The sequence below is a fragment of the Erithacus rubecula genome (genome assembly GCF_903797595.1).
Source record: "Erithacus rubecula genome assembly, chromosome: 16".
Taxonomy (NCBI): domain Eukaryota; kingdom Metazoa; phylum Chordata; class Aves; order Passeriformes; family Muscicapidae; genus Erithacus; species Erithacus rubecula.
In genome coordinates this window covers 8,639,617-8,776,848 of record NC_136668.1, presented here as the reverse complement: position 1 = coordinate 8,776,848, position 137,232 = coordinate 8,639,617, and the positions used below count along the sequence as shown (strand labels likewise).

The 137,232-nt window shown below is 41.9% G+C and overlaps 7 protein-coding genes across 14 annotated transcripts; 1 reads left to right on the top strand and 6 right to left on the bottom strand.

Annotated features, from left to right (window-relative positions):
• Positions 1-20,623: 20,623 nt before the first annotated feature.
• PCBD2 (pterin-4 alpha-carbinolamine dehydratase 2) lies at positions 20,624-45,526 on the bottom strand. Its single transcript, XM_079319458.1, has 4 exons — positions 45,394-45,526; positions 42,488-42,619; positions 24,063-24,143; positions 20,624-22,548 (listed from the first exon to the last, which is right to left on the bottom strand). Exons 1-4 carry the CDS (start codon positions 45,472-45,474, stop codon positions 22,453-22,455), a joined length of 390 nt encoding a protein of 129 aa, XP_079175584.1. The 5' UTR covers positions 45,475-45,526; the 3' UTR covers positions 20,624-22,452.
• Positions 45,527-46,529: 1,003 nt separating this feature from the next.
• Positions 46,530-49,881, bottom strand: TXNDC15 (thioredoxin domain containing 15). 2 transcript variants are annotated; one of them, XM_079319689.1, is made up of 6 exons: positions 49,877-49,881; positions 49,615-49,673; positions 49,158-49,528; positions 48,479-48,642; positions 48,151-48,281; positions 46,530-47,406 (listed from the first exon to the last, which is right to left on the bottom strand). In XM_079319689.1, the coding sequence occupies exons 2-6, from the start codon at positions 49,664-49,666 to the stop codon at positions 47,210-47,212; spliced, it is 915 nt and encodes a 304-aa protein (XP_079175815.1). In that variant the 5' UTR covers positions 49,667-49,673; positions 49,877-49,881; the 3' UTR covers positions 46,530-47,209. The 2 variants fall into 2 exon arrangements, with proteins under 2 accessions (XP_079175815.1, XP_079175814.1); XM_079319688.1 differs by lacking the exon at positions 49,877-49,881 and having other exon boundaries at positions 49,615-49,787.
• A 2,910-nt stretch (positions 49,882-52,791) lies between these two features.
• LOC306808755 (UPF0461 protein C5orf24 homolog) lies at positions 52,792-64,958 on the bottom strand. Of its 3 annotated transcripts, none has more exons than XM_079319692.1 (3): positions 64,780-64,957; positions 57,042-57,471; positions 52,792-54,828 (listed from the first exon to the last, which is right to left on the bottom strand). In XM_079319692.1, the coding sequence occupies exons 2-3, from the start codon at positions 57,466-57,468 to the stop codon at positions 54,794-54,796; spliced, it is 462 nt and encodes a 153-aa protein (XP_079175818.1). In that variant the 5' UTR covers positions 57,469-57,471; positions 64,780-64,957; the 3' UTR covers positions 52,792-54,793. The 3 variants fall into 3 exon arrangements, with proteins under 3 accessions (XP_079175818.1, XP_079175817.1, XP_079175816.1); XM_079319691.1 differs by having other exon boundaries at positions 52,792-55,174; positions 64,780-64,954; XM_079319690.1 differs by having other exon boundaries at positions 52,792-57,471; positions 64,780-64,958.
• A 4,497-nt stretch (positions 64,959-69,455) lies between these two features.
• DDX46 (DEAD-box helicase 46) lies at positions 69,456-89,088 on the bottom strand. The gene is given in 25 exon segments (XM_079319405.1): positions 69,456-71,394; positions 71,855-71,928; positions 72,550-72,694; positions 73,139-73,357; positions 73,937-74,134; positions 74,758-74,907; positions 75,552-75,689; positions 76,212-76,405; positions 77,287-77,449; positions 77,793-77,957; positions 78,766-78,848; positions 80,632-80,710; positions 81,506-81,627; positions 82,055-82,230; positions 82,558-82,678; positions 83,042-83,207; positions 83,801-83,914; positions 84,235-84,386; positions 84,689-84,746; positions 84,748-84,827; positions 84,830-84,854; positions 85,025-85,142; positions 86,029-86,169; positions 86,449-86,631; positions 88,889-89,088. Coding segments are annotated over 25 exon segments (3,129 nt in total). The 5' UTR covers positions 88,906-89,088; the 3' UTR covers positions 69,456-71,346.
• Positions 89,089-90,740: 1,652 nt separating this feature from the next.
• Positions 90,741-95,456, bottom strand: CAMLG (calcium modulating ligand). Of its 2 annotated transcripts, XM_079319409.1 has the most exons (4): positions 95,261-95,454; positions 93,716-94,170; positions 92,775-92,840; positions 90,741-91,053 (listed from the first exon to the last, which is right to left on the bottom strand). In XM_079319409.1, exons 1-4 carry the CDS (start codon positions 95,421-95,423, stop codon positions 90,862-90,864), a joined length of 876 nt encoding a protein of 291 aa, XP_079175535.1. In that variant the 5' UTR covers positions 95,424-95,454; the 3' UTR covers positions 90,741-90,861. The 2 variants fall into 2 exon arrangements, with proteins under 2 accessions (XP_079175535.1, XP_079175536.1); XM_079319410.1 differs by lacking the exon at positions 92,775-92,840 and having other exon boundaries at positions 95,261-95,456.
• A 1,507-nt stretch (positions 95,457-96,963) lies between these two features.
• On the bottom strand, positions 96,964-120,225 carry SEC24A (SEC24 homolog A, COPII coat complex component). Of its 2 annotated transcripts, none has more exons than XM_079319945.1 (23): positions 120,068-120,225; positions 114,850-115,371; positions 113,323-113,481; positions 111,689-111,766; positions 111,206-111,372; positions 110,492-110,664; positions 109,444-109,546; positions 108,604-108,730; positions 108,161-108,270; positions 107,695-107,807; positions 106,926-107,044; positions 106,232-106,287; positions 105,723-105,929; positions 105,306-105,426; positions 104,584-104,742; positions 103,910-104,083; positions 103,715-103,825; positions 103,163-103,338; positions 102,026-102,163; positions 101,265-101,369; positions 101,033-101,125; positions 100,433-100,536; positions 96,964-100,026 (listed from the first exon to the last, which is right to left on the bottom strand). In XM_079319945.1, exons 1-23 carry the CDS (start codon positions 120,114-120,116, stop codon positions 99,912-99,914), a joined length of 3,279 nt encoding a protein of 1,092 aa, XP_079176071.1. In that variant the 5' UTR covers positions 120,117-120,225; the 3' UTR covers positions 96,964-99,911. The 2 variants fall into 2 exon arrangements, with proteins under 2 accessions (XP_079176071.1, XP_079176072.1); XM_079319946.1 differs by having other exon boundaries at positions 111,206-111,369.
• Positions 120,226-120,260: 35 nt separating this feature from the next.
• Positions 120,261-133,854, top strand: SAR1B (secretion associated Ras related GTPase 1B). 3 transcript variants are annotated; one of them, XM_079319950.1, is made up of 7 exons: positions 120,261-120,513; positions 124,824-124,894; positions 127,685-127,804; positions 128,588-128,653; positions 129,191-129,294; positions 129,442-129,573; positions 130,972-133,854. In XM_079319950.1, the coding sequence occupies exons 2-7, from the start codon at positions 124,840-124,842 to the stop codon at positions 131,086-131,088; spliced, it is 594 nt and encodes a 197-aa protein (XP_079176076.1). In that variant the 5' UTR covers positions 120,261-120,513; positions 124,824-124,839; the 3' UTR covers positions 131,089-133,854. The 3 variants fall into 3 exon arrangements, with proteins under 3 accessions (XP_079176076.1, XP_079176077.1, XP_079176078.1); XM_079319951.1 differs by having other exon boundaries at positions 120,504-120,575; XM_079319952.1 differs by lacking the exon at positions 120,261-120,513 and adding an exon at positions 120,525-120,579.
• Positions 133,855-137,232: the final 3,378 nt, after the last annotated feature.

The window sequence follows — 137,232 nt, the reverse complement described above, 5'->3', positions numbered from 1 at the left end:
ATTCAATTTTGCTCCACAAGACATTGTATCTGAGCCTTTCTGGAGACTATTCAAAGCAAATCATTTTCATTTTACCATTTGGTAAGTGATCAGAGTCTATTTTTAGTGTCTTGGAAGCGTCGGAGGTTTTCTCTTTTTCCTGTTTTTTTTTTTTAATTTTTTTTTTTTTTTTTTTTTTTTATTCTTCTTTTCTTTTCTTTTCTTTTTTCTTTTTTTTTTTTTTTTTTCTTTCTCCTCTTTCTTCCACAATTGAATATCTGCATTTGGGGCATCAAGAACAGGCATGTTTGGAGGGAATGTTTACCACAGCCAGCAGCTTAAATTTATTTTATTCCTCACTTACAGAAGAAAGGGCACCAGAGAGAGAGGTTGGGGCTGGCAGGGCTGTCAAACCACTCTCTCAAAAAGTCTCACAGAGCCCAGACTCTGCATCAGTTAGGGTGTTTTTGGGGTGATTCCTTATGATTTTGGCAGTGGCCTGGGGGTCCCTGCAGCCTATGGGGCTGTTAGCAGAGCCTGGGGTGGGTTCCTGTGCCCAGGAGATGTTGTGGTGGGGAGGGGGGGTGGACTGGGTTACATTCGAGGGTACAAACTGATGTTTCTCCAGGTAATGCCCACCCCTACTCCCTCTCCAAGGTTATTTTGACAACTCAGAAGTGTTTTGCAATATCTTTGGTGCCTTGGTTCCATTTTTCATTGAAAAAAACAGAAATCAGAAAAACACCTTGAAAATAAGAAAAGGAAGAAAAAGTCTTACCACTTGGGAGCAAGACTTTTCCTTTCAGTTTAAATGCATTTTTCCACATTTTGTTTTTTCTTAATTTCACTTTAAAAAATAGTTTGAAGGGTGTTTTCCTTTCCTTTCCTTTCCTTTCCTTTCCTTTCCTTTCCTTTCCTTTCCTTTCCTTTCCTTTCCTTTCCTTTCCTTTCCTTTCCTTTCCTTTCCTTTCCTTTCCTTTCCTTTCCTTTCCTTTCCTTTCCTTCCTTTCTTTCTTCCTTTCTCTTCTTCTTTCCTTTCTCTTTCTTTCTTTCTTTCTTTCTTTCTTTCTTTCTTTCTTTCTTTTCTTTCTTTCTTTCTTTCTTTCTTTCTTTCTTTCTTTCTTTCTTTCTTTCTTTCTTTCTTTCTTTCTTTCTTTCTTTCTTTCTTTCTTTCTTTCTTTCTTTCTTTCTTTCTTTCTTTCTTTCTTTCTTTCTTTTCTTTCTTTCTTTCTTTCTTTCTTTCTTTCTTTCTTTCTTTCTTTCTTTCTTTCTTTCTTTCTTTCTTTCTTTCTTTCTTTCTTTCTTTCTTTCTTTCCTTCTTTCTTTCCTTCTTTCTTTCTCTCTCTCTCTTTCTCTCTTTCTTCTTTCTCTCTCTCTCTCTCTTCCTTCCTCCCTTCCCTCTCATTCTCAACTGAGACCCTTCTACAGAAAGGGGCACAGGCTGGGCAAGGGTCTCACAACAACCTCACACACACAGCAGCTGCCTTGGACTTCAGGGAGGACAAGGGTTTTTGCAAGCAATGGTTAAAAGCCTTTCCTTTGCTGGCCTTGCCACAGATTCATTGTATGCCTTTAGGGCAAGTTATTTATTGTCTTTGCACCTTCTCTTACATAAAATACTTGTAGCAGAGAACAGAAAATGATAAATGCTGGGGCGTTTTCCACCTCACACTGTATTGCAAAATATCACTTTGCTCCAGGAGCAAAAGTGCCTTTTCTGCTCCCTAACCCAGAGAATGCAGATAAACAATCAAATGCTGCATTTCCCGATAAAAAAATCCAACCTTTGGACAAGAGTTCCTCAGGATGAATATTTTTCCTTCTTCTGTTATATTCTCCAGGAGGTTTTTCCTATTAGTGATGTGTATAAAGTATTTGCTTTGTGTAACAGGGTGCAGACTGCACTCCAAATCAGTGGGTGAGTTTATTCAGTTTAGTATGCAAACCAGGGGAAGGCACTGCCCATCCCTGGGCAGTGTGCAGTGTTCTGGAGGGACATGGGCAGGAGCCCTCTTGGGACCACCAGCCCTTTGGGACACACAGGGCCACTCCCAATGAGCATTGCAAGATGCAGCTCAAAAGGATGGATCAAAACAGCAAGGAGGAATAAAATAAAACACCCCCTCTGTGCAGGGTGTGAGACCCTAAGAGCAGCAGATCCAGAAAATGAGCTGTTGGTGAAGGCAGGGACACTATCCTGCCATGAGAAGGACTTCCAGTAAGGTTTGGTGAGATGCCCAGGATCAGCTATTCCTTAAAAACAGAAAAAAATCTCTCCTGCCTTGTTCTTGACGTCCTGGGCTGAGGCTGCAGCCTGGCTGGGTGTCTTGGCCACAGCAATCCTCCACCCTGCAGAGCCAGGCTGCAAGAGCTGAGAGCCATTTTAATAGCTACAATCCTTTACTCACAAGCTAGAGCAAAAAAGGGATCTGCAAGCAGGGGGAGAGAAGGGGGTGGGGGGCAAAACACAACTGATCTTGTAAAAGAGACCCTTAAAAAATACCATACATGAAGGCCCTTGCCCCAGCTTTTTATTTATCAGTCTGCAGTCAGGAGAGGAGAATGCAATAAGTGCGTGGCACACTGGGAACTGGGGGTAGGAGGGTCTCTTCTAATAAAAAAGAATGGATTTGAAAAAAGAAAAAGGTTCTGCTAAACTGATGGAGGCAGATGGCATCAGCCCCACCATGTTCCCTTTCAATTGCGGGAAAATATAGTAAAGCAATTTAATGAAAACGCTTAAATAAGCAAACAGTGCAGTTAATTGAACCCATATGCATTAGGAAGGAAATCTAAAGTATACTGATTCATTAACTTTTATATAACTGTAAACCCCCAGAACCTAAGACAGGGTAAGAAGCCATGATGAAGTGCCAGCTAGAAGGGGACCTTCTACCCAGCTCCACTTCGATCTGTTTTGTTATGACAAGAACAAGTGGTTTTAACAAGTACACCATAAATCAGGAGTGTGCACTCCAGACTGGAGTCTTCCAGGTATCAAACTCTGCTGCAAGCTCACATTCCTTTTCCCCTGGTAGATTTTTTTATCTTCCAGGACAGAAATAACTGGAACTTGGATGCTGCCATCTGTAAAGAAAATAAGTGGGGAAGAGCTGGTGCTTAAGGTCTTTATTATATTTTTTTTATTCAAGAAAACTTGGTGTTGCATCTGGATGGCATTCCATGAGACATTTTTAACTGAGGGCTACATGTCCCTCACATCTGGTCTTGGCAGGTAAAAAACCTCCTTTTTTTGGCAGTGAGCATGGGACACCAGCTGTGACTTTTGGATAGAAATAGGATAGACAGAAAGCTGGGACTAGAAAGGCAACTGCTATACCCACAGTTTAAAAATCACCCATAAATAAAATTCTGGGGAGAAAGCAGCTCTGGCACCATTGAAGCAAGTTTAGAAGTTCCATTTGATTACAAGAAGGGTAGAATTTCAGATCAGGAGATCAGGAAACCTCTGGTGATGTTTGGTTCAGATTTGCCTTGTGGGATTGGGAACTGGAGGTATCAACTCTGTTAGCTGCTTTCACTGAGTTCTCTCCAGTTCATGAAACAAGATCAGTTCAGTTTTCAGAGAAATATGGTTTACTACAAATAAAATCCAGCAAGTGATGATGAATTGATCCCAAGGCACAGCTGTGAGCTGGGTTTTGGATTTTTTGGGGACACTGACTCAAAGTGTCATTGCAGCAAGCAAAGATCTTCATCCTCAGTGATTTGGGTCTGAGATGAAGGTGACCTACAGCAAGAGCAGGGTCTCAAGGTAGTTAGAAGGGTATCCAGAGCATCCAGGCTGGTCCAGGAGATCATCAGTAACCTGTGAAGATACTGAGGCCTTTCCCATCCATATTCACCTCCTATGTACAACTCATTGAAGATGTAACAGGAAAAAAAAAAACTACAAAGGCAAAAAATTGCAAAAATGCACTTTTTGTTTGTTAAGGTTGACAGTAGGGACTAAATCATTGCACAGTTCAATTTTTGCTACTCAGGACTTTAAAAAACCCCAACCACTTGAAAATAAACACAAAGAAAGCAGACATCTTTCATGAACATGCAGAACATTATGGGAAAATTTATTGATTTAAAAAAAGCAATAAAACCAATAAATTTCAAGGTTGGATCTTCATAGAGACTTACAAATATGATGGGGTTTTTGTGTCTCTACAGGTACTGCTGTGGGCATCCCAAGGGATGGGGAGTGATAGGGGCAGGGAGGTGCTTGGGGTGACCTGACCCTGCCACCCAGAGCACTTTGCAAAATTGATGCAGCCCCAGTCTGATGGGAAAAATTCTGCTGGTAGGTGACTACTGCAGCCCCTGTTTGAATTTCCTGGATGTCAGGCACAGTTAGTGTCAGGGAGACAGAGGGAGAGCTGAATTGTTGGCCCCAATTCAACAAGGCACTTAAGCACAAGCTTAACTGTAAGTACGTACTTAAGTCCCTCCTTATATAGCAGAACATATGTTAACACCTCGCTGAAGCCTGGGCTAAGTGCATGCTCAAAGTTAAGCGTCTGCTTAAGAGCTTTGTTGAATCAGGACTGTTGTTTACTTCCAACAATTGATGTCTCCTGGAATATCCACAGTTCTAGTTGCAAATCTCACTCATCTGTTTTCTCTTAAGATTATTAATAGAGTAATTCTTTAAAAAACACACGGCGATGCAATCCTTGACAATCTGCAATTGCTGCCTTCAGGAGAGAGGGTACCAACAAGGCAGGAGGATTTCCATAGAGATGCCTCATGCCCTTTATTTTTCCATTTTATTCTAGGGTGTTGAAGGGAAAGCAACAGTGTTACAAAACAATGTGGAGTCACCAACAATAGAAATTATCCAAATTTAACTTGATTACCAAAAAATGTGTTTCCAGTTTTAAGAACTGTAGAGATTGCTGGAATATAAACTTGTAAGTGACAAATGGCTTATGTAAACATGTGTGAGGTTAGTATATATACATGTAAATCACATAAATATAAAATTGGTCCAATAAGTCAAATACCTATGTCAGGAAATCTTGAGCTATCAGACATGACTTAACTCTACCACCAGGTAGCAGAAGGGACATTTTAGGGAAATGAAGATAATTCACAATTTGTGTTGTTTAGTTATTCCCATTCCCGAGATGATAAACCCCTAAAAAATAATGCTCCTTGTTAAAATTGGCTGTAATGAGCCTGGGGTGCTGAGATGCTCTCAGGAATGACAGACAGGTAAAGCACAGAGTATCTTTTTGTGTCTCTACTCACATTTTTTTAAGGTTTGTTTTCTTTTGCCTAGCTGTTGGGCATGTGTCCTGTGCTCTGCTGCCCTTTGGGACAAAGCTGGAGCCTCCAAGGTGCTGCAGTGTCCCCAGAGGGGCTGGTGCCATCCCACTGCCATTGCTCTGCCCGGATCACCAGCCCTCCTTGCCCTGCCGGGCCATTTCCCAGCCGTGCTGGAGACTTAGACCACAATAGAAGGAAATCACTAAAGCTGAATTGCTCCAAGTAAGTCCTCAGCAGGGTTTGACTGGTAAATATTTAACAAGGAGAACTCCCTATCCTCTCCTGGTACGTATTAAACTAATACATTTATTTTAACAAGGGAAACGGTTTCCCCAAGCTCCCGCTCAATTTGAGCCCTTGCCTTCTACAAAAGCCTCAGTAAGGTTGGCTTCCTGGGGCTCAGTAATTCACTGGGACTAAATGAGGGATGGCTCTGAGCCATGAACTTGGAGTCTGGAGGCGACAGGACCTCTCCAAGCTTTGGGAGAGCTTGGTGCTGGGGTTGCCATTCCCACCTGCCTTCAGACTGGCCCAGTACCCACCTCAGGACATCCCTGTCACCACCGACTTCTGACCACTTCAGCCCTCCTGTGCAGCCAGGCTGACTGTATCCCATCACGGTTTCCGTGTGTTGTAAGCAGCTCTCATGCCAAGTTCTCCCCACAGAAGCTTTGCAAAGCTCCACCAGCACCCATCCCACAGGTCCTTGACCCCCAGCCCTTTCTGCTGCCTCCCCCTGTGCTCAGGTGGAGCCAGGTGCAATGGGCAGGGCTGTGAGCAGCTCACATTCCTCACCCCCCAGCTGGTGATGCTGAGGGTTTATTTCCCCTTGGCTCTTCTCTTTTGTCCATTCCATGGACTAGAGGGGGACTGGCAGCCCCCTGAGCAGAAGTGTTCTCACTACCAGTCATCCTCTGAGATGCCCAAAGCCATTTCTCCTCAGGAAACCCTGCTAAGCCATCTCCTCATGCTTTCTGACCTAAGCAGGACACACTCACCAATGCAGCCCCACACATGGGAGTTGGTTCTCCACAGGATTTTCCCACAGGATTTGGGGCTCTGTCCCACTGTGGACTGTGTCCATTTGTGCTCCAAGCAAAAGTGATTGCCCAGTGAATGCTGTCTCTGCTAAACATGTCCTGAACAGCTCACAGAACACATCACTGGTGCTGAGCCCACCCCTGGGCACCCACAAACTGCAGGGCTGCTTTTCCTGCTGTGGCATTGCTGCTGCTGGGGCCCCAGAGATGGTCCCATCCCCTGCAGGCAGGGGAGGCTGCTGCTGCTATTGCCTGCCACCCCTTGTGGGCTGCAGGCAGGCTCTGAGGCTGCTGGGCTCTCTCTAGCTCCCCCACTGATATTAGTTCAGACTCTCCCTCAAGGAAATAAGAATCTCTGGAAGCAGCTCCCAACTTTGCATCTTTGCTCCGAGCCATTCCATGACTCCAGCACTTCCACTCTGACTCACGGGTAGAGGGCAGGTTTGAACAACTGTGGCTGCTTCTGCCAAGGCAATTATGACTCCTGGCATCACAGCCCAAAAGTCTCTGGGAAACTTTCCCTGCTCAGCTTACCCTACTTACAGTGTAAGAGATGATGTGTGACATTCCCAGCAGAGATGCAGGCACTTGAGGGGGGAAACAGAAGAGGTGAGACCTTGGTGCATTGGGAAGAGCTCCCTGGTTCCATAAGCCATCTCCTGCACACTTTGGCATCTCTTCTCATGCCTGATGGGTAAGTAGTGCTGAGAGATCCTTTCGGGTGATGCTGTGAGCATGAAAACATCCAACAAAATTTTTTGTGGCCTGAGCATCTGACTTCTTCTCTCCTTCTTTTACCTTTCATCACCCCTAAAACCTGTCTCTAAGTATCTCTTCCTCAAATATTCCAGTCTGCCTTCCATTCTTCCCAATATTTAATAAATGCCCCTCTTGGAAAGGGTTGAGGGGAGACAAGGAATGTTTTCAATGTTTACCTTACCCTCACAAGCAAACAAAGTCTATTCCTGATTCTATCCCACCTGTCCCAGCCCACAGCAGGCAGCAAGGTCTCTCCCACTGCCAACAATATCAGTAGGAAAATCCTTTCCACTCTGCTTTTCTGGGATTTTGATTCCAGCAAGCCTTACAGCAGCTTGGCAGTACAGTAAATAAGAAACAGATTTCCAAATGTTTTGATTTATCATCTTTTTCTTTGTAGCATCTAAGCCTGGGGGCTGAGGACCTGACTCCATGAAGTCTCCATCCAGATCACCAACTTGCACCCAGAGGCAGCAACCCCACGGTGAAGGAGGACCTGGCTTGGGCTTAGCCTGCCAGGGGAGTACCCCAGAGGAGAGCATCCCATGCAGAGCAGCAGCTCATCAGGCCAACAGAAACCCACACACGTCTGTTCAGAAGTGCCCAGTTCCAGTGCAAAATGGAAAATTGGAGAGAGCAAAAGCCTCTGGAGCACATCCCATGCTGAGGGTGGTAAGCCATGAAACATTCACTGCAGCTGCTTCTGTGCTGGGCTCAGATGTTGTGCTGGGCTCAGATGTTGTGCTGTTCCTCTCACCATTGTCCCCAGCTGCATTTTCCCCATGATCTTTCACACCCATGAGTATTTTAATGACAGATCTCACAGCACTGGCACTGATCTCTTCCCACATTAGCATCAGTCCAGGGTAACTTCATCAGCTGGAACAAGCCCTGGTGTGTGGCTGTGCAAGAGGAGCATGAATGGCAGGATTCAGGCACTGATCCCTTTTACAACACAAAACCCATTTTCAGGACTTTTCCTAATCTTCTTTTCACTGGACTCCACTTGTTGAACTAGGGAAGTTCCCACTTCATTCATCTGAAGATTACCTCTTGTGCAGAGTGAAGCTGGACTCCACTCAGTAGCACAATTTTGGAACAAACTTTGAGCCCTTTCTCAAGGAAAATCTCTGTGGGATGCAGTTATCTTGCAGAATAAAGGCTGATTTCCCAGTCTGATTCACCCAGGTGATGACTAAGCTCGTGAAGCATTCCTCAGCCCATGTGTTATTGACAGATCTTTCATCCAACACCTTCTCCCAGCACAGGAAAAAACCATAATGTGACCTAATGATCACAGAGGGAAACCTCTGTGTCTCATCATCATTCTCATTGTCATGGAACAACATTGCTCAGGGTCTGCAGCTTTGGAGAAATAAGTCATGACACTTCAAGGAAGGCCTCTGAAGACCACCATTCACTGGGCTACATAGAAAACCTCCAAAATTTATCCTCATAAGTTAATTTTCCTCCTTTGAATACGGTATCTCACAATTGCAGATTTGGTTTTTGAATACATCAGAGTCAGTTAATAGGCTCAAATTAGTCCTACCCTGTTTTCAGCCAAAGCCAGAGTGGCAGCAGTAAGAAATGCAGCCTCCAACACCAAGAGGAAGCTTGTGAATGTCACAATGCTGGATGCCATGGTGCAGGGTAATCCCAGGGATCATGGAGGGAAGATTTTGAGGGCAGAGTTTCAAAGCAGTGTCTAGATGCTGCAGGAACTGATTCTGGCATGGGTTTATTTCCCTACCATCATTTTCTCTACTATTTTCTTAGCTACTACAGCCCTTGTTTTAATCTCAGGTATAAAAGAAGGGCAAAGTGGATGAGAGGCACCAGTGCCATGGCTAGAGGGGACCATCCCTGCTTCCTGTGCATGTGTGAGCTGGACACAGCAGGAGGGAGGACCTGGAATTTGTCACCCTCCAAACCAGGTTCACAGGTGCTTCTCATGTTGTTACCCCTTATGCAGGCACTTATGAACCTGCCAGAACCTCCCAGCAGCATCCCAGCCCTGTGTGTGGAGGAGCTGCACTGTGATAGGCACAGACTGGGGAGCAAAAACATTGTGGGCAGCTCCCATGAGCACTCCAGTGATGTCCAAAATCCTGCCATGGACACATGCACACACCAATTAATAAGACAAAAGAGTTATGGTGGGCTATACTAAACAGGCAAAATCCTACTGGGTTATAGGACAAAATCAACATCACCCTGGTCAGTAACTTGGGAAGTAATTAAGAGCAGTTTTATAGGTGCCAGATCCCACTGAGTGACAGAGCAGTAAAACCATGGCTGAGTCTTCTGAAGGATGGATGTGAGGATGGAACACACAGGCCAGGCTCATGCTGCAGGTGTGACAGTGCCCGTCCATCCCTCCTCCTCTGACACCTGGAGAGCTCAGGGCCCTTTACATGGGACACAATCACCCAAATTACATTTGGGAATGGTTCCACTTGCTTTGGCACTAACCAAAAATAAAAGGCCATGATCCCAAAAGGCAGGACCAAAAATCTTTAATCAGTTAAGCTTTGAGACTGCAGTGCTCCCAGGGTGGGCATGCCCTGAGTGCCTCTGATCTGGTCACCAAACACCTCCAGGCTGGGCATCCAGAAATGGAGGTGACCAGGAAGAGCTGGGTGTTCCCCAGATCCAGGCTTTGGGTTTTAGCAGCCCCAGCAGAATGGGCAGGAGGCTCTTTGCAAGATGCCAAAAGGAAACACAGCAGTGAGACCCACCAAGCCATTGGGACCCTGAATCCTGCAGCCAGCACTTGGCTGACCCAGCACCAGGGCCTGGGGAGCCAGCTCATGTTCCCAGACCAAGGCAACATTTTTATCACACCAGTTTAAACCATTAATAATTATCTGCCCAAACTCTCCCAAGCTTCCAACATTATGTAAACGGAAGTGAATTAAAATTATTTTTTTCCATCACTGTTTGAAATGTGCAATGCTTTTTCTAAACTGCCCCGTGAGCAGAAAAGAGAGAAGGATCTGAAACAGCCCTGGCTTCCAGCCAGGTCCCAGCAAGTACTTTACATCTCACTTCAAGACAATCAGAGCAAGGGTTTAAGAGGCTTTGAACACAAACAGCATTAGGTTAGTTAAGTCCTGCTTTGAGCAGTGGAGAGCAATGGAGACATAAACATATTTCATTTGAACTGGACTTAATGTAGCTGGGTTTACAGAGTCCCAGCTCATCTCCCATACATCAGAAGGGGTGCGTATCTGGGGTGGCAGTATGGTCCAGGGAAAGGGCAGCCATCCCTGTGCCAGCCCTGACCCCCCTCTCAGGGACACCCACCATCCTTTATCTGCAAAATGGAGAGCTCACTGACTTCACAGAGCAAACCTGGAATCAATTAATGTCTAGCCTGCATTTAGAAGAGGCAAAACACTATATAAACATTATGTATCATTTAGCTTCTGAGGAAAAGCCATCGCCTGACAGAAGGGGCCTCTCCTTTCTCTTTTATGAAGTCTGGTTCACACTGGTGCAGGCATCCTTGACTTTTTTGGCCCAGTCTTAATTTTTACCAGCCCAGACTGCAGGAGGCTTCAACTCACAAAGTACATTAATTTGCCTCATTAACAAGTGGGGGTGTCCTTGCTGAGAACCTCCATTTCTAATTTGCCTGCTCAGTCCCCCCAGGACAGCATCACACTGTTCAGCACCAGGATGGACCTGGCTCCTCCCAGGACCAAAGACACTGTTCAGAGAGCTGCTTCTCACTGCCCTGCCTGCCTGATCAAAGGAGTCCAGCATCCCAGTGTCCCTCACTTCACAGGGAAGAATTTCCTTCTAATATCTGATCTTAATGTACCCTCCTTAAGGTTAAAGCCACTCCTTCTTGTCCTGTCACTTCATGCTTATAAGCAGGGTGTCTCCATCTCTCTTGTAGCCCTTTAGGCACTGGAAGGGGCTCTCAGGTCTCCCTGAAGCCTTCTTTTCTCCAGAACAACCCCAGCTCTCTCAGTTCATTGTCAAGTTAGAGGATTTTACCACTCTCAACCTTTTAGGTAGCTAATTGTGATGCCTGGCCCCTGTATTTATCCAGAGTTACTCATCAATGTCATTGTTGCACTCTCCTGCCATTAACATTTTATTTTCAATTCAAAAATACCTCTAAGACCCTTTTTGACAGGCATCCCTTCACACTGGTTGCTGTCCTACAGTCTCCTGCCCTTGCACACCATTCCTTCAGCCTGTCTGAGCCCTTCCTATAAACACAGGAAGGCTCAGATTGTTTCTCACACTACACAAAAGTTTCCTCTCACCACTAAAATAATGAAAACCTGGATTACCAAAGAGCTGGGGGTACCAAACAGGGTGCTGCTGCTGCAGGTGCAGTGCTGCTGAGAGCCAGCCCTGCATTTTTGGGCACCCAGGGATAGCAGCAGCCCTGGCTCATGGACTCAAGGTGACCCTTGTCACTCACCCAAACACGAATGCTGCAGGAATTGTCCCTGTTCAGTGACAAGTGTGGTGTGGCCAAACAGAGCCAGTGATGCTGATAGCTCAGTCATACCCTTTGTAGAGGGATTTGCTAATTTAAGTAAGCAAAGGTCCTTGAACCTTGGCATCATAAGCTCTGAAACCTGCAATAACTATTACTAGGGATAGTTTTTGCTCCCCCAGTTTGGCTCTGTCCTTGAAGCCAGCACAGGACCAAACCTGCAATTCAGAGAAAATTCCAAACAATACTGTTTGTGTCACCTACAGGCCACAGAGCAGAGCTACCCCTAGTAAAACAAAACTTAAAAAGGAGGAGAAAAAGTTTAAATAAATAATTGGCAAGAAAAAGCACCTGGAGATTGTACATGCAGAGTTACATGGGCTGTTTCTGGAGGAGTGAGCAGAGTTGTCATGGCTGGGGGAAGATCAGGTACCCCACACCACACTGATTTTCCATCTCACTGAACCATATGCTGTGGAGATGTCAGAGAAAAGCAAGTTCTCATCTCTCCACCAAAAGGGTCACATCATGAATAAGAGCACCACATATGTTTCCATCATGTTGGCAAAGTTTTAGGAAGTATCCCTCATAAAACACAAAATGATTACAAATGAGAACATGAAAAACAAATTCAGCAGGAGCTTGTGTCACCGGTTTCTCCCTCACCCTTTTATGAGCAGCTCCTGTTCTCAGCTCTCAGCTGGCTTGGGGAAGGCTTTGGGGCACAAACACTACAAATGGCAACCTAGGGCTGGGATCAGAAAGGCAGATTTTGGAGAGCAATGCAGAGGAGCTCTCTGGGGTTGGTGAGAGGCAGGCACAGCCTCAACAGTGGCAGGCAGAGCTCTGTAAGATTGACCCACTCTGCTCTGCAGGGGTGCATCAATAATTTTGCTTAGATAGTGCTCCTGCTGGAGTCTATATAGTATATATAATTATAGCGAAATATATAGTGATATAGTGTAAAATTTTTTGGAAATATTTTTTTGAAATTCTGCCCTGTGAGGGTGGAGTGGCACTGGCACAGCTTGCCCAGAGAAGCTGTTGATGTCCCAGCTTGGAAGTGCTCAAGGGCAGCCTGGTCAGGTGGAAGGTGTCCTTGCCCATGGCAGCAGGGCTGAAACAAGAGATGCTTTAAGGTTCCTTCCAATCCAAACCATTCTGGGATTCTATGTTCCTCTGACAAGGCTGAACTCCCACTGGTTGTGCAGAATCTCAAGGAATGGTCATACAAAACCAAGAAAAACTCACCTGATGTTGTACCAGCAATGCCATCAAAGACACCCAAAGGCACAGGAGCAGAGGAGGAGCCCTGAGCCCCAGCACCCTGCTGCAAGACACACAGCCCTGCCCCACCACCCAGCCACGAGAGAGCCAAACCCCAAACACACATTCCTGCTGGGCACTTTGCTCCTTTGGTCACCCCACAGCCATTTCTTGGTCACAGCACAGGAACAGGAGACTGAGCTGGGGGCAAAGTGAAGCTGTGCAGCCATTCCTTCCCTGCTATCCCCAGTGCCTGCAGGGCTGGAGGGGTGGGGGTGTCTCAGCTTCCCCATCCCAGCCCCATCAGCCTGTGCCCTCCGTGTCACCGTGCCAGCCCCGGGTGCAGCCGTGCCCTGGCACAGCCCGTGCTGCACAGACCAGCTGCTGCTCACACTCTGCTCCTTCCTCCTCCAGTTACCCAGCTCTGAGGGTGTGTTTGCTCCAGAGCTGCCAGAGGGGCTGGGCAGGTTGTTCAGGGTGCTGATCAGCACAGACACAGAACAAGCTGCTTTGTTCTGAGCCATCACAGCCCGTTTCCTTGCTGCAGGTTGGTTTGCTCACTCGAGTGGCTCCTTTGCTGGGCCAGGGCTGCTGATCTTAGAAAGAGGGAGCTGGCAGGGAGAGCACTGCAGGCCTGGGCTCTAGTCCCAGCCCTGCCACAAGGTTTCCAGGAAAAGGACCTGGGCTCTGATCCATCCCCAGCCCGCAGCTGCTCCAGCTCTCAATGGCAACTTTCCTCCCTCCATCACAGGGACAGAGCTGGTGGGTGCATTTCCACCCATTTAGCTCACAGGAAAGAGAGAAGATATTTTCAGAATTAATTTCAATCACAGAGGCTTATTAATCAGTCATTCTGGCTTATTTCAATGAAGTTTTGAAGCACAGATTGTAGGCAGAGCTCTGACAGCCACTAAGGATCACGTTCTGCCTAAAGAGTTTGACTTTTCACCCTCTCATGATCTGGCAAAGATTTTACTTTCATGCCTTCCACAGTCTCTCCCAGTATGCCAGTATGTTCACAATGGTGATATTGCAACCTGCAGGGAGAGAAGAGCATGGTAAAAGGAAATGCTGTGCAAAATGGGAAGAGCCACATCTAAAGCACATGGAGAGCTGCACCCTTGGCAAGCATCCCTCCATCCACCCAGCAGAGCAAGGAGCAGTGGAGACATCCCACGTATTTTGAGTGATGAGCCTCCTAACTCTTTAATATCTTTACTTTCTTTAATATCTTTCAAAGTAATTTTCTCCCAAAAGATCAAAGGAGGCAACCCAGGAGTGGCTTCACAACATGTGCCATGAGCACACAAAACATTTGCAGAAGCCCCAGTCCTGATAAGTGATAGGGAGCAAATAACACAGAGAGTCCTGACAATAACCAGAGTCACCTGGACTTTTGGGTAAAAGGGAATTTTTTGATATCCAGAGAATTTTTTCTGGACTCCGAGCCAGACTGTGGTTTTTTTAAACAATGGGTATCGAGCTGTGATCACAGGCTTGAATCACGTTAAGGTTAACCCAAGATATGTAAAACTCAGCAGTCTCCATTTGGGGGATTTGTGGGAGGTTTTTTCTCATTACATGGTTTAGATTTGCTGCCTGGGGTTAGTTGTTCCCCACACAAGATCCAGAGAAGTCTGCTGCTGAGGGAAAGCCCAGAACAGCCTGGACTAGTGCTCAAGAAGAAGGTAACTCCTCCTCACCTCCCAAACTTTAAAGCAAGCATGTTCTCCAGCCCCACTGTCCCATAAACATGGAATGAGCTCTCCTCTCTCTCCCAGGTGTGCTGAGGGGAGGGACATGTAAGCCAGACCACAAGGATGGAGACTTGCTCAGGGTCTGCACTCAGGGGAGACCCAGGACTGTGAATCCCAGGACATGCCAGGGCCAGGCACAAAGAACAACAGTGAAAAACTGAATTTTCCAGCAGGAAATGGATCACATTTGGGATGAACCTTGATCCCACACTGACACTGCATGGTACTGGGAAATGACATTAGTCCTCCTGATGGGAACAAAGCCAATCTGTTTCCAGCATGTGCCATAGGACAGTGACTTCCTAGACTCAGAACTGCTCATGCTGACAGCAGACACATTTTCCCTGTTTGTTCCCAGAAAATAATTCAGTCCCTCTAAAGGGTATCTTGTTCTGAGACTTGGAGTCTCTTGGAGAGCTGCTTCACCATCACTGTGTCCTCTTGGAGGTCCAGGAAGGGCAAACACAGGTCAATAGATGGGATGGTGAAACAAAACCCATCCATAATTCATTCAGCCCCCAAAATCAGGTGATGTTTTTGCCAGGTTATGTCATGACATTGGGCAAGTTTGGGCTGGGGCACATGGTCATAAAGAAAACCAGCCACCCAGAGCTGGGGGTGACAGGGGGACCATAAAACTCTCCCAGCAACTGCAGGCAGGGCAGTGCCTCCCATGCAGGACCATCAGCTCATCTGGGGCTGCCAAGGATTCTCTGTCTGCTTCACAGTCCTGTGAGCTCTTTCTAAGAAGGAGCTTTGTGGTTCACAGTCTGCACAAGCAGTAAACTACACTGGAATTAATCCCAAATATATTTTTAAAAACCAGAAAAGTTTATTTTTTAGGTTTCCTCAACACCCCCCCCCTTTTTTTTTGACAGAAAAACCTGGCCTTTTGAAAGTTTTATTTTGAAATTGAAATAAAGCTGAGTGGGGCCTACACTGAAACAGGGATTGCAGCTAACAGAACGTCTCTGTATGGAATACAACAAGGAAATTATTTCCTCAAGGTGGAAATTTATTGCTCCAAGGTGGAAGGCAGAGTGTTTTAAAGAGGTTTTTAATTAATAAAGGGAAACGTGCCAAGAATGTGTTGCATGTTTGAGCTTTCTGCATTAAATAACCTGTTGAGGGCTAATTTAGGCTTCAATTAATAAATAACAATACACACAGAGGCATAAACAGCCTCCTGCACCTTCAGCAAAATGCATCAAGATGGCTCTATCACATTTTAAACAAATTTTAGGCAAAGAGGTGCTGTCTCTTGGGGTGCCAAGTAGCTCAGGGCACTTGTCTCCTCAGGTCAGGACACAAAGCCAAGTCCCAAATGCCCCTGGAGCTGGAGAACAGCAGTGTGGTAGGTCTTGGCAGGGTATTTATAGCATCCCTGGAACAGGAAGGGACTGTGAGACACTAAAGGATTTTTCTGTTTGGCATTTTTTCCTGCAGTAATGCCATTCTAGGCATTCTCACCCAAAGCCAGGATGCAATTTCCCAGTGGCCCCAGTCCCTTAGGTGTTAAGTCTCACTGACTTCCATCAAAACCTAATCCTGCATGGCCCAGATTTTTGAAGTCATTTAGGCTCTTAAACTTGCAGATTTGTGCTGAGTGGGATTTTTTTTCAAAGCACCTCAACATTTTAAGTGTCTCAGGGGGGAATGGTGCCAAATCTTATCCTACAGGTTTTCTTCCTCATGGTCTCCAGGTGAGGCATCTCCTGGCACTGGGCTCCACGAGTTCAAAGTGTGAGGCTCCACCAACAAACACACACTTACCCTGATTTTAATTTCTCCCCACTTTGCCATGCATCAATTTTCTCTCTCACAGACAGTCAGCCCAAACTGGAGCATCTAACCCCTATAAATAATTCATTATTTCATGCACTTCTGCATGTCCTCCCTTCTCCCAGTGACACAGAATAATTAACATATAAAAGTCTGGTGATAAGTGAAGTTTACGATCCAAACTAGAGGAATGAAGGCTCAGAAGTGAACATTATAAGAGCCCTGTGCCCATAAACATCCCACTTCTGGTGGGCTACCCAGCCAATTAATTGCAGGCAGAAATTCTGGCTGAGCATTCATTGCCCACATAAGCTCCTTGCTGAAAAATAAACCTCCAGAGCCATCAGGAGAAAACAAAGCAGGAGATGGTGTGCTGGAGAGAAAAATACACATAGACCAAGAATAGGACGTCCTATATTTTATAGGGGTTTTTTTTTCTAATTTTCTGCAGTAAAAAAAAAGAAAAACCTCCCTCCTTTAGGGAAAAAGAACACAATGACCAAGCCATGGGCTTCTCAAAAAAATCAGAAATTATTAATTTTCACCTTTTCTTATAGGCTAATACAAGCATCAGCCCCTCTTGGGCCAGGTGGCCCCTGACACGTGGGTACAGGAGAGCCTCACCCAGCTCCTGGGTTTGGATCCCCCTCTCTGGTGTGGCTTAACCATAGAGCAGAGCTCCACACCCATCCCTCTGCTGTACTTGAGGAGCTTGAGCAAGCAGGGGGTCTGGAAACCCTTGGCTGTCCTGCCCAGGTGGGTGTGTGCAGTGCTGCCCACAGGTGAGGAGCATGGTCTGAGATCACTGAGCTCCAGGATGGTTTGGATTGGAAGGGACCTTGAAGAGCTTTGTTTAACCCTCTGCCCTGGGCAGAGGTGCCACTGGGTGGATCAGATTGCTTAGGGTCCCATCCCACCTGGCACTGAGCACTTCCAAGAATGGGACAGCCAGAAATTTTCTGGGAAAACTGTGCTAATGTCTCATCATCCCCAGGGTGAAGAATTCCCTCCTAATATTTAATCTAAACCTGCCAGTGTGAAGCCATTCCTCCTTATCCAGTCCCTTCAGGCCCTTGTCCAAAGTCCCCCTCCAGCTCTTCTGTTGTCCCTTTAGGCATTGCATGTGGCTCTCAGACCTTCTCTTCTCCAGGCTGAACAGCCTCAACCCTCCCAGCCTGTCTCAGAGCAGAGCTGCACCCCTGTGAGCACCTTCCCAGCCTCCCCTGGACCTGCTCCATCAGGCACACATCCTTCTGTGAGGAGCACCCTGGTGACAGTGCTGCAGGTTTTGAAGCAGCCCAGGCTGAAGTTGGCCCTAAGAAGTTGCTGGCTGCTCTCTCAGCAGGGGATGGGACTTGTGTACAGCTTCAGCAAAAGCACTTTGGTGTAAAGAGCAAGAAAGATCTGTGACCTGGAGAGAGGGAGAGATGAGCCCAGAGAGCTGCCAGTCCCTGTACACAGAGCCAACACTTTCACATCAATGTCCCAAACAACATCCCTCTGCCCAGGGACATTACAAGTGTGAGGCAGCTCACTCTGCCAGTCAGCATCATGGGTCACTGCCCAGTGCAGGGGGATCCTGCCCACTGTCCACACATCCTGCACCCCACTGGCCCCCCAGACCCCAGCATGGGACACTCATCTCCCTGCAGGGAGCCTGGCCCTGCAGCCAGAGCTCTCAGAAACCTCTGATGCTCATGACTGGGTTTCTTGACATTAGCCAGGCCTGGCTATGTATTACTGGGATATACAATTAAGGCTCAGAGGTTTGCATACAGTAGCTGGCATTTGTAAGACAAGGAAATCAAGGAGTGTGACCAAGAGGGATTTTTCAGTGTGAAAATTGAGTGTTTAAGGGTGCTTAAGCCAGCTGAACCAAAACCACGAGGGGAAAAGGGCTGCCTAGTAAAGGAGCAAACAATTGCATTTTAACAATGGTAAGTATCAAACAGGTGAGGGGTTCTGAAGCTGGAATGCATTTCATACAGACTCTGGGCCAGTGCAGGCAATGGCACAGGGGAGGACAGTGAACTGGAAGCCACTCAAAGTGCCACAGGGGCCAAACCCCCATGCCCTCCATCCATTCTCTCAGGCCACAGCACCTGGGAACACACCTTGCAACAGCCTCAAGTAAATGTTGCAAGGATCTAGTGAGAGAATTGGAGGCAACATGTTCATCATAGGAAGGATCTGCATGCTCTGTGTGCCATTTCCAAAATGTCTCCATGAAACAGCTGGGTGCTTCTTACCTTCCCCAAGTGACTCTTGGCACAGCTGGGAGGGTGGAACTTGCTGTTTGATGTCACCACCTTATGAGGTCACTTCCAGAAGAAACCACAGAGGCAATTGCTGGGGCAAATTCCTGGATAGACAAAATCCCAGCATTAGCACTGGCTGATTATTCTCAATTTACTGGGTTTGCATTGCTGAGCAGTTTAGGCACACACCTGCTCCAATCAGGAGGAGGAACTCAGCCATGGTGATGCTGTGTGGACATGGGTATCATCCCTCCTGGGGTCCAAGGGGAGCAGCCAAGGTGGGAGCAGCCAGCAGAGCATCCCCCCATCCTGTCACCTGGCTCACAGCAAAAACTGACAAGCACTCCCATGAAGGACTGTGCCTTTGAGCTTTAGGGGATCACCCTCCCTTTATTGGCACCCATCATGTCTGGCAGTGGTGCAGGAGCCCAGGCACAGAGCTGTGCTCTCACTGGGACCCTTCCCAAGGCTCCAGCATCCCTGCAGCCCCTGTGGACTGCTGACAGAGCAGAGAATCTCTGGCAGCCATTCCTGGGCTGTCTATCCTTCCAGCCTGGAGAGCTGGCTGGGCTGACATGTCCTTGTCAGCTTTCTCATGTCCAAACTGTCTGAGGTGAGAGAGGTCAATTAACAGAAAAGCCACCTCCTCTTCAGCCACTCCAGCACCAGTCTGGGCAGCCAGGAGGAGCAGGAAGGGCAGGAGGAATGCTGCTGCATCCAGACTGAGCCATAACTCACAAACTTTTGCTTTCTAATCTGTTCCTGCAGAGCTGTGGGACCCCATTCCCAGAGCCCCATAGCACATCTGATGCCATGCCTCTCATTTCAATATGATTTTTGCAGTTTACTGGACCTGAGCTCCCACTATGGGGAAAGAAAGGATTATTCTCTGGCCCTGTTTCAGAGCTGGTGCTGGGAATGTCTGATCTACAGCCCCACAGGAGCTGAGCAGTGAACCCAGCACACAGCACGCTGCAGGCTCTCTTCTACTCTGCTCTCTCAGCCTCCAGTTTCTGCTTTTTAATTTCCTGTGGCCACAGAGCACCACTGGAGGGTCTCCCAGGGACAGTGTTTCCCATACACCATGGTCAAGGTTGGTGGGGGTGACACAGTAAGTTGTATCAGTCTCAGCACAGAGATGTTGCCAGCAAGGCTCTTTCTGACAAATTATCCAAATATTTCAAGCCACAATCAGCCTTAAAGTAAAAAACCCTTAATATATCCTTAATATATAAAATATCCAGGGGGATATTTAACCTGGTGGTGGCAGGTGATCTGAACCTGGAAGCAAATGGGGAAAGGTGCAGGAGCAGCAACACTCTGCCTTGGGGTGCAGCTGGGTGGAGCAAGGTACCAAAAGCTGCCAAGAGCCAGCACAGCAAAGGAAGCTGCACTTTGGGCAGATGCTGGAGCCCTGTCTCCACAGCTCCAGCGATGCCACACTGGGAAAGGCCCAAAGCTGGTACACTGGCTTATTGCTCAGAGCAGAGCAAATGATGCTTTTCCCAAGAGAAGCCTCAGGCTGAATTTCCTGGCCCCAAACCAGTGCCTACCATGAAGTCCTTGCTGTCTAAGTTTGCTATGAAGTTCCAGCTCAGGGAGACTGTGCATCTCTTCCCCATGTCCCATTTTAATATGATTATTATTTACATATCACAGCAATGCTCACCTTGTTTATAGGTCTGTGAGATGCCCCAGAAGTTATCAAGAAATTACTACATCATGGCTAAATAACTAAAATTATGGCTAAACAAGCACTGAGCATAAAACTTGATGCATTTCAAAGCTGTCCTTTTCATTCCTGAGTATTCTGGCCTCTTTGCTGGTCAGGATTCCCAACACCCCCAGTACATTTGTGCCATAGCCAGACAATGCAGCTTTCTGAGCTGAATTACTTGATGGGGATTTTTTTCCTCAGAGTATGTAAATAAGCATCAATATTCTAAACCAAAGACCTCCCAGTAACTAAATATTATTTATCTTAAATTTATCTTCAAACTAAACAGCTTTGTCACATATGTACAATAATAAAGAAACAAATTACAAAGGAAGAATTTGCTTTTATTGGTTTTATTCAAAGCCCACGTGTTATATATAAATTCTGAACAACAGACTTTTCACAGTTCATTAGATATCTTGTCAAAACTTTGGGTGAAGCTTCCCCACCAGTAACAGGAGACATCACAGCCTGGTTGTTTGTTTTAGTTTTATTCACTCTTCACAGCAGTGACCATTTTCAAACCATATCAGGGAAATCCTCCACCTCACTGGGGAAAGGCACTTGTGAGAAAAGAACAGCTGAGCACGAAGTCCGAATTTGGGTCCTTTTAGGTATTAACTTGATATCCCAAGCAGGGTTACTGACAATAAACCCCATCTTGCTTCCTGCGTGCGACCAATTAGCACGTGACTGTGCGTTTGCTAAGGATTTACAAAAAATACCTTTCTCATTTTATCAACACAGTCACTTGGGCGGCAGCTCATGGCATTCTGCATCCCAAAATATCCGGGAGACCACACACCTCGCAAGCACGGCCGATAGGGGCTCCGGCAGCGGCGCCGCGGGTGCCACCGAGCCATGAACGCAGCGCGGCGATCCGAGCGGCTCCGGGACACGACAGAGCACGCCGGGGACACTCTCAGCGCCTGCAGCCCTCCTGCAAGCTTTAAAGGGATGAAACCTGCCTGCCGGCACTGACATCTGGCTCGGGGAGGATCACGGAATGGAAACAAAGACATTTCAAAGCACGGGGAAAATGATTTTAAACGCTGTCGGATCTGCGACTCCTGCAACAACGTTTGCAATGAGTAATTCTAGCTATGAGGAAAAGTGGGTGAGCATAGCTTCAGTCAAGCCCAGCTTAGCAAGAATCCTGCTAATGCCACTTCCTTCACCAGGGGCAGCCCTGGCCAGGGCTCCAGGCACCTGGCCAAGTCACCCCCCGTCTGATCCAGCAGGTACTGGAGCATTACACCACCAACAGTGGCTCAATCCTGCACGGTGCTGAGCACTCACCTGGCCAAGCATTTAAGCACATGCTTCATTCATTCATTTCATTCATTTCCCAGTGAAAGCTGGGAACTCAATGGGACTTTTTTGTACTTGCAGTACCAGTGCTAAAGTTTCCAGCAACTCCAAGATCCAGTCCTGCACCTCAGAGTGTCCAAGCCAGCCTGGATGGGGCTTGGAGCAAACTGATCTAGTGGAAGGTGACTCTGCCCACAGCAGGGGGGTGAAACAAGATGAGCTTTAAGGCTCCTTCCAACCCAAACCAGTCTGTGGTTATGTGATTCTATACTCTCAGATGGGGAAAAGCTCTCAAGCAGCAACTTTGGATACAGCTGTTCCTGCCAGTTGAACTGCAACTCCAAGGACACATCAGCAGCAGCTTGCACTGCTCTCCCCAGTGTCCTTGTCACTGGTCACTGCAAGAGATGATGGTACCAAGCCAGAGGGGACTGACCTGGCCAAGCTGCTCTTACACTGTTTCAAGTGCAGGTATGTACAAATCCATAGGAGGGAAGCCACCCGGCATGGGGGAAGCTCATATGGCAGCTGCCACCAATCCCATGGGCGTAGCCCACATGGGTGGGCTCCTGGTTTCATTCCAGCTCAGTTTAGTTTCTAAAAAAGAATTGTTGAAAACTTATTTATTGCTGGTTTAAGCACTACATCCTCCTGCAGAGCCAGCAATGGGAATCCAAAGGAGTCTCAAGACTAAGGTATTGAAGGTCAGACAAGCTCTGCCACTCCTTTTATAAAATAGTTACCCTCTACAAGTTTTGGAAATAAGGATTACAAGGAAAAAGGGATCCCATTTAAACACAGAATATAGGTGGACACTGTATTAAAGCCATTTACATCCTGGTTAAACTGAGGCAGCAGCTTTGTCAATAAACTGAGCCAGCTTCACGTCTCTCTTGGTCAGTCCCCCGCAGTCGTGGGAAATCAGAGTTATCTGAACCTGTCACAAAGGAAAAGAAAGAGGTCACAAAGGCATTTTGATCTCTGACACATAAGCTGAACAGCAGTTCACTGGGAATGCTGTGTGTCTCCATAGAGCTGGTTCTACTTGGTGCTCCTGATAAGCCCCAAGCTGGACCCTCCCTGCTCATGTAAACCAGAAAACGCTGTAGGTGAGGAGGCTTTACAGAGCCTGGAATCTCACCAGATGAGCCCCTTTGCAGAATAACACAAGCTTTGCATTCTTGGGTTTCATCCAAGGAAAGGTGTCTGATTAAATCATTCACTCTTTACATTTAAATTCCATGGATCAGTTTCATGAAGAACCTGGGCCAGTGACCAAGCTGCCAAGAGCTGGGTCAGAGGCTCACATTTTGTTTAAAACCAGCATCCCAAAGGTGAAAAAATTCCTAAGCCTGCTGCAGAGTAATTAAATAAAGAAAAAAAAAAAAAAAAGAAAGAAAGAAGAAAATAAAATTTAAAAAAAAGTATTAGTGACACAGCTGCCTCACAGGTCTGTTTAGACTGAGCCAGAAGACAAATTGGGCATTATTTTGTCTTGCCTTTGATTGATATTTTGGAAAGACTCAAAAGGAAAAAAAAGACAAATTCTGAATATTCTAGAAATAAAAAAAAAATATATATATAAATCAGGAAGAGTAGGTGATCAGGCTTTTTCCAATCATCATTTAATGTCCCTTGAACAGGGTGACATGAATTGCTGATGAAGAAGAGTCTCTGCTGGGAGCTTCAGCTGCAGGGAGAGGTGGCATGTCCTGCTCTGGGGGTGGTGGTCTGTGCCACAGACTGCTTGTCCACATGTCCTTTCTTTTGGTATATTTTTAGTGGGATTGCTATTTATTCACTAAATGCTACAACAAACAATGTGATACAATGCAATGAGAAGTATTAGAAAATAAAACTGAAGGGAGAGCAATAATTTCTCCCTTCACACAGCACCTTTCATTCGAGGGTTGCAGTAATCCTTGTAACCCTTGTAAATATGAGACCACCATCAGTTAGGTAATATTATAAACAAATTTTATAAGCTGCTATGTTGAGACATAGGAGCCTACAATTTTTTAAAAATCAAATCTAAATTGAGACTGCCAGGCTCCCATTTAGGTACCAACAGTCTGCTACCCTACACCGCTGAGTTCCTGACCTGCTGCACAGACAGGAATGAGAGCTGGTGAGTAGTTTTAAAACAGTAATTTATTCAGGTTGGCTAAATAAGAGTTTAAAGGCTTCTGTTTTACTTTTAGATCTCAGCCAGAGAGGTGAAGCCACAGGCCTCAACCTTACAGCTGGCAGCAGGCGCAAAGAGCTTCATTCTTGATTCCTCACCACTGCAAATCTCAGCATCTCTTTAAAATCTCAAATCTCCTTATAGAGACACTTCCCATTCCCTTACCTTGTAGACAAGCTACAAATAAAGGCAGAGAGAATGGGCTGGTGGTTTATTCTCCTTAACTCCACTGCTGTGTGAGTAACTAGGAGTGGTGAACACGTTACCTTGCTGTAGACATTAAACCATTCCGGGTGGTGATTCATCTTCTCTGCTTGCAGAGCAACACGTGTCATAAATCCAAAAGCCTAGGGAAAAAGAGAACAAAGAGGAAAATACTCCTCCACCTGCCAGGATTGGCAGTGGATTGGCAAGATTCACTCCAAAATCTCAAAATCTCCTCAATCTGCCCCAGATGGCTGCACCATGAGTTTGTGTGTGCTAAAGAGGCATTTACCTTCTCATGCCACTGATGCATTTTCCAATATAGCTGAAATGATCCCCTGCACACCCTGATAAATCACCCTGCTCAATGTCACTTAGCCCTGGACTCAAAGCTATTGCATGATAGCAATGATTTTACCTCTGGCATCAGCAAGGATTTTAAACACCCATCCCAAGTCCCCCAACCCCTACTGCATCTTAGAAACGTGCCATTTCTAATTAAGCACTATGTCACAGTATGATCAACACTACTTCCAGAAATACATCCCTCTATTTAACCATTTTGCTATTTATTTTACTGGGGAGAAAAAGGCAGCAGTTGGGCCTGCCCCTCAGCTTTATGAGACATATTTTCCCTTTAAATGAGTTAAAATATATTTTCCAATCCTCTGTCCCTACATGCTCCCCCAGGACGCAGGTTTTATCATAGCCTCAAAAGGAAAATAATAGCAGGCCCTTGCCCAAATACTTAGAAGAAAATCAGTGCATTATAAAGCAAATTAGAATGTCCATGCAAATCAAGACTGTAATTATGCAGGGGGGCCCAAAGGGCCTGGGAGCGTGAGCAGGACGCCTGTCAGCAGCATGCTTTGTTCATACCAAGCTCCATCCATTGGGTTCAGGACCTGAATTAAGATGCAAAGCTAGAGGAACATCCACATTACAGTCTGGTTCAGATTATAATGCAACAATCTCCACAAAACCATACCTGATTTAGGTAGGTTTTTAGTGCTAATTTATGGATGAGAATGTATATAGCCTGCATTCCACCAAGCGATGGCCATTTCAAACAAACATGTGGTCAATGAATAACATATAATGGTTGATAATAGTTTCAAGTCTTTTTCCCTCTCACAAATTGCAAAAACCTTTAAGGAAAAAAAAAAGAATTGGTGCCTGGATGAAGAATTACTTTGTTGGTCGCTTTGCCAGTCAAATGAATGCAAACGTTATAATCAGAGAAAATCATTCCAATGAGGTTTGTCATTTGGAAATCACCAAACTGTCAGCAATTAAAAAGCTTTTTTTCTTTGACCCAAGAGCTTTCCAAAATTCAGAAGAATCTAACTTCCCTTGAAGCTCTTGCTCAGTTTAGTTTTACTTTGAATGAACAATTACTTTAAAAAATTCGCCCATGTTTCAGCAGCATGCTTTGAAGTAAAAAGCTGCAAGTTGTGCATCAGATGTTAGCAATGATTTGGAAAACTCCTCCATTAATAGTGTTGATTTAAATGTTTTTAGAGTGTCTGTGGTCTTAATAAAATGCTATTTTCAACACAGCAATCTATACACAGATATATCTTCAATAGTTTAAAACAGCAGTGTGTCTGCAGCCAAATTGCCTGTACAGAAATAAATAGCAAGGTAAAAAATAAAAATAAATTTATAAAACCCCCTAGCAGGTTTGTGTATGCTCTATTGGTGTCTGTTCATCCCAGGAACTCACCTGCCCAGGTACAGACCCAGGTCACACTTCAGTCACTGATGGTGAGACAACAATCATTGCTCTAACGAAAGCACACACAGAATTACACAACCAAATTACTCTAAAAAATTAATTTGCTCTGTAGATCTTCCTCCACACTTCAGATGACAAATCCTCCTCATCAGCAGACCATCAAATCCCCCCAGTCCAACATGACATTCCACTGCCCCTTCCCCACAGAGAGTAGAGTCTCCAGCTGGATAAAATGGACATCGGTCACAAAACTGTGCATCCTACCGAAGACTGCTCAACTTGAGGCTCCAACTCACGAAAAGGAATAAATTCCAGCACAGAGGACTCTCCCCAGGACACATCTTGCTGCTTGCTGCTCCAGCTGCCCTCAACTGTCCCAGTCAGGGCAATCCAGTGTCCCAGTGAAGGATGAAGCCTGCCTGCCGTCGTGCATGCCCTGCTCTGCTTGGAGACGTTCTCCCTCACTGCACATTACCCACAGCAACTTACTCTTTGCATTTTAATTTACTTTATTACACACAAAATGCATCTCTCACTAAAAAAATGAGCTGTGGTTCTACTGAGCAATTTCACCAACCCAATCTCCATTACGGTCTTAAATACTTCCTTTGCTAATTAAATGAATTGGAACGCTATTGTTTATTAATCACCTTTATATTTGTAGAGCCTTAACCTTTCTTTAGGAAAATACAACTGTCTCTGGAAGGAAAAGATCTTTAGGTTTGATTAAATATGAAAACTCTATTACACAAAATCAGTTTGGACATTTCTTCACGTCTTGAAACTTGATCGGTAATTTGGTCTAATTGGTGATCAAGGAAACTATCTTGTGATCAATTAAAGTAATTACCGCATTCCGGCAACACAACCAACCTTAATTTGAGCAGGAGTCTGCACTTCTTCAACTTTAATTAAAAATAATGAAAATTATTATGCAGTCTGCAGTGCAAGATCATTGTCAAGACTGCACTGGTGAGCAGAGTTTATCAGACCATCACACATTTCTGGGTAAAAGTGGGACAACCACTTCACTCATGACAGTGAGACCCAACACAGTCTTGAGTTTCACTCTATTAATAACAGGGATCTGCAGTCCCTCAGTCCCAGACGAGAACTTTTTCTGATTTTTCCCTCAAAAATAAAAAGACGAGAAAAAGAAGGGTTTGTGCATTTTCTAGAAGCCATAAAGAAGTATTAAAAGAGACCTTGATGTAGTATATATTATGAAGTATTCTGGTTTTTCAGTACTAGGCATACTAGACACATTTTTAATCTAACCCTTTTAGGACATTTGGGCTAAAAAAATATCCAGAAATTCAGGGGACTCCATATATATAGATCCCACCACCCAAGGGGTGCAGAGTGCTGAGTCCCTGCAATGAACCATGAAGAGCAATATAACTAAAGAGTGAAGCAATCCTGCACAGACAAGACACCTTGGATGTGCTGGTACATCTCTTCCCTTCATGTCTTTTAAGATCATGAAAGAAGGAACTAAAAACTACTGATGTTTCAGTTGTAACACCACATCTAAAATGTTTCTTAAATACTAGCAGCCCCATTATGTCTCCATGAGATAAAAATCAGGACTACTCTTAGAAAAACAAGCTAACTAAAAAAGTGAAAAAATATCAAGGTAAACTTTAAAATCATTCAGCTGTCTCATAATGTTTTGTGACTGGTCAAGCTGCTCTTGAAACTGATCTAATCCACTATCACAAAATATGACTTAATGTTACTTTTGTTGCTTGAGAATGGGAAAACCAGGGCCAGACACTGCTGTCAGAAGTGAGAGGAAACATGAAATTTCATCCACCCCTCTGCTCCACACAGCGCTGCACAGCTCTGGGAGAACTGCAGGATCCCAGAGCTAATCTGCTATTATTCTTCCTTTCACACTTCTTAAGCAAGGAATACATTCATCTTAATACTTTTTAAACATACTGCTTTTGTCCAATGCTTGCCAACATTATCTTGATGAGTTATACATCAAAGGCTCACAGGTCGTTGTGTTGTGCTCATACATCACCCACTGCAAGTCCCTCATGATGGATCATCCCTGCACATCTCCAGAAGCAAGCAGCTGACAGTACTTGACTCAAAGTGGAGATATTTAAGCAAAACAGCTGAAAGGCTTAACAATATAACCATGCACACTTTTTATTTGTTTGTTTGTTTTAAAATGAAGTGTGCACTCAAGCTTCTTAAATCCTCTGGACACCCAGCCAAGGAAAGCATGTGCTAATCACAAGTACATGAAGGTTTTTCTGCCTCCCATCTGTCATTGTAACGCTGGAGGTAGCATTAACCCTGACCTGCAGTGAGAGGGCTACCTGTCTTCCCTTCCCCTGCCACCCAGGCTGCATCTGTACCATTTATCAGTGGGAAATTAATAAATTACTCAGGTTACAGTGACACTGTCACACAGGAGATGACTACATCTCACACATCTGCCCTCCACTCACCTGAGTAAAAAGTACCCAGGGTACAGCATGTATTCTCCTTAGCAGTTTGACACTTGTAACAATAAAATCAATCATTAGGGTTCACTCCCAAACTCCAGAAGCTTTCACATATCCAGCTGACATTACTAGCTAACAGTGAGCTACAAGCCATCAGATAAAAGCAAAAAGCTCTTTAAAGTCAAGGTATTGCAAATCAGAATTAGCTGCTAGTCACAAGGGCTCTCATGACATTTTCTCTTGTGCTCTAAGGAAAAAAAAAAGGACTTTGTTTCATTTTGATTCTATTTACTCCATCACTAAATACTTTTATCATATAAATATGCATAAATCACTTCACGAAGCTACACTCTTTATATGAAAATGACAACATAGTTAAAACACAAAAAAAGAGGAATCTGACTAGTATTTAAGAAGGTGATGGCAGTACAGAAGGACAGGTATTCATTCCCAAAACCACATGCCCATATTGGGATTCTTCTCTGTTGACATCATCAATCTGCCTGAACCATCCTCAGGGACACTGGATTCACGTGACATTAGGTATTTTCCTCCTTTTTTCTGTGTCAGGATTCATACACAACATAAATCATATGAACATCTCATTACTCGCCCCACCTTTTTAACATCAATCCATGACTGGGACAGTAATTAAGAATGCAAATAAACATGCACCAAAATAAAGCTAAACTTAGGATACTCATGTCTCCCTGCTGGGGCTTCAAGGCATGCACAAGGCAGATCAGGCATTGTGCCTCAATTGCCTCTCCATTCCACCCATCCTGGCCTGGACAGCCAGCAGGGTCTGAAGGTGAACAACATCTGATGAACCTCTGGTAGAAATTTGATTTTCTTCTCTTTAATAGCTCGAGAAGCAAAATATTGTGAACAGAGGCAACCCTCTCATTCCACAGCATAACCTGTGACTGGGGAAAGCAGTACTCTTAACTCTGAAGGATAATAATGAGGGGAAAGGATGGAAAAATAATACCAGAGACACTCTGGCATGGACTGAGATGCTGCTTCTGTCTTCACTGCATTATCTGAAACTGGAAAAAAACACACAACTACAATTTCCAACTGAATTGTCAATGCTTTTTCTGCATTCCCAATGTTCTTTGAAAATCCAGAGCTGACCACTTGCATCCTCCATACTTATCTGCATACATCATTTGCACAAAAGTGCAATGCTGCTTTATACTCTAAAAAAAGTTACCTATTTACATTCCTATTGCAGCTGTAAACATTGCAGTGTTAGATGTGTGGCAGAGAACGTGCAAACCTTTACACCATGTTCTCCAAAGAACGCTGTTTCTGTCTCCCAACACTTGTTTACAATTATGTCAGTTAAGAAACCGGCTTGCCAGCTCTATATCAAACATTTTTGACAGCAAAAGCACAAACACTGATCTATTCTAAGTAGTTTGCCACTCTATGTAATCTTGGAAAAGGCATTCTTGCCTTTGATTCTAAAAATGTTTATACGTGGTACATTGTGCAAATAGTTTTTATATATTAAGAAATAATGCAAGCAAAGCTCAAGTTAAATTAAATTCTTCAACAATAACTTTGCCAAAGCACTGATTTTCCTATTAGAAAAATTATTCCGATTTGTTGATCTTACATTGGATGAAACATACTGTAACAATCTTCATAATTTATGTCCTGTTGGGACACTATGATTTAAAGTAACATAATACAGACCAGCATCACTGCTAATCTAAACCACCTGACCAGATAAACAACAGTTTCCCCTTCTCTCTTCACTGAGAGTATTTCTGTTTATTGTCATATGATTTACCAATTTGAAGAAGATGAAGAATAAATGGAGGCAGAGAGGAGTGGAGCTGGGAGCACAGCCTTGCCTTGATGGGGATGTTTCTCACAGGTACTGGTACAATGTTAAGAGCCACAGGAATGACCAAAGGCAATTTGAGGAATGCTGTCCCAGCACTGTGGCAAAGGGAAGTTTGCACTCACTCAGCACCCTCTAGACCCAGTGCAGCACTGGACACAACACAGTTCTCACAGTGCTTGAGATGCAGCTCACCAAAGCTGAAGGAGTTCAAGGATTCATCTTCCCAGCTCAGCAGTGACTGAAGCTTTGACATCACAGGATCAGGAGGACAGAATGGTTTGGGCTGGAAGGTACTTAAAACACCATCTAGTTCTACTCCCCTGACATGGGCAGGAACATCTTCCACTATCCCAGGCTGCTCCAAGCCCCATCCAACCTGGCCTTGAACACTCCAGGGATGGGGCATTCACAGCTTTTCTGAGCAACCTGTGCCAGAACTGACAGGGAAGAATTTATTTCTATATCCAATCTAAATCTACCCTCTTTCACTTTAAAACCATTAACTGTCATAAAGGAGATCCAAGTGTCATTTGCCCATCTGAGATTCAACCAGTTTGAAAAGCAAATTCAATTATTTTGCAATGGTCAATGGACACAGATTAATGCAAGGAAACAGACTTTGAGGAAGGCAGAGAGCACTCAGCTGCTGCACTTAAATCCTGCTCCTTGCTTTGGTCTCCTCCCCCTCTCAAGCTCATTTAGTATGTAAAAAACCCTTGTGTGCAATCTGCACAACAAACCTCAGCCTGTTTATATCAGCATTTTAACAACTGCTGAATTTTGGCCTTCTTTCTCTTACTGATAGTAATAAAACATAAAATGTTACATGTGTTATCTTCTTCTTCATCACATCTTGACTTTTCCAGCAGACTCCATGCTGAGGATAATTTTTCCTGTTCTCCTTTTTATTTTAAGTGATTGCACTTGCCATGATTGGCTTTCATGAACAGAACACAGATAATATTCTTGGTGATTCAATAAACAGACTTCACACCAAAATTAATCACCTGTTCCACCAGAAAGATTTACAGACTTGATGGAGTAGAAGTCAGAGAACATGAAGATGCCTTAAGGCAGCATAAAAACTTTCTGGAAGTGATAAATGTTTCAATGCCAATACAACCATATTACAAAATACATTAATTTGTTAATAGGTAGATAAATATAGTGATAGTTGCCCATAACAACTTCTTCAAAATAAGCAGATACCCTAAGTCCCAACCACACCTGGAACTAGGTCATGTGGTATTTGTGATACATCATTTCATATCAGAATATAGAAAATAAATGCTTTTATTTTTCCTTTTTTTTTTTTCCTAGTCCCTCAGCACTTATAAACATAGACTAATAAATACTATTTTATTTATTAAAAACTGTAGATCTCTAAATTACATTTTCCAGGAAAAAAAAAGAGGGAAATAATCCCAGGTTTGAGGTCTGAACTAGAACATGGAAGAAATCCTTCAGCTACATCATAATCTCAATGTGGCTCTCCACCTCCCAAGCCATTTTTGTGTGCTTTGTGCTAAAAAATGGAATATAAAGGTTGTGCTTAGGACGTTTGCACCAAATAAAATAGCTATTTCAAAAAACATGACTTTTTAAAATGAGCTTTTTGCACCCTACCTAAAAACATGAAGTAACACAGTGAAGTCCCCATTAACTGAGCACCTGCTAAAGTAATCACGCACTTAAAATAATAAACTCTCTTGGCTGCACAATTGAAAGAGTAATGATAATTTGACATGCTAAAATTAATGTTTGGTCCAACCCCTGGCTGTACTGTAATAAAGCCATCACACAAACCACAATAAAAATAAAGTAGCAATAAGGTGCAGGGAGTCCCCAGTTCCAACCTTCTGAATTCAGGCACCTGAGCCCTCTGCTAAGGCAGAGGGCAATGAATCATCCTCGAAAGCACAATGCCAGCCCATGGCACGAAGGTCTCATAAACCAGAGCAAATCAGAACTATTTTAAGTGAATGTTCCACTTGTAAAAGTTTCTCAAAACCTCTGACTTTTACAGAATGCAGGTATGGTGTAGAACAGAGAAGTTCATTATCCCATCATGCCACATTTTGGATGAAACAGATTCAACTGGAGCAGAACAAAATATTCTGCAATTTTCTCCAATGTTTGTTTTTACTCATATGCAAAGGAATTATTTCATTCTGTAGACATGAAAGTGAAGTTCACATGCCATCCATGCTGTTGATAACACAAGGATGCTCAGACAAAATTCTCCTTGGTCTTCTGGCCAAGATTACATATACTATCAGTTTAATATCCAACGTTTTCTCTGCTGAGCATCCAAGGGCAATCATATCCTGCCTCTGATAATCCTCTAAATCTCTGCCATTTATGATCCTAAGATCACATCAAAGAGTGGTAAGAAAGGCTTTGCTTTATGATGGATTAAGAGAAGATGTTGGTCTCATGACCATTTCATCTTCTACTATCCTAACAGCTTTTTTGGTTTAGTTGGTTCTTTTAAAGACAAGTTCAGCAATTCAAACATGCAACAGAGAAAACATGATGGAGATGTGAGGAATTTGGACAGGTTTTCCTATCATTCTTTTGGCCAAGCCAGAAGCTAAAAAGATATGGGATTTGCAATAAAGCAAACTAAGGACCATTTACTGCAGATCCTGTAAGGGAATTATTTCACTCAACTGAACTGCTGAAGGTGTCCTACTGTTGCTAGAAAAGTTTTAATGTTTGGACACCTTTTATAGTAGAAGAGTTTAGATGATAAACAGGGGCAGTAAATTCAGGAGGAGACTCACCTGGCCAGCACTGGCAGGCTGCTAGTTTATATTGCACCATAAAATTCAGATGTTATTTTCAAAACAAGACATTAGAAACAACAGATCATTTGGGAAAAAAGAGTAGGACAGACCAAGAATTTTCCCAGACAAGATGGGGCATCCTTCAAGCTCCTCACAGTCGGGTCTGTTGCCTGGTGTCCCATGCCCACTGCTCCCCCTGTGATTTGTAGGTCACCTTGACCTGAGCTTCATCTCCTGTCTCTGCTGTTTGGAAGAATGGCTGGAGCAGGTCACAGATAAAAGGATAAAAGCAGCTGCATGAAGATGTTATTAGGATAAACTCACCTGACTGCCAACAATTCAGGTAGTCAACCTGCACTCAACATTATCTATCCACTGTCTTCAGACCCATTCTTATGCTCCAAGCACATGCCTGGAAGTGACAGAGTATGTTCAATGAGTCATATTTTGAGAAGTTCTATGGGGTTTTTGTTGGTTGTTTTTTTACCAGAACACCAAGGTTTCTCTGGGCAACCCGCACTGCTTGTACACTGGTCCATCTGGAAACAGACACAGGCTCAGGAGAGGAGGCAAATAGTAATTCAGAGTCCTCCAGTGAACACCAAATTTCTTTTAGAAATCCATATGATCACACCACAAAGGGAAACCCTTTGTACTACTCTTGGATTTTTTGTTAGATTCGGTATTACAAGACGCATACATAAACCAAACATTCTGGGCTTGTACAGTTAACAGTGTTTTTGCTCATTACAAGCAGCCACCCATTGTAAAACAGAGTAAATGTTCCCTCGACCAGGGACACCTTGGACATACACAGACATGTACTTAACTATCTGTTGTTATTCTCACCCCAGCCCGAGGAAAATCACGGTAGATCATGTAATCAGGGCTTTTTCCTCTGATCATAGGAATAAATAACATTTTTCTTCAAAGTATCCTTGGCAATAAATAAACCCAACAGCACAGCACTGACTTAGCACAGGGCTTCCCAACTCATCACTGTGTCCCCACCAAACCCCTCCATGATATCACAACCAGCTTCACGTTTGTCCAAAATTACTTTTCATCTCAGCCAAAGGAAACTAAAAGGGGAAGAGCAAGAAAGGGAGCTCTCCCCAAAGAAGCCACGTGAAGTGGTGTTGCAGCTTTATAAAAGAGGGCTAAAAAGCCTCCACACGCCTCGCCTTGATAAACGAGGGCCCTGCCAGTGGCTTTTCAGAGCAGATGTAACATTTTAGCCAAACGTGATTGTTTGTGAAAGAAATAATTCTGATCAAAACCCGAAATTGCAGCCAGCAGAAGAGCTGCACTTTGTCAGGCTAATCCGCCCTGACAGGGAGCGGCGAGCGGAGATTCCTACTGCGAGAGCAGCAGATGCGAAAGGTCAGCGCTGCCCCGCCACTTCAAACCCCTTAACGTGTAAAACAGTGTGCATTAGAGCCTGAACCCGCCCAGGGCGGGATTAACGCGTGGCCGCTAAGTGGGTTTGATGTGCTTTTGGTGAGTAATGGTTCATTTTGGAATAGGGGCGTTGCAGCTTTATTTGAGTTTATTCTGCCAGCCGGAGCCCATTTTTAATTACAGCCGCAGAGAATAATATCTCAAAGCGTGGCGCTCCTTTGTGGGAGAATGAGAAAGTGAGAGCTGCTGGTGCTAAAGGCAATTTACAGTTTGACACCGTAGGCAGGCATTGGTCCAAAAGCAAGGGGATGCAAAAGGTTAAACAACCAGGATTGCATTTAATCAGTATCATTCCAGTGCCCCCTTAAAAATAAATTTTATTGCATAAAGGAGTTCTGAGAAACCAGTTTTCCTTAACTAAAAAGATAAAAATATTCATCTGAGTGATTATCTTCTTCAGAAGAGGCAGTCATATTTCCATTTTCCCAAATGAAGCCATTCAACTGAATTCAAATCCACTGAATTTTCCATTCATTTTCCAAAGGTGTTTTATCATGGAAAGTGTCCATACTGCAGCTAAAATTAGATAGACTTGCTCCCATTTATCTCTTTGAGCTGTCCATATTGCTGATAGAACACTGTTTGTTCTCTTTAATTGAAACAATCAATCTGTGCAGCTGAAAAAAAAAGAGAAACTTTCTTTTGCTACAAATCTATAAGACAGCTTGTGAGATCCAAAAGGCATTTTGACAAATAATTTCTTTTGCATTTTATGATCGATGCATGCAACAAGTATAAGACAAATGCTGTAATAATTTTTACTTGAGTGATAATAAATCCATCTATTAAGAAAAGTATTTGTATTGGAGTCAACTGGAGAGCAGCCCAAAGGTCAACTGGGAAGATTTTAAGCAGTGGAGTGCATAAAAGGAGATATAACACATCTACTGAGGGGGAAATCCAGCAATTAGAAACACCACAGCCCAATAATTATAAACAATAAAATAATGGTATATTCTAGGGAGAAATACGACTTGGCTCATTAAGAAAATGAGTATGCCAAATTACAGTTAAGTCACAGAAAAAACAACACCAAAACTGATGCAAACTCTACCACAACCAGTATGGGACATTTTGCATGATGAAGGAGATGAAGGACATATGACCACTCGTGAGTTTTCAATTTAAAGATAATTATTTTTATTTAAATATGATTAATAGTGACATTTTAAATAACCCCAGTGGCCTGACACCATTGGCAGTGCCACAATGAAATTACAGTGGTGACCTGGGTACCGTAACAGCACCTGCCACAGACAGGTGAGACACAAGGATGGTGGCATCTGCACACACAGATCCTGGCAAACAGCACAAAGAGGAACTGTCACCTAAAGTGGCTTCAGGAGAGACAGGGAGGGACTTCTTAGAAGGGCATGGAGAGACAGAACAAGGAGCAACAGCTTCAAACTGACAGAGGACAGGGTTAGATTGGATATTGTAATGAAATTTCTCCCTGTGAGTGTGCTGAAGCCCTGGCACAGGTTGCCCAGAGAAGCTGTGGTTGTCCCATCACTGGAAGTGCTCAAAGCCAGGTAGGATGGGGCTTGGAGCAACCTGGGATAGTGGAAGGGTTTGGAATGAGATGAGCTTTGAGCTCCCTTCCGACCCAAACCATTCTAGGATTCTATGGGTTTCTATATGGCAGACCATGATGGCTGTGAGAAGAAAAGAAATACCTTATTTCCCAATTCCCAGCTCCAAGGATTCAATTTCTTCTTAAACACAATCAGATAACAGGACTACAGACCTCCAAGCTTTGCATAACTTCTCACCACTGACTGCCAATTACCTGGAAGCATCACTGGACAGACTGACCAGAGCTCCATGTCATCTCCTCCTTCTCCAAGGCTAAGGATGGAGAATCATAACCTTCCAAACAAGCCACCTCTCTGGAATATCTCATTTCATTTCCCCCAGACCCTGCACTACTTTCATCCTACAGGCAGTGGCAGGCAGCAGCACAGGCAGGTGGATCACATCCAGGTCCCACAGCTGCACCCTGACCTGCCAACTCAAAGGCAAGACTCTTATTCACTCAGTCAATCCCAAGAATAAACTCAAGGAAGGTGTGACCATCCAGGAATCATATATTTTTACTCTGCTCTGCTATGAGACACTTGATGCAGTTCATTGACTGTGTTTTAGCCTGCAGGTTAACCTCTGCCAGACCCAGAAACTTCACTATCAGTTTCTAATAAAAGAAAATGTCAATAGGCAAATATACCCAAAATTCATTATTTTCAGGTACAAAGATATTCCCAACTCTGTAAACCCACTCATAAATAATTATGATTTATTGTAGATTGGTTATTGTATTCATAATCGCTGGGAAGTTAGTGAACAACATAACTACCAACAGAAATACTTTCATAACTTTGCAGGTGCACAAATCACAGCATATGGGAGAGGACTCAAAGGATAATGGAAAATGAAGCAGTTTCAGAAAGCCTATATGAAAACCAGCACCTACCTAGCTGGATAAAAAATAATTTATTTTTAGTCGACAGGCAATCAAATGCGAAACTCTAGCAGAAGGAGCTGGCAAAGCAATACTACATTAAAAATAGTCATTCCCCCCAAAATGTATGAAAATGGGTCCAACTTTCGATTAGCAGAAGTGACAGTTGGGCTGAGGCTGCTAAAGCTTTGAGGTTAAACACAACTGACACAGGCTGCACCTGAATCCAATCACTCCCTGGGCTCTGAGAAGATTCACACTCGAGGACTAAATTTGTCACAAATGGGTTGGTTTCCGATCCTCCTGTAGCCAGCTTGCTTTATTCTGACCCCCATTTAACAAATCAACTTAATGGGCACTGGGAGTGCTATAAAACTTAACAATGGAGTGATTTTAACCTTTAAAATATAGTTATGAAGCAGAATGTTGGAGAGCTCCTTCAATACTGGAAATCAAATTAAAACTAGACATTTTTTAACAGTCTTGACAGATATAATCCTAGTTACCATGTAAATTTATGGTAAGCTGCTGTGATATTAGCCACAGGTGCTACTTTTAATATATGGCCTGCATCTGGCTGGGAATAAAATATCTCAAGAGGACTGGAAATGACCTCACTATCAGACAATGGAGAAGAAAAAAAAAACCACAAGACCACTGTGGCATATAAAAAGCTGGAGATGTGGTCCACAACTGAATATTTACCATAAAATTCATTTTAACTCTGCAGATTGTAAGTTAAGGGATATAATGTTTTCAATACAAAAAAGGCGTGGACATATTTCAGACAAATAGCCAAAAGATTAAGTACATAAAGTGGCAACTAAATACACTACCTATATGTGAAAAACCAAATTTGCCAACCTTTGATGAATGTAAAAAACAAAGCAACGTGCCAGGAGTAGAAAAAGGAAGGACAGACTCAGATTATATTGAAGGCACTGGCACCAAGTACTGCCATTGAAAGAAATCAAGAGTATGCATATCCTACCATTGGTTGGATGTGTAACTGGGATCATACATCAAGGATCATCAATTTAAAGGGGAAAATCTGAGCATGACTGCCTACAGCCAAAGAAAAAAAAAAAAAACTGGCATCACCAGGAGGGAGAAAAAAGGCATGTACTGTAACATGCTCTGTCTGATTCTTTTCTGCCAGATTCCAAACAAGAGAGATAGCAAATCTGGAAAGGAAATGCAAAATGAGAATAATAACTTATTTAATACCCCTAGATTTTTTGTGCATCTTTCAATGTTCTCAAAACCCAAGACACAAATTGCACTGAGACACATGTGCCTCTACTCTTGGTTGCACAGCATTTCCATACTGTCCCTCCATTCAGGCTCATCTTCCATTTCCAACCCCTTCCCCAAAAGACAAAAAATGTATCTGAAATAGCTTTAACACTCTTTGAGCATTTGATTTCCTGTTATTTTAGAAAATTATGTTAGAAATCTTATGGAGACTTCCTACATTATTTTTGGGTTGTTTTTTTTTTTGTTTTTTTAAACAAACTTAATTAAAGACTTACCCTATAAAAGAAAGCAGCTGTAAATTCTGAACCTGACCATCAGTAAACTTGCCCACTTTTGTAATTTCCTAACTGCATTTGCTGCCTTGGTGTGATTACCAACGGAAACGCAATCACACAGGCAGTTGCCCCTTAAACCCTCTGGTCAAATCCAACCAAGTTTGACAAGAGACATGGAAATCTCAGAGCTAAGATGTTCCTGCAAATTCAGGGAAAGTGAACAGCTGGATACAGGACTCAAACTGAGCACTTGGCATCCTGCACTCACAGCCTTTTACAGCTGTCCACCCAGCCCAGGACTGGGCTTGAGACGAATCTGGGAGAAATTCACATCTTTAAACCAGGCTGTCCCCTCTTCCAGATCACTGCTCCCAAGGTGAACTGACCTGAAATACTAGCAGAGGTTACCAGCATCATCTGGAGCCATAAATTAACTTTCTATCTCAATTCCCAATTTTGTTCAAGCAGACTAGAAGCAGAGGGCTTGCTCCACTGGAAGAGAACTGTTTTGTTTCAGTAGCACAAAGATGTGAATGGATAAGAGCAGCCCCTGAAAGCCTCACCAGCCACACTTCTCTGCTCTGCAGCCTGGGAAAGATGCCCCAAAGAAGCTCCCTGATGTGGCTGTGAGGTTTGTAGAGGTTCATGAGCACCCAGATGCATAGCTGGGATTGGCACTTGCCATAAGGTGCTCCAAGTCCACCTCCTCTTCAAAACCTCGCTCACAGCCAAGCACATGAAAAAGTGACTCAACCCAGGGGCTTTGAGCAAGTGCACCCCATCAAGAGTCCTGGAGGTAAAAGATTCTAGTGTTAACTCATCACTGCCTACCTGCCACTCCAAAGAGGCAACAGCTCAGGGCAACTGCAGGGCATAAGGAGGAGCAGAGGTATTGGTGCCATCAGCACAGCTCTTCTGGACACAGCAGTCTCCTCTACAATTGCATTTCTTCCCCCACCACTGGTGTATTGTATTTTATATGAGATGCAGAACACCAACCCATCAGGATTCTGCCTCACATAATGGGAACACAGAGCCAATGCCACCCAGTCACCCAGGACTGGTGTTTGGTGGGCATCCACAGCAACAAAACCAACTAAGGGTTTTCAGCAGAAATCCCAGGCTGGTTTCCAGTTTATTTCAGAGAATTGTACCACCAAAGTCCATTTTCATGAAAATGTATCTTCAGACTAACAAACACCATCAGTGCTTTCAAATTCTGGGTTACAAACTAATTCCCTGAGCCAGAAGTGTCATTAGCTTGTCAGCCTTACAAAGGCAGCTCACTGCTGATCACTTTTAACTGAGCTAATCTCAGCCTGAAAGCTTCAGGAATCTAAATAACTTTTGTTTCACAGAAGTTTCATTTCATTCTCATGCTGAAAATAATATACATAAACCAAGCTAATGTCTACACATTTGCACAACTTTATAATAAAAGTTGTGTTTATATTCTTAACATCTGTTGACATACACAGACTTTGTAAACCTGGCATAGATTTTGAAGCCACAGAATTTTCCATGCATCATGAACATTAGCTCCAAGAAGCAATAAAAATAAAAAGCAATGAATACATTAATCATACCAATATCATCTGCAAAACATAAATTTGAAATACCTTTCATGTCAGCTCAAGTACTTTTTTTTTTTTGGGGGGAGGGGTGGGGTGGGGTATTTTTTTTTCCACACCTGATTTTACACCATCTGTAAAAGGGCAGCAAGAAGATCACTGAGGAAATGACATTTCTCAGTCCTTTGACTTTTATTAAACATTTTAAATCCTGTAAATAGATTATTTATTACATTAAATGAAAGCAGTTGTACCTATAAGTTCCAGTTTTTCATTGCAGAACTAAATTCTCAAAGCACAAGGCAGGTATAGCTCCACTTTTGTCATTCGTTTCCTAGGTTGTAGTAAACACAATATTTACTAATAGTAATTATAAATACAAGCATATGTGCATAATTTAATAAAATTAAGCACACATGCATAATTTAAATTTATTTTCAGCTTCAACTTATCGAAAGGCAAATACCTGCTCTCTAATACCAGCTAAGGATCTAATGCCCTTGGGATTTGCATGTTGGGCCTGCTTCAGGACTACAAGAACAGGAATGATTTCTGCCCTCTGCAACTGCAAAGGGGACCCTGCAGTAAATCCAGTAAATAAAAATCAACAGGTGAAATTCTGCCCTTAGATATTCACATTTACACTTGATCCAACCAGAGCTGCCCAGAGCACCCACCTGCATGGCTTTTGCTCCCAACTGGAGGCAGAAATTCCATTTTGAAGTCAGCTCCCACCTTCTGCCTTACATCCATGAAAGCAGCTAAGAATGAGAGGTGCTCTTCTAATAACTCCCAAACAATTCAGGTGGCAATTTTTTAAAGTACTCTTCCCACAACTACAGGTACTAAATGTATAAACATACATTTAATCATTATCAATCAGCTAATTTACATATACTCAACTTCCTATACTGGTATGTGCTCCATTCACCTTTAAATCAGGAAGGCATATGTATATCTACCTATGCTGTATGATAAATCTACACTGTCAAAAAAGCCCCCCAACTCTGTAAATTTTTGTCAAAGCAATGCATTTTCCAGATATCTGCTGGTGCAGGACACTGATTTTCTCCTCACCTGTCTGTTAGCAGACAGGGACTGTAAATCCATCTGATCAAACTCAGTTGCTCATTTACAATGGGCAAAACCACTTTTTTATTAACTTCAGGAGCAACTTCATTTCTAGTTATGCTGAACCAACAAACACTTTGATCATACCCAGGAAGAGATGCCATTTCATGAATATTCCAAGTCAGAAGACCTCAACTCTTCCAAGGGTCACTTCTATTCCTGGTTGCTCCAGCCCCCAGCTGCACATCTCACCAAGGCTTCCTGTGAGCTCCCTCTCATGGGCTTCTCCCCTTCACTGCCCTCCAAATGAACTGATGTGATTCTATTTGTCCTGTACTAACATTCAGGTTAAAGATGTACTCAGGGCTCTGGATGTGCTCCCTGGACCAGCAATGTTCTGCTAATGAGCAAGATTTTTCTGCACTTGTTTTCTCTTTTGCTTTCTCCCAGCTCAGGTCACCCACCTTCTCTCTACTGCCTGGGCTTTTCCTTACTATGACAACTACTGAAATAGCAAAAAACAAAAAGGGCCAGCATTACAATTTGTTGTTTATCCATCTTACTGTGGTTTCCTAAAACATCTTGCCCTAGGTTTAGGCACACCATATAAATAAACAGCTCACAGCACAGGTCCTGGTCCCTTTACACACCCACAGCATCCCCAAACTGGAGCTTACCATGTCCCTTCATAATGAGGGAAAGAACCAGCTCAGTGAGACTCATTCCTTCCCTCCCAAGAAAGAGCCCACTCCTCCCTCCAAAATAAAACAGAAAGGAAATGTATGCTCTGGGAACATGACTTTTTCTAAGCAATGTCATGATTCCTCAAAAGGGAATTTTTAGTGGAATGTAGCTGAACAGGGATCTCAAGACAAATTCAGTATTTCTAAAGCAAGTTTATAACTGATGTCTGAGACAAGTTCTTGAGTGTGAGATGTGGCTCTGGATCCTGTCTCCAAACAAAAACCCCAGTGAAGTAAATAGAAACCAGCCCTCTGTGCACTCTGTGTGCCAAAGACATTGCAAGATCAGCTATTACAACTCAACCAAGGATATACTAGAACTTTGTCTTCCTGTTTAGAAGGTGAAATGTTCCTATTTTCCCCACCTTGCTTGCCAAAAGTTTCTGCTCTCTCTTATATTTACTCATTTTTCTCATGTATTTCCCTGCCAGATATGATCCCTACTGCCCATCAGTTATATATTTCCAGCATTTATGAGTGCTAGTAATGAAAAAAAGAAAAAAAATCAGGATCAAATACTGTTTTGTATGATTCCACAATACCAACCTTGACCCTGGTCTGAATATTGTAATCAAGAAACTGTAATATTAGACAAATCTACTTATCAACTACAACATGGAATTAATTTACTCCACCTAATGAGATCAGAATCTGAGAGCAATTCATCAGGGCAAATCCAAGAGGATTTGGCCCCACCAGGATACTCCCAAACTCCTGAATATAAATATTTTCCCATCAGGATTGTATGGAAATTAAAGCAATTACATTTCCTTTATATTAAAAGTGGCATATAACAATCATTACCTGATTAAAATTTTTGAAATTGAACTCCTTGTAGATGGCATCTCTTTCTCCCAGCTCAGACCAGCCTGAAGCTTTGAGATCCAGTAAAACTTGATTCCTTTCCTCTGTTGTCAACCAGTGAGACTGGGAAGACTATTGAGGGGAAAAAATGAAGGCATGGCACAAGTGAGGCTGAGGTTCTCTTTTGTACAACAATAAGAAAACCACACGATGAAATTGTGGTTATGTATTGTGCAAAGGTGAAGACATGGAAAATTCACTGTGCAGTTTCTTACTGTTTATAATTTCACAGACCAGTTTAACCTAAACCAGCCAAGGCCTATGATTTTGTTTGGGCAGGTAAGTTTGGCCAAGTGCTTTCTGAACAAAATTAGTGTAAAAAGACTCTTTCACAGGAATGAAGATGGACATCAGCACACCTGTACCCTTGGTCCTCTGAATCATCCAGATGCTGCACCATAACATTTACTTTTCAAATGTTCCATTCTTTCTGGTAAGTAACTTTCAGGCTAGTATTTGCTAAATGTACAATTATAAGGCTAAAAGATATCAGGAAATACCTATCTCAAAAGAGAGAAGAGAAACAGGAGATTGCACTCTACCTACTTTGTATTTTACTATTTTAAGAAAGAGGGAATGGACTTTTAAGACAGCACATGCTTGGAGTTCTACAAGGAACAAAGAACTTTGTAACTAACTTAAAAAGAAAAAATGACAATACAGACACAATTTCAAAAAGTTTGAAGCTACTGGTAAAAGCACTAGATTCTGCAAAGCACCAGTGTTTAAGTATGGCTTACCTAAAGTGACAGGAGTCCTTCTGATGCCACTGGGGGCACAAGCATGACAGATTAACACTCTGCTTAAATGTCTGAATCAGGGGCTGAACCACACACAAGGCCAGAGCCAGACACAGAGGAATGTTCTGTGGGGCCTTTGGAAGAGGTTTGATACTTTTTCTAAAAGCAGGAACTAAGAGCATGAGCCCTTCCTCAGACATATTCTGAACATTCTGATATTCTGTCTCGGACTCTCATGATAAATGCAAGGCTTTAGTGGGAAGAACCTTTCTCCCCAGTACAGCTACATTCAGATTGGTTTAGTTTTTATTTTAGCAGCTGGCTCAGCTTTCTGAGATTCTCCAGAAAGGCACTTTTGCTCCAGAGGTTCCCTCAGACACGGGAGCTCAGCAGCTCAGGAGTTTTCACCTTTGGCAGCCAGTGCTCCAGCAGGAGCCCCAGTGCCACCAGATGGGGCTGAGAGTCTGAGCAGAGCAGGAATTAATGCAATTAATGAGCCCTGAGCGAGGCCTTAGGCTGCACAAGGGACAAGAACAAATGTTTTCACCAATAGCAAAGGATAAAAAGCCCCAAATGGAGTAAATCAATCTAACAGCAATCCTGCTGCTGTTTGTGTTTAGGGGGATACAGAGATGTAAGAAGAGATGGGTTTTTCAGTTCCAAATTGAACTAATTTAGGCTCTTTACACTTCAAACACAACATTGTGGTTGCAACAACATAAATTTCAGATTTTTCACTGCTATAACTGCAGTCATAGGCATTAATTTCTTAGTCTTTTTTTCCCAGAATATACAAAAATCACCAAAGCTGAAGGCTGTCTTGTAATGTACTGTTTTATCTGGCACAAGATGAAATTAGTCTGCAAATGCATAAAAAAACATGAGGGTGGGTGGTTTTTTTTGAGATAGCAAAGTCCAGGACTGTGACCAGGACACAACACAAAGTCCATTTCTCCATCTGGCAGAGATGTGCTGTGCCAGCTCTGGAGACACTGCAGTGCCCTTCTGACACCTCACCTGACACATGCCCACTGACATGACTGGGACTGTAAAATTCCATCTCAGGGTTTTTAATATGGAGACCACGTTTGATGCAGGTCCTGGTGAACACTGAGCACATTTTGCATCGTGCAGGCCACATCCCTTGACACATCGTGATGTTCAGAAATGCAGCAGAAAGCAGCAAGGAAAAAGATAAAGTGGGATGTTCCAATTGCATTTCCACACTCACAGCAGCTCATCATGGACAGAGCCCCAGGGGAGCAGGACGGGCACTGGGTGCCAATGTGAGCATCCCAGCTGCTGTTGGGTGGTGGGGCTGATCGATAATGTTCGTTTAGAGGAAGCTCAGGCAAAACAGTTATTAAGTTAAAAAAAAAAAAATCGAACTAACTCTCATGTCTGAGGGGCAAGGCACGTGCTGTTCATTATCAGCCGTGAGGTGGGATGGCAGGGGGACACAGAATCTTAGAATGACCTGGGTTGGAAGGGATTTAAAGCCCATCTTGTTCCACCCTCTGCTATGGGCAGGGGCAAGTTCCACTAGACCAGCTTGTTCACGTCCCATCCAGCCTGGATGAACACTTGCAGGGATGGGGCACACACAGCTTCCCTGAGCAGCCTGTGCCGGGGTCTCATCACTCCCACGGGGACGAATTTCTTCCCGATATCCCATCTAACCTTCCATCAGTGTGAAGCCATTCCCCCTTCTCATTTCCGTCCACGCCCTTGCCCAAAAGCCTCTCCAGCTCTCCCCTGCCCCTTCACATACTGAACGGTGGCAACCAGGTCTCCCCGGAGGCTTCTACAGAATGAGCAATCCCCATTTCCCCAGTTCCTACGGAACAGGGCCGGGCACTGATCCGAGCCCGCGGGCCCGCGGCCTGTCTGTGTGGGGCCGCTCCACCCCGCGCCGCGGCCCGGCCCGGCCCGGCACAGCTCAGCACAGCACGGCACGGCACGGCACGGCACGGCACGGCCCGGCACGGCACGGCCCGGCCCGGCCCGGCCCGGCACGGCACGGCACGGCCCAGCTCAGCACGGCCCGGCTCAGTTCAGCACAGCACGGTACGGCCCAGCCCGATCCCACCTCACCCTCACCCTCACCATGGCCGCGGGGCTCCCGGCGCCTCCCAGCGCCCGCCGCGCTGCCAGCAGCGCCCGCCGCAGCCCAGCGCCGCCCGGCATGGCCCCTCGGCCCGGCCGGCCCGCCCCGCGGGAGGAGCCGCGGCCGAACACAGAGCCGTGCCCGCGGCGAGGGCTCCAGAACTCGGCCAAAGCTGGGATGGGAGGAGTCAGATCAGATATTAATAAAAACCTTTTCACTGTCGGCTCTGCACCGGCTGCTCAGGGAGCGGGGGGCGCCCTGGGGGGTTTAAGAGGCGCCCGGATCCGGCGCTGGTGATGCGGGTTAGGGGTTACAGTGGCGGTGCTGGTGGAGGGTTGGACTGGACGGACTGAAAGGTCTCTTCTAACCTTGATGATTCCATGATTTGTGGCACCTACCCCGGAGGAGGGCGGCCGGGCGGAGCTGCCGTGGGTGGAATCTATCCCGCAGTGAGCACGCAGGTGTCATTTCCACCCCGCGGGACCGCACTGAAACAGCCCCGTTCTGTTTGTAAACACATCCCCGCTTCTTTTAGCGGTGCAGACTTGAGCACCAGGGACAATCCAGCCCTGGGCTTCTCGAACTGGATGGCAGAGGCAAGAATGCTCGAATTTATCGTTCACAATCTTTATTAATAACATCCATCCTAGCTTTATCTTCAGTCACAACAAAGTTTTTCCAGTGCAGTTTCCTTTTTGAATACAGATATACACCACCTCTGGTTTCCAGAGGAAAATATAGAGCCAGCAGGGAAATACGTGAAGAATTATGTTGCAGGGATATGAGCTATCTATCAAACAATAAGTTTTAACGCTGCCTTTTTTTAATCTTAGTTTAATTTGCTGTCTAAAGCACCCTATGAGGGTACTCTGGCAAGCCTCCACCATGACAAATGCTATGCAATCACATAATTCAAACCCCACACAACATACCAGTCCATACCTTATCCAAAGCCCTCCATACTAATTCTAACTAAAAAGAGCCATGACTTCTTTATGTAGCCTCAAGTGGAGAGTGTGGAACTAGCAAACATGGTACTAGAAATTTAAATAAACATCAAGACTGGTCTTGCTAATTTAGGCAGGTGAGCGGTAGTTCAGTAGTTTTTACTTCTGAAAGAAAGAGACTTAAAAGATTACACTGAAAACCTGATTTATTGTTTTTCATAAAGGACAATTAATACAATTTCATCCAACAGAAATGTGGTAAATAAGTTATATACACACACAGAAATAGTGAGGTGAGCTTGGGAAGTGACTCTAAATCTCATAAAGAACTGCCAATAAGTCAAAACTCAGAGCAAAGTAAATGAGAAAACCAGCACTGAACTCCAGTGCCAGAGGTGGGAACAGTCACTTCCATGGGAGTGAAATATCATTTCAAACATCTTCATAGTTCATTTTATGGAAAGGGAAACCAATGTATCAACACCTCCCCTCACCAGTGTTTTTCTTGCAGTGCCACGCAAGCAAGCATGTACATAGCACATACAGACCAGTGTGCTGGAAAAATCTTCCCTGATCTACAAATTAGAACTGTACCACTAATTACATCAAATTCCATTCAAAAGAAATCAATCAGAGCAGCTTAATAAAAATTTTAGTTCATGTTTTTTCGTACTTGTTTACTTACCATTGTAATCGCCACAAACGTGCTTGTTACAGATTCAGCAGTGGATAAATAAAGCCAATTTCTACTCATTATTATAAATTACACCCAACAGATTCAACAGTTCATTCTTAGGTACCTCTAGTCCATAGAAATTCCCACTTTACCAATAAGTGGAGGATGTTGTCCCTGTTTGAAGATCAGAGGCTATTCCTGGTGCTCGTGCTCCTGTCCCGGGATGAGCCAGCGGATGCTCTCGGTGCGGACGGTGGCGTACATGACAAAGCCAGCCAGGAAGAGCACAGAGAACAGCAGCAGCCAGTCTATGCCCTTCGTCAGAACACTTGGCAGGGGCCCTTCCCAGTCTTCCTCTGTCACAGCCACATTGCTTTTGGCTTCTATCCCTAAAAACAAAGCACAACATCAGAATCGCTAAATTGAGAAGCTAGTTCTATCTGGAGCTTTGTTCCTGCTCTCAGACTAAGGCTCAAACACAGGTAGGCTTAAAATTTTGTAATTTTAACATATATATTATGTACACTAACATATATCTATTTACTTATATAAAACATATACCTGATTTACTTATATAAAAACTTAGTGATTTTTGTGTGTATTTGTACAACAGGAGAAGGCTTGTTCTGTCCTCTCACAGCACAGCCTTGGATAAGTTGTAAGGGTTTTTCAGCACATGGAAATTTGATTTAGAGTCTTTTCAGGAACCTCATTTTTGTGCATTTCTGGAAATGCAGACCCACACAGCACTTCAGTGTGGATTAGAAGAGAGTTAGCTAAAGAGAGTTTAATTGACTTATTTAATATATTAATTTAATTTAATAATTTAAAGCGAGTTTAATTTATTTCATTCTCAATTAAATCTTTGGGCAGGAAGATATGCTCCATTCTTCTGGCAGCTTCTCTTGCTACCCACTGTTCCTCCTCTTCTCAGCCCAAGGAACTGAGTTTCTGCTCTCAGCACAGGCTGAAATCCAGCTCATGGCAACAAGTGACTAAGTGAACCTCTGCTGGGTCCTCTCAGGGTCTTTATAACATTAATTTTAAGAACACACCCAGGGATAGGAAAGCCAAATCTGGACCTTAAAGCCAGCCTGTTCTTCCCATTGACAAACCAGGTCCGATTTACACACCTGTCTGGTTAAAGATGAAGTCTTTCAGGGTTTCCAGTGTTCTGTCTGTATGATTAAATCTAGCCATAGGTTTGGCACCTTGGAAAAGGAGGATATTTGGTACAGCCACAGTTCCAAATCTAGTTGATAAACTACATAAAGAAAAAACAAAGCATGAAGGAAATCAAATCTGGGGCAAGAAATAAAGACAGTCACAATACCAAAAGTGTCAGTTTCACTAAGTAAAACTGTAAAAATAAAATAAACAAATAAATAAAGCCACTCCTGTTTTTAAAACTGAAAGTTAATAGAAATAAACTGCAGCTAGAGCATAGGGAGTGTGAGTTACCTGCTGTGCTGGGATGCATCCAATGCCAGGAAGCGAAGAGTTGGAAATGCTCGGGGCAAAGAGTTAAAATGAGGTGCCAGGCTGGCAGAGAAGCGGCACCACGGTGTGTAGAACAGCACCAATGTACAGTCACTGCTGTTTGGGTTCAGGAACTCCATCAGGTCCTTGGAGAAAGCACAAGAACAAACATGCACAATTACATCTTTAAGAGGTAAATCCTGTGTAGGGATGCAGCATTCAGCAATCCATTAGATACTTGGCAATACTGATCAAACAGCTGCACCTTTTGAAACAGGTAGAGAATTGTATATAACATTTTCTAAAGGTAGTTTTAGAAGTTTATTACTTAAAAACATACATACACATAACTGTTACAAGAAATGAGCTGGCACTAACTGCCATTAACGATTTCCAAGAGAAAGACCAGTCCAAAGAGCAGGAGAGCTGGCAGTACCCTGCAGGCACACAGATAACAAACAGAGGCAGATGAAGCAAGCTGTAACTCCATTTATTTTCCTGCTCAGAATGGCCCAAAAAGCCTCCTTGTCCTATTTTTTCTTCGGTAGAACTGAGGGCGTTACACAGGAAAATTCACTAGGTCAAGCGCTGCAAGCAGCAGGCTGGCCGGGCAGCCTGAGCGTTCACACCACCACCGGGCAGCGAGCGGCCATCCGCGTACCTGGGACACGTTCAGGATCTGCAGCGAGAAGCGCTCGATGCCCGTCGTGTTCCGCTCCTCGCAGTTCACCTTGGGAGCCTTGGCGCCGTCGGTGCCGTTCTGCTCCTCGGCGGGCGCGGGCAGCACGGGCTCCAGCACGGGCTGCTCCCGGGCCTGGGCGGCCGCGGGGCCGCTCCCCGCCGGCCCGCACGCCTCGCCCGCGGCCGCCCCATCGCAATCCCCCGCCGGGCCGCCGCTGGCCTCGGCCGGCACCGCCGACAGCAGCACGGGCTGCTCGGGCAGGGCCCCGCTGCCCAGCATCGCGTCCGCCATCTCGGCCGTGCGGTACCGCACCGGCTCGGCGCCGCCCGCGCTGCGCTCCGCCGCCGCCCCTGCGGGACAGAGAGGGACGCAAGGCGGTGTCAGCTCCGCGCCCCGCCCGCTCCGCGCCCGCGCCGCCAGAGCCCCCCGGCCGCACCTGCGGGAAGGGCCGCACCGAGCCAGGCCAGCGCCAACAGCAGCCGCCGCATCCTCACCGCGGCCCGGCGCCGCCGCCGCGTCTCCCCGGACAACGAGCGCTTCCGCCGGATCCCCGGGGCGCTTCCCGTTCCGCCGCCGCCCGCGTTTCCGTGGGAAGAGCCCTCGGCCGGCAGCGCGGCCGTGGTGGGACGGGCCTGCGCGGCGCCGGGCTCAGCCCTGCTGTGTTGGGTACTAAGCGGATGGCTTTAACCGAGTCTGCTCGCGGCCCCGCTGAACTCTGAATTGGGAATGTTCAGTCTGGAGATCAGGCTTCGGGTCACCCAATTACGGCCTCCCAGTACCTGAAGGGAATTTACAGGAAGGATGGGACAAGACTATATACAAGCGCATGTTGTGACAGGACAAGGGCGAATGGTTTAGATTAGATATTAGGAAAAAATCTTTATTAAAATTAGATTAAAATGTACCGTGAGGATGGTGAGGCCCTGGCACAGGGTGCCCAGAGAAGCTGTGTCTGCCCCATCCCTGGATTGTGCAAGGCCAGTTTGGACGGGGCTTGGAGCCACCTGGGACAGTGCGAGGTGTCCCTGCCCATGGCAGGCTGTGGAACAAGATGTTCTTTAAGGTCCGGCCCGGCCCAAAGCATCCTGTGATTCTGTGGCCGCGCCTTGCAGGGCTGAGCCCGCACGGTGCGCCCGGAGCCGCTGCCCGGGCCGGTGTCGGGTGCTGATGCTGCCGGAGGCATTTCGCTGGTGATTTAAACCAGTTCAGGTCGGAAATGCTTGCAAAGACGCAAGTGCCACCATCGCATGGCTTCGGCAGGCTGCTGTGACTGAGCGGTGACATAACGCAGCCTGTAACCATCCCAAAGCCGGTTCTGGTACCAGCCAGTTCTGGCGAAGGATTTGCCTATTTCCACCCTCCTTAGGAAAGCACGGTCACGTTTGGGAGTTATTTGCACACTAACTGTGCCTCAACCTAGAGCAGGCACATTTCCCCCCCCAGTAGGGAAAATGCGGCAAACTAAAGCCGTAGTTTTAAAACTAAAAAGAAGAGTTATTGTCCACAGAACTTACCAACCGAAGCTCCCAAGCAGAAAAACAAGGTAAATACTCCCAAATTCCTTTTTAGGAAATTACATTTTTCCTGTTGAAGAATTAGTTTTTACTTTATTTCAGTCTAATGGTGAAGCTTCAAGACTATTTGTGGCATTTTGACAACACATTACTGCAAGTGCTGATATATTTTTTAACATGCTTCCTTAAAACTGCCAGCAGTGCAATGAGATGTTGCCAAAATTCTGCATGTGTCAAAGCCTGATATTTTTGACCTAGGGGAGCACGAACCATGCACACTGAAAAAGGGCAGGAAAAATCAAGTACATGTGTATAAATGAAGACGGAGATAATTTATTACATAAATTGTATTTTTTGCTTTGTTTTCACTCAGGTGTACTTCTCCAACTGTGTCATTTCTTACAGTGCACATTTTCTCACTTGAAGCTTTTTCTTTCCAAGTCCAATTTGCAAAAGCACTAATAATGAGGACATAATAGTCTAAAAATAGAAAACGTGAGGTTTGCACATAGAGGGAAAACATTTAATTAGATCGACTGCTACAGAGTGAGCCTGAAAGGAAAAGCACAAAGGGAATCTAAACTGGTGCAGACTCGCAAAGAGCAAGCTGCCCCATTCCCCTTTCTTATGTTTGAGTTTAGTCAAAACAGCATTTTCAACAGGAAAACAATTTCTTACTGTGAATTTAATCCTAACATAATCTCCTTCCTGCCATGACACAAATCAAAATGGTAAAGGTTTTTAATGGTGACTGTAAGTAATCCATGTTTAACAGGTATGACACGAGTAATTCACATGGTACTCTTTGTGCTACATGAAGAGCTCACACCGAGGAGGTACCAAAGCACTGAAGTGCCAGTCCAGCCCCAAAACAAGCCCTGGTGTCTCACCATACACATAACTGAGGTTATGAAAGACAAAACCGCTTTAAAGACTCCTTGAAGATGTGCAGCTTGTGTAGCTGATGTGCCAGCATGGACAAATCCTGAACTGGCCATCAGAAAGCACACCTGGCCTCATACAGCAGCTGTGCAGAGGCACAGGCTCCCATTCATTCCATGGCACAGGACACAGCAGCCATGGAAGCCATCAAGCAACTTCCAACACATCTGGAAAGGCTGTATGCTTGTTTGATACAATTTGTGACTGATATCTAATTAAGGTTTCTTAATCTGAGAAAATCTTAGAATTTCCTCTCACAACAAATAATGTATGTTGCTCATGTAATCATGTCCAGGAACTGAGATTTTTAGACCAGTATGTAGCAGATTGCTGCTGAACTCTGTTCTGAACATATCCAGTTACCTTGAAAGCCAAATATTTAGAATTCTCAGAAAGGCTAACAAAAAAAAAAAAAAAAATCCCCCAAAAAAACCCAACCAACCAACCAATCAATCAAATGTTACTTTTCAGGTGAATTCAAACTGCAAAATAACAGCAGCTGACATTTGGAATATTCCAACTCCAGAGGTATTCAAGGCCTTTGGAAGTTTATGGAAACAAAGGGTGCTGAAGAGCAAGCAGAGGATGCAGGCCTGGGAGTCTGGATTTCATCTTCTGGTGGGTAGGACTGCCTGTTCTTCCCCAAAATTGTTGAAAAACTTCAGTGAAGAGAAAAAAATTTAAAAGTGTTGAGTGGCAGGGTACATCTTATCAACACAGATAAACTGGCATATTCCTGGAATACAGGGATAAATATGTCTTATTAATCACAGAATAATTAACTATGACCACCATTCCATGAAAACTTTATTTATAGAGTATTTTCAAATTGATTTCCATGCAACAGAGGAAAAAGTTAGCAGTTGACTATTTATCCATATAGGGTTATAACTCATTTCTTCCCCTTTTCTCCTATTTGAGTGAAAGGACAAGAACAATTAAGTTACTGTCACTCCGTTTTCAATTCATTAAAAAATAAACAACGTTCCTGTATCTCCTGACACCTTGAAACTTACAGAATCTTTTTGACTTAATGCAAATATATATATCTAATGTGCCAAATATATATAAACAAGCAGGTAAAGCTGTCAACTGGCATCTTTAGCCAGAATTAAAAAAAAATTAAAAAAAAAAATTAAAAAAAGAGTGAAAACTGGTTAAGTTTTAAAGTATTAACTTTATTAATAAATATACATCCATATGATGATGTAAATACAGATCATGAACACTACTCCATTCCCATACACATAATTGCACACGAGTAGCTCAAGTTCATGGACATAAAAACATACACAGTATCTAATCAGGCTTTTTACAGCAGAGGACAGGGTGCTGATACTAGTTATTTAACAGATTACTGTTACCCCCAAAGTAAATCTGTGGAAAAGCAAATGATGAAAGACTGAAGGAACAAAAAGTGGTTCAAATTTCAGAATACAGATACTTCTATTATGAAATAAAGTCATAAGGAGAAAGGTCTAGTCTCTACTAAGGTCATAAATATATTCAGCGGTGTTAAAATATATGCATTAAAATAGAGAAGAATAAACTTCTTGTAATCAGAAATGAAGTTTGCAGTTCCAAGTATTTATGATTGTTATCAGCTGTTTTAACTGTCAACTCTAAGGGTAGCGTGAAACATTATTATACATATAACAAAGAACAGCAGAGTCACAGCTAATGAAACCATTGCACAAATGACTTCACATTGCTCTGCCTTTTAAAGCTTTTCAGAATGGGGGAGGGAATTAAATTCTCATCTGAATTACTCGGTGTATTGTAGTTCCAGGTAATTCTCTTCACAGATACATCACTTTTCACTGACAAAGCTTGATTTTGTCCAGACTGAACATTAAGATCCTTCAGACAAAATGAAAATATATTCATTCAGAAGAGAGATCTTTAATGGCTCTAGTTAATTTGATTACTTTAAACTAAATCCAAGACATAAAGAACATTGCTTTAATGACAAAGCTAAGTGCTGATTTTAAAAATACCATCTTTGATATCAAAGTCAGCTGCTTCTGATGGTATATGGGTTTTTTTTCTGCCAAAATATGGTGCTAGCATCTTGAATCTGTCCAGTGCAAGACTTTATAGTAGCAAAATTATTTGGTTTTAAAGTTTAAGTAAATTTAATCAGAGAATGAATAGTAGTTACTATATGTATCTTAAACAGTGAACTTTATAGCAACATTAAGTAATAAGAGCAAGCTAATACATTTCCTTTATGTATAAATAAGACATTAGAAACTTGATAATTAAAAGAAATTATTAAAACCTAAACTTGACATGTCGGTCTTCTGAACAGTGTTAACACACAACAGTGATCCTAGCTTATGAATAGCTGAATTATGATATATAATATAAAATAAGCAATTTACCTTACAAGTAATGTTTTCATACTATGGAGGGAAAATGCCAGTTTTCCCATTGGTACTAATAAAGTTTAGGCATTAACATGCTGTCTCAGTGTTTCTCATGGAAAGAAAAGTGTTGAAAAAAGCACGACGTATTCTGCAGAGTATACATAGGAAGAACAGAAGTATTTGAAAATTCCATTTCTAGGCATTCTTTCAATCTCCTCTTTTATTTTTCCCCTCACTGCATGGCACCAGTAAACTCTAGTCAGGTATAAAATAAAGCAGAATTAGGAAATGCCAGCAGTGCACTTCTGGTCTCCTTCCTAAATCCAGAGCACCAAGCAGCACACTGCAGGTTCTCTGAACACTTTTCTATTTGATCATCACTTCTATTTGCTCATCATTTCACAACTGACAACATTAATTAGTTTTTACTGGGATTATATTTCATCTGATATTATTAATAAACACTGTAATGAACAGAAATTGCTTAGGTGATTTCATTATTTCATCAGCATACTTGAATACAAATTATACTAGCAGAACAGCAATACATCTGCATTATCTCCTGACACACAGCACAGCACCATTGAGTGGATGCACAAGTGAGGAATGGACAGGAGCAAACAGGATCAACAGGAGGTAAGGAGTGGAGTTTCTCCAAGGTACAGTGGTGACATGCAACACGTTCCTTGCCAGCGAGGTGTGACACTCCTGCAGTTACACATTCAGCTGAAGAGGACTGCTTGCCCAGCTGAGTTCAGGAAAGAACTTAAAGCAGTCTTTTCTTGAAAAACTATCTGATTAAAAACAGCCAATACAACAGAGATCCTGAGGGTGAATGAACTCACGTTAGCATTTTGCATGTGTCAGAAGTTACATCTTCTGAGAGAGACTGCTCAATTTCAGACTTGCGAGTTTGTTGAGGAACAGAACGTAAAACTGGATTTCAGAGCTTCAGCATGAAGAAACTATTCCTTAGTAGCAATTTAGCTGCCATTAGTTCATCTATTGACTAAGGAGCCATCCAGTATAAGTTGAGGTTCATTGTCTTAGTTGCCAGTGCATACACAGTTCCCCCAAAACAATTCAACACACCTATTGTAAAGTACAGCAAAAGTCCAGCTCAATATGTGTTAGGCATCACTGGAACACCTGAAGGCTTGCTGCTTTTTTCCTGATAAAAAAGGTATGAAACATGACATCTGTTTCTTAAGTTGTCATCACTGAAATCAAGAGGTCTAGTCAAAATGACAGCAGGCCAGAATAGCATTTATGTTAACAAAAATGACCATCATCATTACCCATCCAGCACAGGCCCAATTAACCCAAATTTTTTTCTCCCCCAAATTTGCAAACTCTACACATTCCCCCTCCCCAGGTATTTCAATTTATCACAAAATAATTTTATATGTGAAACAACTTAAACATAACTTTGTTCCAGATTAAAAAAAAAAAAAAAAAAAGTTTTAGTTTCAGTAAAATTAATTTAGAAAAAAAATATGCAACACTGAGGACTGATTTTGTTTTTCTTTTGAAGTCTGGGTGAAAGTATTTATACACTCACACATTCTCCCACACTTAAAAAAAATTAAACACACCCAGTTGAAAAAGAACATTTCTTTTGGGAGGAGGGGAGGTTTTAGTTTGAGTCAAAAAAGGTATTTATAGTTAACCAACATTTTTTTCCAGCTTGCATGCATAGATGAATTACTCTATATCTGGGATCTAGCAGTGCAGTAAACTGCATCCTGTTTGCATCAGCTATACAGTTTGCTTTTATAAATCATGAAAACTGTGTCCTTTGGTAGATATATAAGCTTCCATAACTTAAATATAGTATAAATGTCTAAGAATGAAATAACTATTTCCAGGAATATCTGGCAAAACTGAGTCTAAAAATTTGGCAACAGTTTCTATTTAAAAAGTTTAATTTGTAAACATTATAGGTTATTACTTTAAAAGCTATTAAACTGTCACCATCTAAGCACAGATCTGAAAGGCAAAAGCCAGTGTAAATAGCTATTTACAGATTTAAGAACATACTGTTTAATATTAATCAAGTGGCTAACTAGAATGAACAGTACTTAATTTCTTATAAAATATTTCAAATTGCAAAGAATTATTTGTGGTTTGGTACGTATACTATTAAGCATTTCAAAATTATACAGAAGAATCCTGTAACAGTGTAACTAAAAGAACAGCTCTCACCTAAAGGCAAAGTAACTTGTCTTTGTAAGGCGCTGTGAAGCTGTAACACACTGTACAAATGCTCAGGTTTCTTTAATATATTCCAAAATATTTTTGGAGCATTAGTAGAGATTCACTTAATGCTACAATTCCAGAAATAAAAGCCACTGGAAATCACTTTATGAAAAAAGGTTGGGATTTTTTTTAAAGTTTTTAAGACTATTTTAAGTCTATCTGAGGTCTGTAGAAGGTCCTGCAGAAGTGGAAAATGTGGCTTGCCACTTTATCAGTTTTTCTTACCAAGTAAGAACTTAACTGGCTAAGTTGCTTATTGTGGGACAGGCCACATCATGAGCCATTGGTCAGCTAATTTCTGTCCTCCTTATTTCAATTATTTAATGCATAACCACACATCTAGATTTATGAGAAATTGAACTTAAAACTAGGGATATGGACATTACTTAAGTATAGACACCAAGGCATAATGTATCATTTTAGACTTCCTTATAAATTATGATTTAAAATCAACAGAAGCCTCATTAAATCAACCTCTTCTCAGCATTCTGTAGAAGTTATCAAGTGCACCCATAGGTTATGGCATTATTGAAGTAAAATCTAGAAGCTCAAACTTAAGCAAACATTACAAGAAAACTCAAGAAACATGCCCAAAATCAGCATAAAGCAGATTAGTAAGGAGTTACTCATTCCCTCCCTTCATTCATTAGGCTGTTTGATTTTGCTGCTAGTTTCACCAGCAGCATGGACTCCTCTGTTATGCACCATAGGGTAAGGAAAAGCTGCACTGCCACAAGTATAATTTAGATTTGCAAGCCGTGATAGAGCTTTAATGCTACCTGGAGGTCTGCCTGGGCTGACTTTGTATCCTGCTGCTTTAGTTGTACCCAAGGGTCTGCCTGGACTTGTCTTAAATCCAGCTGCTTTGGTGGTGCCCAGGGGTCGGCCTGTGCTGGTCCGGTACCCTGCTGATTTCGTGGTCCCTGACGGCCTTCCACGCTTCCCGGAGCGGTTCAGGTTTTTCTTTTTCTTTAGTTCATCTTTTGTCTCTAAATTCCTGCCACTTGTGGTCTGCAAGTGGGAGTCGTTCAAGGCATCTTGTCTCTGGCAGGCAATGGGTTTGTGGCTGACTGGGTGGCTGTACTTGCTCTGCTGTGTGGCATAGAGGTCAAACTGATCCGCAGCCCTCACATTGTCTTCGTTCAGGCAAGAGCTCTTGCCAGTCCCACAGAAAGCTGGATTACTGCTGGCAACAGGGTGCATCATTTTCTACCAAAAATAGGAGAGGGAAATACATATCAATATACCATAATACTGCAGTGTTCCACAAAAGAGAATCTTTCAAAGGCTACCTCTGTTTCATAAAATTAGTCCGAGCTACTTTGTCTGTTTTTAGTAAACAGTACTGATGTCAGTCAATTACCTTTAAAATGAGTTTTATTGAGCCCTCGCTTGAGGTTCTGCACAGTAACCTTTACACATATTTAAAAATGACAATTTAAACCACATATTATTCACATAGGTATAATTAGGGAAAAAGTAAGTTAAAAAACTGAACAACAACATGTCAGCAACCAAGACCTACAATATTTGCTCATCTACGACTCCAAAACCTTTTTAACCATACCTCATTTAAATCTGAATTGTTCTAGCTCTAAGATTTAATATGTGACTCAGCTGTAAGCCAAAGAAAGATCTTGTAACTTCTTGATATAGTAGATATAGGATACTAAAATTTTTTTTGTTTGCTTAACTGCAGCAAGAGCATTAAGTGCTAATCAGTTTTCTTATTTCATGTCACAATTAATGTGAAAGAAAGAAACACATAAGGCATTTGGCAACACAATGGTGCCATAGTTGGGAAAGCAGAGGGATGAAATGAATTTGTAACAAAGTACAAGATGCTGGATTGCAGAAATGCCATTACTGTCCTAGTTAGGAGAGCACGTACAAACTGCTAGCAATGCCAGCACTGAGATATGTTGACATTGTTGGCATTGCCAACAACTCTGGGAAATAATAAGCAATAATATCTTCCATTCAACTATACTGGTTCTACAACTTAAATAAGCTGCAAATACTCAAAGACTATAACAGTAATATTTAGCCATGTTGAAAACAGAATTAAGCCAATATCTGGCCATTCAGAGTATTTCTATGTCTTACAGCCACACTTGAGACACCAAAAATGTCTTCCCATGGTAAATTCCACACGTAGATAAGGTCTGGAAGATGTATTATCTCTTCCCTACAATAGCTCCAGAATATCACCTACAGCAACACAATTTAAACTCTACCATTGATTACTGAATTTATTTGGCAGTTATGAATGTTTCCTGCCAGCCAGAAAGAAAGCACACAGCACAGTGTATTTACCCTGGAGTAAATCCCCGTGCTCTTTTCTCCTGATTACAAAGGATACTTTCCCTGTTGGAACACTCAATCTACCCTGGCTTGTCAAAGGCACATTATAGTGTACATTACTCTTGTACAAATATATGAATATGGGTTTATGTCAAACAGTGAAATTATGATAGAAATATAGTTTAAATATTAGATGTTCTAGCAGAGATAATCCAAGTGCTACAATCCTGGTGCATTGCATGGGGTACAGTAGAACAAAAGTGAAACCACTGTTATTGCAGCTGTTAACGTCCAAACAAAACAACTAAGAATAGTTTGCAAGCCTGCACTTAGCAAAGGACAAAGGAAATAAGCTCAGGTCAAGAGACCAGACAGACTTTTCTGTACAGCAATACAGAAAGAAGCTTAAGGTTTTGTACAATTAGGAGTAAAAAAAAAGTTACCTTTCTTTAACCCCACTAGAAAAGTGCCTGCAATATCACAAAAAATACCTGAGATTTTTCATTATATGTAACTACAAACACGAGGGTTCTACAATGTCCTTTTGTTGCAGAGAGTAAAGCCCTGCAACTCTGAAAGGCTGTTCAGCTGTTTGTTGATCCACTAGAGACACTTGGAGTGGTGAGCAGCATTCCTGTCTCAGTGCTCATTTTAAACACAGGAATACTGGCTTTGGCCCCAAAAAACTGCTCCAAGCTCAACTGCCACAAAGAAGGATCAGCTGAACTGCCCAGTAACCAAGGAACACACCAGAGCTGGGAGAAGGCACTGAATAAAAGCAGAGGCCTCTGGTATTTCTCATGAGGCCAACCAGGCTCACACTCACTCCTGTATTACTTTCTTATTCTCTACTTCTTCTCATTACACTTGGGGGGATTTTTCCATCCATCTTTCTGGGGGAAAACCATCCTAAGTACTCCTAGACTGTGAATATATTTTGCTGTTGTTGACAAATGCTGGAGCTTCATCACTATGTATGTGCTTTGTGTCTACTGCAATACCACTGACAAACACTGACTTCACACACAGGCCCTGGCTGATATTTCACCTTCCATCTGGCAACAACCAGCATCACTGGAATGGATGAATGAAGAAAGACAGAAATTTAAACATACTAATTTTTGCTTTCTAGAGGAAGCTTAATTAACCCCCCCCCCACCCCCATTTCAGCGAAAGACTGCCAAGAGGATTTTTTTAATGTGTTTCCCCCCACATCATTTTTCATCAAACCATGCAAATTTCAAGTAGTAGCCAAGGTTCCTCTTCTATCTTTTTTGATTTAAGACTTTTTTTGAGAAGTTTTTTGAAAGGAAATCTGTAATCAAGCTTAATTACCCTAACATGGAATATCCAGCATAATTTTCCTTCATTCACATTACTGCAGGGAATAAAAGAATGAAGAGAGTCTATCTGTAGAGTGGAAGCAGGTTTCTTGGCAGGGAGATAATACAGCATAAGAGAGAATTGGTACAAAATGCAAAACTATGCCAATTTAAAAATTACACTCTAGCTAAACTGTATAGCTAAACACACACAACTTTGTGTGCAATCATTCTTGAATAAAACCCTTCAAAAAGGTTCCAACAAGATAGAACTTTCTTGTTTTAAATCTGTAAATGGACATGCAAAAATATTTGCAACAGTTTATTTAAATCAGTTTTTAAACTGATTTATCTGACTGGCTCAATTTCTCTGTATCAACAAACAAAGACACTGCAAGAAGGAAATTTAGTTGTATTTCAAAAAGATTTGCTGGAAAGTGACTGTGGAGGACTTTCTGTACAGATCTTTTAGTGCCTGGTAATTTATATGTATACAAATGGTGGGGAAGGGAGGAGGCACTAGATAAGCTGGCTTTGGGAAACAAGAGGCAGCTTCTCATGCAACAAAGCCCAGAATTCTATCACTGCTAGAAAGAAACAGGACAATCCAGCTGGGACCCACAAAGCTTTTCTACAGGGGGATGTCTGGACATAGTCATGACCCCTCCTCATAACCCTAAAATACAGCTTGACATCCAGCTCTAGCTCACAGCTGCTGAGGCTCCTGGTACAGCCATGGCCATGCCTACCTCCAGGATTTCTTCCTGCAGGAAATTCTCATTCATGACCTGCTCACTACACAAAATTGTAATATCAAAGCTACTCAAATCACATTACATAAATACATTCTCTTAGGCTGTGATGTGATGCCATCTTTGGCTTTCAAACATCTTGCCTTCTTCAAGGCATGATTTAGCTGCCAGGGTAGACAAGATGAAACCTTTCATAAGCAGAGAAATTCACAAAGCCCCCAGAACAGGCACTTGCTCAGTAGTTATTTTATACTGAGTACTGGGCCTGAGACCCATTATCTGCACTGAACAGAATACTCAGTTCCAGCACAAGCAGCAGGCAACTGCTCTGCTCTCACCCACCCGAGCCTGCCTTCTGTGGCCTGGTGGGTGCCAAACAGACCTGACTCAGCAAGTGCCTCTGCCTTCTGCTAAAACACACCTGAATCACAGCAAAACTACACAAAACTCCAACAACATCTATATTACAGCTTTTCAAACGATGAATACCAGCAAGGGTAAACTCCTCACACCAACAGGGACAATTCTGCATTCAATAAGGGTTAGTATACAATACCCACTCGTTTTTCTGAGGTTTTTCACTGCTGAGCTTGCAATAGTTTTCACAGTATCAATGGGGCTGTGGGAGGCTGTAACAGCACATTTTCATCATCATCCAGCACATACAAAATATGTGACTTTGTACTTAACAAGACAAGCAGGCAGTAGCATCATTTGTGGCCAGCTCTCAGAAGGTGACTGGCAGTGAAGGTGATGGGAGCAGAGCACAGGCCTGGCTCTGTTCAGAATCCCTCATAAAGGAGGCTCTGTGCTGAGTTCCAGCCCTGAGGAGCATCACAGGGCTCCTCTGCTCTGCAGGGGGGCTGAGCACCAACAGCAGCAGGACGAATATTCCCTTTCAAAACCACAACAGAAACGTGGGGTCAGTTCTGTTCTTCTCTCTTAGGACAGTATGTGTGAGAAATCCTTTCATCATTCACTGAGAAGAATTAATTCTATCAATTTAAATGTTTTTGACATGTCCCTTTTACTGTCTGCTCCTTTTCTACACATTAAATCTTGCTAAAAGTAGGGCCTTACCCAGTTTTTAAAACCCTGTAACTGCTTGCTTTCACAAAGATGCATCTTACCAGGAGTATTCACATAAATGTAAATATTTGTAAAATACTAAGTATGAAATTCTATCAGTGGCACAACATATACTGCAACACCTGAACCTACAATTGAAATTTTATCTACTTGTGAAGCTTGATAACCAGCTTTTCCACACTGTGCATATGAAGCCCTTTCCAAAGCTGGTACACAATACAATTTTTCTCACCATGTGCATCAGTTAAAATGTATTTAAAACTGCCAAAATATAAGAAATAATTTCTTTACAACAGTGACTTGCTAAAGTTACAACATGACAACATAAGACTGCAAATCAAGAGACAATATAGTTTTAGAAACTTTCTTTGTCAATTATTCTTAGAAATTAAGAGTTCCCCAAGCAATACAACTTACAAGTATGGTCCTTCCCCTGGTGACCCAGAGTCATTTTCTTATATGACAGAAGAGTTATTTGGAGCTGAAACACCCAATGCCTTGAAATTCCTCTTGCCCAGATGTGCCAGGCAGAGTGGGAGCCTTCCCTCACCAGCATCTGTGCCTCCTACTCCTCACCAGGGAGTTGCAACCTGAGCTCCCCCAAGTCTTTTGACTCGAGACACCCTAGGAGAAAAAAAGCTCTCCAAAGCCTAAGCACCAGCTTTGTATTACAGACAAAGCTCAGCTGCTCTCACAAAGAGTTGATGTTGGCAAGCAGCACTAGGCTAAGTGTCAAGTAAACTGAACTTTTAGGGTTCACTCATTATTTGATTGCAAAATCAAGCAAACAAGTAATTGTTAGGCTTTCTAACCCTAAAAGCCAAATAAGCTGTATCCAAGGGCAGAGTTTCACTAGATGTTAACATCAGCAAGGATGTCAACCGACTTCTTCCCACCCCAAAATTAAGATCATATATGATGATGAGGAACAGGACACCTTGAAAGGCCTGTGACAGCTTCACGAAAATTAAGGAAGATGGTATCAATTATTCAATTACCTCTGCACCTCCAGTCACACTGACACAACTGACAGTTTGGTTTCACAGTCAACAGAAACCACTCTGAATCCACCCTTTTTCTGAACGGGACAATCTTGCCCTTTCCTCTTCTCCCACATTCTCACTCCTGCCAACACTAACTATTGTGCAAAAGCAGGACAAATCAACACCAAGGATCAGATCAGGTGAATACTAATCCAACAAGCAAAAGCAACAGTGCCCAGGCATGGGGGCAAGACAGCAAGAGAAACCCACATTTCTATTAGCACAGAGACAGTCCTGGGTCAGCCTAAGCCAATTACCCACTGGGTGCCACTGACCCCATTGCCTGCTACTGTTACTTTAAAAAAATAACAAGATCGCAAAAAGGTGGTTTTAGTGGACTTCAGACATCTGGATGACAGGCATGACACATCCCAAACACAGCACGGGGAATGCAGTTTGGAGAAATACCCCAGAGGTGGGGTTGGAGCAGCACAGAATTGAGGCAGCCATTAGGCCAGACAGACTGGCTTAGGAGTAAGGTGAAACTGCACCCTCATTATTCTGTGGTTCTGCAATTACCAAACTTCAAGGCAAACCAAATATGCACATGAATGAAGGAGCAGGTAGAGATGGATCTTTATAAAGAAAGGATTATTAGTGTTTGTGAATTGTCCATTCACCTTAAGGGGCTATTCCCAAATAAAAAGGAGCAGTCCTTGCCATAGCCTGGAACAAGGGCTTTGAGGAGCTGGAGATGCTTATTCATCTCAGTGGGTGTTCTCACCCACCCGCTCTTCTCCCCAGGGCTGCAGTCTCAAACAATAGCTCCAGAGGTAAGAGGTGCTCATTCATCTCAGTGGGTGTTCTGACCTACCCTCTCCTTTCACCAGCCTGCTACCACAAAAGGGCTTTCCAGCTAAAGAGATGGATCAAGCATCTCCTTCCTGATGTGCATTTTCAGTGTTTCTCTGTGCCAGGACCGTGCAGAAGGCTCGGGACACCTGTCCACACACCCAAACACAGCCATGGCAGCGTTCTTGGGTGAGACTGCAGAAAGACAAAGTCCACTTGTTGAAACTGTTCAACAATGGCCAATGGAAAACTATGCTGGACTTTTAAAATTTAAGACTGCATCTAAAATATGCGGGATATAGGTACAGACACACACAAAATTCTAAGAGAAACTGGCATCTGAAGACTGCAATAAAAATAAACCATAATTTAAGAAATATTTGAACAGAGTGCCCCTCCTACCCTTTCATTTTACACAAATAAAAACCACATGGATCAAAATAACTGTCAATCCAGGGAGAACTGCACACAAATTTAAGCTGCAACTATTCACTAATTAATTACCCAGAAGGACTATGCACAAAGAAGAATGCACTAAACTATCCATAACCGTGCATGAGAATACACAGCACAGCGTTATGTCAGAACGCAGAGGCACAGAAGGGACACAGGGGCTGTCCAGGTACCCCGGTGTGCAGGTGAGCCACGGCAGCCGCTACTTAGGTGTGTCAGGAAATACATCCACGGGCTGCACGCACACATCCAGAGGGCCCACGCGAATGGGAACACGCTCTAAGCAAACAGGCCTGCACACACAACGCACGGAGGGTGCTGCGGGTGCTGAAGGGAAGGAGAAATTCCCGGCCGCAGGCTGGAGCGCAGGAGGGCCCAGCCCCACCTGGAGCGGCCAAGGCGGGCTGAGGGGACAAAGGGGCGGCACACGGCTCCCTCCGACTCGGCCGCAGCCGGGGCGGCCTCGCGTGTCCCGCGTCCCGCGCAGGGGGCCCGGCCCTCGGCCCAGGCCACGGCCGCCCGGGGACAGCGGGACAGCGGCGGTGGCGCAGCTCCCTCAGCGCGGCCCCGCGGGGCCCGGGCACCGCACCCTGGGCCGAGGAGAGCGCAGGATCGCCCTCAGCGGCGGGGAGCGAGCGGAGGAGGAAGAGGAGAGCCCCGCTCCGCTCCCCTCCCCCGCCGGCCGCGGCTCCATCTTGCCCGCCGGCCGCCTCCCACCGCGCGGAGCAGGGGCCGAGCCCCGCGGGCCCGACCCGCACCTACCTGAGGAGCTCGGGACGGCGGCGGCGGCGGCGGCGGGCGGAGCGGCCGCCTCCCCACACCGCGCCGGGCGGCTGCAGGGAGGGGACGGGCGCAGGGGAGGGAGCGGCGCTGCGGCGGGCGCGGGCGGCGGGGCAGGCGGGGCGCGCTCCCGAGCGGGGCCGCGCCGCGGGGGCGCGCGCGGGGCGGGGCCGGTGCGGCCCCTCCCAGCGGCGGGGTCGGGGCCGCGCGGCCGCCGCCATTTTGTGGGGCGGGCGGGAGGAGGTGAGGGCGAGTGCGCGCGGGCCGGGTGCTTGAGGCGCTGGGCATGGCCGCGCACCTCCCGGGCAAAGGGTGAGCACTACTCGTGCTTCCAGCACTGCCCTTTGGATAGAGCAGTGTGCTGTCTTCTGCGTCAAAATTACAGAATCACAGGCTCGCTCACTTTGGAAAAAACCTCTGGGGTCACCGAGCCCAGCCTGTGCCCAGCACTACCTCACGGTCAAACAGACCATGGCACTGAGTGCCACCTCCAGGCTTTACTCAGACACCTCCGGGGCAGTGACTCCATCACCTCCTCTCCACCACATGCTGCAATCCATTATTGAATAGTCCAGCTTCAGGGCTATTCGAACGATGTATTCCATTAATTCTGTCTCCCTGCCGACTCTGCCGTGGGAATAGCAACCATTTCCAGCAGAGCTCACAGGGTTGGGTCCGAGCATGGACCATCGGTGCCTTACAGCCCCAGTGTGGGACTGCTGGTTATTAATACTTCACTTTGTTCCATCTATCTGTGTCCTGAAGAGTTCAGTATTGCAGTAGCACTTGCTTATGAACACAACTTCATACCTGCAAGCAGGAACAGCAATTGCAGGAATTGCAACAACTGTTTCCAAGAAGATGCCACAGAAACATGAATTTTAAGTGCCCAGCACATTTCACCATCCAGCCTTTTGCCCACTTGGTGGAGGGCTGTGACCAACGTATTTTTTATTCCACATTTGTTGACGACTATAACAGATTCCAGCCCTTCATCAGCACCCTTGGTCCAGGATCTGAATAACCACATTGGTCCTTAAATGACTGACACACAAAAGAGCCTGAAAAATATTATTTAGATGATGTCTTAGATAATAACAGGAAAAAAAAGACCAGGAAACAAGAACCTGCAGCTTTCACAAATGGTTAACTCCACTTTTTAAAGTATTTTCCTCTCCTGCTGTTGTTTGAGGAGCAGACTGCTGTACTCCAACACTAAGATATTCCATTTCTACAATACTTGGAGCTCTTCAGGCCAAAAATTGCTGTGAAACATCCTGCCAAGATGATGATTTGTATTCTTGCCATTTCTTTCTAATGCATGCAGGAATCCTCACTTGCAATATAAGAAAGCAGCAGGGACAAGCAGCATTTATTTAGCTTAATTTAGCAAATGATTCAGTATATTTACAAAGCACATCTTTCTGCTGCTCAAACCCCTGTTGGAAATGCTGATGAAAAATGGTTCCATTTGATACCTTTTCAGTGTCCTGTTATTTTCAGTATTTTAATCGGAAAGGTTATGGGCTCAACCTCCTAATTTCAGCATAAATTGTTGGAATGGTCTCAGCAGAACACGTCAGACCCTAGAGGAGTGGAAGTGCAGTGTGAGGCAGGGAAAGGCTCCATCCTGAGCTCAAAGCTGGAACCCAGCTGGTGCTGGCAGAGCAGAGCAAGATCTAAATGTCTGACCTGGAACTGGCCATGGCTCTCTGGTGGCCAGGTTGGTTTCACTGCCCTGCACCAAACTCCAAGAAAACCCACACGAGCTGGGACAGCTGAAATTGTCACTTGGTAGCAATAGGACCCAGTCCCCTTGTATGAAACTGTGCTAATAACAACAGGGACTGACTGAACACTGCTAAACTGCTCTGCCACTGTCTCCTTTTGTCACAGTTCCCAGGGCCTGAAGCACAGGTGTTCCTCTGGTTGTGAATCTGCTTCCTCCTTTTCTTCCTCTAAAGGACTGACTCACTAGCAGTACCAAATGATTGCATTCATTATCTGTGAGGTAAGTGATGCAATGAAATATTGTCCCTTCCCACATCCAAACCACAAAGTGCCATTCTGTTCCTCTCTCACTGGAGGAAAGATCCACATTTTCAAGGAGACAAAGGGCCTCAAAACACAAGTTCCTCCTTGTGCCACTACAGGAGCTTCTCACCACTCCTGGGCTCCAGAGCACAGGGAGCTGAGCAAACAGGGAGAATTCAGTATGGGAACTGCCACGACCTCCTATCTATTTAACTCTGAATTACTGGAGCTGGTAACTTCTACAAATTCATTTCCTTGCTAAGATGCACAAGCAGAGGAAATGTAGGTTTTAATGAAAATCCTTAATCTTAGCTTTCAGTGTAACATTTTCCTTGCTTGGCCATTCATTTCAGAAAAGTTGCCATGGGGTATTTATTATTTTGAGAAATGTCTGTGATGATGAACTTCATACTTAGAATGGCCAAAGTATAAAATAACTTAATCATATGCTCACTCTGCAGTAGGTTATTAATAATTTCTTAGCTCACTACAACAGCTTAGATCTGAGTTGTTAATTAATTTACCTCTGCTTATGCTGGTCAGTTTAACAATCTTGTATCTGCCAGTCTGACTAAAGAAAAATATTTAAATCTATTTCAGATGAAAAGTCTCAGTGAAGCAATGTTTGGGTGGCAGTCACTCAGACTAATGGTCATTTATTTAAAAACAATTGTTTCCACTCTAGCTAAAACTATGAAAACAAATCTTCCTGCCTAACATTGTATAAACATTGTACAAAATGTACATTTTGGGACAAATTTGAGTCCAGCTGTGCCCCTTTTATTTTTACATTTTTAGGTTGCTTTCTGCTTCCACTCCCCCATACAGCCAGCCACAGTTAGCTGGAAGCCAGAATTTATTCTGCAAATGCCCAAGCTCTAAGAACACAAACTTGTTTAAGCTGAGACCATATTTGGAAGAGATCTGGGTCAAGGAAAATAATCAAAGGAAAGTGCATTCCTGGAGCATCACGTGAGGCCACAGCACGCACACAGGGCTCTGTGCTAATGCTCAGGGATGACCCTCAGTACCTCCCTGCCACTGATGTTCACCCTGACATCCACCTCACCAGCAAACTGAGGCAAAGCCAGGTCCTTGTCAATGAGGTGCTCAGCAGAACACCATCGACAGTATCATGACCATGGCACGAAGTTAAAAACTAACCCAGGCCAGCTCCACGGGCTCCATCCTCAGAGCCACATGTACCTGTCTGTAACCCTGCCAACCACTCTGGCTGAAGTAATGACCATTCTTACAACTGTAAACATGCCTGAAGGACTGGCACACTAAAGTATTCTCTCACTCCCTGAAATTCCAGCATTTGTTTTCTTATTTTAGAAGATCCCAAAGCAAGCCTTTGGTGTTTGTTTTATATTCGGCTGCCACAATAGCAGAATTTCAGGAAAAGTTTGCTTAACAAAACATTTTTTTTCTTCCATTTGGAAGATTTGAGTACAAAAAGCCTCTACAGTTGGTACTTTGAACCTCTAAATATTTTATTTAATTAGCAGCCAAATGCACATTAACTAAATTGCAGTGCTTTAATTGTACAAGTAAAATCTCAAGCAGCCAGCACAGGGAACAGCTACAGAGCATGCTGGCTGTGATCTACACTATGTTTATAGCATAAAGGCAGCATGCAAAATAGGCCTTGAGCTGCCTGTTTTTAAAAAAGGTGGCAACACCTATAGTTCAGGGAGTATAACATTCTGAACTATGACAGCACACATTTTTTGCTGTGACTTTTTTTCCCCACACACAAAATACTGGATTTAGTCTCTCCCATTTTCATGACTAAGGCATTAATCCTTCACAGTGGTAGGTTATTGCTGTTTGAGTCTGTGGTGGGACACTTGCATGGAGAATGAGGGAGCTGGGCTCAGAGCAGGGGTCTCACTCTACCTCCCCCCCTGGTGTGGGCCTGCTGCACGATGACACCACCATATTATGTGACATGCAAGAAAATGCTCATACACAGTCCAGTGCCTAACACTTTCACCACTTCTCCACCCTAAACACCACTCTTCATCCAAATACTAAGAGCAAAAATGGAACCTTGAAAGCTGGTCACATTATCACCAGGCAGGTAACAGAACAAGCTCTGCTTATGTGTATTTGGGAAAAAAAACCCAAAAAACAAATCAACCCCAAAAAACCAGCATCACTGTGCTCTTCCCTCAAATGGCAACATGAATCTGACCAGGGCAGATTCACTGGACAGAAGCCAAATCATGATGTTTTTAAAGATCTTGTCTATATCCATGGACACACTTGTGAAGAATTACATATAGCTGTTTTCATTTTTTAATTGTAACTTCTCCAAACTTTAATTCTCATCTTGTTCCCATTGTTTATTTCCCTATGTATTTGTTAATTGGAGAGCTTCTTTTCCCCCAGCTTTTATGAATTTTGCTCCTGTGTTAACCTACCTAAACACCTTCACCTGACTTTCTTAACAGAGTCTGGGCTGTGTTGCATTGCATTTCCAGCACAAAAACAAAAGTACAAGCTGTTTACATCATCCTTCTCCAAACAGCATGAGGTTAACTGTCACAGGAAAAAACACAGAAGCAGTGCAAATGCAGAAAACAGGAGCTATTCAGAAAAACAGTTTCTGAAAAATATACATTGAAATTGCTTTTATTTTTGCTGGAATTAAAAAAACATAAGAATATTGACATCGCATTTAAAACCCCCAGGAAGTTAAAGATTATACATGTCTGCATCTCTGAAATCCAACAGAAGTGTCTCCATCATGCCTTTTTTAGGGGATATCAATGTATGAACATTTTGAACCAAGATTTTTAAAGACATGTCAGGCTGTCCAAAATTCTGCAGTGCTCTGCATTAAATATACAAAATGTGTCACTCTTCTGGGAAGGGACACTGTTCAAAACTTAGACAATTCAACAAAGAATTTCTAGGAAAGACATCAAAACCCCCAGTTCTTAAGGGAAGGAAAACTGGTGTATTTAAATGTAATCACAGAGCTTTAGTTTGGGATCTCTTTTACATTTTGAGAAGTGTTACTGTGTGTGCTGCTTCTCTCTGCTCTACTCCATGCATTAATACTGTCAAGTACACATCAGGAGTGTTCTTATCCTAAAGGCAGACTGTTAAGCTGGTATAGTCATTCCTTTGCTGCTTCTCTGTACTGCAAATAAAGTACACTAACAGGGTAACAAACAGTTGTATGCAAACACAAAGAGTCACATAAATTACCTGAAGTTTGGAAAGAAAAGTTGAGAATTTATACAGCCATGATGCAGATTGTATGATTTGTCTTCACCAGGGTTAAAGCAGTATATACACAGCTGGTTTAAAATGACACATTTCTTCTCAATGTGTCAGGTAGGAAAAGCTCTTTATGAAAGTCCTTTTGAAAATCATCATCTTGAAAGGCTTGCAGCTGCTAGAATGAGACAATTCAAATTGCTACTGCTTTGGCTGCAGACAAGCAGACAGAAGTTAAATGCTTAGGAGTAGAGTCCATCATGAATCCTACTGGTTATGGGGATGAGACCTCAAAAACATTGGTCTTGCCTGTCCCAGTAACTTATTGGCTGCAATGATAGTATTTGTGGAAAATCATTCATAAATATCACTATACATTTTTACTTAAAGCCATGTCCTAACAGTAACAAAGATTACGATCCTGGGAGAATAATCACATTAAATGTATATATAAGAACACTATAAAAGAGTGACAAAGTTGTGTTTTGTTACAAAAGAGGTTTCTATTTTTTTTCCTGCGAATTTCTTTTTAAACTAAAACAGGCTTTCATTCTTATGTTACCAAATGAGGAAAAAAAAAAATCAAATCCTAAAATTCTTATGTTTAGAAAAAACAGGAAAACTATTGTTATACTACAACACATTTCACTTTACAACAACTCCAAAGAGTTATCTATTAGCTGGATGATAAAGAAAAATCGGGACATGAGAAGGATAAAATCTTAAAACAAGACCTCGAGTATTTTTGGATAAAATTCTCTACTCTGATCAATGCAGGACTCTCTGACATTAGGGAGACATTTGTACAGGAAATGAATATGTGTGGAACCAGCCAGAGAGATGCTATGGATCAGGAGAAAAATCCTGCTTTATTTTGATGTTTTGTAATTTTTCCAGTATAAACTGATGTGCAAACCATTTCAACAAAATGATGCAGGTACATTCTAACAATTTCCAACACAAATCCCAATACTTTCATTTACTTAACAGAATACTGTCTGTCAAAAAAATTAAAATATGTTTATTTCATATTTTTTAAGATGAAAAGTATATAAACTGCACTTTAAATCATGTTCCATCAAAACTGGTCTGCTTTAAGACTGATAACTTTAGGGGAGAGAATTAAGATGCTTCAGCAGGTATCAATTTTCTGTTAAAAAAATGTCCGCAAGATGAAATAAAAAAATTTCTTAATTTACAATAAGCAGTGTAAACAGCAAAAACAACAGAAGCCACACAGTTTCACGCACCAGTTGCTAGCAGACAGGTAACTCCAAATGCTCATAGAACTTTGTATCTTCCTTTGTTGGTTGGTTGGTAAGAATTTTGCTGCAAATAAAGAACAGGATAATCACAGTTAAAAGGAAATATGGATAAATGAATTGCAATAAAACCCCACTAAGTTCATAGCTGGATATGTGGTAAAGCTACAGCAAACCAGATCTCTCAACACATATAAAATAACCAAATGAGGGGGATAATTCTTCTCTCCCCTGCCTGATGGTGTTGAAATTAGGACATTTATTGAGACCAAACCCTTTGAGGGGGTCTTCACTCAGAAAGCTCTGTCAATGTGTTATCTCCATCTGCTGGCTGATAGCAGCTGTGTTCTAGCCAATTAACCAGTGCCATGGAGTTTTAGGCTGTTCAATAAAACAGTGTTTTTGAGATCTACAGGTCCCACTCCTTGATATTAATAAAACCTTATGCCAGAGTGTCAACATTTGCAGAATTCTCATAAAGCACACATTAAGGCACTTTCCCTCTGCATTCTGGATATTGCACTCACCAATCTGATGAGCTCCTCTTTTATAAGTCGTGTGATTTCTGCCTTTGCTTTCTGTACAGCCAATTCATTGGCACCTGAAGATAAAAATATTATAATTAAACATTTTCTATATATGAAGCCTGCAGAATAAACACTGCTGTCTACTTTTAGGAGCACAGTAAAATCGGCTGAATATCCTCAGATATTTGTTGAAGAAATTGCACAGAATGCCAAAGCTTGACAGTGTTCTCTTTTAAGGAAGATACGCCAGTTGTGAGGGTAGATACTGTTCAGAAATATGTTGTATGAGAGGTTTCTTGAGAAAAAAACTCAAGCATCATGACAAATGCCAAGTTTGTGTTGTAGTAGTTGATACAATTTCTTACACCTTTAACAGCCTAAACAGAATTCTATTTTCTTCTTTATTTCACGCTAACACAGACCTCTTTGTGCTAATTCTTTTTCCTCTGTGCTTGTTCTCCAAACTGATTTCCTATGTTAGCTGTTGTTCTTTGGCAGGTGATGAGAAGCCTCTCTGTGATCTCTATGGATTGTTTAGTAAGTGTATAGAGATAAACAAATGTTTTTCAGTAACTGCAAAGTAACTTAAGTGAGTCTATAACTCAAGTGTCCAAACACTGACTACAGAAATTCCATGTCTAATTACAAAACTAGACTCATAGTTTTAATAAAAACTTTATAAAAAGAATACATACTTTCTATAGCCAAATAAATCTTTCGTTCCCCTTCCTTGGGTTCTTTGCCTGGAGGGAAGTAAGTTCCCCTGATTGTAATGGCAGCTTCAGAATATTCACTGATTCTCTGCAGTGCTTCTTTGGAGGTAACTTTCCATCTGGCAGTCTGCAAGGTGAAGGATATGAGAGATCAACAACAAAAGTACCATACAAAATAGCAATCCATCAGTTCTGCCAGCGTGGGCAGAACCTCAAAGATAAATACAGGGAATTTGTACTTGATACTGTGAAATATGGGCAAAGAGCTGTATCAGTAATGGCAGTGAAGTAAAATTTGCTAAAAGCACCAGACAGTGTCAGAGATTTGGGTATTTGTGAAGTGGGGTAGAAGGTAGAAAGATTTTGTCTGCTAACAAATACTTGTTTTTCTGATACTCTCTGGAATAAGTCCAAAGCATTGCATTTAGATAACCTGAGAAGTAACCACAATTAACATAGAAATTTCAATTAGGTATGATCAGAAATAGAGACATTTTATTGCTGTAAGTATGAAGAGAGGTTTTGTTAAATAATGGTAATTTAAACCATTATAAGCAAAATGGTTACTTGCCTGTGGGAAGTCATTGATCTCCAATTCTTCTTCATATCTTTTGAAGGATTCATTCTGTCCTCCATCCTGTTTCTCTTCCTCCTGCTTCTCTATGGGTACATAATTGAGCTTGGCATTGATTTTTTCAGCCAGTTGTTCTGCAATGGTCTTGGCAGACACAGTAGGAGCTTGAATTGTGCCTCCTCTCAGGATAGCATTTGTAGCCTGCTGCATCACATCCTGTAAAAGCACAGGTCCATAGTGAGAACAAGGTAGCCAAAAAAAGCCTTATATAAACCAATAAGGGTTTCATTAAAGCTATCTATGTAATGTAATTGTCTGCATAACAAATACATTCTCCAAACTTCTGCTCTTCCTTCCTTCCTTCCTTCCTTCCTCTCAACAACTCCCTTCACACCTGCACAGAAAAGATCTTAGTGGTCTTTTGTATTTTCAGCTCAAAATATCTCTGGACATTCCAGAACAATTAACCTCAATCTAAACACATTGTACATCACATGTACATCTCATACTTCAAAAGAGAAAGATGTTCTGCAACTCTGCCAAAACTGAAAAAACTAACTGTGTAATGTTATCAGTAATGAATTAACTCTTTGTCAGGCAGATAAAGCATTTACAGTTCTGTAACAAGTCTTAGAAACATATCAGCTTACAAATCCTATGAAAGTGAGTTAACCCAGCCTAAATGAGATAAACAATACAGTATGTTTCTAGTGTGCAGAAACACTAAAACAAATGAACAAAGAACTGAACAACCATTATTAAAAAATAATAAAATTGATCTGTAAAGAGCCTGACCTTGAAGTGGAAAGGAACCATGACTTGTGCCTCTGCTCCAAGATTCTTCTGGGCATTGATTCTCAAAGCCAATCTTTTCGCGATTTCCAATTTTTCTGCATTCCCAGCTGATGGTGTAGGAGCATTTGATGTGCCTGGTGCTGCCATGTCTTTTACTCTTTTCTTTGAATTGAACATGCTTTCAATTTGTTCATCAATCTAAAGAAAATAAAAGTTGTATGATCACTGCATTTACCACTATATAATCTTGTCATCATAAAGAAAGAAACACTAAGGGCCATTTAATCTACACGTTCTTAAAGAAATTAATCTTGTATAAATGGCAGAAGCCTGCCCAAAACTACAGCTCAACAAAAGGATGGTCTAATCAGGAAAAAGTCTGAACACAGTGTTTACTTGTAAGGTCACAAAAAGGAATCTATCCAACATTATGAAAGGAATCTAGTAAGATTTAGAAATAGAAAATGCTACTATGAATGTCTTTAAAACACTTCAAATAAAGATATGTATGCAATTGAGAACCATAGTTCTGTTTCATTTATGCAAGGTTAATATCCCAAATAATTTATGTGACATTTACATAACTACACACATTAAATGCGAAATACCAATAAGTCAAAAAGAGACACTGAAGATCTTCCTAGATCTTGATTTTCATAGCTGTATCTCTATATTTGAAGAATACATGCAGTCAGTAACCAAGGTCACAGAGTAACAGAAATCCATGCAGTCTGCAATGTATTATACAATCTACTGGGGAAGTAAATCAAATGTATTGAGAAAATTCATAAGCAACTTAAATCCTATTCCCAAGTGCTTACATCAACAGCTGTATCTTCATCATCTGAATCTTGCAAGCCAAGAGCTGCTTTTTGTAGCTTCTTTCTTTCATTAGCCAAAGCCTGTTCTGTTTCATCGAATTTAAAACCTTTGCCAGAGAATCCACTGCTTTTTTTAATCAACTTTCCCTCCTGAAAACAGAAACGTGTATTATCATACTTAGGAGTTTCAAATCCTAGTTCTGATAGTTACAAAATAACTGTAAGATTATACAAATAATTTTCAAGTTCTTTAAAAAGCAAATCCTAGCACATTCATAAAGCGCTTAAAATTTAAAAGCTGCATTTCCTGATGAAATGTAACTTAAAAAACTATGTTAATTCAGCAGAGACAGTACTCTACTGGGATTTCCTGCAAGTACACATTTTAAATGCTTCTCAAATGCAGTTAAAAAAACCCCTCAATTTTTTGTATCAGAAAAACTTCAAAGTCACTCTTCTCAGCATGAGTGAGATTCTCTGATGGTGAGAGCTCTAGAAATAATCATACAAATTCTGTGAAAGGGCTTCATTATCTCGTATGTGAATTTTGTTAAAAGCCAAAGTGCCCCTTATACCAAAGGTATTTATTACATACCAGATGACAATATTTAAATTCTCAAGAACAGTTCTTTAAATGACATTCAAGATTCCAATCTTGAGGTCACTGACACACTCAGCCAAGCACACACATGTTCCCAGAGAGGTGACTTGTGTGTACACTGGACAACTGGACACATATGCACACACAGGAATTAAACTGGACCAAGCCCCCTAGAGAAGAAAGAATTACTTACAGCCTTCTGTTGGTCTTTGAAGTCAGCCCAGAGCTTCTCCAAATCAGCAGGAATTGGATTCCCAGACAATTCCAAAGCCTTAATGATATCACCAGCATAACGTGCCTGATCCTCAGTAATGAATGTATATGCATACCCCTGGTCAAAATTAATTTAAGAGACAATTAGAAAAAAGTTCTAAAGACACTATCTCTAAATTTATTGAAGAACCCTTGCACAGATGCTGATTTCTGCTCAATGGAACTAACCATGACAGTTAAGCAATAACTTTTTTTAGTGGAAGTGTAGAATGAATAAAGTGATTTCCCAGAAGCTGATACAGCAGTAATCATCCGAAGATAGTAAACTCTCCTTCCAACCAGTGTTGTCACAGTTAAAATTTGAAAAATTAAAATCTTATCAATTTAGTAGGGCACCTTTCCAACAGTGAAAAACATCCAAACTTTCATCCACAAATGGGGTTTAAAAGAAGACTCAGACATCAGAACAACATACAAGTTCCAAATTTCAGATTGCTAAAGTTCAGAACATATTAAAACCACTCTTCCCACCATCAATACAAACTACTCTCTCTGTAGCTATCCCTTTGAACAACTTCATCAAACAATAAGAAGGGAAAAATGCCAGTACTAACCAAACCAGGCAACCTAGTGTACATACTTTATTGCCAGCTCGCCCAGTGCGGCCTGCTCGGTGCACATAGTCCTCATAATGGTTGGGACAGCTGTAATTAACCACCAGCATCAGCTGCTTCACATCCAAGCCCCTCGCTGCTACTGATGTGGCCACCAGAAGTTTGCAGGTTCCATTCTTGAAGTCATTAATGATGCTGTCCCTGTCATACTGATCAATACCTGTAAGACAAGTCAGTTAATTATAAAGCTCTGCTTTAAGTCATGAGAATTTGTACACAGGTCAAAATACCCTCCCAACTTCAAACAACCAAAACCATAAGCAAATAAAACTTCAATACTTTCACACTTTTGAAGGCAAAATACCTTAGCCAAAATAACTTCTATTATTTAAAACAACTTTTAACTTTTCAATTACCAAAATATGTTTTCCCCATATCAAGATCCTCAAAACATTTCTTATATTATTTTCTATTTTGTACTTCAGCTGAGACCTCATCTGGAGGCTTTGTCTGTTTTCTAAAGCCAACAGAAATTTCAGAAGAGTAAGATTATTTTCCCTCTTACACTGGTGGATTCCTGCTGAACAGTGATTTTGTACTTACTGGTTTTATATAAAATGCACTAAAAAATACTTTAAGTTTTAAAGTATCCTGTGATGGACAGCATTGTAAAGAGATTTTTCTCCTCTTGCTACTTCCATTCTATTACTGCTTGATAGAAGAAAAGTAAAGCGACAACTGGTGTTACTGTGGAACCTCAAATAAAAATATCATGGGATAGTCCCCAGTGGCACTCACTACTTTACAGTAGCAAGTAGTTAGCAATATTCCCTGAGAGGTGTTAACTCTCAGTAACAGTCCTCTTGCACACACAAGATTTGGCATCTCATGACATCTCACAGAGAACAGTGAAGAGTAATTACACAAAACTATCATGCCTATTTCAAATTAAGAAACTATTTTCCTCCCCAATTACAAAGCAAAACCTGCTTATGAAGAAGTAGTAATAGGTACTATAAAAGAACTAAGTGATTTTTAACTGCTGGATACCAACATCCTAATTGGGAGTAGCTAATAGAAATTCTTAAATTTGCAGATTACCTCCATGAAGAGACAAGCAAGGATAAGAGGCCCTCATTAAATCTTTCAACAACCCATCAGCGTGTTCTTGCTTATCTACAAATATGATAACAGATCCTTTCTCCTGATAATGTCCCAGCAGCTCCAGTAACTTCAGAAATTTGTTCTCCTCTTCTATGACAATCTGGAAGAAGACATAAAAAAAGCTAGTAGAAAGAATATAATTTTATACTGAGGCATTGAACAAATCCAGAGTGCATGATCGTTAAAATCAGGAGCGGGAAATGACTTTTTTAGGCTGTTCCCACAGCTAGTGGTAGAACAGCTGTTCAACTTAGTACTACAAACCAACTTTAAAAATCACAGTGCACTTGCAGATTAGAGTGCTGATTTATTCTAAGTCCATTTTTAATAAGGCCACTATACTTCTAAAAATAAAAGCTCTATGGGTATATTGCTTTATATCCAACATTGCTGGGAACAATCTTTTGCAAGCAAATGAGGAGCAAGGCAGATGTATCACTCACCACATGTTGCTCCACATCAGAACAGACAACACTTCTGCCTCCAACCTGCACCTCTATAGGTTTGCTGAGGATCCTGCGAGCCAGGGCCTCCATAGCTCTGGGAAAAGTAGCAGAGAACATGACAGTCTGACGGTCAGGCCTGACGTTGTCTACAATGCGCATAACCTGTGAGAGAGAACATTCCCCGTTAATATCCAAGTGCTGCAACTTAACTTCATACTCATGCTAAGCTGTCATCTTTAAAGTCAGGTGATATCTGCACCTCACAGACTACAAAGCATTCATTACAGATTTCCTCTTGGCACCAAGCTGCTGGCATTGGAAGACAGACAAAACTTCCTGAATTCAAAAGGAAGTTAGTTGCATGGCAATATGCAATCTGGGAGCAGCTCAGCAAAAGTCCTAGGAAATGCAGCAGTAACCCTACAGCTCAAGAGACAAATAAAAGGAATTTTCCTAGTTTTGGAGAACAGTATAGCTCATGACAACTAAAAGAGCCATGGGTGTCCAAAGCTCTTAGCAAGTAATTAGTCAGCAGCATTTCCAACATTTTGTTCTTATCTTACAAGTACTAACACAATACCCGTAACAAGGAATTGCACAGGGATGTAACAAGTATTCCAAATGAATGTGTAAAACACTCTGTGTATTAAAGTGTATAAGTGTAAAGTACTGAAAGCAAAACATAGAACCACAGAATGGTTTGGGTTAGAATGGACCTTAAAGAGCATTCAGTTCCAACCCCTTGCCATGGACAGGGATACTTTCCACTAGATGTGAGGATAATGTGATGTTACAATAATGTGGTAATAGATGTGAGAGTAATAGAAATATTAGAGTCAACTTCAACTGCTGTCCATATGCAGCACATTCTTTTGAAGACCCACTGGCAGTGTAGTAATAATGCAGCATTGCAAAACCCTTGATGTGAATAACAGCATCTTTTGGCACCATCCCTCATGCCATGAATTACCTGAGGCTCAAACCCCATGTCAAACATTCTGTCAGCTTCATCAAGTACAACGTATGTGACTCTACGGAGGTTTGTCACCCGACCTGTGAAAGGAGAGGAAAAAACACATGGGAAACAAAATCAAATGGAAATTTATTTTCACTTAGGAATATTTTTTTAAAAATATTTACATAATCTGACTATCTTCTAACAAAGACATTAATTAATTTTTTAAAAAATTCACTAAATGTGAATTTTAATATTCACACTTTAATCACACATACATTCTGGAAAATGTGTAAGTATGCATAAGGCCCTTTTAGTTTGTCAAACTCTTCTCTTGCATACCATCATAGGGCCAGAAGAACCTGTAAAATTCAGAAAACTGCCCTCGCCAAAACACATCATAAAACTAAGACTGAGCTGAAGCAAGGAGCCACATCAGCCAGTATCTGACAGCGGCACCTAGAAAAGAACATATTAGAGATTACAGCGCATGTGTGGAAGGCAAAGCCCAGTGCTAACTGCTGCAGCCTCAGAGAATTCCTTTTATACATAATCTGTAATGCTTCTTTGGAACTAAGAGTAACTATTTGAGGATAACCATACTAGTTCTAGATCACTGCTAATAATAGCCATAAAACAGAGTAGTCAGTCTTTTCAAAATGACTATATAAATATTAAAACCTACCCGGTAACACTACTGAATTTAAAATCAAGAACCACCCCAAACTCTGGGACAGGTTGAAATAAAGTAAGTTGTGTTTCTCTGAATATTTTTAAATTATCATGGACAGGATAACTAGCACCCTTCCCAAACAGTGAAGAGATTCCCTTTCATGAGAAGGATTTAACTCAAGGATTTTAGAATCGTACTCTCAAACAGTATAAACACATTCAGTTCCACATAAATGTGGAGTGACACTGCCAAATGCTCTCTGAATGGAGCAGATCTGTCACATTTCTACAAGTTTCACTCAGACTTGTGCCTATCAAACTGCAGAAGAATTTGGTCCTCTCAGCTTCACCAAATCGTAGCTGAATTCTCAAATTACTGAAGATATCACGCGCTGCATTTTTTAAGATATGGAATTAATATTTAAGGAACAAAGCAAGTATTCCTTACATCTATGTATCTATTTAACATCTTAACACTTCCATCCCCAAATAATAACTTTGTAAAATTACTTGGGAACAGCATTAATGTACCTACCTTTGACGATTTAAGTCTTGGAAGCCCAGTTCTATATGTCTTGAAGGTACTTTTTTCACAGAAGTTAAATAATGTCAACAGTTTAGTAGAGGTTTTGATGTGGAATAATTTAATAATAAAACTTTATCTAATAAGCATGCAATGGTTACACTAGCACAAAACCTCTTAAAGCTGCAGTGGCTCAGTTTAATGAAGCTGAATATCTGATATAAGGTCACTTCTTTTACTTCTGAGCAGGTATTTAGGGAGGGCTTCTTTGTCTGTTTTTTAAAGCCAACAGATAAAGGCAGAGTCAGATGCTCTTGTAAAGTGGGGAACTGCTGAGCTACTCTAACAGATAACTGATCATCGGGCAGACAAAATAAGCAACTGTTACATAATCTTTATCTAAATGACTCCAAATTAAAAAATTTGGACCAGCACATTTCAAGTTTAGCAATGATTAACGTTCTCAAATACTCTTCAAGAATGTAGTATTTCCTGTCCTCCCCAAAATCAATGTATGCTTAAACCTATTATTAGTGCTATATATTCTCAACAGTTATATAGTGCAGCCTGAAGAGATATAAGAAAATTCCATAAGACCATTTATCAAAATACATGATCTTTTGAATTTGTTAGAATTACACAACAAATGTAAAAAAATTCTCCAAAGGAAAAGATTTTCTACTCACCATTGTTAGCTGCTAACATGTCAATCATACGTCCAGGTGTGCAAACAATAATTTCAGCACCTCTTTTGAGTTCAGCGATCTGTTTCCAAAACACAGTAAACAATCTGCTAGTTTTTGTTTTGTGATTTCTTTCAGGTTTTTTTAAATATATATCACCTTGCAAAAAAGGACTCCACCTACACTGTAATAGAGCTGTTCAACTAATGTGAATTATGTGAAGATTTTAATTAGCAATTTTTTCTAGTGTTAGGAAAACTTTGCTTCCAAAAAGAGTAACCCCTGACAGTCTGAGTTACCATCCCCTGAAGTAGTTTTAATGAGGATATGACTTGGTTACAGTTAAGAGCCTGTAAGAAATGTCAGTGTTACGTCAGGAACAAGAGATAGTAGACACATCATGTTCCACCACAGATGGTTACTCCTGTTGTTTCCATAAATGGGTGAAATGGAAGTGTGGAAAACCTTGAAATTAATTTCTAAGTTAATTCAAGATGCAATATTTGATAATGCAATAAACCAAAGTTATCATTTTCTGGCTTTTGTTATCTTAAGGGAAACTCCCAGAAAAACAGCTTCTTAGTAACTTTCAAACTATTATATCCCACTAAAAATTCAACTTTAATGATTAGTACAGACATAAAGTGTAATTTTTAAGGATTGTATCTGAGACTTTCCAGGATCATTACTGTTTAAGGCTAAGTTACATGCAAAGCATTTTGCATTTACGACCATTCCCACAGAGAAAATCCATAAAGAAGACTGCAAATGTACTGGATTAATGAAAAAGAAATTCAGCAACTAATTTTGCAACAAAAGAACACTGACTAATAAAGCCCAAGCATTCTTTGACAAGGCAGGCATGTCTTCTGCATACCTGTTCACTGATTCCTGTTCCTCCATAAACACACACAACTCGAAGCCCAAGTGTCTTTGAGAATTTCTTGCACTCCTTGGTAATCTGCAAAGCCAACTCACGTGTAGGTGTCATAATGACAGCTGAAAAGCAAAATATCTTCATCATACATTGCAATGTAAGAGCTGTAATTTCCACAATAGAAATTAATCTTTTGTAATGATGTTTACAGCAATTTACTTCCTATTTTTAAGAACATAATTTCAAGGATAAATAACTAAGACATTATGAGGAAGGAGTGGAAATCTGGTCAAGTGTACAAATCAAAGGAGAAAGGTGTCCTAGATAGGTGGACATTGGAGTGCTACTGCAACACCATGAGACAGCACAGTGATCACAAAACAAGATTGAAGAGCACGGTGATCTTTAACTAAAAAAAAAAAGCCACTTATCAATGGACATTAATAAGTTCTTTTCCCTATAATCAAGCGAAGAACTGAAACCCATCTAAAGCATATACATGAGGTTATATTTATTTAAACAGTAACTTTGAAAATAAAATCTTTTTACCTATGGGACCTTCTCCTTCTTCTAATGCTCTCTGATCCATAATGTGTCTGAACATGGGCAACAGAAATGCAATAGTTTTTCCACTTCCTGTTTTAGCAATGCCAATCAAATCCCGTCCATTCATAATTGCTGGGATAGCCTGGGTTTGAATTGGAGTGGGCTTTTCATAGCCATGTCTTAAAGAAGGAAAAAAAAATATTTTAAGAACAAAATAGAATTTGACAGATATGAACCATGAAGCTATGCTAATTTTTTTTTACATATTATATCAGTGTCTTTCAAAAAATACAGATCAAAATGAGCAGCAAAGGCATGATACAAACAGCAGAGAATAGTTAATAATTCAACACTGAGTGATAAACACTCTGATGATTATATATATAACATTTATAGACATGGACATGTGACATTATGCAGCAAAGTAAAAGGTCCTTCTCATGGACATAGGATAGAACACAGTGAGCAAAATCAAGGATAATACAGTTCATAAAGTGCTTGCTTACTTTTTGAGGGCAGTGAGAATCTTCATGGAAATACCACACTGTACCCAGGTTTTTATTGGTTTGGGACAGCCTTTTCCCTTGACTGTAATTCCCTCCAGCTCCAGCCGATACACATTTACCTCTGAAACAGAGTTTACCTTTTAACAGAGTCAAACTTGACACTTCTCTACTACCCTGATAAAAAAATTCTGGCTTTGTCCCTTAACATAAAATACTAATCACTAACAGAAAAACAGCTTTTTGCTTGTTACACATAAACACAGGAGCTAGGTTGAAAGGACTCAGGTTAATTTTCCAATCAAAGCCTCATATATAATTATAGTAAGTTATCAACAATAGGGATGCACCTGATTTAACACTTTTCTATAGCAAATTGCTCCAAATGTTTTTTATATTCTAAAGCATTTGCTGTTTCTTAGCACACTGAAATCTACCATTATTTTCTTCAAAGTATCCATGGTGTTCAGGGTGTATTTGTTTTTACCTTCTTGAGTCATTTTAGCTAATTCTGGTACTTCAACATAGAAGTTTTTCCTGAAAGGTTCATATTCTATCTTTCCATGATCCACTGGTTCTAGCAGCTTTCTCTGCTTGGTCTGATAGCCAGTCAGGGCAGTCTGAAGATCAACTTCTTCCTCTTCTGAGGAATACTGTAGAGATCACAAGTTTTTGTGTACATTAGGATCCATGAATTATGAAGGTGTTTGGCTTTTTTCATTTACAGCACAACTATTCAGAAGCAACAGGTACTTCTTACTATAGTAGACATGAAACTGAAGATCTGCTCTCAACCTAAGAGTCCCAATTCTTCCTTCCCCTAGTTCTTTCATGTTGCTCCCAAACCTTAACTCTTACCATGTCTGTGTCAATTTCACAACTTTATCAACTAACTACCAGTCCTGTCATTCAGAAATAATCACTGCCATACCCAAGAACCACTAAGGGGAAATAAAGAGAAAGGAGCCAGCCAGCAGACCAGGGTCACACTGCAGTCACAGCTCTGACAGATGTCCCCACCTCAGCTTTGAAGCAGCACCACAGAGCATGGCCTGAAGTAACTGAGCTCCAGGGCCTGCAGGGTATTGAGTCTGAGCCTTAGGCAAGGCTGTCCCTCCACAGCCTCCTGAGCAGCAAAATACCCACACCCTTCACAGCTCTTCAGGCCAAACACCACACACAACCACAGGAAGCAAGAGCAGGCACTGTGCCTGTTCACAAGAGAAATACAGAACATTTCCATTACCTCCATTGCATCTTGGTCATTCTCCATGAGCTCCCCTTTCTTCTTTTCTGACTCAGCAGCTGCCTTTTTGGTTGTCACCACAGTTACCACCTTGGTAACAGTTGGTCCAGTTTTCTACAAAAAATGTTTAAAAAAAAGAATGCACTATTGTATAAAACAAAACCCATCCTGCAAAAACTACATATTTGTACTTCTAGATACATTATGCTAAGCATTTTCATTTCACACTTCCCTCAAAGAAATTTTATCAGAACAATGCTTGATAAACAGTTTCATAAAACACCAGGAAATGAAAGTTAAAGCAAACATGCATTAACTGAATATAATTTCTTGCTTTTTTGCAATTTCCCCCATTTTTTTCCCAAGGCATTTTGCTATTAAAACACAAAGTTATTTTTGTCTTCTAAAAGCAAATATTTAACAAGTGATTTTACCTTTTCACTCCCTCCTCCACCTTTCACACTTCTCATATTGAACTTCTTGACCTCTTCTTTTACTTCTTCCATATAAGCATCTAAAGGATCTAACTCCTCATCTTCAACTTCATTGCCTTCCTTTTCTCCTTCTGCAGTTTCCTCTTCATCATCTAGTAAGAGTGAAAAAGATGGGGATAAAAGACAGGGAAAGACAGAAGTCTTACATGTGTCAAATTATTGTCCACCCAAATAATTCCAGCCCAGGGTTATTGCTATATAATTTTTCCCCATACAAATCTCTCCAGTTAGTTTATCAAAAATATATCTTAAATCATTTGACCAGATTTAGGCTTTGTTATGGTTTACATTTTATGGTTCACATTCTGAAGGGTAATCAGATGCTTTAAAGACATTGTAATAAAAATATTACTGGGAACAGAAGTATTCTGTTATATAAAAAGAGGTTAAATACCATCATCATCTTCTAAACTCCATTTTTTGCCCTGTTTCATCTCTTCAATTTCTTTTTTTTAGCTCTCCTATGTTTTCCATTGCCTTCTTGCGTTGTTCTTCCCTCCATTTCTCCACTCTTTCTTTCGTTTTCCTCATTCTTCCTCTAGTTTGTTCTGATCAAAATTCTATGACAAAAACCAACCAAAAAGTGAAAATTAATGGCTGCTGGCTTTAGCCTTTGCTTCTTTAAACAAATAAAACCACTGAGTGAGCAAGCAGCAGAAGACTGGACATCCACAAACTTCCTGGTTTAAGTTCCTTATCTTTTAAATTTATAAGTGTTAGAAGTCTCTACCTCAGTGGCCACAGCATTTGTGGTAGCATCTTTATCCTTCTCTTCCTCTTTGTCATCTTTGTCTTTTTTCTTTTCTTTGGAAACTTCTACACCTTCTGTCTTTTCTTTAGATCTTGATCTGAAAGGTAAGATCAAAGGTTTCTTAGAACATTACAAATTTTCTCAGAGGAAGAATACATATATGCTGGACAGCAATCAAACTATAACCACCCAGTTATGCTTTCAAACACCTCACAAAACACACTGCTTCCCAGACAGTCTTTCCATGTTATAGAATTACTTCCTCTAACTACCAGTAATGTAGACTCTAACTCAATCCACCGATTCATGTGCTTTTCTCATTTTTTGCAGACTTCATTTTCAGAGCTCTTACAACTGATACTCCTATTGTTCTGCTCTTTATTTTACACCTCCTTGAAGTCAGCATTCAGAAAACAGCTTAAAAAAAAATTCCTGTTTGTGGAATTTCTAGACAAAGGTAAAGTGATCTAGCATTTAGCCATGGAAATGTGAGCATCCCTCTGAACACAGTATCCTGCCTGACAGAGAAAAGCCCTTCTCTCTGGGAAAAGCTACTTATGTAATGCAAATGTAACAGGCAGACTTGCACTGAATACAAAACCTATTTTTTCACAAGTTTTATTACCCTTACTTGATTCCAATTTAAAAGAAAGCATCTAAACCAACTTTGTGCTACCTTATGACAACATAAAATTCCCTTTAGCTAATTTAATATATGAAGGTTTTTCTTTGGACTATTCTAATACAAAACATAAACAAATTCCCAAAGCCTTTGTGATTCCAGCTTGTCATGATTTCTACAGTGCCATCACTACTTATGCTGTATATAGACTGTTGTTACCATTTACAGACTGCCCACTCACTTTACAGCAGAGCCTGACTACATGCTGTTTGCAATTATATCTGAAACCCTTATCGAGATATATTTAAGACACAATGCAGTAAGCTTTTATACACTTCTAAAGCTCAGAACATGACAATACCTGTTTTCTGTCTTCCTGTTCTTGCTTGGACTGGAGGATCGAGACCGTCTCCCTCTGCTCCTGCTCCGCGAGCGCCTCCTCTCTCGGCTCCGCGATCGCCTTCTCTCTCGGCTCCGTTCCCTTTCTCTACTCCTTGAACGTCTGACATGCAACAAAATTGTCTTTACTTAGGACGTGCTCATAGTATAACTTTAGTCTTCTGCTGAGGAACAGGTTGTAAAAGGAACCCACCAATCAACAAGACCACTAAGAGCTTACAAACTCCAGCACCAGCAAGCCAGAAATCATTTAATAAGCAAAAAGCCTTAAGCACAGTGAAATCCAGCACAGACATCAGCAAAGCAACTAACTAGAGAGGGAGAACATCAATATTCAGCAGACAGGCACTTTTAGCTACTCCAGCTGGGGCTGGTGTCACACCTTTGACGCTTTCTGTCCCGCGAGCGAGACCTTCTCTTGTCCCTGCTGCGCGACCTGTCCCGCCTGCGATCCCGCTCCCGGCTCCTGGAGCGCCTGTCCTCGCGTTTCCTCTTGTCCGACGGGGAGCGGCTCCTGGAGCGGCTCCCGGAGCGTCCCCGCGACGCAGAGCGCTTCCGATAGTGCCTGTGTGCCACAGAGAAACACGAGTGCTCAAACGGTGTTCCTCAGGTGGTCAAGCAAGCAAAACTATTTATCTCAATTTCCTGGACTTTTAGGCGTCTTAACTTGTAATTATCTTGCCAAAACTGATTAATATACATAATATATGTAAAATATACGTAATGCGCATATACACTCTTAATGGCACTGAAATTAGAAGGATTGTTTGGTCATGATTTTCTTTAAGTTTTACAATACTATTATAAGCACATCATGAGAACACCAGAACATCAGGAACAATTTCGTTTTCAGAAATCCACTGATTTCCATTTCATACAGGAAAAGCTGAAGGCTCTTTGAAGCTATCCCAAATCGGTGAAGCAAACAAACTGTTCTTTGTTGCTTTTATACAATAAGTGTTTACCCATGTAAGGCAGGTAAACTACACCTCTACTCAATGGGAAAGCTGTCAGACTGGAAAGAAACATAAAACCCTGAGGATGTGACACAGCTGTGGTCAATGTCTTTACCATGCTGACATCAACAGAAATTCTGGAATATCAAACATTACAAGAGAAGCTGTCAGAAGTCAGCAAGGCTTGAGGGGATGTGATGGAGATGGGTTCTCCTTTCCTCCCCTCATTAATGCTCTTATCCCAACCACACTGTGCGGCAGAGCAGGGCTAGGAATTTACTAGGAAACTCTTCAACTGAGTGTGGAAGCTACAGAGAAACCTTGACTGTGACCATTTCCTCTTCCTCCAATCCCAGATTTTTGGTCAACATGCCAGAATAATTCCCTTGCTCACTCTCCTGTGGCTTAGGACCCACAGACCCTTTCTCCTAACAAGTCCAACAATCGTGCTTGAAAAGCAGGAAGAAGCAGAGAAGGAAAGACTTTAAGCCCCCCAACTCCTTGTTTCACTTCCATGGTAGTATTAAAACAGTGCAGCTCTGAAAATAGCAGTATATTTACATTTAGTCTATGTTATGTGGTGTATTTAGGCACCACATGCTCTTGGAGTTAGTACAGTAAAAATACCCACATTCTGCCTATCAACAGGATAACTGAGTGCAAAGAACATCTGTCAGCATTGAGATTTTTAATTTGTTTTCCATCTCCATCACAAAACAGGATCTGTTCTATACTTCCACTCTTTCTAATCTTTTAGTTTTAAAGAACTATTTTGTTACAATTTTTTTTCCTCTATAGTGTGCAATAAAGCCAAAAATATCATTTCAGGTTGCAAAAGCCCCAGTGTGAGGAACATCTCCACCCACCATTCACTCTCACCTTCTTATCATTTCTTCACTTTCAAAACTTTTTGTTAAAATACAAAATTAATACAAACTTAAACCCACTTTTAACATTATTTTTAGCCCAAACAGAAGAACCTTGTCATTTTCAGCAGAGAAATTATACTGTGACCAGCAACGGAGTCCTGCTGGCTGGAGTGCCAGACCTTGGCTTTCAGTTCAGGAGCTCTAAGGGTGCCCTGTACTGCCCACTGCTGCTCCCCCTCATCTGCAGCGAATTCAGCTACATCTGTGGGACTGCCCAGCTCTGCACTAGATCACTGAGCTAAAGTTGGTTGTTAAAACTGCAGTGCATTTGTCTCTCAGTGTAAATCTCTGTTATGGACCTGGGAGCTGTCACCGTGTAGTACAACTGCATGTGGGGACTATCGTGTTAGCTTTACGGTAAAATCTAATTAAACCGCGAGACACAGGCGTATGCCCGACAGCATCTGCAAATTGTGAAATCAGTTTAAAGCCTGATAGGTGTGAGCAGCTCCGTATCATCTGGAGCTTGGCCCAGACAAGCAGCACAGGGGCACATTGCTGCCCAGCTGGTTACAGCCCCTAACCAGGTGTTTATGAAAGGGCAAAAGATACAGAACCCTACATAAATACGAAAGGCACAAGCAAAACCATCTAAACCAAGGTAACCCCCCTAGGTGGCTAATTGCGGTATTCTGGGAAAAGCCCGCGAAGGCCGGAGGCGCTCCGGGAGCCGCGGGGTCGGGGTCGGTGAGCTCTGGCAACTCGGACCCAGCCAGCGCTGGGAGCCGCGGCCCCCGGGCCGGAGCCCCGAGTCCCGTCCCTGCCCTCAGGGCCGGCCCCCGGCCCGGGCCCTGCCGCGGCGGCCTCGCCGCGCCCGCCGGCCGGGACAGCCCCCGCCACCCTTTGTCCCCCTCACGGCCGCGTCACCGCGCCGGGACCCCCGCGCGAGCCGCCATCCCCGCGCGGGCGGGCGCGGGCGGCGGCGCCGCTCCCTCACCTGGACTCGCGGCCCATGGCGGCGGCGCTCCCGCTACACGGCGGCGGCCATTCCGCGCCCGCGCGGCGAGCCCCGGGCAGCCCCGCCCCTTCCGGCCGCCGCAGCGCGGCGCCCCCCGGCGGGCGGAGGGCGCAGCGCCGGCCCGGCCCGCGCCAAGCGAGCAGCCGCACACAGCGCCAAGGAAGCGGGTAGCAAATAGGCTTTTAATAGAAAACAATCGGTCTGGCAATAAACATTAAATAGGATTATGTACACCGACAGAGGGAAGATAAAAACGGAATAAAACAGATTGATATCTTGGTCAAAGGTCGTTTCTTGATCGCCGTTTCTTCATCGAGATTTCTTAATTAGGTCCAAGCCCCTCCTGATGCTCTGCCCACTCAAGGGTATTTTCCTGATTACTTTTTATGGTGAAGATTAAAAATCCGTTGATTTTGCACGTACTGGTACAAATCTAAGGCTTTTTGCAGGGATTTTTCCAATTTATTTGTATTACATTTGGGCATATAAATAGAGAATCACAACAAGTAATTTTTGAGCAAACTCATTATTTACATATCTCAACTTTAGTTTAAATTACCGTCATTTCAATTTTCTGAAATTACAATCTAATATAAATAAATTTAAAGCTGCTGAATCAATATCTGTGCTAGTAGACCCAAGTTAGAATTTTCTGCAGCCCAGCCTTGTATATCTGTAATGTAATACACATTTAACATAACCAGTTTAAAAAACCCATGAAAATGGTCAAATCAAAACATTCTTGTATTCAGGCCACAAACACGTATCTAATTTAAAGTTCAGAAATGCATCACTAAAATTACAGGAGGAAACTTTAACAAAGAACAATCAGCTGAAAGCTGGGCCATTTAGAGAGGTACAATCAAACAATCTGCTCCCTAAAAACACTCAGCAGGCAAATACCAAGTTAAATATGTGGCCTACCATGCTAAAAATAGGCATCGACCTATACTACCTGAAAGTCCAGATTTTAAACAGAAAACTATAAGCTGAAAACACTACCAAATTTAGCTTCAATAGAGATTTTCAGAGATTATCAGCATTAGCTGACTATTTGGAATGTCACTTCCTCTCATTGTGCAAAATTCCTAAGAGATGGAAAGCAAAACTGTTTCTCTTGTAAGTTTTACAAACACTAGAGCAAAGACTTGGTACTGCAGGTTGGGTACCAATATATAAAATTTCTCAAGAGATGAACTGTTTACATAAAAAAACATATCAGAAAGCACACGTGGATCAGGTTGCTGGAAACTCATAAACACATACTATTAATTCTCTTTCTTCTTTTTGATTTATAAGCACCAGGATCTTCTTCTTGTTGATTTTGCTAAGATCTTTTCCACAATAATCATCAAATTAAATTAATTACAATCACAACAAGTAATGTATAGCAAGGCAAGGATAAGGACAACAAAGTGGCAAGTTTCACCAACATTCTCCAGAAGCAGCTACTTGGTTCAACATTCTGAACTTGAACATTTGAAGAGAATACAGGGATTGCTTTTCCTTAGAGTTTTCTTTAAAAAATGGAAACACCACAAAATGAGCAGGTCTTGTTAGTTATAGTCATACAAGATATACACATATATATGGTTCTGTGAAGGGAATTCTCTTCCCATTCTCACTAAAAGGAACAAAGGCAGCTCTGTAAATGTTTATGAAGGAGGCTGAGAAGGGCATCATCTAATTAAAGGAAATAAATCATCCACTGACACTTGCATCCTAGCCTTCACATTTGTAATACACAGACACAGTAAAGAAACTGAACCAACACAACTGGCAGTCAGGGACCCTGCTCTCCCTTTCCCAAAATTACTGGATTTAAGGCCCCTTTCAAGCATGCCAACAGGTAAGAATTTTAATAAAGGTTTAGACCTGCCTGCACAGGCAGATGTTAAAGGAACACAGTCCAGAAAGCTTTAGTATAGCTACTGTGTGGAATTCTATAGCCATCATGGTACCTCAGAGCCAAAAACCAAAGTAAGTTCATGGCAAAAGATAAAAGTAAAGAAATAGACACAAAGGTCTGTGAAAACATCTCCCATTTTGTTGTAGGTGTCCATGGAGCGACTGATCACTTCTGCAGGGATTCCAGACAGGAGAAGAGCAGCAGTCAGTACTGTTGTTTTCACCTTCTTCTCACACTAAAAGGGAAAGAAAAATCAGTATCATGTTAGTTGTTCTAATCCAATTCTGCTTTATACATTCCAAATTTGCTGGTAGGAGTAGCAGGTTTGGATTGATTCTGTCCAGACACACTCCAGAAGTGCCAGCACTTATCCTAAACAGAGATTCCTGTTGTGATGGATCCACCAGAGCTGAGTGAGAGGCTGGTTAACAGCAGATAAAACTCATCCTGGATATTCTGCCTCCTTCACACTACTGCTCCCACCCAGTAGGCTGAGATGTGAGGCTGGGCAGAATGCAGCTGCTCCTGGATGAGCAGAACCATTCCCAGACAAGGGAAATCTAGCTGTAAGAAGCCAAGCTTGACATCTTCACCACCAGAACTGGATTAATCTCATCACACTTCAGAAAAAAAACAGAATCCCAGAATGGTTTAAGTTTGAAGGGACCTTAATGCTCATCTCATTCCAACCTCCTGCTATGGGTAGACACCTTCCACTAGACCAGGTTGCTCAAAACCCGGAAACACTGTTAAGTTTTCTAACAGAAAATTTTATTTAGAGTTGAAAACCAACTGTTTCTGGTTTAGAACAACTTAATTTGGCAGTTTCATCCTCTGAACTCAAGAAATGCTCCAAAACCCATTTGAAAGCTGTTCCATCCTTAAGATGAGGATCCCAAGGATGCAAGTCCTGACAGGCAGAAAAGATGACAATGGCTGAAAATTCTAATAATTTGATGATACTTGCTCAATATTTTAATTTAATCCAATCTAAATTAATCTTTCAAGAATATTTCTGTGTTTCATGGGAGAAAAATGAAGGTTAGCAAAGGGATTGACCTCACCCAGGTCTAACTGCAACAAAACTGAGTTGTGGAAAGGAACCACCTCTTTGAATTCTGAAAGTGAAGAGTTGATTTTAAGTACACAGAAACAAGATCAAAACAATGTAGCAGATGACCTGGTACAAATCAAAGGCTAATTTTACTGTTTTGTGTTGTGACACATCATCTTAGAATGATGATTATGATATATTTAACTACAAAACAATTGATAATTTATTCTGATTTTTTACAAGTAATCTATTTTTCCTTTTAAAATGTAAATTTTCCTTCTTAACTATAGACAGAACATCATTCAACATCCCACTTCTGCACCTTAGACCTGACAAGATCATCAACCTACCAAATACTTCAGCACAATTACCTGTTGTAAATATATAAAGCAAGCAGTATAGCAAATAAGTAGCAAGTTTGACACACAAATAAATGCTTCATTTCAAGCTGCCATTCAAACCAATACCTGCAATGGAATGCAGAGCCCTTAAAATCAACATCTGCTTCATTTTTTAGCCAAGACTCTCCCAAATTTCATCCAGATATTGCATGCAGAACAGCTGGTTAGTAAAGCAAATAATAACCAGAGAAGAGCATGGTCTAGAAGAAAAGAAAGTTTCCTGAAGAGATGAAAGAACTACCTGGATTTCCTGGTCAGATGCTTTTAATTAGGCTACACTACACAAGCTGCTAGTCCATCTTTTCACTGCACATTAAAAATGATCCTTCGACTAAATCTGGAAAGATTAAAAACTAGTATAAACTATCAGCATGGTCATTCAACTCTACAGTTTAAAACAAGGGAAGAATACTTCACATGCATTGATCCTAAAACAATACAATCTAAACACAAGTTTAAATTGAAAACACTTAAAATTAATCTATTCTGAAAAAAAATTACCTTTGGAAAGTACTTGGACAGTCCCATGTAAGCAAGTTGTAGAGTAAGAAATGGTGCAAATATTGACTGAAGGAACAGAGAAGAATATATAAAAATTAACTTGGTCAGAATTGCTAAGAAACACAAAGATTTAATGCTTCCTAAGTCATAAAAGAAAATTAGTAGGTAAAGATTAATTTGTGGAACAGCAACGTTGTTCTTAAACAATGCAAATCTAAGTAGACACATGTCAAAAATAAGGTTCTGCCCTATATTCTTTGAGCCTAAAGAACTGAAATGGCAAAAGAGAATAGCAGAGTGTAAAACTGAGCCCAGGGATCCAGAAGCTCGACTGCTGTACCTTTCTCACACCTCTGTGCTCTTGTTGTGGCAGGCACTGGGAATACTGAGGAACTACCTTTCCCAGGCTGATAAATGAGTAGGAGCTACTTATCTTGGTACAACTATTATTCTTAGAATCACAGAAAGTGACCTAAAAGTCCATCTCATTCCAAACCCCTTCCATGGGCAGGGATACTTTGCACCAGACCAGGTTGATTCAAGCTCCATCCAACCTGGCCTTGGACACCTCCACAGATGAGAACTCTATTCTTACTCTATTATTCTTTTATAGACCCCAAACTAGAGGAGCAGCTGACTCATATGCTCACCAAGATGGGAATAAACTTGCAGGGGACTTTAGCTGCAACTATTCCAGTGCATCTGCTCCTGAAACACAACAGACCAAAGGTGCTGCTCTCAGTGGTTACACAGTGGCTATGTTGATAGCAGATTATTCTCATAGAATTCAGCAATATTTTTAAGGTTTTTTCAATTTTTGGAAACATAAAGAATACCTGAAGTTCCCAACTTGGTCATTACTGATAAAGTTCAGCCCTAGGTATTTCCCAGTAATTTGCACCAAGCAGCAAACCCCAGCAGAACTGTGTCCCTGTACTCACCAGGTACTTGCACACAAAAGCCCTGACTGCGATGGCAAGCAGAGCACATCCCACCAATCTGAAAATGCGGAAAGAGTCAAACTCCTCTGCCGCGCTGCCATTCTCTTGGCTGGGCTTCTCACTCATCAGCTGGTTCCTCAGTTTCAGAGCTTCATCAAACCTGGACAGGTACTGCTCCAAGCCGTGCCTCGCCGGCCGTGGCGCAGCCTCGGAGGGCAGCTCTGCCCTGTGGCGCTGACGGAGCTCGCCTGTCCCCTCCGTCACCAGCTCTGGGGCTTTGCCAAACAAGTCCTTGTCCCCTCTGAGCTCTGTCACGCTGCCTGCGTGGTCAGCTGAGCCTGTCACATTACACACAGAGTCGCCAAGCACAATCCGCTTGGAGACTGCAGGAATGGGAAGGGAGTTTGATTTATCTTGTTCATGCTGAAGCTTTAGTTCTGTGTGACTTTCATCATCTAAGGAAGAAAAATAAAAACACAGAGTTATGCACGCTGAGTACGTGGAACAACATGTGGAACAGCTACACTGGAACAGGAACCTGGGTCTCTGCTTCCCAAGAGAAAAGAGAGATTTATGATTAAAGAGGGCACTCTTCCTGCAACAGACACAAGGCATAAAGCTGTGCAATGTAGGTCAGAAGTTGAAGCTGTCAGTCAGCAATGGAGAAATTAAAACACTGAACTTCCTCAAGCAACAACACTGCACACACAAGCAGAAAGATCCAAATACATGGACTGACATTAAAAAAAAAAAGACAAAGATGTGCAGAAAGTGAAGCAACGAGAAGAGTACTAATACCTGACAAATAAGCAGACAACAAAATGCACCTTAGCTTGCTGTCCACTGTCAGAGGCAGGGCAGTGTTAACCTGCTCTGTATCAAACCTGGAGACCCATCTCACAGAGAGAGCAGAAAACAAAAGCCAAATCAAGAACGTGTCTGGTCCTACCAGACACTAATAACTAACACTTCAGGAGTACTTTTCAGTGTTACATCAGACTGATTCATGGCTCATGGGCATCCCTGTAAACTGAAATCTGAGAACTCTCTTCTGATAAGACAGCCCACTTGAAGAATGTACATAGACATAACTGAGCTACCTAGGATATGGATCTTCAAGAAAATTCTACATGCCAACCACAAACATCTCCATCACTACCCAAATGTGAGATAACTTTGCTATAAAAAGCCAGCTATGAAAGCCAGCAGCTACTGACTAAAAACACGGGGGAGGCTCATCGTTTCTTGAACAAAAAAAACTACTTGCAGTGAAATGACATCTTGTATGTTCGCTGTCTAGGGACCGTGCCGGGCCCAAGCCCCGACCTTCTGAGGGCACAGGGATTTTACGGGCGGGTCCCTGGCGGAGCAGGCAGGTCGTGCTGCTCGAAGCATCCCTGCCAACGAAGGCGGCACTGAGAGACCGCAGAGGAGCCGCTCCTGCTCACGGGGGACCGCGGGCAGCGGTCACGGCCGGAGAGGCCGAGGCATCACCGCAGCCGCGGAACCCTCACACAGCCCCGCCGCACCCGCTCCGGGGCTCACCCTTGCCCGCCGCGGGCCGGTGGAAGCCCATGATGCGGTTGATCCGCTCCTCCGAGTTCATGAGCAGCTTCCTGCGGCGCAGCTCTGCGCGGCGCTGGGACGCCGAGAGCCCCGCGGGGGCGCCCGGCGGTGTGGGCACCGCTCCCGTGCCGCCGTCCGCCATCCCCGGCACCGCAGGCCCGCCACCACGGGCCCGCCCCGCCCAGCGCGCAGGCGCCGGCACCGCCCGCCTCCAGCCGCTGAAGCGGGCGCCGCCATTGTGCGTATGGGCAGGAGAAGGGCGGGGCGCGCTGGGAGACGCTCCCCGCGCCCCTCTCTGACGGCGCGGCGCCCGCACTCAAAATGGCCGCCCCGGGCTCAGAAGTGACGTCATGGTGCGAGGGACAGCGGCGCGAGGCCAGGACAGGGCGGCGGTGGCGCTGAAGGGACACGGGTGAGGGTGACAGCGCGAGCCAGGGCGGGGCCGGTGCCGCCGCACACACAGGGCAGCCTCCGACCCTGGCACTGCACCGCGGCGCCACCGACGGGGCACACGGAGGGCTTGATGTGCACTAAAAGTCCGTTACACCTCTCTTTGTGTGCCAGGCGCCGAAACTGCCACGTGACTCTTCCCTTACAGCCCCATGGCAAAGCACAGCCAAGCCAAATGACACGGAGGGCTCGCCTCGGCACCACTGGCAGCGACTGCCCGGGCACGGGCACTGCCAGCGACAGCAGCACTGCCAGCGACAGCGGCACTACCAGCGACAGCGGCACTGCCCGGGCACGGGCACTGCCAGCGACAGCAGCACTGCCAGCGACAGCGACACTGCCAGCGACAGCAGCACTGCCAGCGACAGCAGCACTGCCAGCGACAGCGACACTGCCAGCGACAGCAGCACTGCCCGGGCACAGGCACTGCCAGCGACAGCAGCACTGCCCGGGCACGGGCACTGCCAGCGAAAGCGACACTGCCAGCGACAGCGGCACTGCCCGGGCACAGGCACTGCCAGCGACAGCGACACTGCCAGCGACAGCGGCACTGCCAGCGACAGCAGCACTGCCCGGGCACAGGCACTGCCAGCGACAGCAGCACTGCCCGGGCACGGGCACTGCCAGCGACAGCGACACTGCCAGCGACAGCAGCACTGCCCGGGCACGGGCACTGCCAGTCTCACACTCCCCAAGCACAGGCACTGCCACGGGAACAGGACTCGGCTCCTCGGAGCGCTGGGAATTCCAAAACCCAGTGCCAGGACAGCGGCTGGCTGCTCCCCAAGCCACAACAGGAGTGGTGGAGTTCAGCAGCAGCAGGACAGCGTTATGTGTATTGGGAAAAAAAACCAGACCTGACAAGTCCAATTAATATTTCTATAATACTGAATGAGAGGATTCTGTATTTAAAATCAGTTAAATACAGAAGTTAGAGTACCAAGCTCATGCATTAACTTGTCAATGATGGGCCAGAGGCAGCAGTGACAACAGTTCAAAAAAATTAGTAAGCATTAAGATGGAATTTACAAAAAAACTGCTGAAATAATGGGATGTTAAATGAAGATACAAGATTGCCTAACATAAAATTGATCACCATCTTGGAATGCTGCTGAAGTCTAAATTCCAACCATTACCAGCCCACCAGCTGGGCTCCTGTGACCAACATCTCAATTGATTAAATACATTGTTCTACCTTTATTTATAAGAAAGGAGTGCTGGACTGGCATGAGTTCTTTCAATTAATTTTATTGAGTAGCCAAATCTGATAAATTAGCACAGATAAAATAAGCATTTGCATGTGTTATAAATGACTTTTTACAGGAATAAAACAGTGAAAATTACAAACTGTAAAAAGGAGGACAAGTAAATCCTGTCTCAAATTCAGAAGGGGAAAGATTTATAGCTTCATACTGAAGATCAAATCTTTGAGTTCAGAGAACAAAGATTTAATATTACAATATCATACACTACTTTACAAAATTAAATTTACTATAAGGATTACATCCAGAATAGTAAACAGAACCTTAAAATCACATTTAATGGTCCCTTAACTTAACAGCCATTCTGCATCTTTGATTAAATTCTGTTAAGAAATTAACTCTAAATAAAAGTGAATCATTCTAATTATTGCAACACAGTCTATGTGGACTTAAAACTCAAATATATTAATTTAAAAATAATAATGAAAGCAAAATAAAATGGATGGTAACAATGTTGGCTGAACACTAGTGTGTCAAATATAGAAATAGTTTTTTTAAAAAGTGTTTGACTACAAAGAGAGACACCTCTACCACACATTTACAGTGGTAGAGTTGTCATGCTAAGTACACTCTTGCCTACTTTTGCAGTCCATCTTCAGTGTCCTCATTTTTCAATTGCATGTAAAAAAAGCAATCACAAGTAGTGTGTTCATATTCCCTGTATTGCCATTACAGCAGAGCAGGCCTTCTCCACTGCAAGGGAATAAACTAACAAAGTTCAATTCAGAATTTCTTCCAAAGTGAAGAGAACTCCAAGAGGGTTCATCTGACTCATTTATCATGTTCTGCTCTGTAAAACTTAGGGACTCAAATTCAAACTTGTTAACTGCCACAAAGACTGACATCTTCAGCCATTAGTCTGGTGTACTTAAAGCAATCAGTATTTTTGTTTCTTAAAAAAAAAAAAGGGACATAGTAGCAAAATACAGTCATAGTAAGAAACAGACTTTGGGTGGGCTATTTGATGCAAGGATGGTTTTCAATTCAACATCTGAGTGACAATATACCCAAAACACAAGGTTTAGGGCAGAACCTATGCAAGTGCAGAGGTTCCATTTATGATTTAAATGATGAGACCCCTTCCCCCTCCCTGGAGGAAAAAACAAACAAACAAAAAAATCAGACTGTCAAAACTTAAGACACCTCTTCACTATGACTAGAAACTGTGCAATTCTCTGAAAATCAATTCAAGTAAATATATTCCTGTTTGCTACAGAGACAGCAGACAGGGAAGCTTAAATTGGTTCTATAATAGTCTTTTCATGTTTTAGCCATTGTTCTGAACTTTAGCTTCTTGTGCTCAACAACAATTTCTCCCAAGGAACTCCTCCCCTAAAGTAAGGCAACTCCTGACAATCACAAGCAGCTACAGCCTGAAATGGGAGCAAATGTTTACCCAGAAACGTTGAGCCTACTGACATTTGCATTTCCAAATGTCCTAAGCACAGTATATTTGACCACTCAAGTGTTTTACCTCTTCAAGTTACTTGCCCCAGAAAGTAGGTTTTGCAAGATCTTTAAGTTTACCACTGTTAAATAAAAAAGCTAACCAAGATTTTTCCATATGCAACACTTCCATAGGCATTGGAATACAGTACTCTTTACATTGGTAGCTATCAATGATAGCTTAATCTTGAAAACAGAAGAATTATCAATACACTTCTATAAAATTATTTAAATATTTTTTGTAAATAAATTTTTACTTCAAGTCCAATGTCAGCTTTGATCTGTAGCTCTGGCAGGATGTGAGAGTATATTTAAAGCTTTTACTTGGTGTACACTGGCCTTGGACCTGGACTCATTTCACAACGCAGCAAAAAAAACTGTTTTAAAACTTTGGGCATGTCTGCATCCATATACAAATCTTCAAATGCAATATTGTAATTTTGTTCTTGGAAAAATAATTTCCAATTTTAATGTCAGAATATTCAGTGTTGCAGACTAACATTTGTTAGTCTGAAGTGCTGCCAACAAACTTGCTTCAGAAACACACCAGATCTGAGGGGCCCAACATTCACTTAATGTAAACAAGAGCCAAAAGTCTACTAAACATAAACCAAACAAAATTTGAGAAAACCTTCCTTGCTCTTCCTCTGCCACACCATTCATAAATTGAAATTAAAACTATTCTTTTTACTGAAGAAAAGCAAAGCTTACCATCTATCTAGGTCTACTTTTGCTGCCAACTCAGCCAGTGACTTTTTAAAATCTGTCTCATATAGAGCCCACTCTTGCCTACTGTTTTTAAAATTAGAATACTGACTTATTAAAAGCTTCAACAAATTCAGCCACCTTATCCAGGTTAAGCTTACCTTAGTCCTATTAGCCATAATCCAATCCAAACACTGGATTCTACACTTCACAAGCATTTGTTCATTTCACAATGAACACTTCTTTCATTGCTATTTTAAGCATTAAGTTGAACATTGAGATGCTCTGTCTGTAATCACTGGATGTACTTAGAAAGAATTTCCCTGCAAATCATGATCAGTATTGTGAGGTTTTATATCTAGCAGCAAAAAGAAAAAAAAAAGAAAAAAAACAACAAAAAAAGAAAAAAGTTACAGAAATATACATTTTGAACAACAAAGAACTCTTTATTTTACAAAATGTATTTCACCTTTTCAGTATTGCCTTTGTAAATGTACTTCATGCTGCAACTACTTACAGTAAAAACACGATTTGCAGCAAATTAAAGGTGCTCAACCAGTTCCAACAGTTTGATTTTTTTTAAGGTACAATATGTAGTTGCACATTTGATTCTCAGATGTGGTCCTTTATTTGCTTTAGTTCGTTGAAATCACAGTGAGAACTTCTCATCAACTGCCTCAGGCCACAGATTTAATGAAGATATTATAAGCACAATCATTCTTTACTGCAAAATCTTTCCTTAAAGAAGTAAGCCAAAGGCTTGTGTTTCATTTATTCACTTGCTGCTGTATATGAAGGAGGAATTCATAGTATGATAAGGCTGATTCTGTTCTGTCTTCAATCATATTTTGCAGAAAACTTGATTTCAGTGGACTCTCATCCCTTAAAAACAGAAATATAAGTGTTTGAGTGGAATAAACATTTGCCATGGGCTACCATGCTTTAATAAAGTTAAAAGTCAAGTGGAAAGACATTTCAAGAGCTTAAGGATATATGAAAAGAGGATCTCAAATAGCCCTTAGTAGTGATTAAACCTAATAAGTACTCTTAACCAGCATTTACTTCATTTATCTGAAATTACCTAAAAACTCTTCTGTGACATTTACTCTTTTTTAGTCTTTTGAAATTCTAATTGGAGACAACTCATATGTCATATCTGTAGTCAATCTGTCAGGCACAACACACACTATTGTTAAGAATTCCATAAAGAAAGTTCAGTATATGATATCCAAGTATGTATTGTTAGCAGATTGCTGAAGAAGCAAAAAGACTGTTAAAAACCACTTACTTTATTATATATAGTATAGGAAAGAAAGGTCTCTGTTCTCTCAGCCAAGAAATGAAAGCTCGTGTTCTGATGGACTCTGCTGTTTCAAGTTCTGGGAGATGTGTCTAAAAGCCAAAGGGATTCATTATTACAAACAGGGTATTTTTCACATAAACAGGAAAAAGGAACACCAACTAGCCCAGCTCATTAGGTATAAAGAAAACCCAGAGAGATATCTTTTGTGATGTACAGTTTCAGCCTTGAATAGTCAAGAGCAATAAACTGCTATCAGCAATTAGTTGTCAGAATGGTGATGACTGAACTGTGATTGATTCCCACTTGATTGCAGGAACTAAAGGATTTCCCACTAACTTACTGTGCTCACTATTTGCAAACATTGTTACTCTGATCCCACAGGTCTGAGAAACTCAATCATTGTCAGCCTCTTCCTACTGTGTCATCATGAGAAGAAACTTCAAGAGGTAACAGAAATTATTTCTTTCCTTGGATCTGGATCTATACCACTAGAGGGCTAATATCTGAGTAGTGTATTTTAATTTTCATGCAAATTATATATATCATGCATTGTATGCATGATGGATGTACAGAGCAAACACATACCATATTCTGTGGTATTGAGCCATAATTTGGAACTCCAAGGACTTGGCTGACAAAGCCCTGCCCACAGTTCTTCCCAATCCACAGAAACATCACCTGAAAGACACCCATCAATAACAACATTAATCTAACCCAAAACACACCTCAGCAGTCTCATACATATTTTGGGTTCTCAGAAAGAACACAGCATGAAAACTTGGATACTTTTTAAAATCCACCCCACCACACAACTTACAGAGCCAGCATCCATAAGATAAGCACCATCCCTACTCAGCTTCTCCACTGACAGCTGGAGAAGGGGTGGCTGAGGTATAGTTCTGTCATTTATGTTAAGAGCCCCCTAAAAGAAGGATGAAAAACAGTGGTTCACATCTTGATGCAAAAAGCCAGAACAGAATGTTAAATAAAAGTAGGATCTATTACACTGAATACTGGAGCTGGATGTTTTAGCTCCAGCCATACTTAAAGTAATAATTTACTTTATTAACAATTTACTAATAAATCATAAGGTTTTATTTAGAGAAGGTGAATTTCATCAAATGTATCTTAGTTAATTAGTTTTATAACTGGAATATTCCTTTTTTTATGTACCAAAGATGTGTTTTCTAAAATTGCTCAGTGTTTTACATAAACATTCCCTGTTCTCAAAACTGCTTGATATTTTAAAATAAAAGAAGCTACAAATACACAAAAAAATACATTATGATGTCTTTATGTGTATGTGATTTATAGCACAAGATAATGACACAACACAAAGGTGAAATAAGTTAGGAAAAAACCTTGACCATCCATCCATTGCAAAGCACAGACTCTCTCTAGAATTCATCAGTTCAGTTCCAAATAAATGCACAGATGTAGCAAGTGGGAGAATATGAAACATTATATTTTATCTGTGCAGCTTTAATATGAAAAACCTGGGAGATTTTTAACACATTCACTTTCACATCACACAAGTCTTTGGGATCAAACAGATTATGTAGCAACGCAAAGACTCACCTCATCTGTGAGATTATCGACCTTGTACAGACTGGGATGTGTCATGAGCATGAGGTAAACAAGGGGCTGGTTTTTCACCTGGCACATGGTAAAGATGCGTTCATCCAAACGTGTGTTTGTCCCAGTTTGAAATGCTTTCTGCAAACAATCAGGCATTTAGTTTAACCATTAAAGCAAAGCAAGATAAGATGAACTTCACACATTGCCTACCACTAATTTCTAACTTACTTAAGTTTTAGAGATGCACCCTAAGTGTTTTCTCATTGTATTTTACTTCTCCATTGTTCTTTTCACATATAAATCACACAAGTCTCATTCCCATTTCTGGATTTTAGAATTAACCTCAACCTGGTGCCATCAATCCTTTCTAGCAAGCACTACAGCTGAGATGGAAGCACCCTGAAATACTCTCTAACATATACTTCAAAAATGCTACTTAATGAAATTGAAAAGAATAAATATTGGAGTAGTTTACAGTTGGCTTCAATGTACAGAATCTTAGGTCTGTATTTATAAGAAAGAGATACTCCTGGCTCGTTGGGACAAAAAAAAAAGCTATAAATCCAAGTAGGGTTCTCTCCTCATACCTTAATGGATCAAGTGCTTATCAAGCCTTTCACATGAAAAAGCTCAATATCAACATGCTGGTCGATTCCTAATCAAGATGTATGAATCCAGAACTTCTTTTTGAATCAAGAAACAAGTTCATCCAACACTTAAATGACTTCTACTATCAGTTCAGGGAAATGCAGTTAAAAGATACTTATGCAGAGCAAATACTGTGAAATGCTTTAAACCTGTTGCAAGAACAGTCAACCACCTCCTCTCTGCCATGCACTCAGTTCTCTTCTAACCCACACTGAACTGCTGTGTGGATCTACATTTTCAGAGACGCACCAAATAGAGTTCCCTGAGAAAACCCTGTCAGTGTTTATCCCCGACACATTCTCTTCACTAGTCAGTGTCTTTATTATTTTGCCCTTCCATTGCTTAAAGCATTTATACTTTCGGTTTTACAAACTAACTTCTAAATTCCTTCTTCTGAACAAAATCATTCTCCATCGAAGAACTGTCCTTTTACTTCAGGCTGACCTGCCACACAGTCATCCTCTTGCCTGGCTTCCTCTGCCCTCTTACCTGCTTTAAGAGTGCCAGTATATACAGTGGGAAGAGGCGCAGTGAGTAGGGAGCTGTGAGCCCAGGCTGCTGGATGCTCAGCACGGACGAGCGATAAGCAGCTAAAGAATCTATCACTGCATTGACCAGGGCGTCCCGAGCATCGCTCAGCGTGGCGGAGACGGAGCGGTCCACAGCTGGAAACAGTACAAGGCTCAGATCAGAAGGGTTTCCTCCCCCTGGCAGGAATGCAGTCACATACATTAACCTCTCTCACTTTATCATGCAGCTTAAGCTTTTACTACATGCTAGGGGAAGTCAAGTGTTTCAGAAAAAAGCTGAGGGCCCACAATGATGCAACAGACTAAACCTAAACCCAGGTGATTATACACAGCTCTACCAATCCTTCACCTAAGCTAAGCATTAAAACCAAAACTCTTAGGTTTGCAACTTTGAAAGTACTCTTAGAATGAGGAAGAATCTTTTCTTCTAACGCCACTTGCCAGAGGATTATTGCTCAGACCTTTAAGGATACAATCCACACATATCCAAACAAGCTCTTAACACACTCACCCATATTGGCTAAGAGCCCTGTGATGGCCTGCACATCTGCCCCTAGGTACACATCACTCAGTGTTGTGACAACAGGTAAGCACATAGTGTGGACACGAATTCGTCTTTCACCTGCAAAAAAAGAAAACTGTAACCTCCAGACTTGTTTTATGAAGCAACACTACAAATGCCACTGTTGGCTCAATCTAACCTTACCTTTGCTGGAGGTGTACAGGAGAGCTGATTGAAAAGAAACAACTTGCATATCAGTAAGACTCTCTTCCACTGACATTTGCACAGCATATCCTGCATCTGGGTTTACATTGGGTAATGACAGCAAGTCTGTAGATCGTACGAAGAAGTTCCCATGGAAAGTGTGAATGGAAAGACCTTCAAGATAATAATGAATCAGTTTGGGGTTTATAGCTGTGAAGTACAGGCACCATATACAGATCTGCCATCAATTTAAATGACTGTACTGGAATGTTCCCCCTCAATAAAACACATTATCTTCAGAAAAGGTAAATACTGCTAACTGACAACTGATCCAAAGAATCCACAAAGCCTAGTAGAAAGTGGGAATTAGGAAGGCAAATCAATGCAGAGTAGTAGAAAGTATCTAGATTATAAAAACAGTCCCTTGTTGAAATAACAGTCCAGGAAAATGTCCAGTTTTGACCATTATAAACTGGAACTTGGATGCCAGAAAACACTGCAAACAAAGTCGTAAATTGCCTCATCCCTGGTACTGAGTTTTACTTTTCTAGTCTCTGCCTTTTAATCATTTGAGGTTACAAAACAGCTAGAATACCAACAAAAACATTCCCAAAGAGCAGCAAACACCCACTTCCCTCTTCTCCACCCCCCAAACATCTAAGGTGAATTCAGACCTTTCGTGCATCTTATCCTCATGACAGCCTCAAACCCAATTTTTCTGGTTAAATATCGCTTCAGCTCCTTCTGCAATTTCTCCACCTGGACAGGGTTGTGTTTATGATGGTAAGACTGGTAGTAGTAGACACTACCTGCAGAATACCTTGATATACAACCTGTAACAAAACCAATATACATTGGAGAGTGCAGACAATTGCTGCTACAGTCTTTAAACTATTAAATTGTTCACACCTGCAAATCACTCATATACACAATTACAGACCTGCTCTGCTTATAGAGACAGAGATGTGGCACAACTCTGTCTGTGGCACAACTATATATTCTAGGATGTGATAAATTTCAGGTGTGAAAATTTTCCATTGAACTTAAATTGCTGTAACTTGGAAGTTTGGTTAAATAGGAAAAAAACCTAAAATGCTAATAAAACTTGCTCTAAAGGCAATGAAACTGATGTTTAAAAGGAAGAAAGTAATTTCCACTACTTATATCAGTAGCACAAGAATCCTGACTCACTAAGGGAGGACATGAAAATAAGTAAGTTAAAGCAGGACTCAAAGATTACATTCTATTTACTGTCACTGCTCAGCAAGGACAAGTTTGTATCTTGACATACTACATTAATTCAAATCAGATTAATCTACTAAATATTAATGTAGATTCTATGCATTTGCTCAAAATACAAGAGTTACATGCCCCAAAACAGCTTTGTATGACGTACCTAGAGAAGCCAAGTCAGAATATTGCCCACTAAGAAGAAATAAATCCACTGCAACCTGTTGCCCTGAGCAGTCCAAGGCCAGCTTCTTGTAAAAATCAGTTGATGGTGTCAAATGTATATCCTGTTAACACAGTGGATTATTACAAAATACAAAAGAAATTGAAATTGTTTCATATGTTTACTGCCTATTTTCAGAGACACTTATAATAAATTCTCCATCATTGATTAAAAATATTTTATTTTTAAATATCAGGTAATTGATTTGTACTTATATTGCTTGTTTTTTCTTTAGTTTTTTCTGCTGCTTTAACAAAGGAGCAAGACAAGCACAAAATTAACCCAGAAGAGGAAATCCCAGAAGCACCTTTATGCACAGAACAGGGTTGTTAGTACTCTCAACCTTTTTGCTTTGCTAACCTTTGCTGTTGCTCTTTGGTTTGGCTCTTCTCGTGACTTCAGTGCTCCCATTCCCACAGATGGGAGCTGTGTTTGGAAGACAGTGATTCTACCTCCAGTGGGGGACATCAGTTTAAAGGCAGCCTGTAATGCAGGCCCCAGAGCACTCTGAGTTTCCAGGGACTTAGTAAACATCTGTGGCAATGTCTTCAGCAGATCTTGAATTAGCTGCAAGTGAGAAAAACAGTATTAGGCCTATGAGCCATCATGGTTTTCTACTTTATATGGAGCTGATAGCTGAACATAACCAAATATTAACACTTGTAATATTAAGGTAGCAAAGAGGATGCCCTGTCTTGTTTCAGGTTGGCAAGAATTTACAGTGACATAGATAAAAGACCTCTTTTTTTGCCTCAAACTTGGCATTTGAACAGCAGGTGTTAATGAGAATTAATTAATAAAAAAATTACCAAATATATCCTCAATTACGTAAATGTCACTAGTTATGTAAGAAAGTCCTTGCTTCTTACCTCTTTATTTTCATTTAAATTTACTAATAGGTTTTCTGGCATTGGTATAAATACATCTGGAAAGGAAAAAAAAAAAAATTTGAGGTATCTTTTAAAAACACATCAAGCTTTCCCTGACTTTATTTGCAAACCATCATACTTATTGGAAAAAAATACACAGTATCAGTGTATTAACCCATGCAAACATAATTAAGTGGATCTCTTTTTTTTTCTCATAAGCATTCCTGTGGCTAGAAACCCATGACAGTATAGCAATCAACAGGGCTGAGGATAAACAAGACTATTAAACAAAATCACAATCCAGTGTTCATTCTACCCTGCCCAATAACATCCAGTGAAAGGTGATTTGAAACAAAAGGCAGAAGGACAAGCACTAAGCACCAGCCACAAGAAAATCTACAGAAAGATATCCAGCATCAGTATTTAGAATTTCAAGAGGAATCTAGAGAATTGTACAAATGAAACTAGAAGTTAGGAAGGCTGTCTTTATGTCTGAAGTCATGAGCAGCCACATCACTGCTCAGACAACAGGGAGATGTCTTCATACACAAACTCACACATATGGTACATCTAAAGTCATTACTAGAGACACTGATACTGTGATCTAGAAACTCCCACCAGATACAGATTTTTAAAGGATGTCATAACCAGAAGTCATTAATAGGTAGTGATCACAAGAATTATTTTTCCATACCTTCAATATCTGAAACTATAAGCATCTGAGGCTGAGAGAGACCTTCCTGAAGACCATAGAAATGGATTGTGCTGTCAAATGTTATGAAGCCTATTTTTGTTCTAGTGTTCCCAGGAAGCCTGAAAATGAGACATATGGTGTTCAACAAGATGAAATTTCATTTCTGCAGGCTTTTTTTTTTTTTAACATCCGCTGCATCTCTCCATGGTTGTTACCAAGCAGTTACTCTAACAGCTAGACTGCAAGAGCTTCATGAAATTATTTTGGAAAGAACAAAAAACACAACAAAAAAGGAACTGATGGTAGAATCACCAAGCAGGCAGGTGAAAACTTCTTAAAAGGGTAATCAGAAGTGTAAGAAAAGGAAGAAATAAACTGCAAAATACTAAGTAGTATTTATATAGATTCAAACAGTATGCATTTTATGAGAAGTTTATTAGATGCATGACTCTTTCCAGCCAATATTTATCTAAATTTCAGCCTTTAAAAAATACAGTTCAAAAGATACCATAAACATGATGCTTATATTCATTTGGGGATTGATGAAGTATATAGGAAAAAGACTGAAAATCAAGCTTCAAAATTACCTTTCATACTGTAGCTGTGATGGTAAAAAGGCTACAGCTTTAGGGTGCATTTTAACACAACACTGGCCATTGTTTGCCCACACTAGGAAACTTGTCTTCCAGACAGAAAGCACTGGCATGTTGGTGTCTATCATATGTTTAAGAAGAATGAAAGTTGGAGATTTTAAGAAACAAGTACTTACGAATCAAGATTGTCTAACAAGGTCTGGCAGACTGTATCCAAGTATCCAGTCTCTATTGCATTGTGAGACACATCAAACACAAAGAGGTACACGGGGGGCTGAGGTGGACGCAGCTATGCAAAGAAAAGATCACCTTTAATTTTCAAATAGCATTTCTTAGATTGGGTTTATTCATTCCATTGCAAGTTTTAACAGTTTAAAACAGCATGCAGATGATAGCAAAAATTTCTGCATTTGCCTCTTATTTAGTAATATAAGAACTGCAGTTTTCTTCCAAAGATATCTACCTATTCTAAATACAGAACAACTTGTTTAGAAGTGAACTTTCTGAAGTTCTCCAATACAATCCTTAAGGCAACAGCTGTTCTACTGAACTGGAAAGCATCCTCTGAAATAAAGCTTTCTCAGACTTCCCTCTGAAAAGAAAACAAAGGGAAGGAATAAGTAAAAGTAAATAAAGCCTTACCATGTATTCAGATGGAGCCATAAACTCAATAGTAGCATTCTGGACTTCAGGTCTTTTATGAGGTTCTCCATAAACTCTTGTCACAGGATTATACAGGAATTCTTCAGGAACTTTGCAGATAAGTTTATATATTAGTATTTCACACTAGTATTGGCTGTGCTGCATTTTAAAACAAATAGATCAACTCTTTGGTGGCTGTTGGACAACATATGGAGAGCTACACCAGGCAGTGGAGTTCACTTACACTTGTGCAGGGGTACCCTGAGGGACTACTTGGGCTTACTGTGTTTCTTTAGGGACCCCATTGTTATGGGGAAACATTTCTCATGACTCCCAGCAGGACTGACAACAATCCCTCTACGATATGGCCAACAACACTCCAGTCTCAAAGGCCAAGCTGGGAAAGGTTAATTGCAACATTTTAAAGCACATTTAAAACTTACCATCATTGACTCTATAGCACAAATTGCATTTCCATCTCCTTTGGTCTAGGAAGCTGACAAAAGGGTTGATGTACGTCCGGCAGGAACGGCATCTCACAATAATACTGGAAGTGACCACTGGCAGTTGCTGGAAAAGAAAAGCTTCCTGTTTTAAAACATCCTTGTTGAAAGGAATACTTCTGCATCCTCACAGCATCCCTGCAATTTCTTGATGTGACAGGTAGGAACTGAGATCTTACATATTTGACTGTGCAGATTCCCTTTCTAAGCCTCTAAATTCCTTAATTTTACACTGACCATTTAAGAACAAGTCCTGCACCCAATACAGATCAAAAGCCAAGGGGGAAAAAAAAAAAGTCCACATTTTGAAAAATCAATTAAACTGAGAAAAAAACCAATATTTAAGAGAGACACTGCTAAATTCAAAGTCTTCTGGCTCTCTGATGACATCCAAATTCTTTCAACTTTGTCAAGTCTTGAATTTAGAATTAGTACTAGGTTTAAAATGAATAACTACAACTGATATGTGAGAACCTGGAATTTAGGTGTTGCCTGCTATCACAGTCCAAATTCTGTGCTGCCTTTAAGTTTTTGGTTTCTTTGAGGTTTGGGAGGCTTTCTTTTTTATTAAGAAGTGAGACCTGAAGGTTTAAAAATGGTAGGGAGAAATAATTGAGAAAAATTACAGCAATCTGTATGGAATAATGAAATGTCAGTTACTATGGTAGCTCTTCTAGGCCAAGATACCTGTTCTTGTTTTATAATTCATTGTCCATTGTCTGGACTCTGTAAAGGCATAGTTGATATTTCAGAGTGTAAAGTTTTGAATATTTGCCATACCGATAGGTCTTTGAAAGGATGAAGCAGGAGCCCCAAGGGAAGTTTGGCTTTATTCAATAAGGCCTGAGTTTGAGGAATGTTAGTCAGGGTACAGCGGAACAACCTACATGGAGGACAAAGGGTTATTTTCAGAGGCTTTCAAAGAAATTATTATTTCAATGGTACAGTAAATTTTTCTAGAGCTGTTGATGGTGAATTTCTCTTTCCAGATGAAAAGTCTTCTCTGTCAAATCATTTTGTTTCTATCTAAGCTTGACACACAGTACATACTTTGACTTGCTATTTTATACAAATGCTCTTTACACAGAACTTGAGTGTCATTTTAGTCAAATTTTGACTCAAGTCAAAGTTAAGCTTAACAATATTCAAAGTTGCACCAAATCTTCATATACTAAACATTATTTTGGAATAAATCAGAACCAGCAATGATTAAAAGGTGGTTTTAAAAACTTAGTAACTATAAACAATCCCATCATCATTTTCTGAGTCTTGAGCACTCAGCAGCTTCCACAAAGTGGAAGCTTGTTTGCATGAATGCCATCACAAAGGCCCTGTTATTTCCTTTATCTACCATAAAAATATTTGCATAGTGGGAGTCCCTGGCTATACACAGTTTAGTTGGTCTCAGAACAATTGATTAACCAACTGCCAGCCTCTTGTTTGAAATTTCATTTACTCCATTGTTTTAAATGGTTACTTTTCTTTACAGAGGTTACCCATTTTACTTCATACACAATCTTTTTGGTGTGCCTGACCTGATTAAATTTAGTTCAATTTTATATTTTCTCATCCATACTCGCTTCCAGATATAAAATTTTTGTACAGTACCTATCTATAGCTGCCTTGCTGAATTTTTCCTCATACTTGCTACAAAAATGATTTTCCCCTCTTCAAAGTTAAACCCACTTACTGCCTTTATTGTAACACAGTGAAGCCCATTTTCAGTATTTTCTACGCATAAAATTAAGAAAACACTTTGTCAAGTTATAAATATATGTAGGAATTTATATTTCTATTTTTATGTATTATAGCAATTGCATAATCATACTCAGGATTGCAGTTGAGCTTCTGGATGTCTTCATGCAAGTTGGGGACAGGAGCCTTCAAAAGGGTGGTAGGAAGAATATTTCTTTCTTGAAGAAGATTCACAGGTCTTAACCCTTCCTGCTGTAGACTCAGGCCACCCATTGATGCAGTTAAGTGATTAGTGCCCATGGCAGGCTAGAGTAAAACAAAATTTCACAAATTAGCATCAATTACTTGGATGAAACCCACAGCCCATTTAAAACCACAGATAATATATATACCCCTTTCAGTTTGTTTTGCTCATATACTCAAGTAGCATAAATTGCCCATAAAACTCCTGAAATACAGAGGCTCAGCTGATGAAAGTGTTGGTCAGTTCACTCTGATAGTTCAGGGAAGAATAACCAAATACATCTGCTAACAATAACAATGCCACAGAAGAGAAACATGCCAAAAGCAGCTGAAAGTTTCAAAAGAAACATCTTGAACAGATCTGAGGCTGGAGCACTGCACAAAGAGCTGGCACACAGCTTTCCCAAACTTGTACCAAGGCACAGGCAAAAGCATTAATTCTGGGCTAATTAATTGATGTCCATCCTCTTGAACAAATGGTGCCCAAACAAGGAACAAAATTAGCAGCATCCTAGGGATGCACAAAACCTATCAACCATCATTTTTCTTTACCCACATACCCCCACCAGAGGTACTACTGAGATAGAAACCAGACAGTCTTTACCTGGTGGAAATGTTTGGATCCATCTGGATATTGCAAAGCAGATGCATTCATTCCTGGTGCTCCAGGTGGAGAAGGATGTTGGTAGCCTGGAGGTAAGGCAGGGTAAGAATATCCAACACTTCTATTCATCTTAAGATTTGGGGCTGCAGGAGAATAATGTGGAGCTGCTGGAAGCAGAGTACACAGATACTTAGTTGCTGGAGAACTGTATCTTACTTGAGGCATTAGCACAGCAGGAGAGCTGCCTGCTTAGCTTCCAAGTGTAAAAACTACAGCTGCTGTCAACTTTGCAAAGGGCTGTCACCTACTTTACATATCACAGACAAAGGCATGCTAATTGTCAATGCTTCATGTTTCATGTTTACCTTCAAGACAGGCATTAAACCAAGTACATGTTTGTACACAAATGCTTAAGCTTCTATCTTTCCCAGACTCTTAAGAGTTCCATAATAATAACAACCATTTTGACTCCCAAAGCCTTACCCATGAGGCCACCACCTTCTATTGCATCGTAGCTGTTTTGCACTACAGACCCATCACTGGCAGCAGGCATGGCATCACCTTTAAAGATAAATAATCACAGGAAAAATTTGCACAAGTTACAAGTAAGCTAATATTAAGACAAGCACAGTTTGCATTTACTTTGGTTTTGACCTAGGATAAACTGAATTAAATATAGACTTCATTCTCTTTCTCAAACACACTTCCCCTGTAGATGTGACCTCTGCAAAGGACATTCATAAAACTTCAAATTTTTTTTTCTTTTTTTTTTAGGGATTTGCCATAGCTTCCAAGTCAACACTACAGTAAAGGATCAGGGGACACTCCCTCATCAGCAGAGGTAGTGTTTTTAGGCTAGATGCAGTTTTCCAAGTAACCTGTAGCTTGGAGTTCCCTGGAGAACTTCTTCCACTGATAATTCACAGAAACACCAGATTCCCTAAATTTACACACTTAGTCCACTACTGCTCACCAAACAGCAACAGCTCTGACACAGTCACATACCAGACAAGATAGGAAAAACCTTGAAGCTCAGAGAGTGCTCCCAAAGGACAGTTTTTGGTAAGCCAACTATGTCAAAATATGCTAACACAACTATATACTATTAAGGATAAGTAGGTACTCTATTTTTATAACCATTTTTTATTAAAATCTTCAAAGATGACCCAATAAAAGGAACTTACATTACACACTGAATCTTGCTAGCATCAGTTAACCTGCTTCTTAGACTAAACATTTTTATCTCTCCAGGGCTCTGAAAATGTTTCTCTTCATGATAATGAAAATATTTTCTAAGCAAAAGCTGTTTATAATGCATTTAATACATTCCATATAATCTGAATCTGAATATACTATTTTTGTGCTCACAGAGCTACCATACATGAGAAACTGTCAATCTGAACATGCAAGGAACCAACAGCTTGGACAGAACTATGTATGTAAAAATAAAGCTATTGACTCACACATGGCCCCATCTAGCATGGACACTCAATGCCAAACAATTGGAGTCTGTCTGATCCAGAGCCCTCAAGAGTTCCTAAACAATGGCATATTTGTGCAGGGCCCACAGGAGACACAAAGTCAGGTATCTGTCCTCAACAGCTGACACTTCACAGTCTCTAGTAACTTCCTTCAGAAAACTAACAAACACAAGATGTGTGTTTCAGTGATTTTACACAGAGAAGAATAAGGTACAGCTACATGAACAGCAAGGAATTGCAAGATTCACATTTTATCTCTCCCTGCAGAATGAACATTACAGTGGATCATACATGGATGTCCATCCTCACAGTAGTCAGGGATACAGAGAAAGGAGAATTTCCCTTTCACTTTGTAACACAAAAAAAAGTGATGTCAACTACAGGAGACGCAGCCATGTAAAACAGCACTTGGAAATCTATTTTCAACTGTTAATTTCTTATATTTTATTAACATCTGTTTACAGGATTTTTTCTTCTTTCCAGGTCCTTACCTCTTTTTCAGATTAAGTTATTAGCTGTATTAGTATAATTTTACAATTTGAGTCTCTCATAGAACAATGTGCTTGACTTTAAAGGTTGCATATTACAGCAAGTTGCAATGTTCAAATTCAACAAAAAGAGCAAATTGTTTCTTACCTTCTTGGTTTGCAGCTGATTTTTGCAGAAACTGTGAGCTAGGTGGTCCTGCTACTGCTGTTGATGGCCTAGGTGGGCCCCCAACTGGTGGAGGTCCTAAAGGTGGCCTTGGAGGGTGGAGGGGAGTTAAAGGCTGAGTCACTGGTGGAGGTGCAGATCCTATAAAGAGATTAACTTTTAGGAGGAGTTTAACCCACCTGAAAAAAGTCACAAAAGTTTTGTTACAAAAACACACAGATTGAATTCTAACTATTCCTGATATTAGATGATGTGAATAGCATGAGATACATAAATCCTAACATGTGGGTAAAGGGTCTCAACTACAGGTTGCTTATGTCACACTTTTCTCATTCTGGGTTCCTATAGGTATTGATTCTCTTTCAGCTTTTTGTTGCTATTGTTGGCAAGAATTTCAAGATGTACAGAAAATATCCCAACTCTATAACCAAATTTGGAGTGATCATCAAACAAGGTTATTAATTTTAAAAGTGATCATTGGGAAATGGCTCAGGAGGCTTGAATGGATATAAAAATTACTGATTCCAAACACTTGCTCTCATTTCATATGCCACTTTCTAAATTTCTCTGCATTTTCCTCACCAATTCCAAAGTACTAACTGTTTATTCCAATTAAGTCCCAGAAATAGTTTCATAAATTCTGTGAGCTTAAGACTTTTTGAACAGAATAAGAAAATTAGGCAGGCATATAACAAAAAAGCTAGCATCAATAAAAACCTCTAATGAGGCTAAGAGCACTTAACAAGAAAAATTATTTGTTTTTACATGGAAAATATTTCCCTACCTAAGTCCTATTTGCATGCTTAGTCAGGAAAAAACCTGACATACAGCAGTTTGGCAAAGAGAAACCTGAGTATTAACTGTGTTTTCATAATAATCACAAAGTTGCACAACAGAGCTATTTCGTGTTAGAAAAGCTTTTACCACTGCATATACCAGCAGTAAAGCAGCAGGAGGAAAATCTCTTACTTTTAGAGTACTTTCTGAGGACTTACAATTATCATTAAATGTGAAAATGACAAGTTTGGGGGAAGGAAGCTTTCCATTGAACTGACCTCTATTTCAACAGCACAGAATGCTTTTCTTTCCAGGCTGTGCTCCAGTTATTTGCATCAACCTGACAGGCTATTCAGAAAATTACCTGAATCAAGTGGTTACTGAGCATGCTCACTAAATGGAACTAGTTTTCAGTTATGAAGTCCTGGACTGAAACATGTTAATGCTCCAACAGTTATCCCTGGAAATTGTGAAGGTCACAGAAATAGCATCCCAAAACAATGGGACACCATTCAGGAGTTACCTGCTCCAGCCAGCTGAAACACACAATCTGGGCACAGAACTTTCTAACTCAAAGAAAGCATCTGGGTATTTCTGATGGGTGTATCTGCTTTAACAATCTTCCATAAGCAAAATGTCACCGCAGAGTGACATACTCAGAGTTCTATACTCATTATTTTAAAAGGTTGTTGAAAAATGGACATTGGTAAAACATCAAACAGTTCTGGTTACCTGGCTTCATGTAGCTATTCTGCAGTGGAGGAGCCCCTGGAGAAGCAGCATATTGATAACTCCCTGCAGGATTTGTACTTCCTGATAATGACGACGGTGGCTGGGCTGACCCTGTCCCAGGCACACAAGCCAAAGGGCTGCTTTGAGCCCCAAGGGGCTGACTCACAGCAGGCTGGCTGTACTGCCAGTTTGAAAGCACCGGTGGGCTGGCTCCAGGAGGAAAGCTCCCAGCAGATGATACAGCAGCTGAGTTCTGTAATACAGGCAGCAGACCTTGTGGAACAGGACCTGGCTGTTGCACTGGTGACCCGGAGAAAGCTGCCACTGGTGGTCTATTGAGAGTCTGGCCAGGTCCTTGGTAATTGTTTAATTGAGAAACATTCTGAGAGCCACTATAGCTATACTGTCCAGAAGACTGATGTGGAGGAACCTTGGCCGGCGTCTGATGGGAGTACGATCCTGGAACTGCAGGGCTGTATCCCTGGCCATCTGGGGAATGCATCAGCTGATTCTGAACAGGGCCTGGAATGAAAAAAACTACACTCTTTAGGAAGTCAGGGTTGTGTATCACTTCTGAAAACAAAAGATGTGTCTGTGAATGTCTTTCCTTAGGATTTTATTAGTCTCCAAGCCATTTCTAATTGAAATCATCAGGTGTGAGAGAAGTACTACTGAATTCAGCAGTATTTTGCTATCAACACGTACATATTTTGTTTTACAGTAACCTTGAAAACACTAAACACTCCAGTACCATCAATGCTCCTGGACTGAAATTCACACAGGATCCCATCCAGTTTTCAGGACCTCCAAAAAGCAAGCTGCCCCCAGAGGAGCACTGTCCCACAGCCCTGGCAGTGACACACAGGAGCAGACCGAAAGCAGATCCATTGCGTAAGAACGCCATTTCACATGATGACTGACACCAACCTACACGTCAGCTTACCACAGTGACACTGCCAGCCAAGTGCCAGCACAGGTCACCATGCTACTTCTCAAGTGACTGACTTAATCTGTGAAAGTTCCTGCAGTTAATTTTAGCAAGAGAACTATTCATACACATACTGCTCATGTGAGTGGCCGACTGGTCACCAGCACAGAATGAAGGGTAAGTTTGCCTTAAAATAATTCAAAAAACAGGAAAAAAAACTTGACAGGCTGATGATGCTCTTTATGTATCTCTTGGTTGGTACACATAAACTAAGTTTTACTCATTTGAAGAAAAAAAATTGGAAAAAAGTTTTAATAACCCTCCTAGGAGTAAACAATACAGGCAAGAACATAATCAGATTCCCACTTTGGAAGGACAGGTTAACAGAATCCCACGGTATTTCCAGTGCAATTAGAGCTCTGTCAAGAAAGGTACTACTACAGACTGTTCATAGCACTGCCACAAAACACACATGCTGAAGAGAGAGTACCAATTTTCAAGTGAAATCCTTCTGAGCAGAACACACTAGATACTGCAGGCAACAGCCAGCTATGACTCCTTCACAATTACCAAAACACTTTCCAATGTTGTATCATCAGTTCAGCCAGTCACATTGTGGCTCTCCTAATCCCCTAAAAACACAGCTTAGATACTGGAGACATTCCACACACACACAGTTACACATTAAAAAAAGATGGCTGGTTTCCTATTGAAACAAAATGGCTAAAATCTGAAAAGTGAGCAAGTTCACATTTCCAAGTTAAAGTAACTCACACATGTTTGACAATAAATTAAGCTAAATGCAAAATACATTGAAATTCTTAGGACAAACACTGCACTGATCATTCAGCTCCTCGTTCCCTAGAAAACATCAGGCTCTGGGTCACACACAGCTGTTAATTCACTGCAAACTGCACAGGTCCACGTAACTACTACAGTGCCAGTGATCTCATCCTCACTGCCTCTTATTTGTGTATAAAAGGTACATACCATATTACTCTACAACCATTAATTTCAACATGCAATTTATCCTTCAGTTACACAATCCAGTTATGCTCTACTGTTACAATGTTGCTCATAGGTATAATTCTCTAAATTCAACTGTGTTTAAAGAAAAATGAAGACAAAAATGCTTACAGTTATGAGTAACCTGCAAAAAACTACCTTGCAGTGTATCAGATGGGCTTCCAACAATCAATTTACAAACCCCACTGGCAATTAGAATTGCTACCTTTAAAAATTATGAATTTTTATCAAACTTTCTGACTGCATCCACACAAACACTGATAACATCATCACTGCAAACTACAGAAAAAATACAGAACAAATATTAATCAATTTAATAACTTGATTTTTCACCTTAGGGCATCGCCCTCTATCCCAGGCAGAAATCAGAGTATTTGGATTGCTCTCTTATGCACAGTTTTCCTTGCTTGAAGGTAAAACAGTGGAAGTGAGTTGATATTAAAAAACTGACCTACTTGATATTTTCTATGTCACAATGCAAAAATATAAATCAAATTCACCACAAAATGTTCCAATTTCAATTTTTACTTTAAAAGTCATAAAAACCATGAAAAGTCTTGACACCATCATGTAATAGTTCATATCTCCAAGACAAGTCTGCACAAGGCTACCAAAAAAGCTACAGAAATAGCACTAAGGGATGAAATCCCTTTACAAAGAGTTTCACAGCATGCAAAAACTTTTCAGGACTTGCTGTTTGGATGCAGCCAGATACCCATATTGACCTGACCTCACTGAGACCCATCAAAGAGTATCTAGGCTGTCCAGCTTTCCCCAAATGCTGCTGGTTTTCTGCGAAGCCAGAAACAAACAAGGAATTCTGTGTGGACTGAAGTGCTACTTCACCTGCACAGCAGCTAGACAGCCAACACTCAGAGACCACAGAAATGAATCAGTAATAGGAGAAAGGCCACCTAGTTAACAGCAAGTCTCCTCTACAATAATACAAAGCCATTTAATGTTTCTAAGAGATCAGAAATAGCACCAGAATATATATATGAAGGTTGCTTGATGGTTGTATAAAATGGTCAAAGTACTAATGTGGATGGCCAGGATCCAAGTAACATTTTCTGCCACACAAAACTTCACTGTTCTGTGAAACTCCAAGCCAGTTACTCAGCACATCACTTTTGCCAGCCACAACTTCTCCAAGCTTCAAAGAGATGCAAAGATAAACACTCTGAAAATTGACATCCCAACAGATGCCATGGAATCAGATACAACCAGTGTCTACTTCACCTGACTCTGACCTGCTGGATTCCAAACTCAACAGCTCCTAAAGCACCTCATGACATCAAAGTACCATGCTAAGGTATCACATGAGAAGAGCAAAATGTTTTCTAAAATAATTGTTTCTCCTTCTTGTTTGCACTTCAGATCTATCAGCTGGAAAACAAATTAGATGCCTGCAATAAAATGAGTACAGAATACTGGTCCTATTAAAAGATAAACAGAAATGAAGGAGAGGAAGGTTGTTGCTAAGCAACCCAAAGCTCTGCGCCAAACAATTTCATGGGCAGCACATGGTGCTGCTGTGACAATTTACTGCCTTAGTGGACATGCAAGCTCGGGGAGTTACCTGCAAACACTTCAGCAAGCAACAAGTTGCAAGGAAGGGCTGATGGCTGTAGAACAATTTATCATCCTGCTGACAGTCTTCTCTCCTCACAGACCACTGTAAGCACCACTACAGCACTCAGTACCCCCAAAAGTGTTTTACAGGGCTTTGGTATTAGTATAAAGGTCAGGGATCACAGCACCCTCTCAACACACATTTTAAACAATGCTCTGAACAGTTTATGCTTGAACAATTTATTTCAAACCCAAACCTTCTCTCTAACATACCATAACAACTGTTTAATTTTACTACCTAGTATTTGCATAACTCTACATTTCAGTTCTTTATTTTTCATACACCTGACAGCTGAGTAGCCTGAAATTCTTCTTTCTTGACTGCCTCTCCATAACTTCCATTATGTGTTTGATCTCACACTAGGGAAATGAGCACACATAAAGCAATGCCAGTCTGTACATCATCCCACTCAGTTACTCCATTAGCTAACATTCTCTTTGTACAGTCTCTGCTCAGACCATAAGGTCTCCAGGACAGAGCCTCTCTCTCCACACTACATTCATACTCTTCCCACTCTCTTCACCCTAGAAGCAACTACACAGTTAATTGTAAATCGTGGTTTTGCTGATAACTTTGAAGAAAGGCAATAAACACACTGCAGGAGGAGGGGGAAGAAAAATCAAAAGATCTCTTTATAACTGAACTGCTTATGATGCAGCACAGCTACTGAAACACACAAGTGTATAATTAAGGAAGCAAGTGCAGAGGATGTGTATGCGAAATCAGGAGACACTTCCATCAGCACAGATTTGCACATATGCAACAAAAACAGACAAGGTTAGCCTTGAACTTCTTATTCCTATGTTAAAACACTGGGTAATAAGTTCAGTTTCACCTTCAATATCTCGTTTAAATTAAAAAAAAAAAAAAACCAAAATATTTTGAGGGGAAGAAATTAATCAAGACCTTCCCACTTCGCAGCACACAGAACAGATAATGTCGGCTTTACGAGAACGGCAAGCAAAGAAAGCCCCGCAGCGCCGCAGGCTGAGCTCAGCGATAACCACAGTGCCACATGTACAGCCCCGTTCCAAAGGGTCAAACCTGGGCTGTGTCACCCGTGTCACCCGTGCCACCGCCGGGCCGGCCCGGGGCAGCTCGAGCCGTGCGTGTTACCCGGGCAGCACAGACACGGGCTCGGAAAGACGCTGGCGTTCATACCGACAGACAGTGTACTCAGAGATACTTCTGCCATGAAAAACAATCAGAATGAAGATTTATTTTGCCTAATGAGCCGCTCTGTGTTTTCCTCAGTGACGCTTCGGGCAGTTCCCGATTGGACAGCACCTCACCCCCACTCCCACCGTCCCCCGCCGCTCCCGGGGTCACGGCAGGAGCCCGGCTCCGCTGCCGCTCCTTTCCTACTTTCCTCCCTAATTCAGCTGCGTTTCGCCTCGGGCCGCGGGTGGCCGGGCTGCGGGGTGGGCGCCGCCGAACTCAGCCGGGTGTAACCCAGCGACCCGGGCAGCGAAAGGGCCGCTCCCGGAACCCCCTCCCGGCGGGCACCGGCCCCTGTCCCTGCTGCCCCGGGCCGAAGGGCGGCCTGGGCCCGGGGGAAGCGCCGCGGGGCGGGAGCCGTCTCCGCCAGGCCCTATCCCACCCCGAGCTCCACAAGCCCACCCCGCACTCACCGTTGCTGTAGGGCTGCTGGCCGGTGGGGGCCCCGGCGGGCTGGGCCATGGCTCGGCCGGGCGCGCTCGGAGCCGCCCGTGTGGCGGCGCCGGCCCGGGCGGGGGGGGACGGACCCACCGGAACTGCCGGGAGGCGCGCGCAGCCGCACTGCGGACACGTGGCACTTCCGGGAGCGGCGCTGCGGCTTAAAGGGGCGGGGCCGGAGGCGGGGCTAAGCGGGCACGCGGAGGGACGGAGCCGAGCGAAGCAGAACCGAACACAGCCGAGTCACACCGAACCGAGCCGAGCCCAGCCGAACCAAGCCGAAGGCAACCCAGCCGAGACGACACCCGCCCATCCGAACACCGCCGAGTATATCCGAACGCAGCCGAACCCAGCCGAGTGTGTGCGCCGCGGGCGCCGGTGCCGGAAGAAGCCGCGGGGGGCGGAGCGGGCGCAGCCGCGGGTGAGTATCGGTGTCGGCCGGTGTCGGTGCTGCTCGGGTCCCGGAGCACCTGAGGCTCGGCGGTGGGTGAGCGCGCTGGGCGGTGAGGGGCATGTTCTCCCCGGCCGGCGGGGATCCGGGTGAGCCCCGCAAGGTGCTGGGCCGTTCCCGTGTCCTGTTGGGCTGGGCCTGGCCGGGGGTCCCTGCGCGCCCCCACGAACTGCGGCCTGCGCGGGGCCGCGGGCAGCGCCCGCGAGGGGCTTGGGGCGGCCGCTCCCTTCCCTTCCTTCCCTTCTATCGGCTCCTCTTTTCGCCCCGGCACAGCCCTAGGACTGCTCGGGCCGCTGGGGGCACCGGCTGGTCCGTGAGGCTGTCATGGTGCTCGCAGGTCCCGAGCAGCGCTGTATCAATCAGTGGGTCTGCGATGGTGAGGTGCGCTAAGTAACCCCATAACCCACAGATGCCCCGCAGCCTCCCTGGGCAGCCGTCTGCCACATTGTATTGACCTGGCAATTCTTGTTTGAAGTACTGTGATATCGTCAGTAGCCACTGCTTTTGAGGGTTTTGTTCCTAAGTCAGTGGATGGTGCCCTGCAGTGAGGATGTGCTCTGACAGCTTTGTGAGCCAGGGCTGGCTAAACCTCTGCATGAGGTGCCCTTAGGAACTCCAGTGTTCTAGTGCTGTCTTCACAGGTAAACTCTGCTGGCCCAAAACCGAGTTACTGTAAAAAAATTATTGAAATACTTAAAGAAAGTCTATGCTGTTACCTAATTTTCTAGCTGTGCCTTTCCTCAGCTTCTAAAATACAACATCCAAGTGCAGTTTCAAATCAAAGAATAAACTGTGTTTTAGAATCTCAGTTTCCTAGGGATTTTTACTTTTGTTGCCTTTGGTAGTACTTTATAATGTTACAGTGATCATGTGTGAAATTATAACTTTTAAGTGATCATGTTTACATTCTACTTGACATACTAAAAATACACCCAGGCTGTTGCTTGCAGGTTGTGGTTTCAGACTGAACTGTGGCTGAGATGTACATTGGGTGCTGTCAGGCTGGACTGAGATTTCTTCCCTGCTCTTGGTGACAGTCCCCACACAGGTGTAGCACAGTGTGTTCCCAGGTCATGTAAGAACTGTTCACTTGGCTGTCACTGGTTTCTGTTTCCTAATTGTTCCATAAAGGCATTTAAAACTCTCTCTAAAAGCCTGATACTGTCTCTTACCATACCTTCGAGAGGCTTTGGAAGTGAGAGCTGTCCTAAGGTTTGGAAGTGAAATGATGAATTTTTAGCTATAAAAAAAGCAAATTGAGTGTAGGAGGAAAAAATTTCCTAGTTTTCAGAAGACAGGAGATGTGTGAGTTTGCTTGCTAATCCATGCTGCCATCAGCTTTCTCTTCAGAAGGATGGCTTGGTGTTACCAGAGCCACTGTAAGGGAATTCCTCATTCTTCACAGTCTCCAGTAAGTGAACCCACATCCTTGGTCTGTGGAGTGCTGGACCTGGCTCCACAGGAGTTACTGGGTGATGCTTTGCTGATGAAATAACATTGACCAGGGTTATGAGTACATTGTTCAGTGGTAGACATGTGTCAGTGAAGTGGTGCTAGAAAGTTAACTTTGGAATCTTTGTAGTGGAGACACAGTGAGTTGGTGATGTCTGTAAAAGTAGTTGGTATCAAAAGACTGTCTTGGTCCAGCACAGCTTTTCATTCGAAGTTTTTGTCTGCTTCCAGTAGATTATTTTCAAATCAACCATTAAAATAGTATCCTTGTCTCAATCAGAGCTTGTGAACAGTGACTGTTGAGTCTTCATTGTTCTGGCTTTTATGGTGTTTTTAATGTGAGCCTGAGAGTTTGTATCCATATATATTCAACAGCCTCAGCTCTTCCCTGAATTTGTTCTCAGCATAACAACTTTCAAAATCAGAGCAGAGCCACTACGGTTTTGTAATGCTTTGATTTGACACAGCTCTGAATTATATAGTTATTTTTCCTGTGTGATAAGAGTAGATTTAATATCTCTATTCAAATATTACCTGTGTGCTTTACAATTAGCTGTCCATTTTTTTCCCATTTTGAAAATGTTTCCCTTTAACTGCTGCCAGCTGATATGGAGGTTGTTTTGGGAGGATTTGGATAGCTCTGTTTCCAGTACTACTTTTCTTATGATGATGGAAATTGAACCAGTATTAATGCCACTTCAGCTGTGTTTGTAGAGTAATCCTGTTCTCAGGTTAATCATTTGAATCTCACCCCTTAAAGTTTTTTCTGTAAAACAAGATGATTATTTTGGTTGAGGTTTTTTGTAAACCTAAGTGTAATAGATGAAACAGGTTAATATAACTGAGCACTGAAGTTATTCTCACCTCAGTAACCTGAGCACTTCTCTTACATCACGCTGTTTGCCCTGATTTGCAGGTTATTTGAGTCGATCGTTTCCCTAAGCCCCACAGAGGCTTTTCTTGATTGGTATTTTGCTCTAGCAATAAATAAATCTGCTGACGTGTGTGTTCTGCCATGTTTGCTTATTCTTGACCTTTGATTTTTAGCCATGCAAGGGACAGTTTAAGTCATGACGTTGTGTAACTGGGTGTTTATGCATTGACAAGCATATTTGATTTGTATTCTTAAAAATTGTGCCTGTTGCAGTTGCTGTGTAGTTCAGAGTAATGTAGATGTGGTTAAAGGTTTAAGGGTGAGTTGTGGCGAAACCAAGACACCTGGTGCTTCATCATCTGAGCAGATTTTGTTACAGTGCAAGCAAAGATCATTAAATATTCACTCCTCTCTCCACATTATCTCTGTATGATGTGCCTGTTGTTGCGTAGCGAGGAACCTCTTTGTCATGAGTGTAGTTGCTATGATGGATGCTTGGATTTTGGGCTTGTTCAGACCTGTGTTCTGACTCCTGTGTGCTGTTCTCTAGGCTCAGAGCTGCCATGAAGTCCTCTTGTGATGCCCCAAGGTAGCCCTGCAGCTTCTAAACAAGTGTGGTGAGAACCTGTAGCAGTGTGGATGCCTCTGCCAGCTGTGTTTAGCAGTGCAGTCCAGTTTTTCCAGGGCAGTGAGACTCCAGTGTCTGCAGGGGTCATGCATTCCAGTAGGAATTAGCTGCCTGAAGGCTTCTAAGGATGTTGCCCTTTAGTCTCCAAGAAAACTAAAATACAGTTCACTATGTCAAACTGGTGTTTTCAGTGTGATTTAGAACACAAGTTTGATGAGGAGCAGCTGAGGGAGCTGGGGAGGCTCAGCCTGGAGAAAAGAAGCTCAGGGGGAAACCTCACCACTCTCTAAAACTCCCTGACAGGTTGTAGCTGGGTCAGGGTTGGTGCTTTCTCTCAGGTGACAAGTGACAAGAGGAAACAGCTTCAAGTTGTTTGCCAGCAAAGATTCAGATTAGATATTAGGAAAAATTTCTTCACTGAAAGGGTGGCCAAGCCCTGGCACAGGCTGCCCAAGGCAGTGGTGGATTCACCATCTCTGGAAGTGCTCAAAAGTCCTGTGGATGTGGCCCCTGGGGACTTGGTGTAAGTGTTGAACATGGTGATGCTGGGCTAACATTATCCTCACTTTAGACAAGGAGGAAATGAAAGCTAGGAAATTAATCCCTCATGGCTACACAATGAACCTAGTACTGGCTCCCAGCTTAGCCTTCTGTTCTTGAATCTAAGCTGAAGGAATTCAGTGGGAAAATACAGGGGTCTGGTGGGTTTTTATTTTTAACAAAACCTTTGCATTTAAGGTTTGAATTGTGGCAGCCTGTGCAGGACAATACAGGAGGTCACTGTCTTTGAAGGAAAATGCCAGTGCTTTGTGCTAGGTATTTGTTTTCCTTAACAAACCAAACAGGCAGGTTCTGTGTGAGCAAGGATTTATTTGGTATCAAACTTCTCCAGATTCATGTCCACAAAACTTCTTCGCCTCTTACTGCCTCTGCTTTGGACCCCAGCAGCTCCCAGGCATGGCCAGAGCACTAAATCTGCACTGATATCCCTCTAGTGCCCTCTCTGAAGTGCCACCTTTTCCCAGATGAAAAGTGAAAATCCTGTTTAAAAGCTTCAGTGGATCATGACATACCTTCAACAAATTGTACTTTGGATAAAATTATTTTTACTTCTTGCAAAGAGTTCAATCCATGTAGTGTTTTCCCAAGGGAGGGGAAAATCTTTGCTGTTGTCACTTAATTGGTCTATGATACCGTTTGCCAAAACTGATTTTTTTTTTATTTTTAACATAGAATTTTAAATTACTTCTGTTACCTATAAATATTTTACAATGCTTAATGTGCTGTTCTGACAGAACTTAAATGCATTTTTTTTCTTTATTTCAGACTATAAGATTCAGATATGTTCCTATTTGATTGGATTTACAGTGGTTTCAGTAGTGTATTGCAGTTTTTAGGTAAGTCATCATTGTTTTGAGTTTTTCCTTAATGCTGTTCTTGTATAAAGTATCTGTTCACCTCTGTTATCATCAAATAAGGCTACTGTGTAAATAATAGTATTTGGTTTGGTGTACATTCAGTAACACTCAAACACTCAAAAGTTTCACTTCTCAATACTGAGCATTTCCAGACTGTGCTGGAAATTACAAAAATTTTATTTCATGATCATAATAGGACTTTTGGACTTCTCTAATCATACAACATTTAAGCTGGTGTAATTCAGTTGGCTTTTATGGGTCTTCTGATTTTTCTCTGCTGTGAAGAGCTGAACTCAGTTATTTTAATTCAGGGGTTTTTTTTGCACATGAGGATATAATTTCAGAATCCAAATAGGAGGGACTGTCTACAAAAAATTAGTGCCAGATATTGAAGCCTTTTCTCAGGTTCAGCAATGCATTGTTTTGTGATTTTTTGTTCTGTGCCACAGAAATTAGTGTGAAACTTCACTGGCATCTACTCAAGAACCTCAGAAAATTATTCCCTGGCCAAAAGGTCTGCAATCCATATCAGTTCAGGGTGAAAAAAATGCACAACCAGGAGGAAAATTAATGTTAGGATACTAAAAATAGGATCAGAAATTGCAGAACACATAGGTAAAAGGCACAGTTTCCAAGTTTGAAGGATTTTATTGAAGTGGTGAAAAGCATTTGAGGGTAAGAAGTCATAGCAAGCTGTACCACCTATCTTTTATCAGTTGGAAGTTTAATGTTTTGCACTGAATGTCAGACCCTTGGCCTGCTATCAAAATGTTAGCCAGTGAACTTTTAACTAAGTTGACTAATCTTTCTTATCTCCTCTTCCTTAGCTGCACAGTGATTGCTGTACACTGGCTTGCTCTTCCATTCCTGTGCAAGCAAAGCCTAATTCTGCTGAAAGATAGAGGTGCTTGAAGTAGCTCCCTTTTTTATGTCCCTCTTTTTCTAAAAGAAACACTTTCTCTTTGCATTCTCAGTTATACTTAGAGTTGAAGAAGGCAGATCATAACATTTGGGAAACTCCCCACAATTCCCTGTGCTGTCCTGTCAGAAGGCTGACAGGATCACTTTAGGAAGAATATCTTTGTACAAGTATGCTTTTGGAATGCACAAAAACATTTCTTAATTTATTTGTGTCTATAAAAACTCAGGTCTTGATGTAGCCAATAGCTGAAGTATGGCTGCTTGTTAGTCTTATGTTTCTCTGAAAGGCACTTGGGAAGCTTGAAATGTTTTGGTGAAACCAGCCACGTCTGACTGGGAAACAAAGACTCCTGGATATGCAGGCTGAGAGTGGCAAAAATATTATTGTTTTCCTATAGATTAGTAGAGTTCCATTTAACTCATAAAGTGAATTGGAGTTTCTCCTGTGTTGTAAGTTACTATATGAAAATGTTTGACCACTTCTTTCTCTGTAAACATTAACACTTTCTCCTCCACTGTCTAGTTTAGTAGTTAATATATCTATATGGGCATGTGAGAAGGTGAGTTTGGGAAGTAAGAGTTGTTGTATTTGAAAGAACTGTGAAGACACTCTACAGGACCTGGAGTAATAAAGATCATGAATGAAATAAGATGAGAGGAATAGGAGAGAATAGTCATTCCTGCAAGTTACAAAACATGTCCAGCTGGAATGTGATCCCTGAGTCTGGTTTAAAGGCCAAGATAGAGGTGAGCAAACAGCAGTGGTATAAAGGTCTGCTGGGCAGAGGTGCCTCTGCCCCTGGAATTCCAGAACATCCAATATGTGAGGAGAGTGCTTTGCAGAAGATACAGGGTTTTTTAGTACAAAACAGGATTGTTTTTTTGGTTTTACATTTAATTTATCTTAATGTTTACTTTGAATATTAATGAGTTTGAAGCAATGAAAACTGATTCTGGCAGAGGATATAGCGTTGACAAGTTGTAAGAGAATTGCCCTTTGATAATCTCCAATTTAGGAAAATATGGTCTTCGTGTTTTAAACATCTTTCCTCTCCTTCACAGCAACTGTTGCATTTCTGAGGTTATTAGTGGAGGGGGAGAAGTAGGGCAGAAGGCATTTTTATAAAGATAGCAACCAATGAAAATAAAATTTCTTATTCCTGTTAGGATAGTATTGTCACATGGGACAAAGTGTGTCAGAATGCCCTAATGATGTCATTCAAGATGTAGCTGTTTTACTGGGGGTATAGGTGAAAGCTTCTTTTTGTCCAAGTAATAGGTTAACCAATATTAAAGAATTCATACAAAAATTATGATTATTGATGTTGAATCAATGTCTCTGTGTTACTCTGATTGAGGTCTGAGTTTTCCTTTTGTCTTGGATGAGTGTTTTGCTGTAATGAAGGTAGCTGAACAGAGTTCAGGTTCAGGATGGTGCATGGTCCATGCTGTTAGTGCTGGGTCTGCACTCACCTCTCCACTACCTGTGAGCAGAACTGTCCTTTTGCTGGGACAGAGTAAACTACTCTGGCATTTAGTCCTGTTCTGCCATGCTTTTTCTAAGACAGTGCATTGCATTTCCATGATTGACACTTTCACACCAATTGTGTGCCTCTCCTGCTCCTGCCAAGCATTCTGTAAGCTGCATGTTTCCTGGTGCAGCAGGCCTGTGGTAAGTGGGAATGCCATTTGTATGACATGGATAAAGGGCACTGATAAAGGTGTGGTGGAGTTTGCCTGCTCTGTATTTTGTACCATGACTGTACACAGGAACAAAATCCCCTCTAGTGCTGGAAATGAACTCCTGCTGGTTGAACTGATTAATCACTAGGTCCTTTTTTGTTCTAGGACTGTATAAGAAATCAGGCAAACTAGTGTTTCTTGGACTGGACAATGCTGGAAAAACTACACTGCTGCACATGCTCAAAGATGACAGACTGGGACAACATGTTCCCACATTACACCCCAGTAAGTTAATAGTGCTGTTCCACAGCTAGAAAGCATTGGAAGAATTGCAAGAAAAGCAGGATCTGATTATATATCATAGGACCACCAGTGCAACTGGGGAGACACAAAGGGATTTTTGGGATTGCAGTCCATGCATAGTTCAAGTAATCTTAAAAAAGCTATGTGTGTAGGGTAGTTCAGTGTGTTATATTTAAATGGTGAATAACAAGCAGAACAATGAAGCAGAGAGTTTGTATTATAGAAGCTGCAAGAAATAGGGGCTAGCAAGTTTTGGGAACAGCTTCTCTTTGTAATTGGAAAATCTGTGTTTGTGTCTCAGAGGTTGCTGTGTAATTGTTATTCTGGTAACCTTGCAGGAGAAAAAGTTCAACACAGGTTGAAAATGTGGATTGGGGAAGTCCACTAAGGAGTATGAAGGGTATGAAGGGTATGAAGAGGAGAAGCCTTGAACAGTATTGGAAACAAAATGCCAAATGCAAAATCTTTTTTACAAACCAGATGCCCAAGCCAACTGTTGTTTGTGTAATATGTAGGGATAAATAGTGTAGGAATACTCTGCTGTTCTTAGCATTGTAGATATTTCACACATGCTTTAATGGTTAATAACATTTTGGTGATACACAAGCGTGTCATTGATTTTGGGAGAATGTATTGCTCCCATTTTCTTTTTGATTACAAAGTACTGCAAAGAACCAAAAGAAAGTAAAATCTATGTGCTAGAAGGCCAGACTTTTCCAAAGCACTGCATAATCTTCACCTAGAACATAATTCTGTTATTTCCAGCTTCAGAAGAGCTGACAATTGCTGGCATGACTTTCACTACCTTCGATCTGGGTGGACATGCTCAAGGTAAGAGTGTGTCTCTGAACTGGGCTGGAGTTTGTTTCCAATCAGAAAGACCAGTCAGGAAAAGGCCCTGCTGCAGAGATTGTCTTCCCACACTCTTCTGTGATAGCATAGAAGATGTTGGCTGCTCTTTTGCCCATCTACACCATTTATCACCTATCACAAGTATGATTTGTAAGAGCTGCAGTAGAGGAAAAACTTTTGACTAATACTGTGAGGAGGAGTTCTGTACTTTAAATTCCTTACATTTACCTTCAAACTTACCTTTGTTGACATAATTCATGGGGAAACAAAAAACATTTCCATACTTCAGTATTCATGTGGGATAGAACAGTAGTAACATTAGAGAGAATTGTAATTGCATCCCAAATAAGCAACATAAGCTAAAAATTCTTAAAGAATCAAATTAATAAACCCACCCCCACCTATTGCTTCTTAATTACCAATGTGTGTCACTGTACTTGGGGATAATTTCCTTTTATTTTTATTTCTTATTTGGGGATAATTTCCTTTTATTTTTATTTCTTATTTTCCATGTAGCTCGCAGAGTGTGGAAAAACTACCTGCCTGCAATTAATGGTGTTGTGTTCTTGGTGGACTGTGCAGATCATGAAAGATTGCTTGAATCAAAAGAAGAACTTGATGTAAGTTTAAAGGAGCTTTTGAAAGTTTCAACTTCTAAGAATTAAGTTCAAATAGCCAACAGACCCCTGCTGCCACCTGCAAGTGAGTAGTAGTGATATGACCTGTATTCTAAATTAATCAGTCCTCCTTTCTCCATTCCTTTGCAGTCACTAATGACAGATGAAACTATTGCTAATGTGCCTATCCTAATTCTTGGTAACAAGATTGACAGACCTGAAGCCATCAGTGAAGAGAGGTTACGAGAGACATTTGGTCTGTATGGCCAGACAACAGGAAAGGTATTACTCTTTTTTTTTTTTTCATTTTTAATGTTGACTGTGATTTGCTCCAGCTATACAAAATAAATGTTTTTCTATTTTATGAAATACTTACTACATAGTAACAGTATATATAGAATGAATCCCAGAGTCTCTTTGTGTGTGTGTGTTAGATGTATATCTGCTACAACTTTTTACATTGTTTTGATGCCACGTTTTTTGAGAGAAAATGTATTTGTATCTAGAATAATCTTTAGTACTTCAACTTTCTTATGCACTATTTTTAAAGTTTTCAGAAGCTATAGGTATAGAGCAAATTATAAGAGAAAACTGAATAGAATCTTTCAGTAAGTGACTTTTCTCATTTCAAGTACAAGCTTTAATAATTTTCCACCTAACATATTTGCCTAAAGCTTAGAAATAGATTTACACCATTGTAGAAGTCTAAGTTTGTAGGTTGTGGGAAGGAAAAAGTTGCTCCTGGCATCTGTAACAGTGAGGCAAACTTTTAGTAAGGATTTTTTGATACTTCAACTCCTGTTAGCATTAGAAACAGTGCTGGATGTCCTTGGCCCTTGAAAGAAACCTTCCTGCAGCTGACAGAGTTGTTCCACTGTGGCTTCTCCAATCACAGCTCCCATTAGCTGACTAGCTCTGCTCAGGGCACCTGCCTTGCAATTCCTCTTTGCTTGTTCACTCTCAGTGCCTCCCTTAAAAGTTCAGTGCCAGAGTTTAGGTCAGGCAGTAACAAATCTTTGCTGCATTTTGCCCTCTTGTTTTCTGGTCTTTACACTACATGTATTTGATGAAGCATGGACATCACTGTGGATCTCCAGTTGAACAGCAGCTTTATTGCTATCTTGGCAAGCAAGCACCTTGCACTCTTGATTTGGTCAGTCCTAAAATTTGTAGCAAGTGGGTTTTTTTTATCTGGTTGGAAAACTGTTGCAAACAGAGCAGGGAACTGTGACTGAACACCAAATACAAGCTCTAAAATTCTCTGCATGTTTGCTGTTCCATTCTGGTTTCACTTCCCCCTCTCCAGTGTGGATGCATGTGACAACACACATAGTGTATTTCTTGTATACAAGTTCCTGAGATTAAGGTCACATGTTCTGGTCTCTCTGTGAGGTGTCAGGCCCAGAGAAGCTGGGGATGCCCCATTCCTGCAAGTACTTTCATGCCAGTTTGGACAGGGCTTGGAGCAACCTGGTCTGGTGCAAGGTGTCCCTACCCATGCCAGAGGTTTGGAATGAGATTAGCTTTAAGGTCCCTTCCAACCCAACTCATTCTATGATCTGAGATTAATTTATTTTCCAAAATTCCAGTGTCAAACACGAGTTAAATAAGGGCATTCAGTAGAAGCAAATGTCCATGTGAATAGATGTTTGCTAAGAGAATGTTTGTGTGTCTCTGCAGGGCAGCACACCACTGAAGGACCTGAATGCCAGGCCCCTGGAGGTGTTCATGTGCAGTGTGCTAAAGAGACAAGGCTACGGGGAAGGATTCCGCTGGATGGCCCAGTACATCAACTGATCCCTGCCAAAATCACAGCAGCACGTCCTGGCCAGGTCTCAGTCTTGGCTGCTCCTTATTTGATCACTCAGTGTATGTAACTTGAATCCATTTGACTGTTCAATTTTAAAAATACACATTTTTAGCTAATTATATCATTGTTGCTAAATTGTAAGTGTGAAGATTGCAAAATTATTTCAAGCAAGTTTGCAAATTTAAATTCCACAACCTATGAGCTTTCTAATCCCATGCAAAATCCTTTTGCAGCTTTTAATTTAATGGGTCTCCAGCACCATTTTTGGTCAGAGCAACTTTCCATTACAGTATGTTTGAATGCACTTTTTAACAGCTGAAAACGATGGACATGTGAAAAATATTTAATGCTTATGTTAAATTTTTTATGTACTTTTTTGAAACTGGTTTTATAACTTCAGAGTATATTACCATCTTTCAAGGAATAATAAATAATTACCTGATGGATAATTGCATGATGCCTTACAGTTTTCAATAATACACTTTCTTATGCAACGTCATGCAATAAATTTAAATCCAGTTTTTGGCATCTTTAATGGGAAATGTTTCATTTTAATGTGTCTTAACTAGTGAGGCTGATCTGAATAGGTGGGATATTTTCCTGAAACACAAGCAGGCCACAAAGTAGTTTCACTGTAGGTTAGAGTAAGGTGGGTTTTTTCAGACTACTAAATTGTATTTATTTTAGGATTTTCCATAGTAAAGGAAAAATCTACTGTGATGCCCTTATAATTACCACAAGTACAAATAGTGTAAATTAGTCGTGCCAAAGTAAATCTCAAACTAATGACAGAAGTGGTCTTAATCTACTGGTCTCTTGAATTAAACCTCTGATGTGATACAAGAAACACAGTTTCATTTTGAAGAAATTAAGAATACCACTACACTAAATATCCTGTTTTCAATTTCATTCATATTTGGGTCTGCCAGAAGACTTGCTCATGAAATTTCCAGAAAAAAAAATGAGTTGATATTGCTGCTTTTGAAAACTTACCAGCTCACACCCATTGGCCAGTTTCATTTTTGGTGTTTTTGAACTGGGACAAGATGGATTCTTTTATATGGTTTTGCCCTGAAACCTGGCCAGCTGCTGGCTGCCCAGGGCACTTAATTCTGGGGTAAAATTCAGTCCCTCTTCCCAGTTTCTGACTGCTTTTCCCTGCTTTAGAATGTTAAATCCCCAAGGAAAAAGCAGATAATCTTTGAAGAAAGGGTGTTGCAGCACATTTTACTGATCCTGACTGGGAGCTGTGGTTGGTGCTTTCTTGTGCTGGACATGTTTTGCTAAATGAAGGTGGGGTTTCAGCCCTGTAGTCACTATCTCACTATGATGGGTTTGAGTTTCACTGTGTAGTTTGTTTTGTCCTTGTACAAATACAAACTGCTGCAAGTTGTACTGAATCCCTTTTACTTCCTGTTGTACATCTTCAAAATATTTTAGGCCTTATGTTTCCAATATCCATGGCAGAAAATATATTTCTGACTGGTTTCATTTCACAAATAACTTTCTCTTGACCTCTGGGCTTGAATCTCAGATTTAAAGGCTGTGGGCACAAAGCAAATAAATGAGACTTATTCCTTGCCCAAACCTGAACTGGTATGATTGAATATTGATGATCAGTTCCCCACAGTCCTAGATTGTGCATCTGAAAAATTCAGAGCCTAATTAATTTAAATTGTAAATGAAGTTTATTACTGTAGAATCAACATGCAAAGCACTAAGCCCAGTTTCAGTGTGGTGCAGTTCAGTATGAGGGCATTGGATGACTTTTCCAAATGACCAGCATAGAGAATTCTGCATTTAAACTCGTGCTCAGCTGTAGAATGGTGTCTCTGCTACATAAATCCAAACTGGAGGCAAGAGTGGCCTCTCACCACTGTGTGAGCAGTCCTACATGCCTCTTGTTTTTTTTCCTCTAGCTTTTTCTGATGATGGTTATAATGCAGAGAACCACAGCTAAATCACTAGATGGTGTAAATATTAAAAGTACTACTTGCAGAGTCACATTGTGGTGTTGATGTGAGAGACTGGGGACTGTTGCCTGTGCTTATGGAAATGAAGCTGGAGGTGGAGATTTTCTGCTGCACTTCCACAGGCTGATCCATTGCATGGACTTGGAGGGGTCCTCTTCACCTGCTCTTCCAACCAACTGTGAACAACAGCACTAAAGAAGGGGGGTAATCCTATTAAATCAATAAGGAAGGGAGGTGATGGTGCTTAAAAGTGTGTGTTAAGAGTAATTCCCAGTGTTGTGGAAACTCTTGATTTCGTGGTTTCTGCTGTGGGATGGTGGCTGAAATGTGATTGTAATAAGGGCATGAAGAAACCTGGACCTTGTGTTATCCACCTGGGTATGTTGTTGGAATAGGTGAAATACATAACTAATCTTGCTCTGCTTCATTTCATTCAGCAGAGGAAGGACCTTTCTTCTGTAGTTTACATTCTGTTGTGCACATGAATGTGAATGAGTGTTGTGTGTTTTGTGTGAAGACTTCATTAATAGACAAATATCCTGATGAGAATTATCCTGGTGGTTCTCATCCCCACCCCCTCCGTATCTCCCTGGCCAATTATTTCTGGTTTATTCCTATGACTGTGAGCAGTCTTGCTTCAAAAAAGTAGTGTTCATATTTGGGTCTGACTTATATGAATTTTTTTTTTGCACTTTTGACTATGCAGATTTCAATTGAACATCACTTTAAAACAATGTGAAAAAGAAAACTCATTAATAAAGATGTTATTTATGAATTGTCTCATTTTGTTTTTACATTGCAACAGTTCCTTAAGAGAAGTGAATGCAGATTTCTAAGATCTTAATTACTACTTCTGACAGTGGCCTGTATTTCACAGCAGTGACCCCAGCTGCTAGCATCTCTGACTTGAATAAGATTTCTTTTGATTGGATGTAATTAAAATTGTGGTATAGTATGTATTGTATAACTGAGAGGTGATTGCAGTATTTCAGTCTTGGTTTAATACATTTTTCAGCAACAATTATTGGCATTGGAGATGGGAAAGCTCTCCAAGCTTTCTCATTTATTCTCTGCCAGATCAGGATTATTTCTGTGTTCAGGTCCTGACTATGATGTGCCAAAGGTGACCTGTGGCATTCACTGGAGTACAATACCTACATGCATGGGAGCTTTATTGTGTTTTGATAATTGGATTTGAGCATCAAATAGAACATTTGGCATTACTTATTATAAATAATGTCATTTCAGGAAAATGATGGAGATGGTCTCCAATCCCAGTGAATTCACAGGTCTGCTGGAGGTCAGATTGTTTTTCTCTTGTTTGTCCTGTCAAAGTATTTGGTTGTTACCAACCAAAGTCCAGTGTTTCTGTTGACTACAACGTGCTCACATTTAGGTCACACTATTGTTAGTTGTGGACTAAGGAGTTACATTTGAGCCTCATCCACTGGTGTCAGTGGGGACATGTAACTTCCTTGCACTAGGACAAACCACTTTTTGCACTGGTGTTTCTATTCTGAAATGTGAGTGCTCTAAATGTTGAAAAGCATAATTTATATAATAAACTGCAGAAGAAAAGCTAAAGATGAAAGTGTTCTTTAACATGTTGTCTGTGCATTTGTTATTGTGTTGTCCCATCCTGTGCTGGAAATACAAGCATTTGGAATAGAAAATAAAATTATGCTTGAAATTTGAAGGAGTTTTAAATAGGTAGTTCTTGTCAAATTTCATCAAAATCAGGAAAAAAGTGTGCTCAGTACATGGTCTAGGAGTGAGTTTGGGTTTTCTTGGGTGGGTATAGTAATAGTTCTGTCTCATTTTTGCTCAACTTCTGTTCATGGGTGTATGGAAAAAAATCCTCTATCTGGAAAACTCTCTGAACATGGAAAAAATTTCATTTCCTTTGCTGCAGTTCTAAAATGAGATGGAAAGATATGTTCTTAGAGGTGACTGATGCTTCCCTAGAATCCAGCTGCACTCTAGGATTGGCCCTGTTGGTAGAATTGCCACCAACATGGAGTGGGGATTGCCACTGAGTTCAAACGTGCCAAACTGAGTGTAGCCCACAGGGGAGTGTGCTAACCTGCTGCTAGAGAACTGTTTTTCAACTCTAAGCACACATTCTCCTTAGTATACATTTTTTTAAATTATTCTTTGTCTGCTTTTGAATTACAATTAAAAATTTATTGAGCAAGTACGGTAAAATAATAATTTTAAAAATATCGCCCTTGTTTTTCTTATGACCCTGTTCATTACTGCACATGTTGCATCATAGTAAGAAATCTTATAGTAATATTTTGGAGCCTTTGATGCCTTTCATTTCAGGGCCTCAGCTTTCAATCTGCTAAAGCTGTCTTATCATCCTTGTGAGTAGAAATTTGTCCTTGTTTTACCTCTGCTGGTGACAGTGATGGCTGGAGGGATTGGGTTATGCTTGGTCTCTGCCTGAAGAAGAGCTCTCACAGCAGCCTTTACTACAAGTCTGCACCCATAGTAGGTTTTAAAGGATAAAAAACCCAGGAGTCTGTAGGAGAGAAAATTTAGAGCTTTACTGGCAAATAAATGATTTCAGGAGATAGTGTGGGAGAAATTGAGATGTACAGCTAGAGTAGGGATAGCAGCTGGAGCTGTGGATGCTGCCTGGAGAAACAGTGGTTAGGCAGAGCTAGTAATGTTGCTTTCCCTTTTTTAGAACTTATGTTTTGTTGCTGGCATTAGAGAAGGTTTAGCATTGGTGTAAAGAAGGATGGGCGTTCCTTCAAAATAAGAGCTTTACTCAAGCGTGTTTTTTGGAAGTGTGTCCTACCCACTGCTCTAACTCTGCCCTGTCAGTGACAGCTGTCTCTGGGGAGCTCTGATGAACATCCCCAGAAGAAGGTTATGTATGGTTTGACACTTGAACCTGTAGATTTGTTCATGAAGGAAACTTCTTTTTCATGTATAGTATGTTTTTTTTTAAGTTCCCCTCTAGCTATTAGCACTTCTGTAATAGCCTTTTGTTTCCAAATCTGCAATTTAAATTACCTCCCAACTTTAAAAAAATCTCTTTTTGTCCTAGGCTCTTTTGGGGGGGCTTTTTCCCAACACTTTGACAAGGGAAACCCAAAAAGTTAGTCTCTGGCTGAAGTTAACTGAGCTGCTATGAGTCTGCAGCGAACACTGTGTAACAGATCCTCACACATGTGACTGTGGGATGAGTCTATTTATGTCTCTGTAAACATGAAATTATGAAATACACACCGTGGAGATGGGTCTGGTGAAGTCCTTGGCTGACCTGGTCAACTGTCATTTGGCTTGCACCTCTCTGGGAGAACAAAGTGAATTTAAACTTGCTGCAGAACATTGTGCTGCTGAAAGATGTTTAGTGAAAAGGAAGCAGGTTCATTCAATAAAGCAAAGAAACCATCCTGTGTGTTACCAGATAAGAGGGAAAATGCTGGGAGTTTCTGTAATAATATCTTAGACACCTTGTGGGCATAAGAGCACTTCACAAAAACAGCATCTAGAAAAAAAAAAATCACAAAAAATAATTTTTCTTTTTCTGTGTTCCAGATCTGAAATAAACAGATGTGTGACTGAGACTTGAATCCTTTCTGCAAAGTATTTAAAAAGTGCAAATCTCAAGATTGCAAAAGAAGGAAAAAAGTACATGAGAAAACTGGGTCACGGAGACGACTTTTGCACTCATTAGATGGTACCAGTGGTGACCTGCACAGTACAAGGCTGTGGGGGGGAAGGAGCTGGTCCTGCCCTGGATCCTTGGCTGGAGCCTTCTGGGATCCAGCCCATTGCCAGAGGGAGTGAGTGGGAGGGTGGCACTGGGCAGGCACTTGCTGGGACAAGGAGCAGCCTGTCTGTGCAGGCACAGGAGTCCTGGAGGTGGGAGGAGACCCAAAGCCTGCCCTGGGAACTGGGTGAAAAAGTCATGCAAGGAGGGAGAGCAGAACTCCATCCAACCTGGCCCTGAACAGGGACAGGGCAGCCACAGCTTTCCTGGGCAGCCTGTGCCAGGGCCTTGCCATCCTCACAGGGAAGAATTTCTCCCTAATATCCAGTCTACCCTACCCTCTGTTAGTCTGAAGCCATTCCCCTTTATCCTGGCACTCCATGCCCTTGTTCAAAGTCCCTCTCCAGGTCTCCTGGAGACCCTTATGAATA

Excerpts from the sequence above, each read along its gene's own strand:
- SAR1B (XM_079319950.1), top strand. The coding sequence starts at position 124,840 with ATGTTCCTATTTGATTGGATTTACAGTGGTTTCAGTAGTGTATTGCAG. Across the intron at positions 128,654-129,190 it reads TCTGGGTGGACATGCTCAAG|CTCGCAGAGTGTGGAAAAAC; the intron begins GTAAGAGTGTGT and ends TTTTCCATGTAG. Across the intron at positions 129,295-129,441 it reads AATCAAAAGAAGAACTTGAT|TCACTAATGACAGATGAAAC; the intron begins GTAAGTTTAAAG and ends ATTCCTTTGCAG.
- PCBD2 (XM_079319458.1), bottom strand. The coding sequence starts at position 45,474 with ATGCCGGGCGGCGCTGGGCTGCGGCGGGCGCTGCTGGCAGCGCGGCGG. Across the intron at positions 42,620-45,393 it reads CCGGGAGCCCCGCGGCCATG|TCTTCCCAGTCTCACTGGTT; the intron begins GTGAGGGTGAGG and ends TCCCCTCAATAG. Across the intron at positions 24,144-42,487 it reads ATTTCAAAAATTTTAATCAG|GCTTTTGGATTTATGACACG; the intron begins GTAATGATTGTT and ends CTTTTTCCCTAG.
- SEC24A (XM_079319945.1), bottom strand. The coding sequence starts at position 120,116 with ATGGCCCAGCCCGCCGGGGCCCCCACCGGCCAGCAGCCCTACAGCAAC. Across the intron at positions 115,372-120,067 it reads CCAGCAGCCCTACAGCAACG|GCCCTGTTCAGAATCAGCTG; the intron begins GTGAGTGCGGGG and ends TTTTCATTCCAG. Across the intron at positions 110,665-111,205 it reads GATCCAAACATTTCCACCAG|CCTGCCATGGGCACTAATCA; the intron begins GTAAAGACTGTC and ends GTTTTACTCTAG.
- CAMLG (XM_079319409.1), bottom strand. The coding sequence starts at position 95,423 with ATGGCGGACGGCGGCACGGGAGCGGTGCCCACACCGCCGGGCGCCCCC. Across the intron at positions 94,171-95,260 it reads CCGGCCCGCGGCGGGCAAGG|ATGATGAAAGTCACACAGAA; the intron begins GTGAGCCCCGGA and ends TTTCTTCCTTAG. Across the intron at positions 92,841-93,715 it reads CTTTTGTGTGCAAGTACCTG|TCAATATTTGCACCATTTCT; the intron begins GTGAGTACAGGG and ends CTGTTCCTTCAG.
- TXNDC15 (XM_079319689.1), bottom strand. The coding sequence starts at position 49,666 with ATGCGGCGGCTGCTGTTGGCGCTGGCCTGGCTCGGTGCGGCCCTTCCC. Across the intron at positions 48,282-48,478 it reads GATGCATCCCAGCACAGCAG|TTTATCAACTAGATTTGGAA; the intron begins GTAACTCACACT and ends TTCTTTATGTAG. Across the intron at positions 47,407-48,150 it reads CTTCATCTTTAACCAGACAG|GGATAGAAGCCAAAAGCAAT; the intron begins GTGTGTAAATCG and ends CTTTGTTTTTAG.
- LOC306808755 (XM_079319690.1), bottom strand. The coding sequence starts at position 57,468 with ATGATGCACCCTGTTGCCAGCAGTAATCCAGCTTTCTGTGGGACTGGC.